The 112,065-nt window shown below is 29.8% G+C and overlaps 13 protein-coding genes and 1 non-coding gene across 28 annotated transcripts; 5 read left to right on the top strand and 9 right to left on the bottom strand.

Moving 5' to 3' along the window:
• The first annotated feature begins 16,788 nt into the window (after positions 1 to 16,788).
• LOC112714434 (uncharacterized) lies at positions 16,789 to 17,749 on the top strand. Its single transcript, XM_025766024.3, has one exon. The coding sequence runs from the start codon at positions 17,059 to 17,061 to the stop codon at positions 17,548 to 17,550; it is 492 nt and encodes a 163-aa protein (XP_025621809.1). The 5' UTR covers positions 16,789 to 17,058; the 3' UTR covers positions 17,551 to 17,749.
• A 3,309-nt stretch (positions 17,750 to 21,058) lies between these two features.
• LOC112714433 (target of rapamycin complex subunit LST8-1) lies at positions 21,059 to 24,554 on the bottom strand. Of its 2 annotated transcripts, XM_025766022.3 has the most exons (11): positions 24,179 to 24,554; positions 23,875 to 23,997; positions 23,534 to 23,635; positions 23,336 to 23,448; positions 23,164 to 23,233; positions 22,682 to 22,759; positions 22,167 to 22,283; positions 21,984 to 22,081; positions 21,717 to 21,796; positions 21,550 to 21,609; positions 21,059 to 21,360 (listed from the first exon to the last, which is right to left on the bottom strand). In XM_025766022.3, the coding sequence occupies exons 2-11, from the start codon at positions 23,980 to 23,982 to the stop codon at positions 21,233 to 21,235; spliced, it is 954 nt and encodes a 317-aa protein (XP_025621807.1). In that variant the 5' UTR covers positions 23,983 to 23,997; positions 24,179 to 24,554; the 3' UTR covers positions 21,059 to 21,232. The 2 variants fall into 2 exon arrangements, with proteins under 2 accessions (XP_025621807.1, XP_025621808.1); XM_025766023.3 differs by lacking the exon at positions 21,717 to 21,796 and having other exon boundaries at positions 24,179 to 24,486.
• Positions 24,555 to 31,990: 7,436 nt separating this feature from the next.
• LOC112718105 (WAT1-related protein At3g30340-like) lies at positions 31,991 to 36,108 on the bottom strand. Its single transcript, XM_025770004.3, has 6 exons — positions 35,914 to 36,108; positions 35,621 to 35,683; positions 35,344 to 35,460; positions 34,821 to 35,223; positions 33,664 to 33,815; positions 31,991 to 32,203 (listed from the first exon to the last, which is right to left on the bottom strand). The coding sequence occupies exons 1-6, from the start codon at positions 36,093 to 36,095 to the stop codon at positions 32,026 to 32,028; spliced, it is 1,095 nt and encodes a 364-aa protein (XP_025625789.1). The 5' UTR covers positions 36,096 to 36,108; the 3' UTR covers positions 31,991 to 32,025.
• Positions 36,109 to 39,169: 3,061 nt separating this feature from the next.
• Positions 39,170 to 40,753, bottom strand: LOC112718104 (uncharacterized). Its single transcript, XM_025770003.3, has one exon. The coding sequence runs from the start codon at positions 40,557 to 40,559 to the stop codon at positions 39,453 to 39,455; it is 1,107 nt and encodes a 368-aa protein (XP_025625788.1). The 5' UTR covers positions 40,560 to 40,753; the 3' UTR covers positions 39,170 to 39,452.
• Positions 40,754 to 43,955: 3,202 nt separating this feature from the next.
• LOC112714432 (pentatricopeptide repeat-containing protein At3g62470, mitochondrial) lies at positions 43,956 to 46,257 on the top strand. The gene has a single exon (XM_025766021.2). It carries the CDS (start codon positions 44,102 to 44,104, stop codon positions 46,007 to 46,009), a length of 1,908 nt encoding a protein of 635 aa, XP_025621806.1. The 5' UTR covers positions 43,956 to 44,101; the 3' UTR covers positions 46,010 to 46,257.
• Positions 46,258 to 47,166: 909 nt separating this feature from the next.
• LOC112714430 (uncharacterized) lies at positions 47,167 to 48,404 on the bottom strand. The gene has a single exon (XM_025766020.3). It carries the CDS (start codon positions 47,979 to 47,981, stop codon positions 47,205 to 47,207), a length of 777 nt encoding a protein of 258 aa, XP_025621805.1. The 5' UTR covers positions 47,982 to 48,404; the 3' UTR covers positions 47,167 to 47,204.
• Positions 48,405 to 51,419: 3,015 nt separating this feature from the next.
• LOC112714428 (PTI1-like tyrosine-protein kinase 1) lies at positions 51,420 to 57,532 on the top strand. Of its 14 annotated transcripts, none has more exons than XR_011866381.1 (8): positions 51,609 to 52,156; positions 52,268 to 52,762; positions 53,110 to 53,197; positions 55,309 to 55,371; positions 55,471 to 55,542; positions 55,836 to 55,957; positions 56,315 to 56,708; positions 56,862 to 57,532. XR_011866381.1 is itself a non-coding variant. In XM_072204376.1 (8 exons), the coding sequence occupies exons 5-8, from the start codon at positions 55,518 to 55,520 to the stop codon at positions 56,924 to 56,926; spliced, it is 396 nt and encodes a 131-aa protein (XP_072060477.1). In that variant the 5' UTR covers positions 51,609 to 52,156; positions 52,268 to 52,338; positions 53,110 to 53,197; positions 55,309 to 55,371; positions 55,438 to 55,517; the 3' UTR covers positions 56,927 to 57,532. The 14 variants fall into 14 exon arrangements, 5 of the variants coding, with proteins under 5 accessions (XP_072060476.1, XP_072060474.1, XP_072060477.1 ...); XR_011866380.1 differs by having other exon boundaries at positions 55,438 to 55,542; XM_072204376.1 differs by having other exon boundaries at positions 52,268 to 52,338; positions 55,438 to 55,542; positions 56,315 to 56,498.
• Positions 57,533 to 58,749: 1,217 nt separating this feature from the next.
• On the bottom strand, positions 58,750 to 67,935 carry LOC112718419 (uncharacterized). Its single transcript, XM_025770182.2, has 7 exons — positions 67,831 to 67,935; positions 67,335 to 67,557; positions 61,580 to 61,701; positions 60,074 to 60,171; positions 59,814 to 59,976; positions 59,467 to 59,590; positions 58,750 to 59,194 (listed from the first exon to the last, which is right to left on the bottom strand). Exons 1-6 carry the CDS (start codon positions 67,933 to 67,935, stop codon positions 59,564 to 59,566), a joined length of 738 nt encoding a protein of 245 aa, XP_025625967.1. The 3' UTR covers positions 58,750 to 59,194; positions 59,467 to 59,563.
• Positions 67,936 to 70,299: 2,364 nt separating this feature from the next.
• LOC112718418 (LEAF RUST 10 DISEASE-RESISTANCE LOCUS RECEPTOR-LIKE PROTEIN KINASE-like 2.1) lies at positions 70,300 to 73,544 on the bottom strand. The gene is made up of 4 exons (XM_029289503.2): positions 72,432 to 73,544; positions 72,032 to 72,064; positions 71,907 to 71,930; positions 70,300 to 71,729 (listed from the first exon to the last, which is right to left on the bottom strand). The coding sequence occupies exons 1-4, from the start codon at positions 73,306 to 73,308 to the stop codon at positions 70,474 to 70,476; spliced, it is 2,190 nt and encodes a 729-aa protein (XP_029145336.1). The 5' UTR covers positions 73,309 to 73,544; the 3' UTR covers positions 70,300 to 70,473.
• A 558-nt stretch (positions 73,545 to 74,102) lies between these two features.
• Positions 74,103 to 76,378, bottom strand: LOC114924597 (rust resistance kinase Lr10). Its single transcript, XM_029289504.2, has 2 exons — positions 75,487 to 76,378; positions 74,103 to 75,363 (listed from the first exon to the last, which is right to left on the bottom strand). The coding sequence occupies exons 1-2, from the start codon at positions 76,214 to 76,216 to the stop codon at positions 74,222 to 74,224; spliced, it is 1,872 nt and encodes a 623-aa protein (XP_029145337.1). The 5' UTR covers positions 76,217 to 76,378; the 3' UTR covers positions 74,103 to 74,221.
• A 635-nt stretch (positions 76,379 to 77,013) lies between these two features.
• On the bottom strand, positions 77,014 to 78,630 carry LOC112714427 (pentatricopeptide repeat-containing protein At5g59600-like). Its single transcript, XM_025766017.2, has one exon. The coding sequence runs from the start codon at positions 78,628 to 78,630 to the stop codon at positions 77,014 to 77,016; it is 1,617 nt and encodes a 538-aa protein (XP_025621802.1).
• A 117-nt stretch (positions 78,631 to 78,747) lies between these two features.
• TRNAG-UCC (transfer RNA glycine (anticodon UCC)) lies at positions 78,748 to 78,819 on the bottom strand. Its single transcript has one exon. It is a non-coding gene; the product is annotated as a tRNA-Gly (tRNA).
• Positions 78,820 to 90,181: 11,362 nt separating this feature from the next.
• Positions 90,182 to 90,973, top strand: LOC112714426 (precursor of CEP14-like). The gene has a single exon (XM_025766016.3). The coding sequence runs from the start codon at positions 90,318 to 90,320 to the stop codon at positions 90,621 to 90,623; it is 306 nt and encodes a 101-aa protein (XP_025621801.1). The 5' UTR covers positions 90,182 to 90,317; the 3' UTR covers positions 90,624 to 90,973.
• A 4,988-nt stretch (positions 90,974 to 95,961) lies between these two features.
• On the top strand, positions 95,962 to 98,635 carry LOC112718417 (uncharacterized). The gene is made up of 2 exons (XM_025770180.1): positions 95,962 to 97,806; positions 98,468 to 98,635. Exons 1-2 carry the CDS (start codon positions 95,962 to 95,964, stop codon positions 98,633 to 98,635), a joined length of 2,013 nt encoding a protein of 670 aa, XP_025625965.1.
• The last annotated feature ends 13,430 nt before the right edge of the window (positions 98,636 to 112,065 follow it).

Below are 112,065 nucleotides of genomic sequence, written 5' to 3'. Positions count from 1 at the left end.
TATTACGTATTTTGTATTGTAATTGAAATTAAAATATATTATATATTATTAATTTAACATGTAAAATATGTGAAATTACACCCTATCTCATTAATTAACTGAAATTTATTATTTTATTTACTCATAATACATTAATTAATATAAAAATTATTTTTATTTTATTGATGATTGAAGCATTTAATATTCATCTATTATATATTACTAATTTTATAATCAAAATATACTATATGACATTTTTTTATAATTGATTTAAAATATCTTCTTTCAAAATAAGGAGATTTTACTTTTTTTATGTTTTTTTTTACTTATTTTATCTCTCTTATATATTATTATTAATTAATAATAAAAATATATTACGTATATTTTGTACTGCAATTAAAATTAAAACATTATATATATATATATATTATTAATTTGACATACAAAATATGTTATATTACACTTTATCTCGTTATTCAACTAAAATTTATGATTTTATTCTTGTAATATGATTAATGAATATAAATAATTATTTTATTGATGATTGACACATTTATGATTTAACATTGATCCATTATAAATTATCAATTTTACAATTAAAATATATCATATGACATTTTTTTATAATTAAATTAAAATCTCTTCTTTTAAAATTAAGTAGATCTCACTTTTTTCTTTTTCCTTTTCTATGTCTCTTTCTTTTTTTCCTACTACATCTCTCTCATATATTATTAATTACTAATTTATTAACTAAAATATATCACATGTATTTTGTATTGCAATTAAAGTTTAAATATATTATATATTATTAATTTAACATACAAAATATATTATACTCTATCTCATTAATTAACTAAAATTTATGATTTTATTTATTTATAATATATTAATTCAATATAAAATTATTTTTATTTTATTGACGATTGACGTATTTAATATTTATATTATATTATATATCACTAATTTTACAATCAAAATATGTGATATGAGACTCTTTTTGTAATTAAATTAAAATTTTTTCTTTTAAAATTAAGGAGGCATCTCCTTCCTACTCTTCTTTTTATCCATTTTATCTCTCTTATATATCATCATTAATTACTAATTTAATAACCAAAATATATCACATAATATTTTTTATTATAATTAAAATTAAAATCTATTATATATTATTAATTTAACATGCAAAATATGTCATATTATATTCTATCTTATTAGTCAACTGAAATTTATGATTTTATTTACTCGTAATACATTTAAACAATATAAATATTACTTTTATTTTATTGATGATCGACGCATTTAATAACCATTCGTTATATATTATTAATTTCGAAAATGTTTGATAACAAAAAAAAATTAATCAAACTCAGCCAAAACTTATCTTATTTAACATTTATTAATTGTTAAATACTAAATAAAACAAATTTTAGCTTTTTTTTCCCTCTCTAATAACACCGAATTAATTTTATAATCAAAATATAACCGGTAAAACTCTTTTATAGATGTGGCAAAGCGAGTAGTCTGCCAATTTTTTTAACCAAAACTTGTTTTAAAAAGAGATGGGTCGACTTGGATCCCCAAATAAAATTAATACATTTAACATTCATCGTTATATATATTATCAATTTTACAATTAAAATATATCATATGAGATTCTTTTATAATTAAATTAAATTCTTTTCTTTCAAAATTAAATAAATCTCCCTTTTTCTTTTTTCTTTTTCTTTTCTATGTCTCTCTCTTTTTTACCTATTATATCTCTTTCATATATTATTAATTATTAATTTATTAACAAAAATATATCACATGTATTTTGTATTGCAATAAAATTTAAAATATTATATATATATATATATATATATATATATATATATATATATATATCATTAATTTAACATACAAAATATATTATACTATACTCCATCTCATTATTAGTTAACTAAAATTTATGATTTTATTCATTTATAATATATTTAATCAATATAAAATTATTTTTATTTTGTTGATGATTGATGTATTTAATATTCATATTATATCATATATTACTAATTTTATAATCAGAATGTGTCATATGACACTCTTTTATAATTAATTTTTTTTTAAATTTAGGAGGCATATCTCCTTCCTACTTTTTTTTTTATCTATTCTATCTCTCTTATATTATTATCATTAATTACTAATTTAATAACTAAAATATATCACATGATACTTTTTATCATAATTAAAATTAAAATATATTATATATTATTAATTTGACATGCAAAATATGTCATATTATATTCTATCTTATTAGTCAACTGAGATTTATAATTTTATTTACTCGTAATATATTTAAACAATATAAATATTAATTTTATTTTATTGATGATTGACGCATTTAATAACCACCCGTTATATCTCTATTATTAATTTTGAAAATGTTTGATAAGCAAAAGAATTTAACCAAAATTAAACTAAAATTATTCAACTAAAATTTATGATTTTATTCTTGTAACACGTTTAATTAATATAAATAATTATTTTATTGATGATTGTCACATATAACATCCATCCTGAAGGTATCAGTTTCAGACTTGAAGGGAAAAGCAAGAGAGAGCAGAAATCGAAGAAGAAGAGAAATTGAAGAGAGAGAGGGAGAAGCTTTCTATTCAGGTTTGGTAAAGTTGAACTATGGTTCTGATTACAACAACAACACTGTAACTAACACATACAGCTGGTTATATAAGCTGAACCTAATGACAGCTTACAACTAATTCTAATATGAGAGAGAGAGTGTAACTAACTCTGCTGAGTCAGCTTGGCTTAACTAACTTAGCAACTAATTCAATTTCAACTCAATCACTACTCTATCATGCACCCTGCTATCTGATTTCATTGTGTTGCTCAACACTTGCTCTGTCATACACTCTGTTGTTGAGGTCTTTGGGTTTGCTGCCATTCTGTAAAACTCTTTCATCACTAGGCATGACTGGCTCATGAACTGTTTCTGCTGCCCCTTCAGCAGTAGCACTGCACAACAAATTTTGCTCAACATTCAACCTTGCTCTAGCACTTTTAAACATTCCAGAGGCAATTGCATTTGTCAGAATGTCCGCCAACTGAACAGATCCTGAAATATGACTAACTTGTACTACTTTTTTCATTACATAGTCCCTCACAAAGTGAAGATCAGTTTCAAAGTGTTTAGACTTTGAATGCAGTATGGGGTTGGCTGCCAAAAGTACAGCGCTCAGGTTATCGCAGTATATGGTGGGAGTAGAAGCTATGACCCTTATCTCACTCAGCAGGCTCTTGATCCATATAAGTTCTGCAACTAGATCCGCCATAGCTCTATATTCAGCCTCTGTGCTTGACCTGGCCACCACAGATTGCTTCTTAGAGGACCAGGACACCAAGTTTCTTCCTAAGAAGACACACATACCACCAGTTGATTTTCTGTTATCAGGGTCTCCTCCCAAATCCGAATCACAGTAGGCTGTGATGTTCAACAAGTCATTCTCACGGAGATGCAGCCAATATTTGATTGTTCCACTTGCATACATGAGGATTCTTTTAACCAGTTTCCAATGCGATTCCAACGGGTCTTGCATGAACTGTGAAAGTTTGCTTACAGTATAGGCGAGCTCCGGTCTTGTAACAGTGAGATACTGAAGACTTTCTACCACTGAACGATAAAGTGTTGGTTCATCAAACCTGTCACCACCAAACTGAGATATTTTCAGTGATGATGGGATAGGTGTTTTACAAGGCTTGCAGCCTATCATACCTGCCTTTCCTAGTAAATCATTAACGTATTTCTCTTGGTTTAGTAGTAGTCCACCACCCTCAGTCTTGCTAACCTGAATGCCTAGAAAATAATGAAGATCCCACATATGCTTGAGTGCAAACTTGCAATTCAGCTGGTTTACTACAGTCGTTATAGCACTTGCTGAGCTTCCAGTGATGATCACATCATCTACATATACAAGCACAAAGGTGGTAGCATTGGTATCAAACTTTGTGAAGACTGAAACATCAGAGGCTGTGGCAGTGAACCCAAGCTGATGCAGAGCTGTAGACAGCTTATGATACCAGACCCTCGGAGCTTGTTTCAGGCCATACAACGCTTTGGTAAGTTTGCAGACCAGTTTCCCATCACCCTGCACATAACCCTGTGGCTGTCGTATATACACATCTTCAATTAACTCTCCATGCAAAAATACATTGTTGACATCCAATTGTCTAATTGACCAATTGTTTGCCAATGCAAGTGTCAAGACTACCCTGATTGAAGTTGCTTTGACTACTGAACTGTAGGTCACTGTGAAATCAAACCCGGCCTTTGAGAGAAGCCTTGAGTGACCAGCCTGGCCTTGTACTTCTATAGTGTGCCATCAGAGTTGTACTTAACTCTAAAGACCCACTTGCTGCCAATAGCTTCTCGGTTCTCTGGTAAGTGTACAAGCTGCCATGTCTTGTTCTTAAGCAGGGCTTGATACTCATTGTCCATGGCTTCTTTCCATTTCGGGTCAACCATGGCTTCTCGCACTGACCGTGGCTCCACTGCAGCATGATAAACCATTGGTCGAAGACTGCCAGTCTTGCTTCGGGTGATCATAGAATGTATGTTTTGAGTACTAGGCAGAGGTTCACAACTTGGAAGAACAGTTTCTAGATCTGAGATTGGGACTGGGATAGATGTGGCTGAGGGCGCTCTCTGAGGGATGAGGAGTGAGGATGCAGTGGGAGGAATTGGGGCTGGGGATGAAGCTGAAGGTGAGTGGCAGGTGATAGAAGCTTGAGAGAAGGGTTGAGAAGAGTGTTGAAAGGCCCGAGTGACTTGTGATATGTGATGGAGGCAGGGGTCTTGGTGCGGAGCGAGTGGTTTGAGTTAGTGGAGGTAGAGGAGGGCTGGGAATCAGTGGAATGGCTGGCATTGGTGTAATTGTCTCAGACTTGTTCTGCTCACCAGTGTCATTCTTGAGATGTTTTCTAGTTTTGAAGGGAAATTGCACTTCATTGAACACCACATTTCGTGTGATCACCACCTTTCTTTCTGGTGTAAGACATTTGTACCTTTTGTGAGCAGTACCATATCTCAAGAACACACAGGGTGCTAATCGAAATTCAAGCTTGTGACGATTGAACGGTCGCAAGTGAGGGAAGCAGAGGCAGCCAAATACCCGTAGACAGCTGTAGTCTGGTTTCTTATCAAGGAGCTTCTCTGTTGGAGATACGTTTCCTAAGGTTGCTGTAGGTAAAACATTGATGAGTTGAGCTGCAGTGAGAAAAGCATCGCCCCAGTATTTCATTGGCACTCCAGAACAGGCCATAAGTGTCATTCCCATCTCTACTACATGTCTGTGTTTGCGCTCTGCAGTTCCATTCTGTTGATGGATGTGAGGGCATGAAAATCTGTGCCTGATCCCTTGTGATTGAAGCTCCTTTGATAAGCTAACATACTCAGCAGCATTGTCAGATTGAAACAATTTAATTTTTGTGCCAAATTGTAATAATTAAAAAATTGATTTATATTTTAATATCAATAAAATATCAAAATATCATTATGATTTATCTAAAAAATACTTTATATTTTAAATGTATACGTGTCCCTATATTTTATAACATTTTAAAATTCGCGTATCGACTTATTCCGTTCCGTGGTGTGTCGTATCCCGTGTCTGTGTCAGTGTCCATGTATCATAACCTATAACATTATCTCACACTTTTCTTTTTCTTGGCAATGAAATCATTGGAACACCCGTTTCATTGATCATTACAAAAGCAAATAGACTCAATTGGGACATAGACAAATAGTAAAATATTTCTGTTGATAACTTGAGTGGCGCTAACTTAAGGTAATTAGGATGAGAGCTAGCTTGATCTAGGGTGCTTTTTGAATTTGATAGAATATCTTTTTCCCCAATTGTATTGGTTTTCTTAAGATCATCAGACACTGCTATACAAGTGTTTGGCCCATCAAGAGCATGGTTTCCTAAACAAAACAAAAAAAAACAAAATTATGAAGCACCACAGTGCAACTTGTCAACAAAATTATAACCAAAATTCAAAGAACAGCATACTAGAATTGAATGCAAAGCAGGCTTTTGATTACCACTACTTGAACTAACTTTGCTGGTTCATTTGAAAATCCAATAATACGATATTTCCGGTCATGAGAGCATAATTAGAACAACAAACATAAGAATGTAGCAGTAAGTCAAAACATCTCTCAGATATGAAAAATCAAATGTTTCTTCACTATATAGTGGTAGAGAAATACTAATTTACCACTTTATAGACACAAACACACTCAGAAACTTAGCTTATCTTTAAGCAGTCTAACGAACATACAAATACAATGAAACGACTAAATTGCTTGTCTTTTAAGCACCAAATTTCTTGTCTTTCAAGTACTAAAATTTCTAATATGCAGTATTTACAAAGGCATGGGAGAAACCTTCATTACTTTGTTCAACCCGACAAAATTGATGATTATTATTTCGAATTTGAATCCTCTAAATTTTGAATTTTATTTTAAAAAATAAAGTATAATCTCTTACCATTTATTTTATAAGTGGAACTAAGATAAAATATAAAAAAACTATTTAAATGTGAACTATTAGACATTATTCTCTAAAATAAAAATTTAAAATTTAAAAAATTTAAATTTATTTTTTACATACAAGTCAAATACGAGTGATTTTGAATTTTTTTATTATGAAGGCGACAGCATAACTAGTGAGTTGCTTTTTAAATTGTTGAACCTTTTATTTTAATAAATACATAATAAATAATTTAAAAACTAAAATTTTATGTTTTCTTATAAAAAAAATTTTCAATGAATACTTTAACATGTGCCTTTTTGTTGGCTAAAGATAAGATCAAAATTCTCTAAAATAAAAAAATAAAAAAATTAATAAATTAATTATTCTTAAATTATGATAATAACACATACATTTCATGAAAGTTTATACTTTACCACACTAACTCTCTCTCTTTCAACCATCTAAATTCCAATGTGGAACACCAAACACCTAAATAAATAACCAAGTATCCAAATCGTGCATATGGAAAGCTTCCGGAGATACTTTATGCCTTGCAAAGCTCTGAAATAAACCTGTATAAGTAATTGCTAATGTATTTTCTCTGTTTACTACATTACATTAATTTAGTAGAAATATGATAAGTTAAGATCGAAGGGTATTTATAAATTTGATTAATTAATATTATTAATAATATTATTAATATTATTAATATTAATAAACGGTTATTAATTGTTTTGTACTATTTGGTTGAAGGGACATAATTTTTTTAAGGATTGTATATGTTTAAAACATTATGTCTATTGGCTAAAGGGACACAACTCTTTAAGAGTTGTATATGTTCAAAATATTGTATCTATTGACAATAGAAATGACACAACCATTTGTATACGTAACTAATCATAATTGCTACGTGCAATATGTATAAATAAATCCTTATCCACTATTTCATACATGAAGTATTAAGCGTACAATTTACACTACTATTAAGAGATTTTCTTTGTTCAAGAGAGTTGAGAATTTCTTACTATTGCTAATTAAGAAATTCTTAGGTTTCATTGTATCCTGGGAGAGTATTGTCATCAACCCTATAGCAACTAAGTGTGGAGACAAATATCTCTCTAAAGAAAGCGATCTAATCGTGCCTTGAAACCACTACACAAATATAAGATTTTATCATCTTACCATCTTTATAAACCCAACAATTTTAGAGAGATATTATTTGAAGATGGCACAGGATCAAAACACCACGTTCAAGGTCATGAATCAAGAGTTTGTCAAGTTAGATCGCTTTGATGGAATAAACTTCAACCATTGGAAGGACAAGATAATGTTCCTTCTTTCGGTTCTCAATCTTGCATATGTGATTGACCGAAAAACTCCACCAATTGCCAATGCTGCTGGAAGTTCCACAATGGAAGAGGAAGAAAAGATTGTTGAATTGAAGAAGAAACATGATGCAGATACTATTGTATGTCGAGGTCATATGTTAATTCAATCACCATTGGAGATTTGGAAATATTTGGAAGAAAAGTACAATACTAAACGACAAGAAACAGATAAGTTTACTATGATGAAATATTTTGAATTTATTATAAATGATATTATTGATCAAATTCATGAATTACAAATCCTTGTAAGTAGACTTCGTGATCTACAAGTGGTGATCCTTGAATCATTACAAGGTGAAGAATATTTTTCTAATAAATTTGATCACTTTTGTGAATTACATGGTATTGTGCATGAATCTTCCGCTCCATATACTCCGCAACAAAAATGGTTTGGCGGAAAGAAAAACCGTACCTTAGTGGATATGGTAATTCAATGTTACTAAATGCAAAATTGCCTTACAATTTGTGGGGTGAAACATTATTGACATCATGTCATATCCATAATAGGATATCATCAAGACATAGAAAGGTTTCTCCTTATGAAATTTGGAAAGAAAGGAAACCTAATTTATATTATCTTAAAGTGTGGGGGTGTTTAGCCTTTTATTGAGTTCCTTATCAAAAGAGAACTAAATTGGGGCCAAGAGGCATAAAAGGCACTTTTATAGGATATGCTTAAAATTCTAAAGCATATAAATATTATATTAGACTTAGTGTCTAATGTAGTTGTTGAATCAAGAGAGATAGAATTTATTGAAAATAAATTTATCAATTATTCAACTTCTAATTTAGAATATCCCCAAAATGATACTAATGTTTCACAAGAAATATATATGGAGCAACCGAAAAGCTATGTGCTACCCGAAAATGAAAAGAAAGTTTTCAAATTAATTAAGTCTTTGTATGGGCTAAAACAAGCGCCTAAACAATGGCATGAGAAGTTTGATTCAGTGGTGTTATCAAATGGCTTCTCACATAATAGTGCGGATAAATGTATTTACTCAAAATTTACTAAAGATTATGGAGTAATCATTTGTTTATATGTTGATGATATGTTAATCATCGGAACAAATTTAGAAGGAATTCGTATAACGAAGGAGTATCTATCTTCTAAATTCAAGATGAAGGATTTGAATGAAGTTGATACAATATTAGGCATAAAGGTGCATAAGAATGAAGTTGGCTTTACTTTAAGTCAATCTCATTATATTAAAAAGGTATTGGAAAAGTTTGATCATCTCACAATTAAAGAATCCAATACGCCGTATGATCCTAATCTTAAATTAGAAGGAAACATGGGAAGATCTATAGCACAATTAGAATATGCTAGTGCTATAGGAAGTTTAATGTATGTAATGCATTGTACTAGACCTGATATAGCATTTGCTGTGTGCAAATTATCAAGGTTTACAGGAAAGCCTAGCAATCAACATTGGAAAGCTATAACAAGAGTTCTTGGTTATCTCAAGAAAACCATAAACTTGGGATTACATTATAGTGATTATCCGGCAGTTTTAGAAGGTTATTCCAACGCAAGTTGGATTACAAATCTTAGTGATAAAAAATCCACTTCAGGATGGATTTTCACCATAGGTGGTGACCAATAAGTTGGGCCTCAAAGAAACAAACATGTATTACACATTCTACTATGGAAGCTGAGTTTGTAGCTTTATCAGCCGCAGGTAAAGAAGCGGAATGGTTAAGAAATTTGTTATATGATATAAAGTTGTGGCCACAGCAGACGACAGCCATTTCAATCTTCTGTGATAGTGAATCAACCATGTCTCGAGCATATAATAAGGTTTATAATGGAAAGTCTAGACATATAAGTTTGAGACATGAATTTGTGAGGCAACTAATAGATGATGGTGTAATTACCATTACTTATGTAAGATCTCAATAAAATTTAGCAGACCCTTTGACTAAAGGTTTGTCAAGGGATAAAATCAAAGAAACTGCTGCTAAAATGGGATTAAAACCTATTATTGCTAAATGATGGGAACCCAACCTTATTCTAGTAGACCACTAGTTTCAAGGTTTAATGGGTAATAACAAGTTATTTAGCAATTGGAGCACTAAGGTATAGGATTTAGTGCTATTTACAATAAATTAGGAGGGTGAGTTTAAACTCTTAATGGAATGATAATATTATCTATCAAAGATTCCTCCTATATGAATATAAGAGTGGTGCCGCTCTAATCGAGAATTTTAGAAGTTTTATTCTCGTGAATATTCATGAAACCAGGATGAGCACAAGGCCATATAAGTGCTTAAAATTGTAAACTCTTGAACTTGGAGGGTATAAGTAATGTGTGTGATTTTCGGTACTAGCATATGGAGTATAGGTTTAATCGATTAGATACCTATTACTTCGTTAGAACTTTAAAATTTATACTAAAAGAATGTTTAATCTTAGTGACACATTCTTTATGCATATACTTGTATGACATTTAAATTTTGTAAATAGTGGAGGATTGAAGGGTATTTACAAATTTGATTAATTAATATTATTAATATTATTAATAATATTATTAATATTATTAATATTAATAAATAGTTACTAACCGTTTTGTACTATTTGGTTGAAGGGACACAACCTTCTAAGGATTGTGTATGTTCAAAACATTATGTCTATTGGCTAAAGAGACACAACTCTTTAAGAGTTGTATATGTTCAAAACATTGTATCTATTGACAATAGAAATGACACAACCATTTGTATACGTTAACTAATCATAATTGCTACGTGCAATATGTATAAGTCAGTCCTTATCCACTATTTCATACATGAAGTACTAAGCGTACAATTTACGCTATTATTAAGAGATTTTCTTTGTTCAAGAGAATTGAGAATTTCTTACTATTACTAATTAAGAAATTCTTAGGTTTCATTGTATACTGGGAGAGTATTATCATCAACCCTATAGCAACTAAGTGTGGGGACAAATATCTCTCTAAAAAAAACGATCTCATCGTGCCTTGAAACCACTATACAAATATAAAATTTTGTCATCTTACCATCTTCGTAAACCCAACAAAGATTAAATTAAAGTAGAATGTTGAAGCAAGTTTTCTGCTCTTCATAGCACGACTGGGAAGGTTGACAGCTACAGAGTACAAAATGATAGTAATGCAAATAGTTTCAAGAAGTAACCCACAGAATCTACTTCAGCAAGTATTAAATTACTAAAGACAAACCAAGGTGTTAAGGTTATCTAAACATAATTAATAAATAATAATCATATCATAACAAGATTATGTACAAAAATAAAAAAGATTATCATTTATCATAATCAATTGATAGAGAAACAAAAGAGAAGTTTCTACACACTCGGCGCGCCTACTCACTACTACTGAGTCCAAAGTCCAAATACAACTCCCTTTACATTGTCCGAGTCACGACTCACTCACCGTGAACCAAAAACTTGAAACTCGCCACTCGATTCAAACAACCGTAGAATCAAAATCTGAATATATCATTTAACACTAATCTAAAACTAATCTTGAATTAACAACACTCGTCCTTCGTTGCTAAAGTAATCTCGAATTCAAAAAAGAGCTAAAACATAAAATCTGAGAGAAATCAGTATACATAAAAGAATTTACAGAAGGTCGGCAATGAAAGTACACATGTATCGAGAATCTCCATCACTCGCAGAAAAAAATTAACCTAAAAACAGAATAAAGAGAGAAAAACGGAAGAAGCAGAGGCAGGAAAGAGGGAACTGAATCAGTGAACCGTCCTCGGATGAGAAGAAGTGAATGGAAGACTATGGAGGATGAGGAAGCGAACCCGCCGGGGAACAGGAGCTGAACGGAACACCTGCTCCACCACGCGAGCCAGCAACGCCGTGTACTCCTCCAGCACCTCCGCGACGATCGCCACCAGTATCATCTCTCTAAATTCGGGTCGGGTCGATTTCGAATCCGGAATATTCAAAGATATTAAATCACGCTCGCGTCTCGTCTCTTGTGTCACGATTTGATATTAACGATATCTCTCTGGATTTTAATATATAGCTGCTGGACCGGTTGACCGGTGTAGCCGGTATGGGCCAGTGGCACAATGACAGCGGCGCCAAACTTTCTCTCTCTGTGTGTCTCTTATCCGGAAAAACAAAAACAAAAAGCGTAAGAAGGTAATGGTAGCCGGTTTCCAGTTTGAGGTAGATTCAGTGTGCTTGTGTTGTATTGTCTCTATTATGGTCTTTTCTCTCTTTTCCCGCAAATCTTATCCTCTCGCGTCCAATCATATTTATTTTCCCTCCCCATGTCTTTATTAATTGCTTTTTATGTGTTCATTACTTCATCAGCCTTTTTTTTTATTTTAAAAAAGTATGGAGATTATTAGAATTTTTAATTTTTTATTATTAATTAGTTATTAATATTTAAAAATATAAGATAAAATATGTTATTAGATTATTAAATTAAAAAAATTAGATTATAATAATTAAATTAATAATTAAATTATTGTAAAAAATAATAAATTTTAATAATTTTTAATTTTTTTTATAAAATAATTTTACAAAAAACTAATCTTAACATTACTAAAATTACTTAATTTATTCATTTAATTTTTTTTCTCAAGTTACAAAGTTACAAGAATCTTGTATTGATATATATGCTAACAAAATGTATTACTTAGTTACTATCATTTCAAATGTTATACAAATATGTGAAAAAAAAAAGGTACAACAATAACTTTGTTTTACCTGTATATTATCTCTAAATCATTTAGAAATGCTTAAAGAAAAATATAGGTATCAATATATTATCTGTTAATTTATTAATAATAATAATTAATTATTATATTTTAAATATATATAATATAAAAAAATATATTTAAAAAATATATTTATAAAGATATTTTTATTAAATATAATTATAAAAAAATATTTTTATTAAATATATTTATAAAATATTTTTATTAAATATAATTATAAATAAAAATTAACAAAAATTAACAAAAATGTTGTTAATAACACAGTGAGATTGAATACTTAATCCTTTTTTTAGAGATGTGATGTTGCTGTTAGCTTCGTTGTGCCACGTTGACGGCTAATCATCTTTCAAATTATTCTGAGTTGATTATTTGTATTTTAGTTTATCACGATTCATGATTCATCATCATGGCTATTGGCTAGGACCACCAGTTGGCGAGTGTGCATTACATTATATATTAGCAATTTTGCTTGATTTTGTTAATAAGAATCCCAAGAGATTATGGTATTTACTATTTAAGATAAATGTTACTTTTGTAAATAGGAGACGAAAATGGAAACAGACAACTTCTGTATATTATTAAGTGTCAGGATCTTATTAGTGAGTAGTGACTTAGACATAGGATCCGGAATAATTTATCGGATCAGTTTATTTATCTATTTAAATGGATAAATTTTATCTTTAAAATTAAATTTGTTTAATTGTGGACTAAATAGATTAAACTCGATTAACTCAAAAAAAAATAACAGATTAAATGAATTAGTTTGTGAATTAAATGAGTGGTATATTTATTTTTTTATATTTTTTTTAAAAAAAAACACTTTTAACTAACATTTTTTTCTATCTAATTCGAAAATTCGACTCATCAATTAAAAAAAATTAATAAAGATTTTTTATTTAAAAGTGGTATTTTTGTTAAAATATTTTTTAAAAAATAAAATAAAATAATAAATAAGTTGATCTGTTAAATTCATCAAACTGACCATAAATGATTTGAGTTAAAAAATTTTGTCTACAAATAAAGCGAGATTAAATAGATCAATTTATTTAATTCACGGATTTAATAGATCTAGTCTAAATAGGTCGGACTAACCCGTTTGACGGTGTTATTTAAACAGCACTACACGTGGTTGCATCAATTATGATGCATATCAGCATATGAATTGCCTAACTATATTTATATCCATCATTAAGCATAATTGGAGTAATAATTGAATAAAAAATAAACCAATAATAACGGACAAAGTTTGTAAGTAGAAGAAAATCAAACTCAATCGGTACATTTTAATAAGTTTTATTTTATCCTCTTCATAACGTAGATATCTTCAATTGTTGAGAATGATTTCCTTGCACCATTTATTATTTATGATAACCATAGTTTGCACTTTGCAGATGTAATTATTGACAATATAATGTTGCTGCTGGTTCTAGTAGTTTCATTGATCCATGATGTGTCGCATCATGTGAGGCTTGTCTAGACTCTAGACCCTTCTCTCTTCTCTGTGAGGAAAAGAAAAATATATATAAAAAATAATAATGAATTGCATCCAAGTGGTCCCTGGCCTGTGCTTCATGGTTGAACTCGATAGGAGATTAAATTAATTAAATTATGATTTGTATACAAAAATAATTTCGTACATTTTAATTAAAGTTATTGGTTTAGGTGTTATAGACAAAAATACAACTGTGACAAAAATAAAAATAAAACTATAATATATGGGATATAGGGTTTGTTTGGGTGAAATTTTTTTTTTGAGTTATCTTTTTTTAAAAGATTTTATAAAAAAATAAAAATAATTTTATGTTTGGATATTTTATACAAAAAAATTTTTTATTTATTAATTATGTTTGGATATAATAATATAAAAATAATTTTTTGTTTATTTATTACATGAAAAAGATCTTTTTTTAAAAAATTTTTTTTTAAAAAAGATGTAAATTATATTTTTTCAAAAAAAATATTTTTTTAATTTTTCTAGTACTTTTATTTTTATTATTCGAAATTTGTCAAATACACTAAAAAATAAAAAAAATTCATTAAAATTTTTTTTTATTAAAATAATAGCGTCCAAATAAACACATATTATATATAGTTCGTGTAATATAATTTAAAATCAATAGCAAATTGAATAAACCACTTGGTATTCTTAAAAGATATGTATAGGAAACAAGTAGAAGGAATATATAAAAAATGGGGCCAATCCAAATGCGCCGCAAATTCCAAACTATGGGCATAGAAGGTTAGAGATTAATCCCTAATCAGTAATCACTAACCCAAAACAAACCGAACCTATCGCTATTTGCAAGCGTCTCCGTCAACTGAGAATAATAGTAATTAATTTACTATGTATACTACTATGATAGGATGTTGATGATGTAGACTCCATAATAATGCAGCAACTCAGCAAGGATTCTTTGTTACAAAATATCTACCAAAGATATTTAATCTAATATTCTTTTAAAATGAATTTTATACATATATAATTAGTCAACAAAACATTTAAGCTTATATATGTAGCTGTTCATACCTTTGGTTGATTACGAATTGATGAGATTCTAAGATCTGATGTAAACCGTGTTTGCACAAGATAATTTATTATTTATAAAGGTATTTCGATGTTTAAGTTAGTAATAAATTTAAAATAATTACAATGCAAAAATATTATTTATCTCAACATTTTTTTTCTATATTATACTATCTCTGAGTAACTGTTAAATATTTATAGTCTTGAGTATACGTTTTAGTATTATAATTTATCAGATTCTCGAATTATAACTCTATTTCATTTTCTTGATACCCGTTATCTCTATATTAATCTAGTGACTAATTTTATTTAACTAAATTCTCAATATCTTATTCTAATTCCAGAACAATAGCATTGAAATTTAACGTTGGAAAACAAAAATCAATCACTAATTCGTCAAATGTTACAAAATTGTTAATTTTTAAATATGTTAAATCTTTGTTTTCATTTTTTTCTTGTTCAATACTACGAAGATAATTATTTTAAGTACAAAATCTTTACCCTATGAGAACTTTTTTTTGGGTGTCGGTGGTTTGTTTGCATGTGCCTTCATTCGACTATATAATTCTATTAATTTGGTTGCATTTATTAGTAAATTTTTGTATTGTTAAAAATATTTTTTTTCTTCTTTTACTTCTTATCTATTACTTTTTTTTAAAATAAAAATAGTAAAAAATATACAAGAGATATTGTATTTTTATCCAATAGTCACAAAAAAATAAAAATCAATTATCCCAATAGAAGGGTGGATATGCATATATTGGGGGAAGATGTATGCACCATACCCCCATCACGTTGGAACTCCCAAGAGAGCTTCTCTATCAGTGTTTCACACTTTTCTTTTTCTTCTCAATCAAATCATTGTAACACCTGTTTTATAACTAAATCTCCATTTTAATCCTTGAAATTTATCAGATTATCCATTTTAATACTTAAAATCTAAAATCACTTATACTGATCCTTTAGATTTAAATTTAGAGTCAATATGATTTTTCAATTTTTTTACGATGACTAAATAAAAGAATGTTGAAATAACACATTTTTTATCACGCTAAATGATGAGTAAACAACGTCTTTTATTATTGGCATCCAAATAAGTCAAAAACATCGTTCAAATAGATAACACTGGCAGTGGAACCTCAAAAGTCTGACTTTTTAAAAGAGTTGTCTACTTGAACGACGTTTTTGACTTGTTTAAGCGTTAAGGATAAACGACGTCGTTTACTTATCATCCAGCATAGTAGAAAGGATGTCATTTCAATACTTCGTTTGTCTCTGAAAAAAGTTGAGAGACCACGTTGATGTTCGAACTTAAATATAACAGATCAGTATAAATAATTTTAAATTTTGAGGACCAATATCAATAATCACATCTCAAAGATCAAAATGAGAATTCAAAACCCATTTCACTTATCATTACAAAAACAAATAGATTCAATTGGGACATATACAAATAGTAAAATGTTTATGTTGATTAATTTGGCCTCTTAATAGAAAATTAATGTGCACTTGTCTTCGTATAAAGATAATAATTAAAAATTATTAAATAATAATTTAATCAAATACGTTAAATTATTTAAAAGTTGTCAACTATTAACTTTAACTTTAACAACTATTTTTCATCTTGTTCCATATGTCAATTGTCCTTCTTTAAGCAGTGATTCTTTCCTTTTAATAAGTGATCATCACACAAGAAAGAAGTGAAGAAGCTAACCCAAGTTTCAAGCAATTCCCTTTAGCTTTTGATTGGAATGAAGATCCTTTTATTCACATCCAAGTTATTTCATCCACTTTAATTTATTCTCCTCTTCTTCTGATCTCTTGCATGCATTGTGTTATTATATATATAAACACACACTCATCATCATTCAGATTGAACTCAAACACCATTATTATATAGTAGATTCACCTATTAATAATGCCTTCATCAGAATCTGCAGCTAAGCCACCAAACCAATCTTCTCTTGACAGAGAAATCAGGGAGATGGTATCTGCCATCACTAACCGTGTAACTGATTTCCACAAACCAGGTTCAACCCACCACCACCATTCTGCCACCCACGACGACGACGACCACGGCGTCAGGATCATCACCCTCGCCGGAACCAACGACGGAGCCACCCTCAAAGGCGAGTTGGACGAAAAGTCACCCGGAAAAGCTGCTTCTTCTCATCATCAACATCATCATGATCATGGTGTTGAAGCAGAGCCACTGAGCACTTATGTCAACAGCAACTTCCAAGCCATCAACAACTCTATGATGCTTGGCGGTAGCTTCCATGCAAATGATCCTGGTGTGCATTTGGATATCTCAGATTTCACTGACCCTATTCCTCATCATAATAAGCATGGCAAGAAGGGCAAGAAGAAAGAGAAAGAAGGTTCCAAGAGTGATCTTCATTCTGAATGAGGCTATACTTTAACTATGCTATTTATATTTGATGGCGTGTCGAACAATAAATATGCAATTATCTATGTATGACTACTGTCTATGTATCATGTTTGCTTCACTAACCATGCATGTAATGCTAAGCTAGTATGGTTTTTTTTTTGGGTGTGTTCGTTCTTTGTTGAATCTTATATTTTATGAATAAAAAATTTATCAATTATACGGGAGTATTAAAATATGGCACCTATTCAAATAAAATGTTAAAAATATTTTTTTTTAAGATTCTTGTGTTAAAAGTGTATTTTTTTTTAGTCATACTTAAAAAAAAACACTTTTATAATATATCAAAATTAAATCATACAATTTATGATCTAATAATAAAAAAGAAGCATTTTTATATGAAGACAATTGTATAATTTTCATGATAGTTTCCACCTTAAAATATTATTAGTGTTGTTAGTAGTTGAGAGTTAAGTTAGTAGATGAAATATGTATGAAGTTAGTTGGTAAGATCCTTATAAATAGGGTGACTCTTGTATCATGTCATGTAACAATAACTTCAACCCAATAACTTCACATATAATATTATTTTCATATATTTTGTTTTTCTCTCATAAATTTAATATGATATCAGAGCCATGATATCTTCTTTGAAAAGGATAAGCCATTAGTTTTTTGATGAAAAATCACCATGTTTCTTCTTCAAATCCAAATAATCAGTTTCCATTGTCTTCTTTCTCTAACGGCAGAATTATCTTCTAACTAACGTAGCACAAGATCCTACTAGCTCTTTCTATATTCATCCTAATAAAAATCCAACCTCTATCCTTATCACTTCTATCCTCATTGGCAGTAACTATCATTTTTGGTGTCCATATTATTTTACGACTATCATCTCTAAAAACAAATATGACTTTCTACTGGTTCTATTCTTTCTCCTTTAAATTGATAGATCCTCTATTTCCAATATGGGAGCTTCGCAATAACTTAGTATTGTCTTGGGCTATTTCATTTTCCCTCTTTCTATATTATCCCAAATTATGCTCTTCTCACAGGAGCAGTTTCAATTAGAGGGCAACACAAAGCAAATACTCTTTACATATATACTAAAGTCAGCCACTAAAATAAGCCACTAATATAAAATAATATTAAAATATAAAATATATATTAAAAATAACTAAACAACACATAGTATTTTTGATAACTAATTTTAATGACTAATCTTAACATACAAATAGTATTTTTGTAATTAATCACATGTCAAAAATGTGTTTTAAGATGGCTCTTATCTATTCAAACCAAAATTAGAGAAAGGAATTTTGGTTTGTGAATCAATTCTTTCAGTATTGCCATTAAGACTAGTCACAAACTAGACAAATATAAAAACACAATAAAAGAACCTAAAAAATTTTACTAAAGCAAATTAAACAACAAACATGAATAACAATTAAGCAAAAAAGATTATTTGGTCACAATTAGGATGATGCATGGTTGACTATTTAGTGCAATGAATGAATATGCCGGTATTTTTATGGTTACAGCCAAATTTGTTCTAATTGTAATAAATTCAAAGTATCTCCAAATCTTTGTAATTTATGCCTGTAATTTTATTGCCTTAAACTCTTCTTTAAGAGTTAACTAATCTGACTTGTATATTTACTATGGCTATATGAAACTCCTATTTTAAAATTAAAACATTATTAATGTAGAGATGTGATTCTCAGATTGCAGATTATATACCATATATTTTTCCATCTTTCTATACAAGTCATCATAACAATAACTATACATACCATATGTGCTTAACTATGTTCACTATATATATATATCTACATGTAACATCGAAGAAATAGTGATCATCATTCCTGAGACTTAAAGAATATAGTTAAGGCAAGCGATGGGAAAAAAACAAGTAAGGAAATTGAAAGTGCAATTCATTTACATTCTCGATTATCTAAGTATATATTATATTGCATCTTTTAGTTAATTATTTTTGATGTAAGGAAAATACTAATATTATTTAGCAATTTACAAGATTGAATTGTCATTTATTATTTCTCCGTTTTGTATGCAAAAAAAATTGTCAGCAAAACAACGAAGATAATGAAAACAAGGGAGGACGATCAGACAAGGCAGTGGTGGTGAAAGCATTCATACATTGTGACGGTTGCTCAGATAAAGTTTCTAGGTGTTTGAGAGGTCTTGAAGGTAATGTTTTGTTTTCATATAAGTTTCTTATCATATATTATAAAAGATAACAATGAATGAAAATGGCATATACAATGATTATATATATAGGAGTGGAAAATATTGTGATTGATAGAGAAAATAACAAGGTCACTGTGAAAGGAGAAGTGGTGAAAGATCCTTTGAAGGTTTTAGAAAGACTTAAGAAGAAGTATAGCAAAAATGTGGAGCTACTTTCACCAAAAATAAAGCCAGAGAAACCAAAAAAAGAAGAAAAAAAGGAAAAGGATAAGGTTTGGATCTTTTTTTTTTCTTTTTGTGTTAGAGTATTTCTTAATGCTCTCTTCTCTTGTTAACTAATTTTATTTCTTTTCAACTATTCTGAACAGCCTATAATAAAAACTGTGATGCTTAAGATGTATATATATTGTGATGGCTGTGAAAATGATGTCAAGAGAAAAATTGAGAAAATGGAAGGTATAAGTTTCTTTTCTCCTTTTAAATGTGATATTTTAATTTAAATATTTAATATGACTATGGTTACTGTTGTAACCATTTTCTTAGCATCTGGTGTGTGAATATGTGACAGGTGTTGTTTCTGTAGCATTGGACAAGGAAAAGTCACAAGTCACTGTTAAAGGAACAATGGAAAAAGACCAGCTTGAAGCATACGTTAAGAAGCAACTGAAAAAGCATGCATATATTATAAATGTAGACGATAATGAAAAAGAAAATAAAAACAACGAGAAATGCCAAAAACCCGAAATTATATTTAGTTATCCTCCCCAATACTCTGCACAACATACTTATCCCAATCAAACTTTCAGTGATGAAAATCCCTTTGCATGTTCAATCATGTAAACATTTAAACGACATTTGTAATATATATTTGAAACGGAGAATATTTTTCTTTCAATAATAGAATTCATATCACTCAAAGTAATGCCAATCTTTAATTTAAGTTGGGAGCATTACTCTTTTGCAAGAGAAGTACAATAGGAGATATTTATATTTAATAAGTATATGGGAATGAATATTAATAAATTGTCCATGATAGCTAGGGAAAAGTCTAAAGAAAACATGTTGAAAGAAAAATAAGAAAAAGAATGAGATGATGTTTGTTGCCTTTTGACTTTGATGCCTAAGTAATAGTATTGAATATTAAGTATTCAAATCTTGGAATTCAACACTCTATGATATATTTATTCATTACTACGATATATGCTCAATTAATATAATTATTAGTAACTCGTGAAACCACCTCTTATCAATCAAACCTGAAGTTTTCAATCCAGTTTGGGAAGACTACTCTAGCTGAGAATTTCTCCATAGACATCACATATTCTTAAATTGCAATATAGATTGCTTTGAAAAGTGTCTATTATCCCGCTATGAGGATTTACAGCATTAGTTTAAAATTATTGACTAAAGGTGAGAAAAGTAAACATTCACAGGCGCAAGAGACATATATTTACAAAGATGTATTCGACGGAGATAAATGAATGTGGCCAACATGTCATGAAGGTGTGGCTTCAGCCCCATCGTGTAGGGCACAACAAATAGTAGCCTTATGATGACCTTGGTAAACCCTAATATCTTCACCACTTGACATATTCCAAAGCCTAGCAGTTGTGTCAGAGGAAGCTGCAATGACAATATGTATTGGCTTAGCGATACTTTGATAAATTGAGTAAATTACACAGACTTCCAATATGGTTAAGTAATGTTACACATGGAGCTCTTGGTTTCTAAAATGTGACAACTCCTCCTCAAGTTTGGGACACATTAAACCCGATAAACCCCCTATATTTCAAAATATGATTTAGTTTGTACCTGTTATAAGGTAGGCACCATCTACAGAGAAGACACAATCCCACACCCAGCGCTGATGACCTGGGAAGTGAAGGCAAACTTACTTAGGGAAAATGACGTTTTGACTTTTGAGGAAAGTAGTAGGAAGTGAGAAATCAATAGATTTGTCAAAGAATTTCATGCATTACCAACTAATGTTTTCTCCAACGTAAAACCTTCAACATTCCATATTTTAACAGTATGATCAGAAGATGCAGTTGCCAAATACCTACAAAGATATATGCAGCATCTTACATAAGAAGAAATATGAGGCATATCAATTGGTAGAGACATTGGTCAATCGGTCCCATGATGATCAGTTATAAATGTTGAATATACACAGATAATTCTTATACAGGGGGCTTGTTTAAAAACTCAACAAGGTCCCAAGAAAATAAAAAAGAAAAAATTGAAACCTGTGAGGTTCAGAGAATTCCGGTGATAAAAGACACTTGAGAATGTAATAGCCCTTGTGTGCTTGCAGCTTATGAAGAGGCTCAAAGTTTGTCATTGTCTGCAAAAATGCACAATCGATCAAGAGAGATAACCAAAGTTTGATATGAGGGTATTATATTGCAAATAATTTATGAAGGTGAAACCTGAGTTCCTCGTAAGAGGCGCCACACATAACAAGTTCCATTATTATTTGCTGCAACTACCAAGCTCCCATCCCACATTACTGTCAAAGAGCGAACAGCTGTATCCACCTCTGGCACCTACATTTCCTCCAATATTGAAATGATATTTAAGCCGCTTGATTTTTTATTATTATTTTTAAATCTAGGGGTGAGAGAAAGACCAAAAGAGAGAGGATATAATGCAATGTGCCAAGTCTAAAGATGGTCAATCAAATCATTAAAGGACTGTGCAATGACTTCTCTGAAGCGAATGACTAACAACAAGGCTCACTCAGTACCATGACCACTCATACAAATTGAGTGTATATTAGGCTGTAGATGGGAGATTAAAGAGATGGAACATATAACATGCTTCGAAGCTTTATGCTAGAGTTACTATGGCAAGGCTACATTTTTTCACCCTCAGATAGCAAGCACTTAAAATCTTGATTCTGCAGTCATATGACATATACAAAAGAAGAGTTCATAACTCATACCAATTCACAACTGCATGAATTTGCTGTCAAATCCCAAACACGAATATTGCCATTTTGATCACCAGATATTAGTTCAGTCTGTTGGATCAAACATACAAAATTCATGAGATCCACAGAGGAAGAACATAAAGAATACAGATTGATGTATCGGTGCCACATGATTTAATTGGAACATAATGAAACATAAAAATCTGCTTGATAGTTAATTTAATATTAAGATTTAGTTTATCTGAAACTAAGTCAATAAACTACTAGTAAAATAAAATGCATATAGTGCCAAGTAGCTAAACAAATTAAAACAAAAGATTGCTAGACCTATTCAGCCCTAGTTATTATAATGACATGATTCACTAAAGCACTTATTGTTATTGGTCCCTATCCCTCTCTTCTAACTTGTTCATACTAGTTTAAATTTTTAATTATTGATATAATCATAAGATAGAAATAAGTTAATAAAGCCACAGAAAAACAAAGGAACATACCTGATTTGGGTGCAATACAACAGTGTTTACAGCTGCACGGCTTTCATATTCCCTTTGACAACCCGGTGCCCTGCATAGGTCATCAAATAAAAATAAGCACATACTAATTAATGGAATAAATTCAAGGGTGTAAATCATTCAACATTATTATGCATTATGATATCTACTTCACCTCAAATCCCAGATCTTGACTGTGCCATCCTCTGAACCAGAATACATCCAATTACCATCACATTGGAACCCAACTGCCATTACATTATTGGTATGCGAATCATAGCTCATCACCTGCGACACAATCAGGAAGATTACTATTTGTAACCATATATGAGATGAAACTTCTGAAGTAAGTTTATCAGTAGAAAAGACAAACCGGTTGAGGGCTATTTGAATTAACATCAAACAGTCGAATGTGAGGATTACCAGCTGCAGCCAGGTATCGCTTATCCGGTGTTATCTCCATCCTGTTTACTTGCTACACAGCATTAGAAAATCAGTCTTCTTGACAAAGTAACACAACTGCCGTCTGCCAACGGCAAATGCACAATAAAACACTGAAAAAGCTCAGCTATGCATGTTTTGATCTCCTTTTTTCTTTTGGATCCCCTTCAAGATTCATAGATTTGATTAGAAATCATGTGCTTCAATTCATTAAGCTATGAATTCCAGTATTTTCATAATGAAAATTAAAAGAGGGAAAGTATGAGAAGGAACCGAATCAGGATATTGAATGGTGCGGTAACAGCGGCCACTCTTGGCCTCCCAGAAACGAATGGTGTGATCATAACTCGCAGTGGCAAGAATCACCGTTGGCTGGCTCATCCTTGCAACATTTACCTGATCATCAAAATCAAAATGAAACACGGTTCATAATAAAATCTCTTAAACGGAACAGCTAAGCTAAAATGAACTAGAAACACTACGCTACTACGATCTATCTTTCGAATCTGAGTAATATAAAAACACTGCAAAGCAAGTAAGATGTGCCGGAGAACCACTTAGTGGTAGAGACTGTTACCGAGGATATTGAATGAGGATGGCGACGATGTTCGCGGCGGTTGAAGCGGCAGCACGCGACAGCGATGTGCTATAAGGTTGTGGTGGTCGGCTAGGAGCTTGGCAAACCGCTGATGCTGCCGTCGTAGTGGAAGGTGGCGGAAAGTGAAAAAGGGGGACACAAACGGAAGCAGTGGAGGCACTCAGGAAGCGACAGCCGGCACGCCGTCGACGGCCATGGCAGCGGCGCGTTGGAGCTTGAGAGAAGAGAAAGCGCGAACACGAAGAGGAGGATGCAGAATCAGACGGCTTTCAACTCTGAACCGGGCTGATTGGGTAAGCCCAAACCGGTCCATAATCATTAGGCAACCCACACCCAGGAATAGTGGGTCAAGCCCATCTCCATATTAGATTCAGGCCCAATTTAAATAAACAACTTAAATAAACTCTTTTGAAAAAAGAGCTTAAAGTAAAAGAATTTTTATTAATAGTAACTTATAAATAAATTATTTTGTATTTGAAATTTTAGTTATAAAAATACTTATTTTAAAGTTGTAGTATTTAGATAAATAACTCAAAAAGTATATTTTTTTATACAAGATAATGGATATTAAAATTCTAATTCACAATAATGTTAATGACAATGCCAAAAAAATTATTATATAGTTAGTATTTGTTATTTTATTATGTATGATATAATAGGAGAAAATAAAAAACAAATGTAAAATGTGTGTCCATATATATTTTTGTTGCTTATTTTATTTCACATGTGAAAAAAATTAAAATTAAGACTGAGATTTCATACCACACACAATGTTAAATACAAATTTAATAATAAAAATAGAATGGTAAAATAATATGCACTAAGTGGTTCAGATTGAACATTATTTAAAAATAGTGGTGAAGGATCAATACTTTCAACAGATGAATCATTATGTAAAAATAACAGTGGAAGGCCAACATCATAGTGGTAGAGGGTCAGTATTTTCATAAACAAAAAATATTTTTCGCAGAGCCAAGAATAAAAGTAGACCTTTTTTTGTTTTGAAATCATTTTTTTATGGAAATGATAGAATGACTTATCAAGAAAGAAAAAAAAGTCATATATTTTTACTTTTTTAAAAAATTGTGAATTAACTTTTTTAAAAAATTAATTTTTTTTTAAATGGTGCCAAATACAAATATTATAACTTTTCATAATTCAACAAAAAAAAATAGCTTCTATTACTTTCCAAAAACGAGCTCTCAACCAACAAGCTCTTTCGTCAAATTAATGGGCCAAACATCAATTTGTTTCAACTGTTCAAGTTATCATATTTCTATGTCCAAAAACAAAAATTTAGATTTGGATTTGCGTTATTGGTAGATTCCAATTATTCTGTGCATGTATTAATTTATTGGCTTGCAACAAATTTTTAATAAAGTTAAGTATTATAATAAATTAATTTTTAGTTTGTCAGATTAAAAAATACAATGGATAACCAAAAAAAGAATAAATGTAATTAATTTTTGAAAAAATAACAAATAGATATTTAGTATTTTGTAAAAGACAAATGACTTTCTCACTAAATTTTATTATAAATAAGTTATTTGTTACTATATGGATGTCCATATTCATTCAATGTCTACTTAGCATTATTCTTTCTTCCATTCAAGTACTATTGAAAAATACAAACATTAAAGAATATGCTGTAGTAATTCTCTCTCTTTACTTTTAATTTACTAGATACTTCTTTCTATCTTTATATATATACGCATTACAACATATAATATATATATATATATATATATATATATATATATATATATATATATATATATATATATATATATCATTATTGAACTAATTATATTAATACTAGAGTCTTCTATTTATACATCTTTATTTTATATTTAGTATATTTTTTATTTATTTTACAATAATATTTAGTATATCTTTTATTTATTTTACAACACATTATCAGCACGAGACTCTGATCAAATTTTTAGGAAGACTCAGGTAACAAATTTTCATTATGTCGAAACTCTCTCATCTTGAATTCAATGCTCTTGATATATCTGGAAACAATTATTTATCATGGATACTAGATGCTGAAATTCATCTTGATTTAATGGATCTTGAGATACCATTAAGACTGAAAATAATACATCCCAGAAGGATAAAGCCAAGGCCATGATTTTCCTTCGTCGTCATCTTGACAAAGGATTGAAAAATGAATATCTCACATTAAAAGATCCTGCAGATCTTTGGAAAGACCTTGAAGAAAGGTATATTCATCAGAAAACGGTGATACTTCCTCAAGCCCGATATGAATAGACGCACTTGCGTTTACAAGATTTTAAATCAATAAATGAATATAACTCTGCAATGTTTCGTATCATCTCACGAATGAAATTATGTGGGGAAAAGATAACTGACCATAATATGTTCCATAATATGTTGGAGAAAACTTTCTCAACCTTCCATGCCTCGAATGTGCTCCTGCAGCAACAGTATCGAGAAAAAAAGGTTTAAAAAATATTCTGAGTTAATTTCTTACCTTCTTGTTGCTGAACGCAACAATGAATTACTTTTAAAAAATCATGAAGCGCGTCCAGCTGGCCCGCTCCATTTCCTGAAGTAAATGCGGCAAATCACTACCCCAGGAGAGGTAAATGGCAAGGTTTTAACAACAAGAAAAATTATGGAAGGAAAAATAATTATATTCAAAATAGAGGATCTCACCAGAAGTGGGATAAAGAAAGAAATATCAGGTAGAATAAATCAACAGATGATAAGTGTTTTCGTTGTGGTGGAAAGGGCCATTGGTCGTGTACCTGTCGTACCCCAAGGCACCTAGTCGATCTTTACCAGGTATCTTTGAAAAAGGACGACAAGGGAAAAGAGTCTAATTTCGTTTCAACTGATGCTGAAAATTCCACCACTCATTATGATGTATCTGATTTCTTTGAGGATCCTGAAGAAAATATTGGTCATTTGATCAATGATAGAATAGTTTAATGTGTGAGATTGTTAAGTATTCATGTAAATAAATAATGTAAAGAACTTATTATTAAGTTTTATTTTCTATATGTATTTAAGTTTCAAATATGATGTATATAAATAATGAAATATTAATGTTTATAAATTTGAAATCATTAAATATGTCATGTTTTAAAATAAAATTTTAGTATATGACATTATTTTTATGTGCAGTATTTCTTGGAAAATAATTCCGATCAAGTATTCTATTTAACTGTACATACTACTTATTTTATTATTATTTGTCTTTGAAGAGAATGGCAAGGATATGTAATGAAGATGTATGCCTTGCGGATAGTACAAGTTTGCACACTATTCTCAAAAGTGATATATATTTTACTCATCTTGTGCCAAAAGAAGAATGTGTTAATACTATTATTGGCTCAGGCAATGTGATAGAAGGCTCAGGAAGAGCTATAATTTTATTTCCTGGAGGAACAAAATTCATAATAAATAATGCACTATTGTCTACCAAGTCTCGAAGAAACTTGTTGAGTTTTAAAGATATTCGCCGAAATGGATATCATATTGAGACTATGAATGAGGAAAGTCATGAGTACTTATGTATCACAACTCATGATTTAAATAAAAAGGTTATATTAGAAAAATTACCCTCACTTTCATCTGGGTTATATTATACCAAGATTAGTGCAATTGAATCACGTGCCATTGTAAACCAGAATTTTACTAGCCCAAATGAGTTCATAACTTGGCACAACCGATTGGGTCATCCAGAAACAACCATGATGAGGAGAATTATTGAAAACTCCCATGGACATTCACTAAAGAACTAGAAGATTCTTAAAACTAGTGAATTTTGTTGTGCTGTATGTTCTCAGTGAAAGCTAATTTTAAGGCCATCATCAGTAAAGATTGGATTTGAGTCCCCTGAATTTCTAGAAAGGATTCAAGGTGATATATGTGGACCTATTCATCCACCATGTGGATCTTTTAGATATTTTATGGTTCTAATAGACGCATCTTCGAAATGGTCACATGTGTGCTTATTATCTTCTCGCAACCTGGCGTTTGCGAGATTACTGGCTCAAATTATTCGATTAAAAGCACAATTTCTGGAAAATCCAATCAAAGCAATTCGTCTTGATAATGCTGGTGAATTTACTTCCCAAGCTTTTGATGCTTATTGTATGGCTAATGGAATAAGTGTTGAACATCCAGTAGCTCATGTTCACACACAAAATAGGTTAGCAGAATCACTTATTAAACGCCTCCAATTAATTGCTAGACCCTTACTTATGAGAACAAATCTCCCAACCTCGGTTTGGGGGCATGCTATTTTACATGCTGCAACACTTATTCGTTTGAGGCCAACGAGTTACCATCAGTTTTCTCCTATGCAATTAGCATTTGGCCAGCAGCCAAATGTTTCCCATTTAAGAATATTTGGGTGTGTGATATATGTTCCTACTGCACCACCTAATCGTACTAAAATGGGACCCCAAAAAAATTGAGGATATATGTTGGATATGATTCTCCCTTTATAGTGAGGTATCTTGAAATACAAACTGGAGATGTATTTAAAGCCCGATTTGCAGATTGTCATTTTGATTAATCAAAATTTCCAACATTAGGGGAGGAGAATAAGCTTCATGAAAAGGAACTTAATTGGAATGCATCATCCTTAATGCATTTAGATCCTCGATCAGGGCAATGTTAACTAGAAGTTCAAAAGATTATACATTTGCAAAGAATAGCAAATGAATTGCCTGATGCATTTTCCGATACAAAGAGGATAACCAAGTCGTATATACCAGCGAAAAATGTCCCAATTAGAATTGATGTCCCAGTTGGACAACTTGCCACCAAAGCAAATATACGCCAGAAGCGTGGCAGGCCTGTCGGTTCCAAAGACAAAAATCTTCGAAAAAAAAGGTAAATATGATTCCTGTTGAAAAAGAAAAAGTAGAGACACCTGCAGTTGTCCAAAATTCTGATATATTTTTAACGCCAGAAGACGTTCAGATACCTGAAAATTATGAAAATGACGAGATCTCGATAAATTATGTCTTTACAGGAGAGAAATGGGACCGAAATAAGACAATTGTCAATGAAATATTTCCATATAATGTAGCATTGAATATCATGCATGAAAATAAGGATCTTGAGCCAAGATCAGTCAAAGAATGTTGACAAAGGAATGATTGGCCAAAATAGAAAGAAGGCATGAAGGCTGAATTAGACTCACATGCAAAACGTGAAGTCTTTGGACCTGTAGTCTGTACACCTGAAGATGTAAAATCTGTTGGATACCGATGGGTATTTGTGAGAAAACAAAATGAGAAAAATGAAGTTGTGCGCTACAAAGCCCGACTTGTGGCACAAGGTTTTTCACAAAGGCCCGGTATAGATTATGAAGAAACGTATTTTCCTGTAGTGGATGCGATAACATTGCGTTATTTGGTCAATTTATCTACATATCATAAATTGCATATGTATTTAATGGATGTGGTAACAGCCTATTTATACGGCTCATTAGATCAGGATATCTATATGAAAGTCCCTGAAGGACTAAAGATATCTAAACCATCCAATGAATATTCGCAAGGGTTATACTCAGTCAAATTGCAAAGATCTTTATACGGTCTAAAACAATCTGGACGAATGTGGTATAATCGTCTTACTGAGTATCTGGCCAAAAATGGATTCAAGAATGATGATATCTGTCCATGTGTTTTCATAAAGAAATATGCATCTGGATTCATTATAATTGCTGTGTACGTTGATGATTTAAATATCATTGGGACTCCTGAAGAGATTCCAACAATTATAAAAACTCTAAAAGAAGAGTTTGAAATGAAAGATCTTGGAAGGACTAAATTTTGTCTCGGTCTGCAGATCAAGCATATAAAAAATTGGATCTTTATTCATCAAACAACATCCACAGAAAAGATCTTGAAGAGATTTTATATGGATAAGTCACATCCATTAAGTACCCTAATGATCGTAAGGTCTTTAGATGTGGAAAAGGATTAATTATGTCCTAAAGAAGAAAATGAAGATATCCTTGATCCTGAAGTACCATATCTTAGTGCCATTAGAGTGCTAATGTATCTTGCTAATAATACAAGACCCGATATATCATTTGCTGTGAATTTACTAGCAAGGTATAGTTCCTCTCTAACCAGAAGACATTGGAGTGGAATCAAGCAAATCTTTTGATATCTTTATGGAACGGTTGATATGGGATTATTTTATCCCTATAGATCCAAGTCACAACTAGTTGGCTATGCAGATGCCGGATACTTATCTGATCCACATAAAAGGAGATCACAAACAGGATACTTGTTCACATATGGTGGTACAGCTATATCATGGAGGTCCACGAAACAGACGATAGTAGTAACCTCCTCTAATCTCGCGAGTGTTTTTGGCTCAGGAATTTGATCCAATACATCCTGTCATTATGTGGACTGATTGATCATAAGATAGCTCCAACTGTCCTGTTTGAAAATAATACAGCATGCATTGTTCAACTTAAAAGTGGATACATCAAAGGTGATAGAACAAAAGTATATCTCTCCCAAATTCTTCTTCACTCGTGATCTTCAAAATCAAGGGACAATTGATGTGCAACAGATCCGCTCAAGTGGCAATCTAGCAGATTTATTCACAAAGTTACTCCCAAAATCTTCCTTTGAAAGATTGGTACATAAGATTGGGATGTGCCGATTTCGAGACATTAAATGATGTCGACAAGAGGGAGAGACTGTACTCTTTTTTCCTTGGTCAGATTTTTTCCCATTAAGTTTTTCCTTGACAAGGTTTTTAATGAGGCCGTCTCTATCACAAAGGATATTGTACTCTTTTTCCTTCACTAAAATTTTTTTTCCATTGGGTTTTCTTTAGTAAGGTTTTAACGAGATATAATCCTAGATGGACATTCAATGGGAGTGTTACGATATGGATGTCCATATCCATTCAATGTCTACTCAGCATTATTCTTTCTTCCATTCAAGTACTATTGGAAAGTACAAACATTAAAGAATATGCGGTACATATTTTCCAACCTTTGAAAAAGTGAAACCTTAAGCTTGTATAAATAGAGAAATGGACTTAGGCTTTTGATACGGTAACAATAAACAAAAGCAATTCTCTCTCTTTACTTTTAATTTACTAAATATTTCTTTCTATCTTTATATATATACGCATTACAATATATATATATATATATATATATATTGAACTAATTATATTAATATTAGAGTCTTTTATTTATACATTTTTATTTTATATTTAGTATATCTTTTATTTATTTTACAACATTTAATATATCTTTTATTTATTTTACAACATTATTAACATTTGTAAACGGTAGATTCATAGGCCTTTTTAGTGTTTTTTTGTATCTCTTATTTACAAAAATGAGAGACTTATTTGTATTTTAATTTGGTGATAACTTTATTTAGTATAATATTTTATGCAAAGTATCTTTAAGCAAAATCCTTTCATTTTTAGTAATCGGTTATGCTTAAGCTAGAAAACTTTTATCCAAACATACTAAAATATTACAAAAAAGTAAAAGTTTTTTAATTAAATGGTAAGCCCAAATGAGCAACAAGTGTAGCAAATCACATATTGATTTTTGTTTTTCTTTTTTTATCTGAAAATTATATATTTTCTTATTTTGAAAAAAATAGAATTTTACATGCAAAATTCTGATGAAAAAGAAAGGTCAATATTACTCAATTCAAGATATTAATTAAACACGAATGGTGGTTCTCCACCCATCCTAAAGTTTTGGTTAGGTGTGACAATTACAAAGTTGATGAATATGAAATTAAAGTTGTGGGGATTGACAACATATATATTCAACAAACTTAATTGTGTTAGTGACACCGGTAATCACAAGAAACCGTAGCTTCTTGTATTTCCGGATCTTGTTCCTTGGTTTGTTGACTTTGTTCAGAGTCTTGGACTAACTTGATAACACGATTCTGAATCTCCTTGCTCTTACCCCACAGAAGAATGTATAATCCCATCATCACCAACATTGATCCCAACACACTAAACAGCAAAGTCAATGAAAAAATAAATCAGGTAAAGGTTGTTTTTCTTCTTTTCTTTTTTATTCCCTTAATTTCCTTTCACTTTAACTGTTACTTTTTTCAAAACATAAAATGGATATATATCTTTTTTTTTTTATTTTGTGGACATTATTTAGAGAAAGCTAAGAGACAAAGTTTGACATAATTACACTAATTCTTTCATTTCAAGATTATCAAATAAAGATTATGAATATATAGAGCAATAGTACGTGCATGGTTGGAGACATTCTGATTTTTTATACAAACTAATTAATACGTAATCATGTTAGGATGCAGTCTTACAATCTAACGGTATATATAAATAAACTATGATATATGGACATTAATACGGATATAACATGTTAAATAAATACGCAAATTTAAAATTTATATAAAATATAAAGACACAGTAAATATATATATAATATAAAATATTTTTAAATAAATTATAATAATATTTTGATATTTTAATAATATTAAAATATAAATTAATTTTTTAATTATTTTTAATATCTTTTTTTATGATATAAAGTGTTTAAAATATTTTTGTTTAAATATTTAATAATATATATAATTTCTAAATTTATTTTAAAAATATATGTTAAAAATAAGACTGAACATACAGACACATACATGATAGTATTTAAGTGTGTGCAATTTTATTTGGAGAAGAATTTTTTATTTTTTATTAAACACAGTTGGACACAAAAGACGCGCGTGTCAGACAAGTGTCAAAAAGTATCGTCTTCAAAATGTGTTTGACACGTGGACACAATAATAAGAAAAAATTCCATGCTTGATAATAAATATATAAATGATCTAACAATACAAAAAAATCAACCTCCAAATTATTTATATTAAATATATACTAAAAATTAATTATCAAATCAGCTATTTATATAAAATATATATTAAAATATAAAATATATATTAAAAATAAATGAAATTACATATATATTTATATATAAATATATAATGACTAATTTAATAACGTGCACATAGTATTTTTTATTGAGAAGTGTTAGGGACCAGCAGAATTTGTGATGTATAACAATCAATTAACCATCATCAATATTTTTTTATTGGTGTGAAATAATATCTAATAATATAAAATTATTTATTTTTCTTTTGATAATTAAGTGCTGACTAAATTTCAATAAAGTACTATTTCTAAACTTTCTCTTTTTTATAACAAATTTGCTTATTCTAAGCTTAGACATATATGTATGCAATGTAATTAACTAATAATTAATGTGAGACATAGCATAATATTATAGTAAATTATTTCATTCTCATTTTTTAATTATTTATGTCACTTTACTTTTTAATACAGCCTTAAATTAATATGATCTAACAAATACATAAATCTAAGAAGGTAATACAAAGATAAAATAGAAAAATATATAGAGTATATTTTATTATTGAATAAGATGAGTATACCTTCCAAGATGTAGTTGCTCATGCAAGATAGGGATATCAATCATGGCGGCCATGATCTGAACAAGAGGGCTGAATGCTGCAGTGAAGACTGGACCCCTCTTCTTCACACACCATGACATCCCCACAAAACACAATCCTGATCCAATCATCCCCTGCAACAAACAATTTTAACTAACCCTCAATTTTTACATTCCATCAAACCTACTTTTGCCCCTTCTACATTATTTTCACTATTGCACACTTTTTTCTCTTTTCCTTTTATCTTTTGTTAAGAAATAACCCAAATCAGGAAACAGCCACAGAGATTGTGACCCCTTTTCCAATACGCAACCAATTGAACCTAGACATTAAAGTGTTTATTTGTGCGTTATTATTTTGATAAAAAAAAAATTTTTAATAAAAATTTTTTAATGTGTTTGATAAATTTTAAATAATAAAAATAAAAATATTAGAAAAATAAAAAAATATTTTTTTTGAAAAATTGTAATTTATATTTTTTTAAAAGAAAATATCTTTCATATAATAAATAAACAAAAAATATTTATATTGTTATACTCAAATATAATTGATAGTTAAAAAATTTTTTTACATGAGATATTCAAACATAAAATTATTTTTACTTTTTCATAAAATTTTTTAAAAAAATAACTAAAAAAAGATTTTTTTTTTAAAAACTCACCCAAACAAATCTTATTTAATTAATTTAATAATTTTTATGCACATATAATACAAATTAAAACAATTTTACACCATATCAGTAAAATAACTAATTTTAAAATAAATTATTTTATATATATAACACAGATTTGTATGTCTAATATCTTTATATAATTATACTTAGTATAAAAAAATATAAAAATAAAAATAGATAAGTAAGAATTTATTAGTTTTGTATTAATAGAAAATCAAGTAATTTTAATCTTTTAAAAAGAACTAGTCTTTTTAAATAATCACTCATGAATTTGTCTCTGTATAAAATAATAAGTAAAAATTGTTAAATAATTTAATATATTTCACTAAATTATCCTGTGAGGATTTTTAATTACACAAAAACAACTCTTTTATGAGTATATTCTTGGTCTAGAACAGTCTCCAAAATGCACTAGTTCTATCTCATCTCATGACATAGAAAAAAAAGAAGAGATAAAGTGACTCACAGAGAAGAGAACAGCAATTATTGGAAGTTTTCCCTTGAGAACCCAAATGGAGAAATCATGGTGTTGAATAGACAAGCTTATGAAAGCTGCTTGAATGGCTCCAAAGAAGGTCATCATGGCTGTGCTTGAGTATTGACATGGGAACCTCTTGCTTATGCTTGATTGTACTATGTACCAAGATGACCAAAACAGTGTTCCAAGAATCAAAGCCACAACACCAATGGTCCATCTTCCACTACTACTACTACTACTTGTTCCTGTCTTTGCTATAGAAGTTGCAGAAGAATAGTTAAACAAGGGCTTTCCTTTATAGAGTGTCAGCAACAATGCACCCCCTATGCACACCAATGTCCCAAGAATCTTCGCTCTCCCACTCTTGCACTTGATGTTCACACTCTCTAACCTGCAGTACAATGAAAGAATCAACATTCAATAATTTATACAGAGAAGTGAAGGTGACTGCATGATAGATTAAAGAAAACAAAGATAATATAACAAAGGTGACGTGTGCATATGTATATACCCGAATGGTAATGCCATAGTGAACGTGATCACAGGCACCATGTTGATGAATGCACAAGCAAAGGTAGCAGAAGTATATTGGATCCCCAGCAGGAAGAAATATTGTGTCACTGATGCCCTACAAACAAAACCATTCATTCATTCATTCACTCCAATCATGTTAACAAATAGAATTGATATATATTCAATGACCAAAAATGCTATTTATACACCAAAACTAGCATGTATTTTGACGGCTGATTTTGGTGTACACGTAGCATAACTCATTGATGACTAACCCCACAATGGCACTGAAGAAGATGTAACATAGAACTCGAAATGTGAGCCTTGGCCTACTGTTTCTGCAATAATGAAAATATGGATGTAATCTTGACATTGTTAGAGTCTAATAATACAAACTAACTGGTTAATTTGGTTCAAGTGTCATCAATCAATGCTTAAAACAGTAAATAAACAAATGAAAAGACATTATTACAATTTGGGACAGATATATCTGCATATTAACAATATGAAGAGATTTTAAAATAAGAGAATAATATTGCATACTAAATCAGGGAACTGGGGTACCAACCTTTCCCTAAAGTAACCGATTGGAGCTAAGAGAATGGTAGCAATTGATAAACGGTATGTAATAAAAACCAAATGGTTCATTCCTTCTTCAAGAACTTTCTTGAGAATAATGTTCACTGCAGCAAAACAAAAATCAATTGCTACCATTACTACAAAAGGTTTCCATTCATCACAATTCCTCATTGCAGCAAATGCAACTATCTATGCCTCCCCTTATGTTTATATTGAAAGTTTTATGCAACAGAAAACTACTACCTGTTGCTGCTGATTTATATTATGAAAAAAAGAAAGAAAACACTTATTCCAGAATAAGTGGTAAGAAAGCAAGATTAAATTCTGTAGGTCACATCATACACTTTAAGCAACCAGCTTTGACAATAGTTTAATAGCTTTGCTGTTTACTTTTGCTTTCTTTTGACTGATCCTGGCCTATATCCAACATAAGCAGATTATTCCAGAATCAATACTTAAGGGCTTGTACAAAATTTTAGTGGCTGATTCATATATAATCTATCATAAACTTTGTTATTAGCCTAACATATATATAGGCCACGAGTTTTGCATTTTACTAATCATGTAATTAACAAGAACTACATTATTCTAGACAAATTTTAATTGAATATACAAAAAATAATCTTTTGTGATTACTGATTAGTACAGAGATGTATACATCTTTAAAATTTTAATCTTTTTTCTGATTAGAAGAAATGGTGCTTCTCCCCCTCTCAATCTCTCATGCACATGGCATCTAATACTCTTTCCTTTTTTTGTTATCTTTTGGAATAGATTGAGCAGAGAAATGCAGAGCCAGAACAATTTGTCAAATCTCAGAGCTATTTAAATCACTTCAAAAACCAAAAGAATATTAGTGGTGTGTAAAGCATGGGAGACTTTTTTAAATTTAGTAATTAAGGATCAAATTAAAGATGTTTGAAGTTCGAAAATTTCCAGTGGCTTACCTTAGGAATTAGATTCTTTAATGTAGATTCATACAAAATTTATTTAGAGTTTAATTATTTGCATGTTAGTAAATGTAAATTATTCTCACTTCTTAAATAATTATCAACTTTTTTTTTAAAAAAAAATAAATGTTATTTACACCACTTTCTTTTCACACTTTTTGAATATTAATTACTTAAATTGTGTGGTCAAGTTTATGTCTTTAAAGTGCTTATTAACAAATATAAAGAATGACTTCTTTTTAAACATGACATTCCACCAATTCATTCTTTGCCTATACTTTAAGTATTCAGAGGGAATTTGCAGTTGAAAGATGTTGGAGATTTAATTTAATTTAGTTTTGCTCATATCTTTTGGATAATTAAGATATGACATGATGAAAATGACATATTCTTTGATTCACTATAAATATTTTTAATGTAATAAGATTATCCTCGGGGGCCAAGCATGCATGGCCTACATATTTGAGAGTTGGATTTGGTCATGTAAGTGGCACAATGATGGATTGAATGGGAAGTGGGACTGGCACAAATTCTGCATGATTATAATTTGTATATTTTCAAGAAGAAGAAAACATGTATGTTAATGATGCTAATTATGAGTAAATAGTTAATTTCGTCTTTGAGAGAGTACTCATTTTTTAAATTGAGAAAATTTTTGAAGCATTGAAATATCTTAATTTAGAGTTGATTTAATCTAATTTTATAAATTTATTATGTTAACGGCCAATTAGAACTATTAGGTATGTATCATATCAGTAAATTTTGATGTTATTAATAATAAAAATGACAAAAGAATAATGTAACTAACTTAAAATCTTTGAAAAAAAAATTAATTTAAAAAAATTTTGAGAACCAATTTGAAGAATAAATGTTCTTTATTTCACCATTTAATTTGCTAATTATTGTATAGGACTCTATTGCATTTGCATATTGGCTTTTCTAAGTGATGAGTGAAATAATTGATTTGCGTAACATATCACGTGAAGTTAATAGTTGAGAGTGGTTAGATGAAAATTTAGTCAAATCAGTCAAATCATCTAACTGCGTTTTCAGCTATCAACTTCACGTAAAATCGATCATCTAACTGCTATCAGCTATCAACTTTACGTGAAGTCGACTGTATCTGAGTTTCCACTTATATATTATATATGTGTGGCATGCATTGATGCTTTTTCTGGATGAGGTTCCTTCTTCAGGCTTCCTTCAACTATTTCCCCAATTCTTTAATATGTGAATATTAAGAGACCCGTTCATTTATTATTTATAACATAATTGAGATTGATATCTAAGATATGTGCACCTCCACTTGCTTCCCTTAGAGGGCAGGCTGCAACTTAATTAGATTCCCATACATCACATACACAACACTGGAAAAAAGAAGAAAAAAGAAATGTTAACAGTGTTGACCACAGATTGTGTCTCTTCAAGAATTTATGATAGCCTCCTCTCATAGTGTTTGTCATACAAGGGGAAATGTTTTTTTTTTTCTTTTTTTTTTTAAAATCATATAATATATATATCATATAAGTTAAGACTCACGTGCAATTGTCTTTATGTGAAGTTGATAATAAAAAATCTTCAAGTGATTTGACAGGTTTGCCTAACTTTTCGTCTAACGATTTTTGACCATAAACTTCACGTGAAGACAAATGCACGTGAATTTCTACCAAGATATATAACAATTTTATCCATCGACCTGAGAGTATTGTGATATTTTGGACTCAAAATTTTGTTCTTGATTGAGGGATGAAAACTACTTCATCTCATGAAAACAAATTCACAAAGAATAGCAAAGTTGTAAATGAAATTTAATAATGAATAGATAGATAATACATTGGCATAAAACCAAGCAAGAGAAAGAATTTTAGGTAACTAGCTTGTATAGTTTGTATCAATTCCCCTGTTGGATGTTGTCTTTATCTCATCGTACCAAAAGGTGATACATCCGAAGATGATGAAAAGAATAAACTAAAGCTTGAGCTGTTTTTTGAGTATCTTAAATCTTACACAGGAAACTTGATAAAAGGGGGAGTTGGTGGAATCAATGAATTGTTGGACAACAAATTTGATCAAAACTAGGACCTATAATAATTCGAATAAATCAGGGCATCTTCAGCACTAACATTCCTTCAATGTATCCTCAGGACTTATGAATTAATGTTATTAGGTTTTAGGACCCATAATTAAAATACTTATATGAGTTAATTATTATTGTATTTGTTTCTTTCAATGAAGCATTTAACAAAAATAAAGAAGTATAATAATATATATGTAACTTTTTGATGCTCTAATAACTTAGTGGGGAAATTGAAATACATAATTTAAAATTTCATCATGGATATTTCAAGGGATGAGTTTCATCCACAATGACAATTATGATTTCATGAACAAGCATACCATTCTACTTTCCTTTCATTATTGTAGAAATTTTGGTGAATCTTTGAACAAAAACAGAGAAAAAGTTATTCTATAATATCTAATCATAAAAGAATAAAACTAATAACAATATATCAAGATTAAGAATTGAAAAATATAGCATATTAAGTTATTAACAATAGTAATAATAATAATAATAAAGCTATAGATCAGAGGGCACAAAGAGAAGAGGATCCCAATATCCATTAGAAGCAAACCAATTGGAGCCTTCACATTGCAGAAATTGTTGCTGCTCCATTGTCCAAAATCCTTCATTGCTTACTCCACCAATCAGAGGAAATTGCATACTACTATTATTCCTGCTGCTATTTGATGTTCCAGGATTATGATAATCTGTATTATATCCCATATTATCTACAGTATTTGACTCATTTACCCCTGAGAGATGATTAGGCCATGTAAGAGTAGCTGTGCTTGAAGATGCAAGAAAACCATTCTCTTGATGATGAGTCCATGGTAATTGATCATATGATACTTCATTATTTGACCATGTTGTCATAGGTGATGGGGTTTGACAAAATTGTTGATGATGATGATGAGAGCTATTAAAAGTTCCTTCATGATCATCATGATTAGCATTAGCAGGGGTCATAATCACACTCTTAGAACAAGTGTTTGATGAAGTACTAATCAAACATGGCAAACTACTAGTGCTGCTGCAATTTGCATTATTATTATAATTATTCATCTTATTAGGAAGCATTACTACTGATGAAGAAAACAACTCTTTATTCTTCACAGAACAGTTCTGATTCTGATTCTGATTCTGATTCTGATTCTGATTCTGAGTTGACCTTGAAACCATGCTTGATTGAACAACCGGCGGAGGAAACCTCCCTCCTCCGCCCTTTACATCAAACAGTTTAGCCTTGAGTGCACCAAGAAGGCCATCTCCGTCAGCCACAGCCTCACTGGAATCCTCAAATGAAAAAGGCTCAGTGCAATCAGGAATGAAGCCGGAACCGGCGCCGCGCTTCGAAGCAGCGGCGCCACCAGACTCTGCAGCAGGCAAGTCAAAGTTTGTCCTTGCATTGACACCTCTTAAGGCTCTGGCAGCAGTGTCATAAGCTCTAGCGGCGTCTTCAGCCGTGTCGAAGGTTCCGAGCCAGAGTCTAACCTTCTGCAAAGAATCTTTGATCTCAGCCACCCATCTCCCTGATGGCCTCTGACGAACACCAACAAATTTATGGTGTCCTCTGGATGATGCCTTCTTTCTGCTGCGAGTTCTTTCCACTGTTGTTGCTCCCATTTCCTCTGAATAACTAACCAAACCTTTTTGTGCTTCAAATGGAGATTGTTTATATTATAAGGTTGGATAAGAAGGCAAGAATCTTCAACTCTGAGGAATCGACAAGTTGGAAGTTGACAAAGATGTATGGACATCTTGCATCTGTACATATTATACAACGTCATTGTTGCAGGCGTGTTGATGATATCGACCACAATAATGTTAAAATCTCACCTAAGACACACAACCAAATCATTGTTGTTATTTCCACAACTTTGATTAAGATTAATAACAGGAATAGACAAGGTCCTGTTGCTGCTAATGTTGCAAGCCGAGGAGTGCATGAAATTAGTCCCACATCGAAGAAGAAGAAAAGAAAAAACAGAGAGTTTATAATATAAAAAACTCATTTATTTATATTGTAAGATTTTTTGTTGGATGATAGTATAGAATAATTAAAATTAAAAATGTTATATTTTTTAGAATTTCGCTAGGACTAGGGAGCTAATAGACTAATGAACATCCAAAATATATTTCATTGGTTCCTTATACTTCCTCTATTTTTTATGGTAAATGCTATCTTACCCTTTTTAAAGTAACATGTAAATTTCTCTTTTTATCACATTTTAATTCGATGTTTATTTTAATAAATTTGTTATATATTTATTAAAAGATTAATTTAAATTTTTTTTTATATTAACTAAATTCTAAACTATTATTTAAAAATATTTAAAAATTAATGTAGCTAGTTTGCAATTATTTTTTATGAAGTTTGAAATTTTTATTTAATTTTTGTTAAAAATAAAAAATTTTGTATGAAAAATAAAAGAGCAATATATAACATTATTTTTCAAATATTTTGTTAAATTTCTAACAAATTTTAATGATTCGAAATTAATTTTTTATTTTTTATTTATCCAACAAATTTTACTAAAAATTTAAAAAAAACACCTATTTAAATATGACACATTAGAAAAAGTAATTTACATATTATTTTAAAGATAGTAGAGTAGCATTTATTATTTTTTATGGGATGTCAAGTGATAATATTTGAAGAGAATTATGTCTAACAAAAGAATAGACGTGATTTTAAAATTTAAAGAAAAAGTTATGAAAGGATGATAAGAAGACAATCATATGCAAGGTTGTCCTGTTTTGATTGTATGGTTACACTTAAAGAAATGGTTATATTCATATCAAAGCTTAAATTGTATCTATAAAAATTGAACTAAAGCACGTAGTGACAACTGAATAGCTCTAAAAAATCCTTGGCTCCAACGTTATCGACTTTGAGAACGAGGATGCAGATTAGGAAAATAGTTAATTAGGTTGCCACTAATAAACAGATATTTAGGTGTCACTCACAACTGTACTTTATGTCTTCTTTTGTCCTTGTCATTTTCTCCCCCTTATTTGTTTAGCATAGGCCTGATCATTCTTTTTTATTATTATTATTATTATTATTATTATTATTATTATTATTTACCGAGGTTAAGTAGAGTTCTTGATAGTGTATCAACATCTAAATAAAATGGAACATGGAAATCCAATGTTGCACATGTATAAAAGATATCTTACCGTTAATAGCTGGAGCCAAGAATCAGTAATACACTTTAAAATTTTCATATGATATATGAAGCACGAATATTTCGTTAAATTGCTGTGTCTGTCGAATACGACATTTATTGATATTCATTCGATACACGTATTTATTGTGTCCAACTATATCTTAATAAAAAAATACATCTGGATATATCTAAATACCATCACGTATTAGCGTGTTCAGTCTTATTTTTAACATATATTTTTAAAATAAATTTAGATATAATATATATCATTATTTATTAAAACAAAAAATATTTTACATATTTGATATAATTAAAATAAAATATTAAAAAAATTAATTTATATTTTAATATCAATAAAATATTAAAATATTATTATAATTTATCTAAAAAAATATTTTATATTTTATATGTATGCATGTTTTTGTATAATATTAAAATTTGCGTGTCTGTCGTGTCTGGTGTCCGTATCAATATATGATATTAATCAATTTTCACCTAATTATGGCAGCTCGGCAACAAACAATGATCCTTTCTGTCTCACTAAGTTCATGAATAGAGGAGTTGGTTTCGAAGACATGCAACTTTAACTTATTGCATTTATCTTAAAACAAATAAATATGGTGACTTGATAAAAGTGATTTTGTCATAGGTGGTTATTGAGATATTTTTGACGTAAATATATGATACGCATAATTATAATAGTCAAATGTGTTAAATTATTTAATAATTTTTAATTGTTAAATTTATATAAAGATTTTTTCATGTCAATATGTAATTCATGTGAAGTGTGTGACAAATAATAAATTATAAGTTGTAGCCATTTGAAATAATGTTACTTTTGAATGATTTAAGGTTTAAATAAAAAATACAATTATTCTTTTAAAATAATAAATATTGTAAAAAAAAAATGACCTAAATATTTTGTGTGTGCACTTATTTTATGTATTTCCAATTTTTTAGAATTAAAAATAAGATAAAAAAATAAAAAAGATAAAAATATTTATTTTTTGTACTATAAAAAACAAGGCATATAAAACATGTGCACATAAAATAAAATATAAAAAAATATTAATTTTCTATATAAATATATAATTTTTTTTATTAGGTAGATTGAAGAGTTCTCAATTTTAAGTATTACATTAAAGAATTTGAATCTTGTAAAGTAAGAAAATTGATAAAATAATAAAATAAAAAATTAATCACCATTAATTTTATAACTTCTATGAAATGTCTGTCCCTCTATCTTAATTTAAGACTTAAAAATGATCAACTCATCACTTTACCACTCTATCAACAACTTTTTCATTTTAGAGGATATTGATCCTCCATCACATAAACCCGGACACTACACATTCATATATCACATACCCAACAATTATTTGAAGTAATGTAACCCTTTATTCATGATAAGCTAAGATGCTAACTATATCTCTAGGAAAAATATCCCAAAAATAAAAATCAGATTCTAGTTATAAACTTTTTTGCATAATCTGCACATTTGTTACTTTCTCTATAAATATATACAAAAAATAACTCCCAATTTTTAGATCTCTACTTATGAATGTTTCTTATTAAAGTATTTAGATGATTGCTCCGATCAAAAAGATTGTTCAGAAGAGAAATACTGAAATAATAGTATTAAAAGTCACGTATTATAATTCTTTTCAGGCTCATGGTCCATCCTATCTATCTTTTTTTTTTTATTTGCACCCTACAATGTTTTGACAAATATTTTGCATGTCACGAAATTGGGCCCAAAGCCCAGTACTGCATAACATTGAATAATGATTTTTGTATTTCATTGGCCCAAACAATTTAAACAAAAAAAGAGGGTTCATCAACCATTCAACCGTTAACCCATCAATCTCGGTGCTGAAAATTGGAAAGAGTTTCAGCTACCGAGCTACCCCACTTGCCGCTTGCTTCATTGCCACACTTCCACACCCAACTCCTCCTTCTTCTTTCGTTGCTTTCTTCACTGTAAATGGCACTTCAATGACTACCTCCCTCTGCAATAGAACATCCACCACCTCAAAGTTTCAATTTTTAAATTCGTTCTGTCGTGGGCACCCCAATGGCCCCTTCCATGCCATCTCCGCCACCAAGCTACGCTCTTTCCATCAGGGACGACCAATTGGATCCCAAAGAAGAGAGCAAGTGCGCTTTCCTTGTGGTAGCTCTCTGCCCTTGTCTCGTTTGCTTCATTATCCTCTTAATTGCACTCTCTATCATTCTCGTTCTCAAATTCCACTTCTTTTGCCACACCCCTCTTCACTTCTTGCTCCACAAAAAGAACTGCTGAATTCCCATCTTAATTTCTTATTAAAGTTTCCGTTTATCAATAATTCTATCGGTTTTGCTACTCTTGGTAATGGTGATGCTGTTTTTGGGGTTGAATCTGGCATTGATAATGATGAAGATGATGATGATGATGGTAGGGATTTTAATGCTGAGTCATGTGCTGATCCAGATGAGGTTGATAGAGTATGCAAGGTGATTGATGAATTGTTTGCATTGGATAGGAACATGGAGGCTGTTCTTGATGAATGTGGGGTTAAGTTGTCACATGATTTGGTTATGGATGTGCTACAGCGGTTCAAGCATGCAAGGAAGCCGGCATTTCGGTTCTTTTGTTGGGCCGGGGGAAGGCCTGGATTCGCCCATGATTCCAGAACTTATAACTCCATGATGCATATTCTTGGGAAGACCAGACAATTTGAGACGATGGTGGCAATGCTTGAGGAAATGGGGGAGAAGGGCCTTTTGACAATGGAGACTTTCTCCATTGCTATCAAATCCTTTGCTGCCTCAAAGGAGAGGAGAAAAGCTGTTGGGGTCTTTGATCTGATGAAGAAGTACAAGTTTAAAGTGGATGCTGATACTATTAATTTGTTGCTTGATAGCCTTGGCAGGGCAAAGCTTGGTAAAGAAGCTCAAGCAGTTTTTGAAAAACTAAAGGGTAGATTTATGCATGATTTGCAAACTTACACCGTACTTCTTAATGGTTGGTGCAGGTTAAAGAACTTGCTGGAGGCAGGGAGGGTGTGGAATGAGATGATTGATAAGGGATTTAAGCCAGATATTGTTGCACATAATATTATGCTTGAAGGGTTGCTAAGGTGTAAGAAGAAATCTGATGCCATCAAGTTATTTGAAATCATGAAGGCCAAAGGTCCATCTCCCAATGTTAGGAGCTATACAATTATGATTCAGGAATTCTGCAAGCAAAAAATGATGGGAGATGCTGAAGAGTATTTTGATGAAATGATAGATCGTGGGTGTCAACCGGACACTGCGCTTTACACGTGTTTGATCACTGGATTTGGGAGGCAGAGGAAAATGGATTTGATATCTGATCTACTGAAGACAATGAAGGAGAGAGGTTGTCCACCGGATGGGAAAACCTACAATGCTTTGATAAAAGTGATGACAAGCCAGCATATGCCGGATGATGCAATGCGAATATACAAGAAGATGACTCAAAGTGGCATCAAGCCTACCATTCACACTTACAACATGATAATGAAGTCTTATTTTGTGACAAAGAACTATGAAATGGGACATGCTGTATGGAATGAGATGCATCATATGGGGTGTTGTCCTGATGATAATTCCTACACTGTATTCATCGGAGGCCTTATAAGACAGGGCAGGTCAGGCGAGGCATGTAGATATATAGAGGAAATGATAGGGAAGGGGATGAAAGCTCCTCAACTTGATTATAACAAGTTTGCTGCTGATTTTTCTAAAGCTGGGAATCTTAGCGTACTTGAGGAGTTAGCTGAAAAGTTGAAAATTGCCGGTAAATTTGAGGTCTCCGATGTTATTGCCAGTTGGGCTGAGATGATGAGGAAAAGTGCCAAGAGAAGAGAGCCTACATATTCAGGTGGGCGGTTCATATAAACACTCAGCATGTCAAACGTGGGTGGAACCTGTTGGTACTAGAATGTTTTAACTAAATTTTATTGACTACCAGTCATCTAGTTTGGCTTCTAGTTTATGTCTTCTGGTTTTGTATTTTGTATTTCACTATTTGTATATTGATATTAATGTTGTTTGAAAATTATAAGCTAATATTGTATGATGTCATGTACCACTTTGAATGAAAAACAGTTATTCATATATTAATAGATTGTTCATTAAAAGAAAAAGACCAATTGAACATGGGTGATTTAGGAATTTTTAGTAGCTGTGGAGTGTAGCATGAGCGTGTAAAATATTTACATTCCTTCATGTCACTCCATTCAAATAAAATATCAATAAAGACGGAAGAAAATTTAGAGATGTTAAAAAAGGGATGTATTGGATGTATACAATGAAAATGAAAGGTATGTTTTCCATTATTGGTAATTTTCTTGATAAGACGATAATATTGGACAAAACTTATAGTGATAATCTGAAACAGTTTGTATACTGTCTTTGAGTATTAATCAAATGCTTTACATAATAATTGTCATTGTCCATATTCTTTGGTTACATAGAAACTACTGACCCATAAGCATTTAACTTCTGCTATAAGATTGACAATCCTCTTTGCCCAATATAGTTCTGCCAATCAGCTTGTATTCTTGTAATGATTCATGCTAAGTATTGTTTTACCACAATGTTTTACATGGTATAACAATAAAATCATTTCTGCTTCTTTAGTCTTCTTCACATAGCATGGTAACATATTACTTTTACCTTAGAACACAGGCTGTTAAATTAAATATCTATCACTGTAATGTAACTGTAAGTCCTTCACCTTAGCAAGCAAAAAAGTAAACAAAGCTGAAAGCTATGTAGCCTGAAGTCCTTTTAAGTTATCCTTATTTCAAACAGTACAATATTCAGGCCTGCCATTGGTTCTATTCCTACAGAAATTGCCCCATGACCATGACCTAGTCTTTTTGTCTATATTTCCAAGTTTGTGAAGTGTGGAACTCGGCAAATTTCAGAAGTAGAGGAGTTCAACAAAATAGAGAAGTAGGAAGTGAATGAAATAGGAAGGGAAGCTGCATTAACCAAAAATATTGAACAAAATTTTCAAAGTTATAATCTGAAATATGTGAGACAGAAAATACTTGAAGTTGAACCATGAAGTTTATTTTATTCATTATCATCTGACATTGGAAGCAACAGTGTGAGCCCATAACTTGAGGCTATCTTTAATGTCATTTTCATTGTTCAAAGCAGGAACCTTCCAATTCTTCAAAGGGTTCTCTTTCTTTTTCTTATGTACCTTCCATGCTTCTGAAAGGTAAGGTCTTGGAACTGCAGCCTTATCACAATTCTCCTCCTCCTCATCATCATCATCATCATCATCATCTTCCTCATCTTCCTCATTCCTGACACTCTTCTTCCCTAACCTTTGCAAACCAGGAAGGATTGAAGCCAAGCTTGAATCTTTGTCTTCCTCTGAGAAAACAAAGCCAAGATCCATAAACCCTTTAAGCTCCTCAAATTCAAGGTCTGATAAACTCTTGCTTCCCCTTCTCTTCTTCTTCCTTCCTCTGCTTGTGTTGTTGTTGTTCTTCTTCTTATTAGGAAACCCTTCAAGTTGCACTTGCACCTGTGCTTTCCTTTCACCTTGTTCAGTGTCCATGATATCTTTTCCTGAAAGAATGGTTTGAAGCTTTGATGGCAACATGTCAAGCTCTGGGGAACTAGAATCATCATGCATGGAGCATGTCATGTTGCCCAATTGGTCGCTCATAGACCTTGTATGAATGGTTTGGCTGCGCAAAAGCATCGGTTCTTCTGATTCTGATATTCCTTCTTTGGTTTGATGATTTGTGTTTTTATGAGAACTTGATGAACAAGGTTCTTGTTCCTTCATGTCTTGAATCCCAAACCAGCAAGAATCAAAGAGCTTCAACACTGTCTCTGCTTCCATTAACACAAAGAAATGCTTTGGAAAAATAAGCTTAAAGTGGTTTTGGAACTGTATTAGCAGAAGTAGATTTGTCAAAGCATGGTAGATAATACAAGATATATTATATTATTCTTTATGACTATATTGCCCTTCTTGCACCTTGAAATTACAAGAATAGTTCAAACAAATTATCATTATATAGGGTGTACTGTTTCTGTTCTCCAAGAAAATACAAAAGTTGAGGCAAAACCAAAGGGAGTGTCTGTGTCTACTAATAAACACAGATCTATGAACTGAAAAATATAAAAGAATTATAGGAACCTGATTGATTACCAATGCTTAAATAACTTAAGCATACATACAATTCATCACCTATGTATAGGTTGGAGAATAGTTTGTATCAAAGCACTATTGGAAATCCATTTTGTGTTCTCTTAGATGTTGACATTATATGGTCACATCTCTTTCTGGTTGGTTTGGTGTTTTCATCAAAGTTTTCATGTGGGAACCAGTTGCCAGAGCAACTATTGCTTCCTTACTTGCTTCCAAACTACACTAAATAAATTAAAAGCATCTGTGTTTACTGTGGTCGGCAATAGCTGCAACTTCTGATTATACTTTATTGCAGTGCTGCACATTTTTGCTAGATTAACAGGTATAAAACTTTCTTAATGAAAGCTACATTTTCAAGGCTGAGTTTCACTTTTTCTTTTGCAAGTATATGAGAGTTATATTGTTGTTTCTAATCTCAATGTGTAGTTATTTGATCCTCCTCAACCAAAATTTACTAATCTTTTAATCACTGGACCAACCTAAATTGGTTAACTTGACCTTTATTTATACTTGATTATTGGTTCTAATTAAATCCTAAAGACCCATGTAAAAATAGAACAATATTGATTTTATTTTCAGCCCAAACTGATAAGTAATCTTTTTATTATTTAAACCATTAGTGAGACCTTTCAAGAAAAAAAAAAACTATTAGTAAAACCATTATATATATATAAAATAGCTAATATGATTATACTTTTATATATATCCCACAAAACACGTTAAGAAAATAAAATTTTCTAACAATAATAACTGATCAGCATAAATCAAATTAGTTGGAGTTTAATGAATTATAGAATGAGACACTCTACTATACAGATTGAAGTGGTATAGAGAAAGAATATAAATTTTTTTTATAATTATTTTTTATTATTTTATTGTTATTTAAAATGTGAGTTCTATCTTTATTAATTTCTTTTTTATTCTATTAAAAAAAATATCTGTAAACTTATATCTTTACTATATAATTTACCGTATAGAATAAATGAAGAGGTTTAAAGAGTTGGCCAACTGAATTTGGTCCTCCCTCGGCATCGCAAACCACAATTTCGGATTGCCTTAATTGCGTAATAACACATTGATGTTAGAGAGAAAAAAAAAAATGGAAACATCATTGCCGTTGAATTAAGCTATAGGTGATTAATAATGATTATTTGTGAATGAATAATGAAAGCACAACTTTCATATAACGCAATATAATTACATCATTCAAACAATTAAGAGCAACACACTTTTTTTAGTTGTCATAAAATCATTTATTTCAAAAATTTAAGCTAATAGAAGGAGATAACGTGAATGTTTATATCATTAAGCTCCTCTGAAGCAAGAGCTTCTTCTCTGTTTACCTGATTTTTGGTATCTTATTTGTCTTATATTATTTTTCTACTTTTAGGATTTATCAAAAATCTGACACTGTATTATGAGACTTCATTTCAAAAGCTTAAATCGATAAAAAAAAATAATATGAATAATTATATCTCTAATACTAAAAATAAAATGTTCTGTTAAATTAGCTAATTTGCAGGGACTGGCAGCTTCAATCATTCTGCACGTGCATCTCAAATACGTTTGTTTCATTCTTTTTGTTTTGAACTCACACAAATGCTTTTTCACCTTTGTTCTTATGTGCAGATCGATCATTTGCTTATGTATGCTCAACATTGACATTGATTGTTTAGCATGAGACTTACATAACTAACTCAAAATGCTCAGCTTTCCTATTTTGGTGTAGTTATTAATGTAGTTATCAAAATGAGTTATTTGCATAACATTTTTGTTTGTCTTACGTATGAAGCTTTGGAAGCTGCACAATATGGAAGGAGCTGAGGTAGAGTGGGACCTAGCTAGCGGAAACAAGTGGTTGAGAGCAACTGCACATGGTTCACGTTGTGACATTGTGACCTTTATTATGATAAGTCGTAACATTATAGTTTTGTAGCATTGCATCAATGATTCATTGTAATAGTATGAATTGCAGGGCAAATAATAATCTCACTTGTCCTCATCAATCATCATATGATGATGATTCTAGTTTTATGGACATGCAATATAATGCATACAAATTCTCATATATTTTTAACTTCTCACTCTAACCTTCATAAATTCTAATTGAGTCTTCATATATTTTTTATTTTTTAACCTAATCTTCACATATTTCAACACAAATACATCTCTATCACATATTAGGTATGAACTTCTATCTATTTATATTATTTTTTTTGTGCGTTGTTTTTGTATTTTTTCAGTAAATCTATGATATTTGTTTGTTTTTTATTTATTCTTTGAAATGTGAAGAGGTTGACTTAGTTTATGAAAAACAATCATAAATTTTTTCTTGCATGAACATTAGTCAAAATTATAATAACGTGTATATACATATATAAATATAGATATATAATCATAAGAGTAATTTATTTGAAATATGTGTCCCATTTTTTGGTGAGTCGATATATAAAATAATTTTTTATTTTAAAATTATTTTATTTTAAAATATTATATAAAATTTGAAAGAATTTGTAAAAGAAATTATTTTTCGTTATAAACATATTTATTATAATTTTTTTAAATTTTAAAAATTATTTTACCAAATATAATTGTAGTGTTTGTACTTATTAAAAATTATTTTTAATTTAATTTTACCAAACCTAAATTTTACAAACCAAGTCTAAATGGAAGCCTATCATCCAAAAAACTATGAGAGGGGGAGAATGGATTATAGCACCTATTTGAAATACATATATATGTGATTCATGTTGGTTTCTTTTATTAACTATTTATTTAATATAAGAGAAAATTATACTTTTTTTTTGAGAAATTTTAAATGACACTCTTTATTTCATTTATTTATAAAATGTATATTTTTTTTTGTTATAATTTGTAAAAAATTCTCTCTTTAATTCATTTTAAATTTATTGTGTTAACTAATGTTAATTTTATTCATTTAAAAAAAATAAATTAATTTTTATAAAAATACTCTTTTATAAATTATATTTTTTATTAATTAAATTATATTTTATTAAAATATTTTTCAAAAAATTTAATAATTAAATTATTTTTTTTCGAGATATCCTTCAATAATCTTACCATGCAGTTCCTTTAGGTTGTACTGTTGATTCCTGGGAGATATCCAAACCAGAATTGCCTCACCAGTATACCTACAAATAAAACAAATCTATTTAAAATATAAAAGTTAAGCAGTTCAGTACACGAGGCACAGAACAGTATTCCCCCCAATTTAGCATCATCGGTGGTGACGACACGTTGCAGCAAAGAACAGTGTTCCCTCAAAATCAAATTGTTCTCTTCCCTTTGATTTTTGGTGATTGAAAATTAAAAAGCAACAAAAGAAAAGAAACTTAATTTTTTTCTTCATCTCACCACCCCCGCCACCCCCACATCCTCTGATCCTCCTCTTCCTTCTCATTTTTCTCTTCATGTCACCAACTGGAAATTGTGTTTCAAGTCACCAAGATCGGCTGGGCAGTCCCGTTCATCAGAATAGAGCTGGAAGTTGCAAATGTGGCAGCAAGGAAAAGCCTTGTGTCGAAGGAGAAAGAACTGAGTGAACCCAGATAAAGAAGAAGTTTTAGCAGCAGAGACTATAGCACAAGCAACCAGTAGGGTCGAGATTGTAGCTGAAGATTTGAAGTTTATCTTAAAAGTCAGACTAAATGGGAAAGGAGATTTCGGAAGTACAGAGAAGTAGGGAGACCCAGAGATGGAGGAAGCACGATGGGGAACAACGTGCCACCGCAGCAATAAACAGAGATTGGAGAAGTGTTGGAATCTGCTACACGTCATGCGCTTGAAAGCTGGAAAAGATCCTTGCATACTTCTTCTTCCTGCAAATGCATACTGTTTCTACTGTTAGTTATTTATTCCAAAGTGGGATTAACACTATTTGGCTTCAGGTTTCAATACTTTGTGTTCTTTTCTTTTGCTGACTTTTTCAAGTATTCATTTTTTTTTTTTTGCAGTTTAGGGTTTCAGACATATTCAAACGAGTTGCAACTTAAAGTGTTGTCGGTAATGGTTCTATAATTCACGGGTAAGCATAGGATTCTTGCATAACTCAAGCGCCTCGATCATGACATCAAATTCCTTCGGGTTCTTTCTTTCTTTCTTATAATTTTGATTTACTTACTAATAAAGTGGACTCTAATTTTGTTGCAAGCAAACTTCTTTGCAAATTCTGAATTGTCTGTTATCCGTCAAAGTTTCTTGCCAAGCTTATTGCTATCCATTTTTCTTTTAAATTCGTTTCCTGTGTTTTCTTAAACTATGCAGGAAAAATTGAAAGAGCTTGAGAAAGCAGATAATGTGTATCATTTTATTAATATCTCTGCCTCTTTTTTTTTTTTTTTTTGTTCTTGACCATTTTCCTTATCTTCCCTTAGGAGGAACAAGGTATAGAACATCTCTTCAAACACTTGCAGGATTTTTCAGGCAATACGTCACAGCAGTTTGAGATTGTGTGCATTCTTTTTTTATTTCCTATCATACCTATTATTCATTTGTTTGTTTCAAGTCATTCATGTTTGATAAAGATATGTTTCCAATGAAAATTGTGAATCAAATAGGTATCTATTTAGAATCACCCCTATAGTGTTTTGACAAACACCAATTCAATTTCTAATTAGTTTGGCTGAGCTAATTACTACTTCACATACTTGAATTTCATATGCTTTTTATTGCTCTGTAATACATTCCATTATCAGATATAAAAAGTTCTCATCGTTTCATCAAGTTATCTATTTATTTAAATTCTATTATTTTGGTGACTTTGTTTTAACTGATATTGTGCATGCTCTGTTTTCAGGTCCTTTATTTATTTAATTAATTTTGTTCATTGCAAGAGATCGTTAACTCTTCAAACCTCTATATTTAGGAGGATAGGTGGGAACATGGTAACTAACTTCATCCATTCTAATAAATCTCTTTCATCAAATCTATAATTGTCCTTTATTTATATATTTGGTTATTTATTTGTGTTTTGGCTTCTAAAGATTCAAGTTGGAGGATAATCTATGTACAAAGTTGGCAGTAAATTGAGTGAAAGTGAGCGTCTATTGCAGCCTCTGGGTTTTCAAAGTTATTTGAAACTTTTGGTTTGAGATTAATTTTGGTTTTAGTTGACTTCTACTTTTTATTTCTCAAATGGCACTAAAATTTGGGATAAGATTAGCAAAGGCAAAACATATCTTGATTTGGCAATAAATTTGGACACTATAACTATAGCCTTTCTTATGAGTGGCAAATTCATTATATATTCCTTTAATATCTTGATTGTAAATATCCTTCATTACACATTTCTATATTGACGAGGTAGAGGATACTAGCAGAGATAGAGACAATTGACAAAAAAAAAAAGGTCAATAAAGTTTGTTATCATGTCTGTGTATTACAATTTTCTTTAAGATAGGTATCTTTTTAAAATGGAATTTTATCCAAAATGATTGTATATTCAAAAATATTAGAAAATACTAATTTTTTTTATCTTACAATAAAATACATAACAAAAAATGAGCGAAAATAGAGAATAAAAATGCCAGATAAAAAGAGATAATACTGATAATTTTTTATCAAGGATCTAATTCATTTAAATTAAGAAAAAACAACAGTAAATATGGAAGAAGAATTTGTAACTGATGATGTTATTGCAACAATTGATGAACTCAAAGAACTTGAAATCCCACGATGTGGTTACTATTTTATTTCATTGTTTATTTTTCATTAGTTGAAGTTAAGATGATGGCATTGATTGTTTTTAACCTTTTCTTCCTACTAGGTGCATCTTTGATTGGTTCATTTGTCAAATAAAAAATTCTTGCTGCATTTTCTGTTCCTACTGGGAAGAATTCATGCAATATTTTGAAATACAAGAGTCTGATCTTGAAGTAATTTCAAGACCTTTGCTATTTTTTAGATTTCATTTGATATATACATTTTCTATTTAAGATGCATAATCTATTGAATTTGCATTTATGCATCATTAGGTAAGTACTTTAATTATTCTGTCTCTTTGATAGTGTGATTGCTTGAATTGGTGGCATGTTTTTTGACTATGATACCCAGATATTTATTTCATTTCATTTTGGATTTCATATACACGATTAAAAAAATCATTATTCCTTCTTTAAATTCGTGTTTATTATGCCACATCTGCCCTTAATGATGCTTTCTGTTTCTGATTGTGTGCATCAAAGTTACTGATTTCATCTGATTTCTTATTTATAGTAGTTCATTTGTGAAATTCTAAGGTGTGTTGACCGAAGATATGAGAGATATATCAAGGCATTTTTTCCCCTTCAATCATACTCCAAGTGTAATTAATAACCAAAATTTCTATTTTACAATTCATTCTATTTTAAGCAAGAACTGAGTTGTCACAATATCAAAACAAGAAAATTTTGATGCAGCTTTGTCTTTGGTGCATCTATTCTTTTATAATATTTGTTTTATACATAAAAGAGAATTGTAATCTTACTTTAAATTACTTACATATATCATCTGTCTAGACTGATAATAAGGTAAATGAGGTGATATAGAGTTTAAAATAGTTAAATTATGTTATTCACCTAAGGTCCCGTACCCATCTAAATTGAACATTGCTAATTGCCATTGTAACTGATGCAATTTTCAATTCTCATGGCCGCATTCAAGTTTTTTTTTTTTTTACATTTTTGAACTTAAAAATCAGTTTGTTTATTTATTTTTGTTTTGATTGGTGTCGAATGACTAATATGTGATTAATGACCCGGCTTTGTCAGGATGAGGCTTAATTGGTCACGAACCTCATCTCGCACAACACGTTTGATGAAAATGTTCCCTACACGTTCATTGTGTTATGATTTTGAGATACGGGCTCTGAAAACATTGTTTAAGTGACTAAAGCAAATTATAAATTCCATAAAAAAATATTCTTTTGTTGGTTTCATGGTTTAGTTGCTAGATGCAGAGGATGATCCTTAGTTGATAAATCCAATGGCTTCTTAAGGTATGCGCTTTTTTTATCTAGAGAACATTGGAGGCTAAAAAACAGGTAGATTAAAGTCCACATGATGCTTCCAACGAGCTTTAGGTAAATATTACAAGTTTGTTCTTTCTTTTTGTTTCTTCTTCTTACATTTAGTTTTTGTATTTTTAGGAATACACTCTGAAGCTCTATTCTTGATTATAGAGAAGTTTTCCGCAGCAATTAGTGCGTCCATCATTAGTGTAATTAGAATGGAGACATCATTTGGAAGATATGGTATTCGGGATGTTTTTTGTTTAGTTTGTGTATAATTTTATATTTCATGAATTAATGTTGGCCATGGATTCCTTACTCCCACTTTGATGTGGAAATACCATTAACCTATCTAAAATTATTTACAAATTGAACCCCGTTTTCTTATTTTTTAAAAAAATTAATAATTAAAATTTTGCCCCTCTAGTTTTGCTTTTCACACTTTTTCCCTTTTCTTGTAACCATAGTTTCAGAGATGAGAGATATCTCTGCTAGGGTTTTTTCAATAATGCTCATGTTTTCTCCCATCTCTGCAGCTACCACTGTCGCTATTGCTGCCTTCACTCAGCACTGCCACCACCATTTCTACTGCCGCCACACCACACTTTTCGGTCCTCTGCGTTGTTGCGTTTCGTCTCTGCCCCTGCGAACTACTCAGGTTTCATTTTACTTTATTTGTTTTAATGCTTTTTCTATGGCAATTCTTGTGAATTTGGAGGTTTTTCTGCTGTCTTCGCACCACAGTTCTTATTTTATTTTATCCCTCTGCCCTGCTTTTTTGCTTTTTCGAAAAGAAATTGCGGTAAGTCACTAAAGCAATTTTAATTATGTGAGACATGAGTCCGAGAGATACATCATGCAGATTTGGTCTTTCTTTATCAATTAGAAGTTAAATCTTGTTGTTTATAGGATTGTTAGACTTGATTGATTAATTTTTATTTTGTAATGTGTTTGCATAAGCTTGTTCAGCTTCATACGGATACTTTCTCACTTGCTTCTATTTTTATTGGGTTAGAGCAAATTCTCTGCCGTCTACAAACGAGTTCTCAGAGATGGTTCTTCTGTGGTCATCAGAAGTATTAATGTGACATGCTGCATACCTGAGGAAATTGAATTCTTGAAGGGATTGAGCCTGCTAACCTCACTGAGACATGAAAACATTATAAAGATGAGAGGTTTTTGTTACTCAAGTAGTAGAGGTGAATGTTACCTTGTCTATGATTTTGTAACCGGTGAATGTCTATGATTTTGTTATCTTGATATGGAAGATGGAAGTGAAAATGTGCTCGAGTCTTCTAATAGGGTTTCCATCATCAAGGGCAATGCAAAAGGGTAGTTCTTTTTCGACACCCAATATTTTCTAAGAAACTCATTGTAGATCAGAAAATTTGCCTCTTTCTTACAACAAGGTATTTTTCAACTATTTAGTATTTAGCATCGGTTACATGAATTAAGATGACTATTATGAACCTATAGTAAAGATTAAGCTATAATCATTATGCAGAATGAACGTAAGTATCTATCTGGTTGATATTGAGTATTTGCTAATCCTTTTTAACCAGGTCTTGGATATCTGCACAGTAATGAAGCAAGCAAACCTACAATGGTGTTCACCAAAATATTTTAGTTGAAAAAGTTCTTCTTGATAATCAGTTTAACCCATTGATCATGGATGCTGGGTTCCCCAAGCTTCTAGCAGACGACATTGTTTACTCGGCACCGAAAGTTGGTGCTGCCATGGGATACCTAGCTCCTGAATACATTACCACTGGACGCATCACCGAGAAGAGCGACGTTTATGCATTCGGTGTCATTGTTCTTTAAGTCCTGTCTGGAAAGACAACAGTAGGGGGTTCAATCAGAATGGCAGTTGAGTTTTTGAGATTTGATGATTTTGTGGACACAAATCTAAAGGAAAAATATTCGAAACTAGAAGCAGCAATTCTTTCAAAGATTGCAGTGATGTGCATTCATGAGCTTTCTGAGCAAAGGCCAAACATGGTAGAGGTGATTCAGGAACTAAGCATGTATTCTTCTCATTCTTCATGATCTAGAACTTTCAGTGGGTATCATAAATTCCTAACACATTTGATTCATTCATGACCATGGTTTTCTTTAGCATATTCACTGAATTATCCATTGCTAAATTGTTGTGAACTTCAACGGAATCATGCTGCTTCATTTCTGCACACAACTGAAATTGTTGAAGGATGTTCCTTTATTGGAAATCAAATAGCTTCCAGATAATGAATTAAATTGTTAATAATCTCGGTGGAAGCAATTTAACTGTTTCCAAAATAAGAGCATGAATATACCATAGGGGCAAGAATCTGCACTATAAGCATAGGAAGTAATCATAATGGTATAAGCCGCAAGTTTTTCGTTGACAATTTTCATCAAACGCCTTATATGCATCATCCATTCTCCCATATTTTGTATCATAGAAGATTCCTACAGAAAGTAACCGCTAATTATAATTGTTTAGTAGTTTACAATTTTAAATAGTGTAGTGGTTTACAACAGTTCAGTTTGCTGCAATTTTTTTTCGTTATGCTCTTTTGCCAAGGGAACAACCACCTCCTCTGAACCAAGGATTCTTAAAGAACTTAACTTCAGTTTTAGAGTATTCTAGGTATAAGCTTGTAGTAGTAGTAGTATAAAAAAAAAAAAAAAAGAGCTCATTATACATTTTGTCTTTATAATTGTGAAATATATATTATACATTTTGTTTTTTTATTTTAATAGAAAAGAACTCATTATAAAAAAAATGAGATAAATAATTGATGATTTTGAAGTTAAATCATAATTATGAGTAAGTTCTTTCTATGATAACAAAAAAGTGATTCATAATGACTTAATGAGAGAAATAAAAAATACATAATAAAAAAATATCTATTTTATTAAATCTAAAAAGAAGATATGAATAATTGTTCCCAATCTCACCAAAGATGTTATTAATGTATCATAAGCTACTATGCTTGTATCTCCAATTTCTCTTCTCATGCGGCTGTAATTTATTTTACTAAGCACTAACAAATGTGTTAGTGTAATTAAATCAACATATCATGTAATACAACCTATTTATACACTTAAAAATACCTATTGCCGTATGAACTTCCCAACCCTCAAAACTTACTATTTTCTCTATACCACGTTTTGCATATCTGAAAGTCATATTACTGAATTATTTTTCATTAGTTTATACACTAATTTATCCTTCCTCTACATAACTTACTATTTTCTCTATACCACGTTTTGCATATCTGAAAGTCATATTACTGAATTATTTTTCATTAGTTTATACACTAATTTATCCTTCCTCTACATGTTACAATTTTATATTACTAATTTCCTTTAATTTGTCAGTTATATGAAAAAAATAATATAAATTATTAGTGACCTATATATTATTGTAATCAATTATTGCTGGTATAATAGATACAATATAACTTAATCCAAAGAATGAGCAATAAAAAGCTCAAACATATCCTAAATTTATAAGATATAATTGATCTATCTTAAGTTATATAATACAATATAACTTAATACAAATAATCATATAAAATTACAAAGTACAATATCAATCATAAAATAAAGTCACACAATTATTACACCAAGATATTACTCCAACTTTTCAAAACTAATTGCACCCTTCCCTGCTACTTCAATGCCTAGAGCATTTCGACCACTTTCAATTTTAGGCAACCAACATAGTAAAAGTCATTCTGTGCCAGTCAGCTACAAATTCATAAAGCAATTATGAATAAACTTATTTTTCTAGACCGTTTTACTTGAAATACTCTAGAGCTTTATATTTAGAATACAATTATCTATTGTTGGTTCAATAATAACTCTTGCTTTCATCTTGCACTTATAAAGATACAAAACTTCTTTCCTGCAAACAAAATAACAAACAAAGGGGATAAGATGAATGCTAATGCGGTGAAGTAATATTTAGTTCATTTACCAGATAAATGGATTCAAAATGAGAAAGCACTAATGGATAAATAAAATTTGTTATATAATTCAGATTGTGAGACTATCCTTATTACACCAGTGAATCACTTTTTTTGCTTCCATACTTCAAAACCAGAAAATCCTAAAAATCACAGCATGTCACAAATTAAGCACAAAAAGAAAATAATGATGGAATAAATCAGAGGTTACCTGTAAATGCCAAGGCAATGATCACTCTATGAAATCTTCTAATGCTTCAAACCGAATTTGACAAAAGATAGTGGTACCAAAGAAGTCAAAAATGCATTCAATAACATTTGGTCTCCCTCACAATCTGTTCAGCATATATAAACAGAAGAAAAATGTCACTTAAACAATATATAAAACACAAGCTCATAATTCTGTTTTTCAAAACAATCTAGAGGTGATTGTTTACAATGACAAAAACATGGGGTAATTGAACACCAACTCCAAACAAAGACACAAAAAGCTGCTACTGTTAGTTTCTTAATGGTTTAAGTTGTTATATGTTAAAATATTTGGGGAGGTTGGGGAACCTGAGCAGTCTGTGGTGGGACAAATAAAATTAGGCTGTTGAGATTGCTGGTGTGGTATAAGAACACCATATCCTCTTCCATATCTAGGATCAAATTGCTGTTGATAGTTTTCAAAATATTGAACACCAGAAATTCCATGCGGTGCTTGAGCATATATTGACTCCTAAAGAATAAAAAGAGTAGCAATTTTCAAGTAAGTCAAGAATCTACTTTGAACAAAATATAAAATGTCAAACAACATAGTTAATTAAAGTCACTACCTGATAGTAAGTTCTATTATAACTAGAGTTATCAACACCATAAAAGGATCCACTGTGTCATTGAGAATTATCAAAAGCAGTAATTTTGATGTCTTTCTCTGTAGCAATGATTGGGAGAAAGATAAGAACACTGAGGTGTGTAGAAAATTTCAAATATTGCAACAAAAATGAAAATGCTAGATGATTGAAGAACAAAAGGAGAATTAAGGAAATTTTGGTAAGTTTTTTATCAGAAACTTTGTAAACCGTTGCACTTCACAATTAGCATGACTATAATTAAACCAAAAAGTTAATGTTCAGAAATTTAAACTATATACGTCACAACTTTATGCTAATAGATTTAATATTGTGACTCCTAGTGCTTCTTAAGTATCAAGATTATCAATTCTACCAAGATAAGGAAGATATTAAGAGAAGGGAAGACTTAGAAAGTGGTGAGAGAGGCATAAATCAATGCATGGTCTCACCCATAGCAAGGGAATCATTCAGGTATCTATTTCACTCTACACTGTATTTTATGTATAAAATTTAAGATTGATGACCGACGAACACAAATATGGATTATTGTTGTGCACATTCTAGATATATGGATACATCTAATCTAACCATGTTACATGTCATCAAATTTACAGCTTTCTTTTGGTTGTGGTACGTATTCTATGTGAAAAGCTATAGCCAAAGGTAGTGCAAACTACCATGATTCTCACAAATGCAATATATGATCACCGACATATAAGGACAGGAAACTTTTAATTGAAAACTGGTTTACTATACAATTCTTTTGAAATCAAAACAACATTCAAGTAAAACTATTAAACTCATAAATAAATTTATTGCCAATCAAAATTACACATTTGCACACTTCTCAAAAAGCATACTCTGCCAAATAACTTTATAAAGATTATTGTTGGATCCTGCTAGAGCAAGAACTTTCAAATTCACTTAAATAACAAACAGTGAATTAGGAATGCAGAGGATAAACAGTGCCTATTCTCCTTGCTCACAACTGATGAAGCCTGTTTTCTTCCTTACTAAAACTGAATACTGAATACAACTCTGCTGCATTAGGATGACAGGAAGTACATTTGATAGTATATAACTAAAAGTAGATGCTATGAAAAAAATCCAAAATTAATTAAGATAGTTCCTTGCTAGAAGAGAATAAGATTTTCAATTCTCATGGACATGTTCCATCAATTAATTCTTTATGCAAACACATTACAAAATAAAAATTAATCAATCAAGTCTAACAATCATATAGGCAACAAGATTTAACTTCTAATTGATAAAGAAAGACCAATTCTGCATGATGTATCTCTCGGACTCATGTCTCACATAATTAAAATTGCTTCAGTGACTTACCGCAATTTCTTTTTGAAAAAGCAAAAAAGCAGGGCAGAGGGATAAAATAAAATAAGAACTGTGGTGCGAAGACAACAGAAAAACCTCCAAATTCACAAGAATTGCCATAGAAAAAGCATTAAAACAAATAAAGTAAAATGAAACCTGAGTAGTTTGCAGGGGCAGAGACAAAACGCAACAACGCAGAGGACCGGAAAGTGTGGTGTGGCGGCAGTAGAAGTGGTGGTGGCAGTGCTGAGTGAAGACAGCAATAGCGACAGTGGTAGCTGTAGAGATGGGAGAAGAACATGAGCATTATTGAAAAAACCCTAACAGAGACATCTCTCATCTCTAAAACTATGGTTACAAGAAAAGGAAAAAAGTGTGAAAAGCAAAACTAGAGAGGCAAAATTTTAATTATTAGTTTTTAAAAAAAAAAAAAAAACGGGGTTCAATTTATAAATAATTTTAGATAGGTTAATGGTACTCCCACATAAAAGTGGGAGTAAGGAATTCATGGCCATGTTCTTTTGTTTCCAACTTACCAAGTGATTACAAGAAAGAGGGGCGATGTTAAACAACAATGTTGAAAGAATGGAGTTAATTTTGAGTTTAATAAAATGTTTGAGAGAATTAAATTAATTATGGAGAGAATTCTTTGATTAGGAACTAAAAGAATATAATTGAAATAGAACACGTAGAGTGTGTTTGAAATAATTATGTTGTCCTTTAACTATTACCACTAACTCTTTAGTGAGGATAATTTTGGTAATATCATAGCTCATGAGAATATAATTGAAAATTAGACCACTTTTTGTGTGATTTGATTTAAACCGAATCATGAAAATTAAATTCTTACTAGAAATCAAATTTGCATTACTTTTTACTACTTAAGTATAAAAATGAATTCTAACACTAAATGAATTGAAATTACAATGATATTATTCGTATTATCACAGCATCTACAAACAACACTAGAATAATATAATATTGATATGATACTCAATTTGATCCTTGAATTTATATGCGATTCTCAATTTAGTCTCTAAAGTTTTAATTGTCTCTATTTAGTCTCCAAACTTTGTGAACATAACTCATATTAGTCCTTAAAATAATTTTCAACGTATAAACGTTAGGATGCCACACTAAACTTTGTAAAATGATGTCGTTTTGGTTTTGTTACTCAAATAACCCAAAAACAACATCCTAAATGATGTTTATTAAAATTTTACCTAACAAAATAAGTAATACAATGCCGTTTTTGAGCTATTTAAATGTCAAAACCAAACCTACATCATTTTACAAGTCTTAACGTGACATGTCAGAGACCAAATTGAGTATTATCTCTATAATATTCTTCATGTCTTTCTTTTTTTTTTAATTGAAATGATTACAAGTTATTTTAAATTTTATAAATACTTTAAAAATAATAAAGATGATCGTTTTTTTTTTACACTAAATAAAATAACCAACAATTCTTTATACTCACGTCATTTTAATTATGTGTTGCCTGCGCATCGCGCGGGTATCATTTTAATTCCGGAAGCGGCTATTGATGAAGATGAATCTGATGCAGAGGACAGGTGGTATAAAGATGAAGAGGTGCTAGAGAAGACGGATAAACCCTTCGATCCATGCCCAGTCATACCAGTGTCGAGAGAAGAGTTTGACCGAGTGGTGTAAGCCCTGGCATGCGGCTTTGATCGTCAAAGTATTAGGAAAAAGAGTGCACTTGGGATTCATGGAACAACGACTGAATCGTGATTGTTAACATAGAGTAAATCCCGGAAAGAAGTACGATTTTTTTTATAATTTTGTAACATAGAGTAAATAATGCAAGAATAATATATATATATATATGCATTTAAAATATATTGATAAATAAAATATAATCGTTTTAAAGAATTTATTTAATATGTTATAATTTTATTATCATGAGAAAAATAAATAAATTTTAAAATAATTTACTTTTATATATGTACTATATATAATATATAAAGATTTTTTTAACATTTAATTAGATGTTAATGTTATTAAAATTAAAAATAAAAAAAGACAGTAGACTTAACCCAACAAAAACAAATATATAGACTTTCCTTTTAATTGAAGTTCACACTTTCTTTCTACCGTGTGCTACAAGAAAGTTCTTGGAACCTGAACCAACATGAGGTAACTATTGTGATGGTATTATGCTCTGTGATCTCACTATTTCTAACCTTATATTTCTATCTTTTGTTTTTTTGAGCTCAAAAGAATCCACTACTTCAAGGTTTCAATTGGCATTGGCCATATCTAGTATGGTAAAGAATGCCTTCAATAAATCTAGCATTCCGTTCAAGAAAGATAATAGGTTTCCAGCAGTATTGATTCAATTACTTTCTTTACTATATCTAATTGTCATTTAACATAATTTTCGTTTTATTTGTAGGTTTAAAGAACCTTTTTTCAATCCCAATGCTGAGGGGATTTTGGTTTGGATGCCTCCCAAGAATCCCACAAAACAGTTCAACCCACAAATTTACCATGGAACAATTAGAGGGTCATCACTGCACCATCCTCAATTTCCTTTATTCGTTAGAGCAAGAAATTCCAAAGAAAATACTTATACAGAAACACCAATAGTTACTTCAAATTCCAAAAATTCTGGTCAGGAGGGTGATAATGAAGCCAAAAAACACATCTGTGAGGAGGATGATACTCATACAGAAACACTAATAGTCACTTTAGATTCCAAGGATTCTGGTCAGAAGGGTGATAATGAAGCCAAGAAAGTTCTGTGTGAGGCATTGAAACCACCAAATAAAAATGTTATTTTGTCCAATTCTAATATCCAAATTTTCTGTACTACAAATTATTTTAAATAAAACACCTTTTAAATTTAACTTTAGTTTACACATATTTAATTTAATTCTACAAAATATAGTCATTTTTAATATTTATTATATACTATCATTAATTTATCACCCGTGCATCGGGTCTCATCTTAGTTAATATTTAATCTTACAAGTTAAATCTGACACGTTTGGATAAACAACTTAAATAAGCTCTTTTGGAAAAAGTAGAAGGACTTATATTAATAGCAACTCATAATAAATAAGTTATTTTATATTTGAATTTTTAGTTATAGAAGTACTTATTTTAAAGTTACAACATTTGGATAAATAACTCAAGAAATGCAATTTTTTTTACACAAGAGATGAAGAGAATGAATATTAAAATTCTAATTCACAATAATGTTGATGGCAATGCCTAAGAAATGATTGTGTAGTTAGTATTTTATGTTTTATTAAGTATGATATAATAGGTGAAAATAAAAAACAAATGTAAAATGTGTGTCAATGTATATTTTGTTGCTATATTTTTATTTTTTTTATTCCTATAAGAACTCCTACCTCTTTTATTGGGGTTAAGAACTTGTTATAACTAACTATAAAAATAATGACAAGTTATATAAAAATAAAATCACATGTGAAAAAAATAAAATTAAAACTGAGATTTTATACCGCACACAATGTTAAATACGAATTTAATAATAAAAATAGAGTAATAAAATGATATACAGTGATTGGAACATAGTCATGGTGGTAGAAGATCATTACTTCCAATACGTGAAAATAATAGAAAATAAAGATAAAAAAACCAGTATTTCCAAAAACAGAAAATATTAAAAGTTATGTATTTTTACTTCTTTAAAAAATTGTAAATTAACTTTTCAAAAAATAAAATTTTTTTTTAAAATAACGCCAAACATAAATATCATAACTTTTCATAATTCAAAAATATAAAAAAAATAACTTCTACTCTTTCCCAAAAATTAGCCGTTGGAGATACTCACTTTTTCAAGCATAAGACTCGGGCATAAATGGGAGCCTATCATCCAAAACACTGAGAGGGGGAGAATGGACCATAACACCCTATCATCCAAAAAACTATGAGAGGGGGAGAATTGACCATGACACCTGTTTGGAATACATGTATATGTGATTTCTTTTATTAACTATTTATTTAATGAAAAATGCTATTTATACAATAAAATTCGGTCTTTATTTAGTTTAAATTTAATATTTTATTATTTTAGTTTTTTAATTAATCATATTTTTTATTTTTAAGAAATTACTTTTATTTTTAATATTTATCACCGTAAAATTTGTAACCACTTGTAATATATTGATTTTTTTGCAAACCAAATCATAAAAACTTGTAATAACTTTTCATGTACTAATTTTAAAAACATTCAAAATTCATGTCAAAAACACATCTAAAATTAAATAAATAACATAAATACATTTAAAATTATGTATTAATACATCTAAATTATTGTCATTGTAGTTTTAGATTACATATTAAACACAGACAAAATTAAACTCAAATTCACATCCAAAATTATAAGAATGTATTGTAAATATTTTATCAACACATCCAAAACTCAAGTAAAAAAACTTATATATATATATATATATATATATATATATATATATATATATATATATATATATATATATATAAATAAGAATATAATGAACAACACTCAACCAAAATTTTAGAATTTTGCAAGTAGAATTACTGTAGACAGAGAAAGAGTGCAATGTGGAGGAAGAGACAGGGAGAGGCATGGAGGAGGAGGCAGTTGTGTGTGGTGTGAGCAAGGTTCAGAAAATCGGACCGGTTATTAAACCACTCTAGTCACTGGTTCACTGGTTTACTGGTCAAATCGGTTCAACCAGTGGTTCAACCGGAAAAACCGTTTTAGAATAGAATAATAAATAAATTATAAATACACATCCTAAAATATAATTATAGTCTGATATAAATCTTAAAATATCTTCAAAATTTAAAACACTACATAAAACATTGTTATTAGCAGATACTTTTTGATTAATATTATCTTCCATAACTGAAATTAATAAAACATATATGAAATTAAAAAGTAAAAACAGCCAAGTCAGAAATTGAACAGTTCACAGAAAGTCAGAAATTGATATTTACAAAAGGAAGCAATACAAGATAGCATATTAGAATATAATATTGATATTTACACCAACAAAGTAGCTGATACTGCAAATGATGTTACAATCTTTTAAATGAAACTCTTTTTTTTCCACAACTCCAGGTATGAAACAAATTCTTCAGACATCAATCTGTATTTAAGACGATATGCATTGTATAAACATTAAACAATACTTGCCGAATGCAACCAAAGTTCATAATGGAAGAATCATTTAATCTTAACTGGGAAAAGAGAAGGGGGGCACAAAAGATATGGAGCAACAAAGAAAAAAGAGCAACAGAAAACAGAATGTCTTTAGTTACATACCGAACCGTGTTTGTATAAAATTGACAAATAGAGAACAACAGAAAACAGAATGTCTTCAGTTACAGAGCAAGTTCACAGTTCAAATTGACCAACAAAATAGAAATTGTGCAACAAACAGGAATTGTGCTGCAAAATAGAAGATCAGCCACAGCAGTTAATTTTCAGATTATTAATTTTTTATGCTAACCAACAAACAGGAATTGAGCAGAGGAACAAAGAAGGAAGAAGATGAGCACTGAGTAGAGGAAGTTTACAGAGCTAAGTTCACAGAAATTGAACAGTTCACAGATGAAGTTCCAGAAATTGAACGGTTCACAGAGCCAATTTCACAGAGCAAGTTCACACTTCACACAGTTCACAGTTCAGATTTTTTATTTCTTATGCTCAGCAGCAAACAGAAATTGAGCCGAGGAAACAAATTGACCAAACACAAATTGACCAACAAAATAAAACATAATTCTAAGTTCAGTTCATAGAAAATTAAACATAATTCTAAGTTCAGTTCACAGAGGAAGTTCAATTTCATGCATGTTTCTACCGGGGTCGATGGAAGAACATGAGCAGAGGCGAAGAACAAAGAAGATGAGCAGAGGACGAGTCACTCACCTGGGGTCGATGGAGGGCTACCGGTGTTGACTGTTGAGGACCGCCGACCGCGCGATGAGAGGGCTACTGCGTGCTGCTGTTGAGAAGATGAAGCCGATGGAGATGGAGGGCTACTGGGCAGGAACCAGGCGAAGATGGAGATTGGAGGGTTACTGGGGCTGAGGATGGCGACACCAGGGGAAGAAACGGCGACAGGGGGGCTATTGTTCTTCCTTCTTCGCGGCTAGGGTTCTCCATGAATGAATGGGGTCGGGGGAAGAAAGGGGGAGGGTAGGGTGCTCCTCGAGCGGGTCGGGTCGGTTTCTTTTTTTTTAAATCATAAAACGGCGTCGTTTAGCGTAACCGGCCGGTTACTGGTTCGGTCCAACCGACCAATTTTTGACCGATTCTTTAGCGATTTTTTGCCGTACGGTTTTCAAGAGAGGACCGGACCGTTTGTAGCGCCGGTTTGCGGTTAAATCGGTCGAACCGGTCGGTCCGGTCCGATTTTCAGAACCTTGGGTGTGAGGGAGGAGACCAAAGACCGGAAAGAGCCGTCGGTGGAGGAGGTGCGGGGATGTGCGTGCGTGGCGAGGAGGAGCACGTCGTCGAAGGAAGACATCGTCGCAGAAGAGATGCGCAACGCGGGAGAAGACGAAAGCGATCACAGATGAGGAGGGGGAAGCGCTGTAGTTTTGGATCTTTACAGAAGAAAGATTTTACCAATGATAAAAATCTGATTTAAAATATTTAGGATCTTATTTGGGATTTGTTAGGATTTATAAGATTTAAATTTAAATTTTGAATTTAAATTTTAATTAATCTATTTTTGACTTTTGTAGATTTGTAAACAAAATAATAAATCTATTTTAATGTGTTTGTTTTAATTTTTTTAAATTAATATAATTAAAAGACTAAATAAATGACTAATTTAAAGGATAACAAATTGAATTCTTATTTAATATAAGAGAAAATTATATATTTTTTTTAGAAATTTTAAAATGTTCTCTTCTTTATTTGTAAAATGCCCAGCTCTCCTATTTTGGTGTAGTTATTAATGTAGTTATCAAAATGAGTAATTTTAATAACATATTTGTTAGCTTTGGAAGCTGCACAATATGGAAGGAGCTGAGGTAGAGTGGGACCTAGCTAGCGGAAACAAGTGGTTGAGAGCAACTGCACATGGTTGACGTTGTGACATTGTGACCTTGGGGTGTGCGTGGTTCGGTCCGGCCCAAAAATTCGACCCGGTCTTGAATATTTTAGGAGCTAATTTGTTGTAATTTTATCGTGTTTAGGGTCGGGTATGGGTCTCAAAAGTAGATTCGGTCATTATTCGGGTCGGGTCCGGGCCATAGTTTGGGTCACCCGAAATCAGTCCGGTGGTCCGATCATCATACACAATTAATATTTTGTGTTATTAGTGATGGATGATGGCTATTATTATGTGAAATTTAAGTATTGTAAACCTTAATATTTTGTGTTATTAGTCATTATATATAAGACTATAAGTTAATGTTTTATGTTCAAAATGCATAAGACTTTAGACTAATGCATAATCTTGTGTTATTTGTATTGATTTAAATATTTGGTGTTATTAGGCAATATTAGTATTGATTATGGTTATACTTTAATTTTAGAGAAGAGTTAGTTGTTATTATATTTTTCTAAGTGAATTTTACCATGTCAAATAATGGTTGGAGTCTTGAAAATTTGGATATTTTTACATGTTAACTTACAAGAAGGTATCAAGGTAATATAATGTTAACGGCCCGATTTTCACCCGATTTTTACCCGGTATAATTGTGTCCCGAAAATGTATAAGTTTCATTGGGTTTAGAGTCGGATTCAAGTCTAACAAATAGACTCGGTATATATTTTAGACCGGATCTGGATCATATCAAATCCGGTTTCACCCGACCTATGCACACCCCTATTGTGACCTTTATTATGATAAGTCATTAAGTCGTAACATCAATCCATTATAGTTTTGTAGCATTGCATTGCATCAATGATTCATTGTAATATTAGAGTTAATAGTCTTTGTTACATCTAGTATATATTCGTTGTTATAATGATCTTTTTATTTGTCTTTTTAGTAACTCGTATGGTTTCGCTCCATTTATTTAAGTTGAGTTTTTATTTTTATTTTTTTTAAATAACTGAACATGCATATGGCTGGTATTATAGTATGGGAGAATGGGATTCTTCTATAAAGATGCGTAAAATATTTTTTTTGTAAAGACGTTTATGTGTTGCATTATTATTATTATACGTATTAATGAATCGGTTATTTTTAAATTTTTTTAAAAAATTAGAAAAAAACTGATAAAATAACAATAACAATAAATCCAATTTTTTTAGGGATCTAATTGTATTTTTAAATTTTTAGGGATTTCAATATCTGCAAAACAAAAAGTCAGGGATATATTTATCTTTTTATCAAAGAATTTAAAGATATTCAGTTTAAATTGTGTAATTCAATCTGATCAAACCGAATCTAATAATTATAATGCAGACAATTGGGTTTATTATTATTGCTATAATAAACCGATTTTGTTCTAATTTATTAAAAAATAAATTATTAATCGATTTAATAAAAATGTCTAATAATAACATGACACATATAGATGTCTTAAAAAAAAATTTAGTGTCTTTATTAAAGTGGTCTTCTTACTACAAACAGGACTAATTCTAAGATATTTCAAGAACATCCTCTGTATTTCTCCAACAAGTTAGCACTACAAAGAAAGTGGTCCATTTCTGTGACTTTAATTTACTCTGTTATTTGCCTAGCACATTTTCAAGTATATGCCATGCTTGTGCAGCACAGATGTGTATTTCTTTAAAAATTATCTTCATTTTGCATATGTTCCCTTTCTGTATATTAAGTTGACATACTGCTTTTTTTCTTGTTAGATTTGGAATACATTCTATATGGGTCTGTAAACACTTCCAAAACAATACTATGTGTCAGTAGAGGGAATTGTGCTGGCATATGCTCTTGATTGCTACTCCTTTTCAATGGCATATGCTGGAACTGGTCTATTTGATTTCGTTTCTAGTTATCAAGTATTGTTCTTTGCATAATATGATAACATAAGCTGGTTTCGAAAGATTATTTTACAAGAATGATAAATCAAACTACTTGACACTATAGTCAATTTCTACCAGACAAGCTATTCTCTAGTGTAGCATTGCTAGTGATAGTTTCACCAAAATCACCTGCAGCATTTGTTGAGTGACCTGCTCTGCTTTGTTCAGAATTCAAGTTTTCAGTTGGATATAACAAAGGCTTCGGAGGCATTGTTAGATTGTAAAGTTCTCCTTCAAGCATCTCTACTACATGTTTCATTGAAGGTCGATCGGAAGGTTTGAGTTGTATACACCACAATGCAGTTATGATCAGCTTCTTTGCCATACTCTTTTCAACTTCTGTTCCAGTACAATCCAATTCAACTTCTTTTCCTTTGCTAACTTGTTCATAGACCCAAGTTGGAAAGAATACTTGGCTTGAATTTTCAGCATGTGGATTCAAATTCTTCCTTCTACCTGCCACTTCCATCAACAACATTCCAAAGCTATAAACATCAGCTTTATAGGAGACTCCACCAAGGTTATTGTAAAACAATTCCGGAGCAATGTAGCCAATGGTTCCTCTTTTGTCAGTTAAAGTGACAATGCTACGATCTATGGGATACAATTTAGCTAATCCAAAATCCGAAATCTTGGGGATGAAGTTTTCATCAAGAAGGATATTATGGGGCTTGATATCAAAGTGTAGAATTTGCATAGCACAACCTCGATGAAGATATGAAATCCCGCGAGCTACTCCCAAAGATATCTCATATATTTTCTCAGAACTCAAATGAATGCTTTCTTCCTTAGAGAAAATATATTTATCAAGTGAACCATTAGGCATGAAATCATAAACAAGAGCACGCTTTGATCCTTCAACACAAAATCCAATGAGTCGAACCACATTCATATGATGTATTCTCCCAATGGTTGCAACCTCATTAATAAAATCCTGACCATTAGTCTTGGACTGTTTCAACATCTTTATTGCTACATGAGGACCACTGCGTAATTTGCCCTTGTACACACAGCCGAAACCACCTTGGCCCAATTTGACCTTGAAATTTTGTGTCATACTTTTAATTTCTCTATATGAGTACCTTATGGGAGCGAGGTGATTATCTTGTAGAAAATTCTCAATATTCACATATGTTGATAAATTTCTTCTTTGCCATTTGTAGATCAATAATACAACTAATAATGCAACCCCAAACAGAATCCTTGTTACCATATATGATAATAGACCGTACCACCCCATGAGCGCTGTCTTGGGATGAACCAAAAACGATGTTTCCCATATATCTTTCGGAGTTTTAAACCTTATTAGAGTGTACATTCCTGTACGAATACAATTAATTAGTTATAGACTAACAGATTATAATCACTTCAACCAAGTGATGTAAGTTAAACTATATTTTATAGCTAACGTATTCATGTGCAGAGACAAAATTTCTTGCTAAAAAATTAAAGGGAAAATGTGAGTAGAAAAATACAAGACTGAAGTCAAGATCTTACCGTAAAAAAACGGATGCAAATAATCTGAAAGAGAAAAGAGAATCACAAACGTAAAATTAACTCACTATATATCGATATAGATATGCACTCCCAAGAGCAAAGAAGGCAGAAGGAATTTTACGTACCTAGAGTGTAGCTTCGAAGTTGCTTCCAAAACCCTAGAATAATGAGTTTCATATTATATATATCGTATGGTTTAACCAAATTCTCAATGATAAATAATAACAACAAAATCTACTCTTATATGTTATGGTCCTACCACTAATCGATTCTAAAGAATATTTGAATTTCGAAAATTAAAAATAGATGAAAATTCAGGTGCAGTCGATTTCCCGTGAAATTGATAGTTGAGAATGGTTAGATGATTTAACTAATTTGACTAAATTTTCATCTAACGCCTCTCAATTATCAATTTCACATCAAGTTTGATTGAACCTGAGTTTTCACTTTAAAAATATCTTATGCTATGACACTTTATCTCTAGTTGTAAATGCTAAATGCAGGTGTACAAGAGAGGTAAGTTACCACAGCGGCGGGCTCCTCCGTATGAATAAGAACAGAGAGAATAACAGAGAACGTTTTGAGCGGTGGGGTTGAAGGAGCAAGCTCCCGGTCCACAGTGGTGCTCATGGCAAATAGCATGCAACCATGAGAGCTCAAATCCATAAGCCAGCGCCTTATGAACATCACTGTATGCTATTGGATCATCGACATCATTTTCCACTTCATCCATCCATTCCCAACCATAGTAGGGCTGCTGTTTTTGGAATTGAAACAAGCCAGAAGTGGCAGCAATTTTGTTGATGCGGCATCCAGGCTTCCATCTCGATCCTGTGGCTCCCAACTCCCCAGCAACTACGTATGTATTCAGATCCAAGCAGGAAGAAGAAGCGTTATTCTTGTCCACGTCTCTCACTGCTGTGATACAGTTCACATATATTATGTGCTCAAATAGCGGGATATAATCTCCATATGGGCCTTGCATTTGAGTGGCATGGTATGCGTTATCAACATCCCAATGATTGGAAACAGGGTATTGGTGGTCGACGCGGTCGGGGTCAGCGCTGAAATTGAATCTGTACAAGAAGTAGCGGGGGAGGGAGGAGCAATTATCCTCTTGAATGTTGGGATCTACTAACCTGATTGTGTAGTTGTTGTAATTTATGGCCTCCACTTTGTACTCTGCTTCCTCTGTTAACCGTAACATGCCCACGTCATTCACGCATTCTAGTTCGTACTTGCTGTCCCCGCAATTCGCTGGGTCATCTTTCAATCGGAAAGGATGACTTATGTTTGCAATTTTGCCGCACGACGATGGGACGCAGCTCTGCCTTTGTCCGGCAGCCAAACTTTGGTGTAGCACCAAAACTATGGTTATTCCTACCTCGCACCATATCCACATGGTAAGCTTTCTTTTCTTTTCTCTTTTCAACTCCGATATACTTGTACAACTATTTTGATTACTTGTATATGGTTAGAATAGTTATGAATTTATAATATAATACGAATTTATATCCACTCATGTACACTAAAATTAGCTAATTCAATTTATATACACATGAAAAATAAAGTACGAATAGCAATTTTGTATCAACTATTACCATGGGATGCATTTTCTTCCTCTTCTCTCTCTTCTCATTTTCTGTCTACTCTTTCGTTTACTTTGAAAATTCCAACGCGCATACGTCAAATCAAACTACTACTATGAAAGATTATTTGACTTATGTGCCAAACAGAAGATTATTTGACTTGTTCTAGGGAATCAAACAAATAATTATCAATTATCATATCGAACTCATTATTGTTATTTTTTAGCTGATATCATATTGATTATTGAGTCAACAGTAATGAGTAATGATATTAATATTTAATCTTACAAGTTAAATCTGACAACATGGTGGGGTAGTTAGTTATACTGATTGTAGTTAGTTATAAATCTGTTACGGAACTAAGCGATGTGTTAGGCAGTTAATTATCTAGCTGCAACTTGATGCTGGCTATATAAGCTGTCATCCCAACTGATATAGTTCTTAATTTTTACTTCGAAATTTGATGCATGATTTAACCAGCGCATATACACTCAGTCTCATCTTAATTAACTCAGATTAACAATAATAAATTACGTATCTCTTTATATTTACCATAAAAACATTGTTACAGTATATTATTACCTTCTAAATTAAAGTAATGGGCAAGTTTAGAATGCTAATTTTCAATTAAACTTCATCCAAATCAAATTGCAAATACATACGGTAACCAGAATAACTGATCAGAACATAAAACTATTGCAAAATATACTCTCTTTATAATGCATATTAGAAAGAACTTGTTTGACAATGATCTGATTCTTCAATCCTCTCCAACTCTAAATTTAAAGGCCTTATCTGGTTGGTTATTCGTCGTCCTCTGCTAATAGAATTTGTTAAGTCGAAAAGATTAGGAGGTACACTTAATTTGTCTGCATCTCCTTCTAACATACTTATGACAGTTTTGATGGAAGGACGATCTGATGGCTGCCACTGAATGCATTGTAGTCCAACAATTGCAATTTTCTTTGCAAGTTTATTGTCTTTCTCATCTTCAATGTGTACATGAAAATCTCCCCCATCAAGCAAATTATGCACCCATTCGGGGTATAAAATCCTTAAAGACCCCTCAACTTCCATCTCTATGTTTTTCCTTCCTCCTACCATTTCAAGCAACAATATCCCATAGCTATAAATGTCTGCTTTGTAAGACACATTTCCAAAGTTTCTTGAGACAATTTCAGGCGCAATGTAGCCCATGGTTCCCTTGGCTGCGGTCATTGAAACTTTGCTCTGATCTTTGGAACACAACTTGGCAAGCCCAAAATCAGTAATCTTGGGAGTGAAGTTGTCATCAAGTAAGATATTGTGGGGATTGATGTCAAAATGAAGGATCTGTTGCTCACAACCATGGTGAAGATACTCAATGCCTCTAGCAACACCAAGGGCAATTTGGTGAAGCTTCTCCCATCCAAGGAAGAAGTCCTTGTTATCTGGCGTGGATATGAAGTTTTGCAATGAACCTTTTGGAAAGAAATCATAAACTAGAGCACAATGAAATCCTTGCGCACAAAAGCCAAGTAAGCGAACCACATTGACATGGTGAATTTTGCCCATGGTTCCCACCTCGTTGGTGAAATCTTTCCCTTCACCCTCCGTGTTGCTGTTGAGTATTTTCACAGCTACGCCGATTTCTGAGGAGAGCATGCCCTTGAAGACTGCTCCATGACCTCCTTCACCCAGCTTGTCCTTGAAACCATTTGTGATCCTCTTTATATCAGCATAAGAGAATCTGGTAGGCTTGAGTGCCCTGTAATCTTCCAAGAACTTGTCAATTCTTGCTCGATCTTCTCCTTTCATTCTAAAATGTTGATAGATCTTAAACACTGCAGTAGCCACTGCTGCCAGCAGAATTAAACCTGCCACAACACCTATATATATGGACATGCATGCATGTGCAGGCATATTAATATATTATCATATTTATTTATATAATCTCAGAAAGTAATCAGAAAGATAAATCATTTATTATATAATTAATGTGTATCAATCACCTGTGGAGCCAAAGAGCAAGTTATTATGATGGTGGCGGAAGCACTCAACTTCACCTTGAGTGCCATTGTTCTTCAGTTTACATCTCTTGCCTTGTATTTCACACATGCTACAATTAGGTTTCGACCACCACAAATTCAAAGTATTGTACAAATCTACCATTTCTGAGACATAGAAGGTTGAAAAAATGTCAAAAATCTTGGTGCAAGATACGAGATTGGAATTGAGGAGTGAATCGTAGCTGTCAGCAACGTAAATGGGGCAGGAGAGTTGATATTGCGGATCAGGTGAACAATTGAAGAAAGATATCTGGTTCAGACTCTGATCCGGACTGAACTGGAAAGGAGAAATTGAGGAAGAATTTTTGATGAGTTTGAGCAAGTGGGTGGGAAGGCAATTTTGCGTGTCAGAGACTCGGAAATAGTTATATTCATATTGGATATCAGTGACAAGGAGCTTAAGTGGGACAGGAGAAGCAGAGAACTCAATGAAGGTGTCATGAGAATCAGAACAAGTGAGATCAAAGGCAGGGTAACCGCAGTGAGGGGGCTCCTTGTCTTTAAGACGGAATGGGAATCGAATCGGAGGGCCATGGCGTCCGCACCTGTGTCCTCCACACCCATCTTCACCGTGGCATATCCCCGGCCCCGTGCCAACCAGTATTAATACCATCATCAACATTAATGGATTGGAATTGCTAATCATATTTGGAACAAGATATCCTTCCACCATGCTAATTGAAACTAAAAGATTCTGGTGGTTTCTAATTAGATACAGAGATGCGAGTTTTGTGCAGATAGTACACTCAAAGTCATGCTGTTTGATAATTTGACATAGTCAAACAACAAATAATTCATTCACTTTGACAGGTATACCTTTGAAATTTCAATGCATAAACAACGGTCAAAAGAGATTACCTTCGTTTTCTTCTGTGTATGCACATCATTTGCCTGGAAATTTCCAAACAAATTCGCAACATATATACTGCAATTTCAAGGCCTCACCATCCTTTCTTTTTTAAAAAGGGATAAAAATTATTCACTCCATCAAAATACATCTATAAAAAAAGTATTAGTTCTCTTTATAATGAATGTAGAATTTTACAAATAATGTATTAGTGTATTTATTTATCAAAATTATTTTAATAAAATTCAATATCATTTCAATAAATTATTACAAAATGCGTCCCAAATTAAAAATATCGAAATTATAAATATTTGTCACAAAACTGGTTTATTTACATACTCGGACTAATGATTCTTGTTTGGTAGTAGGAGGGGAACATAAGGTGAAAATGAAATAAACTTCACTTTTGACAAGCTGTGGTCATAAATGGTCAGAACTCAGAAGTGCATTAATACAACCATGAGCTGCAGCAGAGTTCCCACTCCATCAGTTCTATGTTGTTTGATCAGTAGATGAACGAAACTGAGTTGACTAGAACTTCCTATGAAAACCTCCCAGACTATACATATTTGCATTTTGCAGCGAAATGTGAAAGACTAGACCACCAATCACATTATATTATGTCACATGGCAAGACTCTCACCTGGCTTTTCAAGCCAACTAAAACCAGGACTCTTGTGAACATTTTTCTCCTTCATGACCTTCCTCAAGTTTCCAACCTGATCCCACTCACCATCAGCTGCATAAATATTAGATAGTGTTACAAAGCCAACAGGTCCTTTTAGCTGTATTTTCATTAGTTCGTCCGCCATCAATTTCGCTAAATCACTTCTTCCATGGATATTGCACCCATTCAGAAAAGCTCCCGCAATTGATTCTGTCATTTGCATTGGCATCGTCTTGAGAAATTCGTATGCTTCAACTGTCTTTCCAGAGCGACAGAAGAGATCAACAACACAAGCATAATGCTGCAAGGTTGCCTCAATCCCGTAATGTTCTTTCATTAATCTAAATATCTCTAAGCCTTTTTGCACTGAACCACTATGGCTGCATGCTGAAAGAAGACATGTAAAAGTAACTTCATTTGGCTGCAAACCTTGCTCTTGCAATTTTTTAAACAGCTCCAAGGAGGAATCAATCATCCCATATTTTCCATAGCAATCAATCATTGCATTCCATGATGCAACATTCTTATTTGGAATGCTGTCAAATACATTCTGAGCATCTTTTAAATTCCCACATTTTGAGTACATGTCAATAAGAGCACTTGCAATGAAAACATTGAAATCAAACCCCTTCCTTAGTATAAATCCATGAATTTCTCTTCCGCATATAATATAACCTGATGATCCACATGCAGGAAGCAGTGCTGCAATAGTTACTTGATTAGGTTGAATCCCTGAATTTAGCATCTCCCGAAACAACTTCAATGCTTCCATGTCTTTATGATTCTGCACAAAGCCAGAAATCAATGCATTCCACGCAACCAGATCAGGAACAAACCCCTCTTTCTTCATTCTATCAGCGAAACCAAAAGCCTTGCTGGTATCCTTTGATCGAGCATATGCACCGATCATAACATTCCACGTGAACTCATTTGGCTCCAATCCATCCAACTTCATCCTCTCAAACAACACCAACGCCTCCTCATTCTTCCCTGAGTTACAAAACCCACAAATCATCGATGTCCATGAGGCAACATCTCTCACAGGCATTATATCAAACACTTGGCAGGCATAAGAAACCAGTCTACATTTACAATACATATCTATGAGAGCATTGGCAACAGAGACATCATCTTGAAAACCCATCTCACAAGCCATGGCATGAACCTGCATCCCCTTGTTCACATCCATTAACCCAACGCAGGCCTTAAGAACAATGGGAAAGGTGAACTTGTTGCCCAAGTGACCAAGCTGACGCATCCAACGAAAGTACCAAAGTGCATCATCATAGTAACCGTTATAGGCCAAACCAAGAACCATCCAATTGAAAGCAAAGACATTTGGGTTCTCAATTTTTGTGAACAAAAGCCTTGCTGATTTAAGATCACCACAACCAGCATACATAGCAAGAAGCTTTGAACTCAGAGAGAAAGTGTTCATGTTGGTTCCAGAAGTGAGCAACGTGGCATGGACCTGCATGCCAGCTCTCAAGCCTTTGGCCTTCAAGCATTTTTGCAGAAACAAAGCAAATTCACGAGGAGACCATTGCAACTTTCTAAATTGCCAGTTTTTCATTGTACCTTGATTTATTTAATGATATCAACATTGAAATTTGAAATGGCGAAGTTCTGCAACATGAATCAATATCTAAAATTAAAGGATATCAAAATTAAAAAAAAATCACCAATCAATTGCGTTTGCCGGGAGTCGAACCCGGGTCTATTGCTTGGAAGGCAATTATCCTAACCGTTGGACTACAAACGCTTTGTTGATGGGTCTCTCTATCTTTTTATAATATTCTATATATCTTGTACATGAAAGAAAGAGTTCAATTGTTTATTAAGTTACTCATCATTCTCCTTTTTCACTAAGTATTTGCACTTCCATTTAAATGTTGGCAACTTTATTTTCTGTTAAAATTTTATATAAATATAGTATCTGCGTGTCAAGTTGTTGCAACAATATAATGTGTCACTAGGACTGCAAATAATTAAAAGAAATAAAAGGTGTTACTAGATTAGATTTGAATATAAAAATTACTTTAGATAATTAAATTTCAGCAATCAGCGTTCAACGTATTACATGGTTTCAAAATGAACCAATGGAAGATATATATTGAACACAAAACGTGACCATCATTCACTATAAATTTTCTCAAAGTGCAGTTCACTTCACGTGAAGTTAATAATTGAGAGTCATTAAATGATTTGATTGATTTAATTAAATTTTCATTTAACGAATCTCAGCTATCAATTTCACATGAAATCGACTGCAACTGAGTTTCACCGTTTCATATACTTAATTGAAAAAAAAAAGACAAACAAAAAACTAAGAATTTATATACAAAATTTGACATAAGGAAATCCTTAAATGTATTACTAACGAATAATGCATACATATATATTTGCTAAACAACATTGTGAGAAGACTCATTGCATTTGCATGTGCGTCATGAGTCTCATTAGTTGTTGGGACTTTATGATGCCAAGGGAGGCAAAGAAAAGAGGTAAATCGGTAATTAGGTAAACAATGTCGTCTAAGGTGGTGACATGGGTGAATGATTCAAGGCTTCTGTGTATCCATTCTTTCCAGCATTTCTTCTTTTTTCTTTTCTTGCTTCCGCTTTTATTATCCCAATTCACATAGAGTGCTTTGGTGACTTTTCTTATCTTTCTTTCTTTCTTTAATTTATTGAACGTCATGTGTTTGTATTTTTAAAGTCAACAATCGCCGACTTTAGATTTCTTCTTTGCATGAGCTATTCTTTTCACTCAGAATAATATCTTCAAAACGGATTTATGTGTGTTAGAGCCTGGATATCATGAATGCACAACGGTGTAACTGTATATAACTAGCTATAACTAACTACTCACATGTCTCCATTAATCGCGCTTGTCTTATTACTAACGCCGTATAAATTATGGGATGTGAGTAGTCACGTGGGTTTGGTATATATATTAAAAAATGGTGAAAACTCAGGTGCATAAAGTTGATAATTAAGAGCTATTAGATGAAAATTTAGTTAAATCAGTCAAATCATTTAACGGCTCTTGGGTATCAACTTCAGGTGAAGTCGACTGCACTTGAGTTTCTACCTTCAAAAATACTTGTTCTCATAAAAAATCTATTACTTGTTTTATTTAACTTATTTTTAACATATATTTTATACGAGTGATTAATTTGATAGTATGGTCGGTAATGTTAGGGAAAAAAAACACAAAACTTGTCTTATTTAGCATTCATTAATTATCGCAATAATTAATAAATACTAAATAAAATAAATTATGACTATTTTTTGCTAATTTTTTTTAATTACTAAACATTCTCGTTTTTTGAAAAACCCTCAAATTTTAATGTGAATTTATTACCCACACTAACTGGTGCAATATAATTAAGTTGGTTTATTTATTTTCTATACTGATCACTAAAATCTTCCAAAACTTTTTTCTCTCATTCCAAAACCCTCTAAAACCAAGCATGTAACACACCCTTAAAATTAATTTAGAGATCCCAGTTTGGTTAAGTGCCTTAGCTTTTTCAAATAGTTTGAGCATTAATCCCAATGAACTTTCCATACTAGGATATAATAACACAAGATATATCTCCATGCTTATGCTTCGGAAGATTTCTAAATGCCAAAGGTTACGGTGTTATTAGTCAGCACTTGAACATGCACTGTGAATATAAAGTTGTATAACAGGAAATTAATTATCACATGGGGTCTGTTTACAGTGTTGGAATTAGAAAAAAGGACAATTATATGTATCATTAGGTATTCAAGTGTAATATTAAATGATAATAACTGTTGTTCCCTTGATATATAATCTTAATTCTCAATTATAGATAGATATGTTGCTGACTTTCTTTGCTTTCACAAGAAAGATTCCCATATACGACTCTGTGGTCATCAGTTGTGCAGTTTGTCTCATGCAAAAATATGAACACGATGAATGAATCACTTGTCAAACCTTTGAACCGTAAGTACTTTACTGTTTATAATTTAATTTTCCTCATGGTTACTTTGGACCAGACCATGTACCTTAAAATTAAGAAAAGAAAAATGCTAAAAGATCCGCAAATATTTATTGTCTTTAGTGAACAATTAGTCAATAATATTTGAAGTATAAATTAAAAATATGTTATTAGTTGATCCACTAAAAAAATTACATTAATAACTAAAGATATGGGTCAAAAATAAAAAATTTTACTTGCTTTCAATTTTTTCTCTTAAAAAAAATATGAGAAAAGAGATGCCATATATAAACTAATCTAGTAAAATCGTAAAGAGAGCATTTTAATAAAGACATTAAAAATATCTTTTTTTTAAATGTTTATATCTGTCATGTTATTATTGGATATCTTTACTAAATCGATTAATAATTTATTTTTTAATAAATCAGAATAAAATCGATTTATTATAACAACAATAATAAATTCAATTATCTACATTATAATTATTAGACTCGGTTTGATTCGATCGAATTACACAATCTAAATTGAATATCTTTAAATTTTTTGATAAAAAAATAAATATATCTCTGACTTTTTATTTTGCAAACATTTTAAATCCCTAAAAATTTAAAAATACAATTAGATCCCTAAAAAAATTGGGTTTATTGTATTGTTATAAAAAAATCGATTTTATCTTAATTTATTAAAAAATTCAAAAATAATCGGTTAATTAATATGTCCAATAATAATGTGGCACGTAAGCGTCTTTACAAAAAAAATATTTTACGCATCTTTATAAAAGCATTTCCCAAATCGTAAACAATAATGTCTTAACAATAAGTAATACTGAAAAAAAATATTTAGCCAAAATAAAAAATTTATTTTATTATTTATTTTAAATTTTAAATTATACATTTTTAATTCTAAATTCTAAATTATAAATCTTAAAATAAAACTAATTCGTTATACTTTCTCGTAACCACCATAATAGCATAATTCTTCAACAAAACAAGGAAGTACTTCTTTTTCATTACAAGATGAAACCCATACAATTTTCAGCAGAAATTATTGACATGAGCATATGTTTTGCCAATGAATTGCTTTTCTAGAAAAAGAAACGAGAGGATAAGAATGTACTGGTTATTAATTTATATTACATGATATTATACCTTCAATAATGTATTTTATTATTTTTAAGACATTTTTTTTACTAATACCATATCAACAACATTGTTTATTTAGTAAAATTTTAGAATTAACTACTTAATTTTTATCAAATTAATTATTATTTTTAAATTAGTAAAAAAATAAAATATACTAAAAATTCATATCCCTATATTTATTATATTTTACTGTTATAAATAATACAATAAATTTATCACCCCAATAATTTAATAAACATTCATATTATAAATGTCATAATAATCTATTAATCATAATAAATTTTACGTTATAAATATTCAAATTCTATACTATTTGAACTAGTTATATAAATCTATTATCACTATTTCTTTAAATAACATCAAAGCACAAGAAATTTATTTTCGCATTACACAACATCTCAAACTTACTCAATGGAGTATCATTCTTTTGGATAATATCACCAAACAAGCAGACAATTGGTTTATCAAAGTTTGCGTGGTTCGTTTATGAAAAACATTAACACCCACTAAATGAAGAAGAGTCCCTTTACTTAGAAGTGATTATATTAGATGAAAAGGTATAAAACAAACATATTTATTGTATTTTCAAATTGAATTTACGACACTACAATAATTTCTTAAGATAGCGACGGTTATTTTGCAGCGGTTTTGTGAAATCGCTGCGAAAAGACAAACTGCGGCACATATAGCGGCGGTTAGAGGTTGGGGCTGCAATCAGGCTAACATTTAGCGGCGGTTTGAAGAAAACCGCCGCTATATTGCCGGTATGATTTGCATTTCGTGGCGTCTTTTTGAAAACCGCCGCGATATGTCCGCCGGTGACTTCTTGTTAGGCATTTTGCGGCGGTTACGTTTAAACCGCCGCAAAATGCGTGTTACCACATATTGCATTGTTCTCTTTAGAAATAACCATCTGGGTATAATCTAGTTAAGTGAAGACTACTATCTGAAGCTACATATGTTTAAATCATTGTTACTTAAACTCGTAACACTTTTTTTACATTCGTTTTACGATAAAAATTTCACAAGTTACTTGTAACCTTTGTATGTTAACTCATGTAAACAAATTTACCACTAAAATTTTCTTGATTACGTTATTGGCATTTAATAATTGCATTCAATCATGGATGTAAAAGAAGAAAATAAAATCAAACTCTGATATTTATGAAGTTAAAATAAATTTCTAGAGAGCATAAATCAAAGTTACTCCTCTTTGAAGTTATGCCTTACTAAACCTAAACCAAGAATAAACATGTACAACTGCGACCCAAATCATTAAACTAAGGAAATCAGCGTAACTGTTATAATAAAAGATCAAAATTTCTCTCCAACATCATATTGACCTGGCGAAAAATACTCTGTTATGAATCTATGGGCTTCACGTTTCAGATGATCTGATATTTCATCTCCATACCATGGCATCTTATTCAGATCAAAGCACATTTTCTTAACATGTATATCATCTTGTTTATCTTGTTGGTCTTCTAAAGTTTCATCCTCTTCATCCGGAACCTTATTCAGATCAAACTGCATGGATATATCGATTGCGACAGAGGATACATCATCTAAAATGTCTTTTGAATCAGACTCTTCTCCGTCTAGACTATCAGGAACTATTTCTCCAGAATATTCAGGTATGACTGAAAATATCAACATGCACATAACATAATGAGTATACATAAAAGGAATTGAGAACTCTAGAGTCATTAAATACTGACTTAGAAAAACAACCAAACTACAAGATGCTAAGACAATTTTAAAACTAAACACAATTTTTCGACAATTACCATCACTCTTGTTTGTAGTTTGGACAATTTTCTTAAACAGAACCTGTGTAGCAATTGTTGTGCTTGCAGAGGATGACGAAAAGTCCTATTTTTCATCGATTCTGTTCCACTGTCATGTTATGTTCACTATTGTTTTCAAAACGTATCACTAGTGAAATTATATTGCGTAATACATAGCAAGATTATAAAAAATGCAACCCTAAGAAAAATAATAAATGTAGAAGAAATAAAGATTTAACGTAAACTAACTTTTCCGTATTAAAATCGTTGAAAGAACCAAAAAGTCTGCTTTTACTCATGAGAATTCACAATAACACAAATATTTAACTGAAAAAAAAACTACACAAGTATAAAGTAACCAAAGAAAACAACGTACAACGCTGATTTTATTTAACTTAGTTTATGACAGAAAGATCATTTTTAAATTACATTAAAATGCTTCAGACAAAGCGTTACGCGACATCATCAAAATTCTTTGAGGAATTTTCTATGAGGTCTTCCATATCTTCCTCCCTTGTCAACAGTAAATCTCAAATGTCACATTCCGCTGACATGTTCAACCCTGGCTGTGGAGAAAAACCAACTTCAGCTTCTTCATTCTCTTCTCCCATGTCATACAAATCCCTTGGTTTCACATGAACTACAACACTCCATTCCTTTGCTACTTCATCCTTCACATAGTATACAAGCTGAGCTTCTGATGTCAATATGTACGATTCAACTTCTTCACGATTATCAGTGTGTATTGGACGAGAGAAATTAACGCTGGTAAGTCCCAAATGGTCTTGTTTGATGCCTCTACTGGTAGTGGTATCAGCCCAAACACATTTGAACAACACCACTGTGAAGGAACAGCTGTAATTCAATTCAATTATGTCTACAATTTTTTCATAATACAGAACACCACCAACAGCCATTCTATTGTCACACATGCTTGCATAACTTATTGTATTAAATGATACATATACTCCACTCTTTTGTGTTTTCATCCCGTTTTCTTTTGTTAAAGTTCTAAACTTATACCCGTTAACATTGTACGCCCCAAAACGTTTGGCCTGAATCATGGGACCACACGCAAGCAACTGCAGGTCTTTCGATTGAAGCATACTTTCCATAAGAACCTGGAACCACATAACATTCATGCTTTATTTTAAAATCAGTTTTCATATAGTACTAATTCCATACTAAAAAAACATTGGTCAGGTTAGTATTCTGTCAACTTGATGATTGAACCACCGAGAAAATTTTGCATGGACGACACTATCTACCTTAGCTTGCGACCTTGTCTGATGACGCAAGCTTTGCTTTATCTTTTCCCTAAAGGTACTTTATTGAAGGGAAGAAAATTAGTCCAGCTAGTCACTGGAAGAAAAGAGTTATATTGGTGTTTTAGAAATACATGCGTATACTTACTCAAGGAACGGAACTATGGCATCGCAGTTGACTAGCACATGACGATGAGCTTGATGTTTTTTCATTGGAGTGAGTTCGAAATGCGAAATAACCCCTAATGCTTTTCCAATAGCTGGAAACATACTTTCCCCTGAATTATGAAGAACGTCGACGGGCTCATCATCAACTCGCCTTGGTCGGTTGATTCTAGTCTCAATATTATCCAAATACCTAGAACAGAAAGTCAGGATTTCCTCAGATAAATAGCCTTTTGCAATTGAGCCTTCCGGTTGTGCCCGATTACGAACATATTGCTTCAAACGTCCTAAATACCTTTTATATAAATACAATAAAACGCTCAGTATATACACAATTAATTGATGTGAATGTACTAAAGGGTTTATCAGCAAGCTAACCTTTCTATTGGATACATCCACCTATAATGTACTGGTCCACCAAGAGTAACCTCATCAACTTGAGATGCACGGTGAGGTGAACCATAACGTTGAAGAAGGATGGAGGAAAAATCATTTCCATCTGACACATTGTTTGCACAATATGATTCTGAAGTTCAGTAAGCTACATAGAGTTTATGGCTTTTCCACAAAGTTCGCAGAAAAATGATGACAAATTTGTAATCACATTGGACACCGGACTCGGAAGTGCATTCTTCACCAAAATTGAGAGTAATTGTTCCATCAGAATATGACAGTCATGATTTTTCAACCCAAATAAGTTGCGCTGTCGCAAATCAACACAACGAGCAACATTGATAGAGTAACCATCTGGAAAGACCACATTCTGGAAAGGCCACATTCTGCATATGTTTAATTTGGTTTGTTATATTAATTGAGCTGTTTTACTTGGTTTAAATTTGTTTAAATTAGTTAAAAAGAAAAAAATTAAACTTTAATAAACATTCTTTGTCAAAATAGGCAAAATAATAGAAAATCTAAAATTTTAATGGAAAATTTGAATTTGGCAGCGATTTTGAAACCGCCGCAAAACTATAAACTTTTTTCTTCCTATCCAACATTTAGCGGCGGTTTCTAACCGCCGCAAATTAGGTAATAGCAATTTTCCTTCACACACTGCAGCAGTTAATAACCGCCGCCAAACCCAAATTGCATTTTGCGACGGTTATTCCAGCAGTTGACTAAAACTGCCGCAATCCGTTTTGCCGCACCCTATCTTCCGGCGTTTCCAGGAACCACCACGAATATTTTGCGGCGGTTCAAAACCGCCGCTGAACGACTCCAGAAACCGCCGCTAAATGACATTTTTGTTGTAGTGCAAAAAAAATATTTTAATTATTTTTTCTTTTTATATTATTTTATAATACTTAATATATAATTGTATTTAGTATCGTTAAAATTGTACTTCTTTCAATATGTTATTCATTGTTCCTTTTTTAATAACTTAAAAAAAATATAATCAATTTTTTAACTAATTATTAACTAAGATTTACTAACACTACAGGAAACATCTCTTCATGTAATTGTAAAGAGAAATACGATGAACATATTCAAATATTTGTTACAAGAAGGAAAAATTTATACTATAAAAAATTTAAAAATAGAAGATGTAAATGATTTGTATAAACTAATTAAAGGTACAATGAAAACAATCTTTTACTCATAACTATTGTGAAAGAAATTAAAGATTCAATTTTGAACATTTCTTAACATTATTTTAAATTTGCATCACTTGAAACGATATTGTTTGACAACGTGGGTCAAAGAAAAATATTAACAAGTAATTTTACTTTATATTATTTCAAGTATTCCTATTAAAAAAATTTATTCAAAAAGAAAATTATACACATTTTTATTCTTTTTATTATTGTAGATATCATTGAAAAATTGCATGCACATAAAGAGATTAAGGAGAAAAAATCATACAAATTTAAGATACATCTTCGGAAGAAGAACATATATGCAAAGATGGAATAAACAACATAATAGAAAGTGCATACAACTCAACAATTCATAAAAAATAAGCCTTCACAAGAATCTACGATAGAAAAAAAAAACAACTCTAACAATAACCAATACAAAAAAAAGACAAACGTCACATAAAAAGACTAAATCTATCAACTAAAACAAATATAAAAATCAAACCACTAAATAAAATATCACTTTATACGATTCCAATATTCAAATATTTTATACTACAAATTATTTTAAGTAAAATATCTTTTAAATTTAACTTTAATTTACATATATTTAATTTAATTCTATAAAATATTATTATTTTTAATATTTATTATATACTATTATTAATTTATACACGGATCTCATTAATATATATATATATATATATATATATAATGGTAACATATATGAATAATGACACGATTACCTTTAGTCCTCGTACGAATATATTATCAATTGACTGATAATGTAACAAAAGAATCCTTATTTAATTTATTCATTATTATAAGACAATAATTATATTTGACTCTAATCCATCGTGATCAGTTGGTATTTAATAAAGCCCAGGGTTGTTAAAGTTCATCCGTTTATGAGTCCACGTCTAGTAGTGTCTTCCTTCAAATAATTAGTTATGCGCCTGCACATATATTATATATTATTTTCGAATAGTGATATATATATTTGACTATATGCAGTGCGTATCACATATCTGTTCGATAATTTATTAATCCTTCAAATAACATGCATAAGATTATATTATGTAATACTTGATTAATGATTATTATTTATCCATAATTATATTATGACATATTCATTTGACAGATAATAAAAATTTATACGATTGAGACTTCAACTAATGCTAAATGCCCATCACACTGAGAGTGAAGAAAAAGTTATTGATTAATGTTAGGAAGAAATTAAGTATAAAAGATTTACCTAAGCTTTTATTAAATTAGGGGGCACTGTGATATATCCTGTTATATGCATGAGTCATGTTACTTATATGTAGCTATTTAAATAACTCTATAATCTTGTGACCATTTCACAGGCGGCTATGCCATATATAGCTAGCTAAAACATATATATTTATATAAAAAATGCTATTTATTAATATGGAAATCATGGCGGCATATAATCAAAGTGATTATGTGAAAGTGATGCTGCTGATGTCATTAATGATGTTTATGTGTAGTTGCTAAAACAGCTAGCTACAGGTCCAGAGAAGACTAATAACAACATACCTTCATCAATTAGGTTCAAAAATGGTATCTATATTTTGAGTGCAAGTAAGATTATTAACATTTTGTTCACAATACAAGCGTCATCACCATACATGATGTTAAAACCTGCGGTAAAAGTGAGATAGATTTAAATTGGTAAAAATTCAGGTGAAGTTCACTTCACATGAAGTTGATATCTAAGAGCCGTTAAATAAAAATTTAATCAAATCAGTCAAATCATCTAACAACTCTCAGATATGAACTTCACGTGAAGTCGACTGCACTTGAGTTTTCACCTTTAAAATTAATTAATTATATATGAAATGATCATATTAAGAGTTAAGTATTCACTAAATAGAATAATAACTCTTTTATAGTAGGTTGGTGGATTAATATTGATGTTCATGAAAGTGAGAGTAACTTACAGCTCGGCTATTATTGTCGGCACCTACACGGCTACAATAATACGCGGCTTCCTTTCCTTTCGTCTCTACCAAAATACCAAACCAATAATATCACTTTTTTTTTTCTCATGTGCTGTAACACTATGTGAACTATTCATTACTCACAAATTTTTGCTCAATAATTAAATTTTATTTTTTATATCTAATTGCTAAAAAATATTAAATATTTAAAACTTGTTATAAAAGATACGGAGTCACTCAGATAAAGACATTTAAAATATTTTTTTAAATATATTTTTTAGTAATTAAAACTTAACACATATAATCGATTAAATTGTGTTATTTTTATTAAAATTAGACCAGATAAATTAATTTAACCGAAAAATAGCGAATCAAATTTAGATCGGTCTAAATTAATATTATTTTTTATAAAAAATGACTACAATATTCTTATTATAGAAAATGACTAAAATATTCATCTTTTATATATATATTTGAAAACTCTAAATCCTAACTCGGCAAAAACGTAAATGGCTAGAATTTAAGATTCTCAAAATTAATATATATATATATATATATATATATATATATATATATATATATAATAGGAGTATTTTAATAATTTGTATTATAGTCATTTTCTATTAAAAATGATATTAATTTAGAACAGTTTAAAATTTGATTCATTATTTTTTGGTTAAATTAATTTATTTAGTTTAATTTTAATAAAAATAATATAATTTAATTAATTATATATATTAAATTTTAATTACTAAAAAATATCTTTAAAAAAAGATATTTTAAATGTCTTATTATTTGAGTGAGTTCCTAAAAAATAAGCTTAATAAAAAATCGAAACCAAAGAATTGGCCATAATTACTACCTCCGGTTTCGTTTTTTTCACACTCTAAGATGGTGTTGCCGGCAACAACCACCATTTTGAATATTGATTGCTTTCAAACTCCACCATATGATGAAACTCAAACTTAAACTTCATCCAATTACAATGCATTAATTAGAATGGACCCTTGACGGTGTAGAAAAATGAAAACATAGCACGGAAAGTGAAAGGAAATTACCCAAAGGACTAGGCGGCGGCTTAGCTAGCCACATGGCTATTTTGGAAATTTGAAATTCAATACCAAAAGAACATTGCTCCCTATTCTGACTAGTATGAACATGACCCTTGTTTGATTAAATTAGTTTACCATTAAACATTATTCCACACCGTTTCTTCAAACCCCAAATTCTTCTCTTTGACTCGGCCACTCCTTAAAACTTGGTCTCCAAGCTCCCTCCCTCTCTCTTTCTCTCTATATATTTCAATGCTCTTACATTTTTCACTCACACTCATAATCCTAATATTATTATTATTCTCCCAACACTTGCTTTTCTCTCATTCCTTCTCATCATGCCTCGCTTTGCAACCTTGCTTGTTCTGTTCTTAGTTACCTTCTCTGTTTCCATGTGTTGTTGTTCAGAAGCTAGAAAACTTCAACTCAGGGGAAACAGGGGAAACAGGGGAATCAAGGTTGTTGACCCTTCTCCAAAGAGCACCTTGTTCTTCAGCTCCCTTCCAAAGGGCACCGTGCCGGCTTCCACACCGAGCAAGAAGGGACATGCCATGGAGGTTGATGAGAAGCTCATTGCACGAAACCTCATTAGTGTTGAACGAGTTCTTCTCACATCTGTCCCTAGCCCTGGTGCTGGCCATTGATTCATTTTCATTCCTTTCTTTGTTCATCACTTCACAACACATTTTTTTATTTCTTCAATTTTGTCATATTCTTATATTATTACATATTTTTCTTTCTTTATATAGTTCAAAATGAAGACTATAAACATTAGCAGGAAACTAAAAATAGCTAGGGAGGGATATAATTGAACTGTGTAAAGATGTAGATTAAGATTTGTAGTGTATATGTCTCTGTTTTCCTCTGTTTTTGGATTATCTCCATTCCCTTGATGAGGTGAAAACTATACATATGTGCAGTTACAATTTTGTATTCTATATAATATGATCAACTTCTGTAATGCTTTGTATAAGTATTATATTTTTTACATCAAGATATGTTGTTAATTATGTATGTAGGTATTAGGACATGTAGGGTTTGCCTAATGGAAGAAATGTTGGCCATTGATAATCTGGTTTCATAGTCAAATAATTAAGTACCTATCAGCAATTGCTTGTGATTATATTATATTATTATTATTTGACCAAATAACCTTAAATTTAGGGTAACACTTTCTCATGCAAAGTTGATAATTGAAAACCTTACATAATAATTTAATTAAATATATCAAATTATCTAACAATTCTTAAGTTTTAACTAACAACTTCACAAAAAAACAACTACAAGTCTACGTTAAAATTATCAACATTTGTGTATTACAAAAAGCAATGCAACTAAATAATAGTGAAATATTCAACTGCTAATAAAACAGAGGCTTGGGGAAAAATAGTTGGTCTATAAAAAGGCTACTCGTACGTCTAAATATACAAAACACTTTATTACTAAATAATTATTTTCATAATTACAATTTTACAACTAATGTTGGGATTTCAAAAGAAATATTTCAAATTTCAATTTGCATGCTAGCCATGCTAATTAATTAAAACAATTTTTGTCAATCCAATATAATAATCCTCAAAAACAGGTTAGATGTGATTATTTATAAGGCTAAGTTAGATATTTCTGTTAAAGATTATTAGGGTATATCTTAGGGTGAAGCATATATAACATTAGCTTAATTCTTTGAATATTTGGAATGAAAATAGAATTGTTGGAGTGCAAAGTTGTTGAATGTGATGCCTAATATAAGCGCCATACTGTAGCCGATTTTAGAGGCCAGGGCAAAGTAGGTGAGATCTTCAATAAAATTTAAAGTAACAGAGAAACAGGGAAAAATGGCGTTGGATATGGGTTCTGGTAACACAAACAAGTAGTGGTCTTCCACTTGGGTTGCATTTTGGCGAAACTATGACGGAGAAAACGCGTCCAATAATAAATAATATTAGATATAATATATAAATATAGCTTAACCTAATTTTGTTTGTTATACTGTTTATGAATATTATGGGTTGTTATAAATTTAGAATGAGATCATCACCGTCTAATGTCATTGAACAATGAACATCGGTTATTTGAGAATAAGAAAATGGGCCGTGAACTCCACGTTACATGGAAAATGTGATGAGCTGCTATTCATTGACTTTCGAAATTTTCTGTTTTGTATTTTTATTCTTTTTCCAAACGAGAAGAAGTTATGTCCCTTTCGATTTGCGGTTCCTCAAAAGTCATAAAGGCCTCCCACGTATATTTCTCCAAGCTCACGATGTGCATGTTATGTAATCTAACAACACACCTTGTTGAGTTACTGTATTTATGTATCAAACACATTTTATATTTAGGGTGAAAATTTAGATAAAGTCTGATTTTACGTAAAGTTGATAGTTGAAAGCCGTTAGATGATTTGATTGATTTGACTAAATTTTTATCTAACAGTTTTCAATTATCAACTTCACGTGAAGTCGACAGAAATGAATCCTCTCAATTGTTAAAAAAAATTGAGAGTGTAAAGTGTGATCTTTAACCCTTTATTGTTTTCTCTCTCATATTTATTCTTGGTCCCACTTATAAAACTAATGGTGACATATCACACTTTACTCATTGTTAAAAAAAATTGAGAGGATTCATTCTCTGAAATCGACTACACCTGAGTTTTCACCTTATATTTAGTAATATTCGTTCAACATACGTGTTTATTGTGTCCATTTATATCTTAATAAAAAGTAAAAAAAATTTCTAAACACACTTTGACACACTTAAATATTATTACGTATTAATATGTTTAATTTTATTCTTAACATGTATTCTTAAAATAAATTAAAAAATAATATATGTTATTATTTGTTAAAATAAAAATTTTAAATATTTTATATAATTAAAAATATATTAAAAATAATTAAAAATTATTTTAATATCAATAAAATATCAAAATATTATTATAAATTTATAATTTATACAGAAAATATCATGTTGTGTTTTATGTCCGTGTCTATGTCTCATAATATATAATTGAATTTATTTAAGAAGGTTCTTGCTTTCTTCCCATTCTATTCAATCCCTTTACAATAGATTAGGACTTGAATAAACATAAGAAAAGCAACGATATAAAGTATATACTTATTAAAAGAATTTTTATTGGGATAAGGTTGCAAATGTGAATTTGCCCCCTTTTAAACCAGCACAAGGGCTCCACGAAACCGTCACAAATTTGGAAAAAATGTTGAAGAAATAATATCAGTTTGTCTGCAATGTGTTTGTGGTCGTGTCGACCCTAAACATTTGAATCCACCACAACATGTAACTAATTATTTGGACTCCAAACCGAAAATTGGAAAATAAATTAAAAAAAATCTACGTATACATTGGACCGAAATTAACGAAAATTATACCAATCAATAACGTGGAAGCTTCACATACATTGAAAGGAAATTGTGTAACATATCTCAGGCTTTTGACAATAATTATAGATACAGAGTCACTACTCACAAGACCATATCTGCTGGTTTGCCACTTTAGCCTTATCTTGTTTAATACTTACAAAAAAGTTGGCATCACATCAATTCACAAGAGAAAGTGAGAACAACATAATAAAACTGCTAGAAAAGCTTCATAGGGGCCATGCATTCGAATGATATAGTTGGATCAAATCAACAATAATTATAATGAAGTTAGATATGTATTTCATAGTATTTATGTCCCTAATGATATTATCCAATAATTTACCTATCTAGTGTTAACTTTTAGCTTATTATTAAACAAATATATATGTTTCATGGGATCAGCAAAAATGTCTCTTTCACTGAATTATTCACAGATAATTGTATTGTGTTTAACATAAGATTATGAAATTTTAGCTCTGTGAATGCATGGGAAAAGAAGCATGCATATAATCATGATGAAATAGAGTATATGTAAGCGCACATTTGGGATTAGGAGGATGCTTGTATAAAAACGCGTAAAACCTCTTTTTGTAAAGACACTTATGTGTTGTATTATTATTGGATGTATTAATGAATTGTTTATTTTTAAATTTCTTAACAAACTAAAATAAAATTAATTTTTTATAACAATATAATAAACCTAATTGTTATCAGATCCGGTCGAACCGACCAATTTACATAATCTATTGGATTATGTTTTTTTTAAAAAAATCAAGAATATATTTGCCTTTTTATCAAAAAATTTAAACATAATTCGATTTAGATTGTGTAAATCGATCGGACCAAATCGAGTCTAATAATTATAATGCGAACAATTAGATTTATTATTATTTCTATAATAAACCTATTTTATTCTGATTTATTAAAAATTAAATTATTAATCTGCTTAATAGAGATGTCTAATAAGAGCAATGCTAGGGGCCAGCAATTTTTGTGATTGTTAGCCATCAACTAACCATCAATAGTGATTTGATGGTGTGAGATTAGTGTGAAATTTCATTCAATGGCTCATCTTCTTCTGCTGATTACATGCTGGCCAAAATTTAATAAAACTGTTGGCTTTCTAGACTTTTCCGTCTAGTAATATCATGACATATGTAAACGTCTCTAAAAAAAATATTTTTTAGTGTCTTTGTCCAAGTCTCCTTGGATTAATAAACCACCAAAGTCAAGACAGGTGCATATTCATGCTTTTCCTTTGCTTGGCATAAACGCAAAACAAAATCCAAGAAAAAAAAAAGTGTCGCCGATTAAAATACCTTCTTCCTTCCCGAAATTAAGGTGTTCAAGTTACAAAAATCGTTCTCAAAATTAAAGATTATTGTCAACTTGAAGCATATATATATATAGCTTAGCAATTCTGCCAGACTGCCACTACTTTAAGTACTTCTCATTTCGGGAGGTGCCAAAGTTATTTCTCAAATCCCAAAGTCAAAATGTAACCGAAAGTGAAAGTAGAAACCAACTATATATATGTAGAATTTGGTCTCTTATGATCATAGTATTAATCAAGTATATATGGTATATATATGATCAGTGGCGGATCCACGGGGGGACCTAAGGTGGCCATGGTCCCCCCCAAATTTTTTTTAAAAAAATAGTAAATAGTAATAATTAATAATATTAAATTTTTTTATATATAATATTAAAAAAAATATAACTTACAAAATTTTATAAATTAAAAAAACTAAAAACTGCATTATGTATTAGATATTTGAATTATTGTTGCTCTTGTTAACAAATAGCACATTCTAATAATTAATAAAAATGGTTCTATTATACTAGTCCAAGCCCATACTATTAATTAAAGTAACCCTAGTACATTTTTCAAATATTTGTTTCAAACTATCATAGGCATAGCGCCACTTTTCTCTCTCTTTTAGTGATTCCCAAACTTTTGGTCTTCTACTCTTCTCATTCTAATTTTCTTTCCATACCAAAACAAGACATATGAAGAAAAACCATTGAAGAGAAGTGAACAACAAAATATTAACCATTGAATGCACAACAAAGATTCAAAGAGGTATATTTCAATTTTTTTTAAGTTAATGACAATGTCAAGTATTATTTACATTATTTATTTAAAATAATTAATTTATTTTTTTTATAATGGACAGTGTTCAAAGATTGAAGTGAGGACAAAACTCAATAGAATTATTTTTTTGTGAGACTTGGAACAAAAAATAATTAGGTAAATCAATAACTTTATTTTTGGTTATTATATATTTGTGTTTCTAAAATTATTTGTTATTGCTCAATAGGTTTAATATTTTTTTTTAAGAAAATAATATATATACAATTATTTTTGTTTTTTTTTTTTGTTAGATAGTTCAAGTTAAGTTAAAAATGTCAAAGATGAAAACAATTCACTCATTTTTCAAGAGAAAAGAGAGAATATATGATGAACAAAATTCAGCTTCAGATTCTGAGTAATGTTCAAAATATTATTGAACAACCTGTGACACAACTTGTTGAGCAAGATATTCAACCCCCTGCTTCCAAAATAGTAAGGACTGAAATAGATCAAGTTAATATTGATACATTGATGCGTGATCCCGGAAAGCGTCCGCAAATTTGGAATTATCCTATCAATCAACAAGATGAAATCCGTAGAGCATACATAAAGTTTGGACCATATCAATTTATTATGGATGAGTACCCTCTTTCTGGTCTAGAAAGTCATCCTCGTCGTTTCAAAGCTCATTGGTTTAAGAGTTTTTCTTGGCTAGAATATTCGCCAGAAGTGGATGCTGCATTTTGTCTTTCATGCTATTTATTTTCTAGAAAATCAAGTCCATTCACATCAGGAGGATTTCGCAATTGGAAAAAAGTGAATAATGGAAAGGATTGTGCATTTTTATCTCATGTGGGTAAATCTCTTAATTCTCCTCATAATATTGCTGTTAAGTCTTGTAAAGATTTGCTTAATCAATTATGTCACATTGACAAAGTATTGGCTAAGCAAAGCTCACAACAAGTTTTAAGCAATAGATTGCGTCTTAAAGCCTCTATTGATACTGTCAAATGGTTAACGTTTCAAGCTTGTGCTTTTAGGGGACATGACGAGAGTCATGAGTCTCAGAATCGAGGAAATTTTCTTGAAATGTTAAAATTATTAGCTTCTTACAATAAAGAAGTGGATGCAGTTGTTTTGGATAATGCTCCTCAAAATGCAATATACACATCACCTTCTATTCAAAAGGAAATTCTACATGTTTTTGCTAGAAAGGTGCAAAATGAAATTCGCAATGAGATTGGTAATGCAAAGTTTTGTTTGATTGTTGATGAAGCTAGAGATGAATCTAGAAGAGAACAAATGGCAGTTGTTGTTAGATTTGTTGATAAGCATGGATTTGTCAAAGAAAGGCTAATAGATGTTGTTCATGTCAAAGATACTACTTCTGCTACTCTAAAACAAGAGATTTGTTCTGCATTATCTCATCACAATCTCAACATTCAAAATGTTCGAGGTCAAGGGTATGACGGAGCTAGTAATATGCGTGGAGAGTGGAAAGGGTTACAAGCTTTAATTATTCAAGAATGTCCTTATGCATATTATGTTCATTGCTTTGCTCATCAATTACAGCTAGCTCTTGTTGCTGCGGCTAAAGAAGTTGTTGATGTTCATGCTTTTTTCCAAAGTTTGAGTAATATTATCAATGTTGTGTGCTCTTCTTGCAAACGCAATGATGAATTACGATCTGCTTATGCAACTGAAATTTCCTATTTAGTTGCAACTAATCAAATTGAAACAGGAAGAGGAGCAAATCAAATTGGCACATTAAAAAGATCAGGAGATACCAGGTGGAGCTCTCACTTCAACTCAATTTGTAGCCTTTTACGTATGTTTGGAGCAACAACTTCAGTTCTGGAAGATTTGGCTACTAATGGATCTACATATTCTCAACGTGGTGATGCTACTTATGCTCTTAAATCTTTATTATCATTTGATTTTGTTTTCATTTTGCATATGATGAAAGAAATCATGGGAATCACTGATAAACTTTGTCAAGCATTGCAACAAAAATCTCAAGACATTTTGAATGCTATGCATCTGGTTTCTAGTACAAAGTCATTGATTCAACAGTTAAGAGATAGTAGTTGGGGAGCACTTTTGGAGAAAGTTAGTTCTTTCTGCAATGATCATGCTATTCAGATACCTGATATGGGTGCTTCTTTTAGTGACATAATTCGGTCTCGTCGTAAAAAGGATGTTGTCACTGTTGAACACCACTATCGTGTTGACATTTTTACTAGCGTGATAGATTTTCAATTGAAAGAGCTAAATAGTAGATTTAGTGAGCAAGCAACCGAGCTCCTCATACTGAGTACATCTCTAGATCCTAAAGATGCTTTCAAGTTATTCAGTGTTTGCAACATATGCAATCTTGTAAAGAATTTCTATTCTTTAGATTTTTCTGAGCAAGAAAAGATTCAATTGGATTATGAGTTACAACATTATGAACTTGATGTGGTTAAAACTCCAGATTTTCAGAATTTGTCTACTCTTGCTGAATTGTGTCAAAAATTGACAGAGACAGGAAAATCAAATATATATTCTTTAATTGATAGATTAATTCGTCTTGTTTTGACTCTTCCTGTGACAACAGCAACAACTGAACGGGCCTTTTCAGCTATGAAGATTATTAAAACAAGGCTTCGAAACAAGATGGAAGATGAATTTTTAGCAGATTGTATGATTGTATATATTGAAAAGGAAATTGCTTCAAAATTCACTTTAGAGATGATAATTGATGATTTTAGTTCCATGAAGCATCGTCGAGCAAGTTTAAAAATATCAAAATCTTAAAGTATGTAGTTGAACATTGACTTTTATATAATATAATTACTTTTTTGATATATATGCTACAAATCATATTTTGTTAATTTTTTGTTATATTTTATATTTAATTGGCCCCCCTCTTATGAAATTTCTGGTTCCGCCACTGTATATGATGGCTACTTGTTTCATAATCTTAGTGCTGCTGCTAGGGGGAAGAGTAGTGTCATCAGCAAGTCGACAAAATTTATATACTTGTTGTATGGAGCAGAAAGAAAATAATGAGGGAATGCTAATGGGTTCACCATCATCATCAGCAAGAGGTAATAAAGGTGCATTTCTTGTTGTAGCGAAGGGCCATGTCCCTCCATCAGGACCAAGCCATAGAGGCCATGCTACACCGCACGTGGCACGCCATGTTAATAATACAATCCCTTGATATATATGAAATCAAAGCTAAGTATATGTGACTATGTGAGGGCTTGTTATAGTAATATACACCAGGTTCGGTTTATTGCTTATTAGACGATGAACGTGTAACTTTTGCGTCGATGTAAGAATAAAAAGGGGATTCATGTGAATCACTGTATAATATTTTATTTTCTTCTATACGCATGCAAATTAATAGATGGTCTCAAGATGATCCGTTTTAGTCTATGTATATGTTGGTAATTATTCTTTAATAACGTTTCTTATTAAATGAGTGAGTTTTATTTCAAAATTTAATTTTAGTCATTTATTTAGATTTAATAATTGAATTTATAATTTTTATTTTTCATATAGGCGAAATATTTTTTTTAGGAGGCTAGGTAATCAATAACTTTTTTGAACAACATGAACAACTACTAATCAAATCAAAACACACACTTTCAAATTATATATGCACCTAAATTTTAATATACCTAGTAAAATGAACATTAAATATATCTATTGTTCACATTGTTTAGTATTTTCATTATCTGCTTATACTTTTCTTTTTTTTTATTAGATACTCCATCATGTAAATAAATTATTATTCACGCACACATTAAATTATGTGGTAAATCACGTTGAGGCGAATTCTAAATTAAACATTAATGTAACTAAATATTTTTTAAAAATGGTCATTTATTCAGTTTTTAAAAAAGAGAAAAGATAAAAAATTAAAATAGTATATTATTAAATTTAAAGGCTGGTCAAAGACTAAAATTTAAAAAACAAGTAATATTTTCGATTAAACCTATTAAACAAGATAAGGATATTAAATAAGATAAGGTTAGATAATTGAAATAATTTCGTCTCTTGTGATTATATTTTTAATTAATTAATTATCATATATTAATGTAGTCAATTAAAATATTAGTGTATGTATTCGTGTGATGTACGAAAAATATTTAATATTTTATTTATATTTAAATTATTTTTAATAATAATTTTTTTAACATATTTAATTTTAAATTAAATTAAATTTATTTTTTTTATTCATGCAAATACTAAATAATAATATATAACAAAAAATTTCATAAAATAATTAAATTAATTAAAAAATTTAATATGTAATAAATTAATATCTTAATTTTTATGAGAAAATATACGTGAATAATTTTTGTCTCTAGCATTCATCCTTACATAATTATAGACGATATTTCTATTCTTGTATTAAATACCTGTTCTTGTACATAAAAGTTTTTATCTAATTATAAAAGAATTAAAAAATACAATTAATAATAAAGAGATATTAATTGATTAAATAATATTTAATTATCTCAATTTATCAACGATTTTTCTATATATAATAATAATCGTATAATTGTCAGAGATTTTCTCAATAATTCTGAACTAAATTTTTTATCCCTTATTTGCTTTTAACTATTGAAAGTGCCACATATAAGTGTATGACTATCCGTGTAAAAATCAGTCTTGCCAAGTATAAACCCACGGTTTTTGACATCTGTTCTTGACCCTTGTTGACTGTCATACCAAAAGACACTATTAATAAAAATTGTTTTCTATTTTTTTTTGTTACTCACGGTATCCCAACCTGACGGGTTAAGGACTAATTTTTTGTGGATCTGAATTTTATTTAAGAGCCTACCGCTGATCAATAAATTGCTGCATGCACAATGTGAGATTCAAACCCCTAACACTTACTTAAACGGACGAGTAATAAGTTGACTACTCGACCAATTCAAGTTGGTTATTGTTCTATGTTCCCAAGTATAGCATTACCAAAATACCAATAAAAATTATAAAATAATATATTATTTAAATTTATAGTTATGTATGTATAGCTAATAAAATATTATAGAAAAGAAATAGATACTTACGGTCAAAACTCTTAAACTTTTTAAATTATTGTAGTAAAATGATATAATATTCATTTGGGTGATTTTGTATGTACTTAATGAACTTTCTTGCAAAAAAAGTTTTCAATGTGTATTTTAATTTAGATCTACTCTTATAACACATAAAGATAAAATAATTAAAAACATAATAATTTTTAAAAATTTTAAAAATAAAATTAATAAAATCATCACAATTTCTTTTAACTTTTTGCATCTCATCAAATTCTAGCACAACAAAAAAATACAGAACTTCCAAATTTATTAGAGACGTCTAAATTTTTTTTTCCACCTAAAAAACCTATTACATTTGGAATTTTAAAACTCAGTGTTATTATTTTAAAAAATTATCAAAATAGATGGATACCTATAATTTCAATATGAATTATACAAGTCTTACCTATTAAATGCGAATCTCTCTCTCTATTTCTTCATATTTCTTCATACGATTAAAAGCAAAACAAATTTAATTCTCTCTCTCAGTATTTCTTCATACCATTAAAAGCAAAACAAATTTAATGAGATCAAGGAGTCTTCAACTGAATGCAAAATAGTATTTTTTTTAAGTAAATCATAAATCCATATCTAATTGACTTGAACCTAATATTATTTTTGTGTATGTATTTTAAATTATTTGACACTCTATAATCAAATTATTCTAACCTACTTTTCAAATTTTATGCCCAAATATTTTCTTAATATTCTTAATAAGATCGTACGTGCAAAAAAAAAAGTAAGACACTACAAGAGAAACTGGAAATTGCGGCGGTTTATTTAGGGATTTGTAGCGGTTTTAAACCGCCGCAAAACGAAACTCCAGCGGTTCCAAAAACGTCGTCTATTAAGAGGTTGTAATATGATTTTGTGGCGGTTCTAATGAACCGCTGGCACAACCGCCACAAATCAGGTTGACGATTTTGCGGCGGTTACAAAACCGCTGCTATTTTGGTAGTGGATTTAAGAAAAATATGCGGCAGTTTTGAAGACAAAAAAATATAACTAAAGTTAATTAAAAAAATTATATTTAAGATTATATTAAACTCAAGTTTAAAATATAATCTCTATTAACCATGACAATGGTCAAAAACAATATTAAGTCTCAAATATAAAAATTTACAATCACATAATATATTAAGGGAACATATATGTAATGTAGGATTAATCTATTTTAAATTAGAAATTAAAACATTCAATTAATTTTATTATTTACTCAGAACAAATCACTATAATTATGTGCATTTGATTCCTAAAATTAAAAAAATATGATTTCTTTTTAATTAATAATTTTTTTATTTATGTATACATACATATATATTAATTATTTAATTAATATTTTTTTAAATATTTATTTTATTTAAATAATTTTAAATATTTTTTATTTTTATATATATGTATATATTAATTATACGTAAATATATTTAAATTACATAAGTTAATTATTTTTTATTATGATTATTTCCCTTTTGAGCTCACAATCGTTTAATGATTCTTCTATTTTATTAATATCACACATACGTGTAATAATTTTCATTTCATAAATTATGACAGTTTCTTTATTTATATATACATATGTATTAATTGTGTAATTAATAATTTTCTTATTCTACAATCATTCAAGAATTTTTTTTATTTCTTGTTATTAATATTAGTGTACGTCTAATATTCACAAATTATGATAATTTTTATTAATTATGATAATCTTCATAAATTATAATTAAAGACAAAAATTTGTATGGATATTGTGGTATAATAGGAATAATAAAATTATGAATAAAATTATAATTATCTAAAACAATATTTAAGCTATTTTAGTTCTTAAATTCATATAAATTAGGGTCATTGTCGTAACAACGTCCAATTGAAATAATGTCATTAGCTTGAACATTTAGAATTTATGCAAATGTAGAACATCTTTTTGTTAAATAAGTTTTATCATCTGCTATCCATGTAATGCGGCAAGGTATAAAATAGCCATACCGAGAAACGAACTAAATTGATCTTTATTTTCATCAATGGCATTGCATTGATGCACCAGAAGGTCAGTAGTTTTTGAAAAAAAATTACATTATGTTATAAAAATATTTTTATTACGAAAAGCTTAAAAGAAGAAGATTTCAATGTAATATCAATCTTTGAAGCTGCATCTTCAAGGTTGACATAATTTTAGCAAAAATAAATCTAAATTGAGAAAATTTAATCTTATTATAAGTTTTATTTCGAAAATTTTCGAGTAGACGTAGAAAGCATTGAGGGATAAAATTTGAATTTGGCCTATAAAGTTTCTTGAAAATAATTGCTCGATAGAGAAAATGAATAAGTTTAGTAAGAACAATCATCAAATTGTCAAAAGAATAATAATAGAATGACTACATAAAAATATTATAAAAAAATTGTAACTTGTGCTTTAAAATAATAACTTCGATGAAAAATATAGAATACATTCTTGTTCGATGAAATAGTCAAAAAAAATAAAAAATTAAAAAATTAAATAAAATATTTTAGTTCTCAAACTTAGACTCATAAACTATAAAAAAAAACACTATATAGTAGTACAAAATTAATAATTGATATCATTATATAATTAAGTGAATTTGACTCCTAAAATTTAAAATATATAATTTTTTTAATTAATAATTTTTTTATTTGTGTATACGTATATATTAATTATTTAATTAATAGTTTTTTTGTTGTCAGGATATATTTATTTTGTCTAAATAATTTAAATATTTTTGTATTTATGTAAACGTAGATATTAATTATATATAAATATATTTAAGTCACATAAATTAATTATTTTTTTATTATGATTATTTCTTTTTTAACCTACAATCATTCAATGATTCTTTTATTCTATTAATATCACATACGTGTAATCATTTTTATAAATTATGACAGTTTTCTTATTTATATCTACATATATCTTAATTGTGTAATTAATAATTTCTTTATTCTTAGAATATATTTGTTTTATTTAAATAATTCTAAATATTTCATTATTTATATATACATATCATATTAATTGTAGGTAAATGTATTTAAGTTATATATATTAATTATTTTTTTATAATTATTAATTTTTTATTTTCAAAATATATTTATTTTTTGATTCATTACAAGAAAAGAGAGCTATTTTAACATGATTTTTTTTAACAGTCGTAGTTAAGTGTAAAAATTAATATATATTTTTGACAAATATCACAAATGTCAAATTCTCTATATTTTTTGATGAATAATTTGATTGTAGAAAATTACTCCTCAATTTTGACATTCATTTGTTTTCAACTTACTCCATTATTCCTTTTTTTCGTTAAGCTCCGTCAATTTTGGCATCACACTACTCTCAGTTTGGGATTATACTACTCATTATTTATCTTCAAAATCTCAATTTATTCTTTAGTTTCAAGATCTCATCTCATTCTTTGTTAAAAATTTTTGTTGAGAATCTTTTATGGTCAATTTTTGACGGTTAATAAGTATCACAAAAAATATATTCTCAAATTTTTCTAACAAATTATTTTTGATGGTCAATATTTATCAAAATAAGATTTAAACTTTTTTTACAATTACTTATATGTTAAAAATACTATTTTTGACAAAATTTATATTAACATATTTTCATAGTTAAAATAGTGTCAAAATTTATTTTTTTAACGATTTTTAATTTTTTTGACACATAATAATCCTAAAAAATAGTCTATATTGTTGTAGTAATTATATATATATATATATATATATATATATATATATATATATATATATATATAAAACCTATAATCATTCAAGAATTTTTTTTTGCTTATTCTTTATTATTAATATTAGTGTAGTGTAATATTCACAAATCATGATAATTTTTAATAATTATAGTAATTTTCATAAATTACAATTAAATACATAAACTTGTATGGATATAATGGTATAATAGAAATAATAAAATTATCAGTTGTATTATGATTACGTAAAATAATATTTAAACTATTTTAGTTCTTACATATCTACTTTTACTTAATATATTAAAACTAAGTTTTCTCCCAACTAATGAAAGTAAGGTATCGATTTCTCATGAATTCATTTTTTCGCCAAAATGAATGCACTATTTTCTCTTCTAAGTTTATTTTATAATATAAATATATATTTATTATAATTATACTATAATTAACATTTAAGTAATAATGCATAATTATACTAATTTAGAAAAATATCTTTATTTTTAAAAAGTACTATTCTCATGTAATGAAAGCACTATTCTTTTTTTCTAAAATTATTTTTAGAAAAATATCTTTATTATAATTATATTACAATTAGCATTTAATGAATAATGCATGATTATACTAATTTAAAAAAATATCTTTATTTTTAAAAAGTATTATTTTAAAGTACTATTCTCTCTTCTAAAATTATTTTTAGAAAAATATCTTTATTATAATTATATTACAATTAACATTTAATGAATAATGCATGATTATACTAATTTAGAAAAAAATATCTTTATTTTTAGAAAGTTCTATTCTCATGTAATGAAAGCATTATTCTCTCTTCTAAAATTATTTTTAGAAAAATATCTTTATTATAATTATATTACAATTAGCATTTAATGAATAATGCATGATTATACTAATTTAGAAAAATATCTTTATATTTAGAAAGTACTATTCTCTCTTCTAAAATTATTTTTAGAAAAATATCTTTATTATAATTATATTACAATTAGCATTTAATGAATAATGCATGATTATACTAATTTAGAAAAATATCTTTATTATAATTATATAAAAAGAATCTACTTAATATATTAAAATTGGATTTTTCCCAAACTAATGAAAGTAAAGTGTCAATTTCTCATGAATTTATTTTCTTTTCAAAATAAAAGCACTATTCTGATATTCTCTCTTCTAAATTTATTTTAAAAAATATCTTTATTAGAATTATTTTACAATTAGTATTTAATAAATAATGCATAATTATACTAATTTAAAAAAATATCTTAATTATAATCATATAAAAAATTAAACATAAATTTATAATTCTAATTGCTATAAATATGATACTAACTTTTATAGTGGTAAATTGATATTGTAATAATTAATTTCTATAATTATTTTTGTACTACTAAAGGCTATATATAGTGTTTCTTTGTGATTAGTGAGTCTAAATCTAAGAATCAAAGCATTCTTTTTTTCTAATCTGTTATTCTTCTTTTATTGGGCAATTGTTTCTAAGGAGTATTGTAGGTCAAGTTCAAGTCATATCCCCTCCACATTTTCTACGTTTGTCCGAAAATATTCGAAGTGGAGCATATAATGAGATTGAATTTTCTCAATTTAGGTTCAGATTTGAAAAATTCGTGCCAACCTTGAAGATGCAATTCAAAGATTGGTACTATATTTAAATTTTTTTCTCTTAAACTTTTTATATTAAAAATAATTTTATAACATATTGTGATTTTTTCGAAACTACCGGCCTTCTGGTGCATTAATGAAATGCCTTTGAGGAGAATAAAAGTCAATTTAATTTGAAAATTTTAACAAGAAGATAAACAAAATTTGTACAGATTCTAAATGTTTGATCTTATGATGTTATTTCAGTTGGTTGTTACAAGAATGACTCTAATCTATACGTATCTAAGGATTAGAATAGATTAAATATTATTTAAATAATTTAGTTCTAATATTGGTAATTGATTAAATTAGTTTTAGATAAATTTAAATTATTGTCTCAATTTATATATTATGACTATTCTTTTTAGATATGTTATTTTTAAACTTTTTAATATGAATTTTTTTTAAAGTTTGTTTTCTTATATATATATATATATGTATCACCTTTTTTTTATATTTCAGATTAGTAATGCAATTATTAAGAGAAATATAATTCATCAATAAATTAGAATGATTAAAAGTTTAATTATATTGTGTGAACATAAGATTGATTAATTAAGATTAAGGCATGAAAAAGAAAAAAGAGTCATAATACGTGATTTTACTTTCTTGCTAATATATAAAAATACGTAAAAAATATCACTATTTAAAAAAATTGTTAATCTTGCATATAAAAAAATTAAAAAAATATGCATAGATATAAAAAATAAAAAATTATTATTTGATTGTAAAATAAAAAATAATCATATATATAAAAAAATAATCATAACAAAAAAAAATAATTAATATATGTGCCTTAAATTTTTATATGTACAATTAATATATATATATATATATATATAAACAAATATTTAGAATTATTTAACAAAATTAATATATATGTAGAGGTAAATAAAGAAATTATTATAATTTATGAAAATTACACATACGCTAACATTAATAATAAAGAATAAAAAAATTATTGAATGATTAAAAAAATTAATCATGATAAAAAATAATTAATATATACAATTTAAATATATTTACATACAATATATATATATATATATATATATATATATATATATATATATATATATATATATATATTACTACATAAAGAAGTATTTAGAATTATTTAATAAAATAAATACATTCTAAAAATAAATAAATACGGAAATTAGTATGATTTATGAATATTATTACACGTATGATGGTATTAATGGAATAACAAAATCATTGAATGATTGTAGGTTAAAAAAATATTCATAATAAAAAAATAAAAAATAATTAATATATGTGATTTAATATATATGTATACTTAAATAAAGAAAGATTAAAATTATTTAAACAAAATAAATAAATATATCTTACGAATAAAAAAATATTGACTAATTGATTAATATATACTGGTAGTATAAATAAACAATCATTAAATAAAAAAATAGTATGTTTTCAATTTTGGGAATAAAACATAAATAATTATAATATAATAATTTGTTTAATTATTAATATTTATAATTGTTATTTTAAATCATAAATTTAGAAAAAAAAGTAGATTAACAAAAACGATTAATAACGATATTAAAGTTGATACACATAACACTAGGTTAAAAAAAATAAACGCATAATATCTTACCTTTTTATTAATTAAATTACTACAATTCAAATTAATTTTAATAAAATAATTTAAAATTATAATTTCAACCTTTTGTTGTTATGTACATGGCACAGATTATTAAACAAATTTTCATGTATTTTTTTTTAAAAAAAATACCATTTTTACTTATAATTATTATTCTTTATCAATTCTTTCATTTAAACACTAATATTATTTATTAATTTTTTATTTTTATTTTTCACATTTATTAAAAATTTCTTTTCAATATTTTAGATATTAATTGTTGTTATTTAATTAACTTATTTTAGGTATTTACTTATTAAAATTTTAGATATTAATTATACCTCAATTACGGTATTAAGACTTTAAACATAATTTCAATTTAATTTTGGACAATATTAAAAACAAATATATATATATATATATATATGATATTTTAGGTATTAATTATTATTTGTTAACTTATTTTAGGTATTGAATTATTAAAATATTAGATATTAATTATATTCTGTTTACCATGTTAAGACTTTAGACATAATTTCAATTTAATTTTAGACAATGTTAGAAGGAAATATATATATATATATATATAATATTAAATTAGAAGAGTATATTTTAATTTTATATAAAATAATATAATAGATATATATAGAGTATAAATAAATTTACTTGACAAATATAATTATTCATAGTGTGATATTTTATTACGATAACATATGTTTGTGTATTGACTCCTTATATAACAATAATATATATATATATTTCTTTTTAGTTTATTATTTTTCTATCACATGACATATTTATTATTATATTTTAAATTTAGAGTTTCTTTGATCTAACATTACAGTGAAAGAATGGCAAACAAAAAAAAATGAAAAAAACATGGAACATTCTAAATATAATTTTCTTCAAGTGGAATATATTTTCTAACTGTACACATGTGCAAAATATCTTTTAAGATGGAGTCACATATAGTACATACGGTCGATGATAGTAAAATTCTGGATAATCATTTTAATTTATTTGCCCATACTGATATATTGAAACAAACAAATAAACGATTCTACTTATTTGGTATGTAATTAATTTATATTAATCCACACAAAATTATTTTTTTTAATTTTAAGTTTTGCCAAAAAATGTATAATAGCATCATTTTATCGATAACAAAAATTTTAACAGTTTAATTTATGAAAATATTTTAAATTGTATTGTGACTTTTTTTTTAAAGGTATATCCTTTTATTAGTATACTATTGTTAGTTTTATCGTTCAACATAAAATAAATAAGTAAATTCTCTTTATTTTATACACGTATGAAGTTATAATTTCTTATATTATTCACTCATTTGTCCTTACTTTAGTACTTTTAATTCAATTTTTTTTGTTCAATTAGATGTTATTGGATTTTTGACTAGAAAAGAAAAACTTATATCATGGTCAAAAATAGAGAGAAGTGACCAATACATTATGATTGATCTTCATGATTTGCAGTATGTAAAATTTTAATATGAATATTTCTTTTGGTAATAATTATGTGTTGTGGTGCAATTTTTTTTCTTTATGTATTACTACTTACTCTCTTAATTCTCGCTTTTATTTAAAAATGAGAAAAAAATAAGAAGTACACTATAAGATCAATTTATAATCTAATTACTTGATCATCTATGTGATCACCAAGCAACCGAATACATAATTTATTCTCTAATTTATAAAATTTAACAAAAATATTGGTAAATATATTGGTTTCGCATTTATTTATATATTTTATTTATTAATGTTATATTTGTAATTATATTATATCTATTTTTATCAATATATTTTTTTAAAAAATACCGTTAGTATTAGCACATGGTGTATTAAATAAATTAAATGATAAAAGTACATAAATATTTTTTTTTCAATTAAGATTCAGTAAAATACTATAATTTAGATTTGCAATATCAATATATGAATAGTAAAGTGGAGAAAAAAATATAATATTATATCAAAGAATTTTTTTAAATCATAATTATAATTTATAATTAAAATTATAATTATAATTTATGATTGAAATCATAATTTAAACATTTTAAACAGAATCATTTTATTTAGAGAATTTACAATTATATTCGAACTTAATTTTTATACACTTAATAGCTATATATATTCGAGTTAATACATTTAATACTATATTTAAAAAAATACAAATAATGCACATCATATTATTTATTTATTAATTAAATTATTACAATTCAAATTAATTTTAATAGAATAATTTAAAATTATAATTTAAATTTTATCACGTGTAAGGTACGAGTTATTACACTTGTATGTATATAAATTAGAGTCATTTTCGTAGTGACGCCCGAGAAGAGGTATGCAGGCTACAATTTTTCTTATGAGACACAAATGTGTGTAATTTAACTCTATTGATTGTGCATGTGTTTTTGTTTTGATATGAGAATGAGTAATCTTTTAATATCAAATCGAAGGTTTTGATTTGTTTGTTGTGATTTTTTTATAAAAAATTATAAATTGGAGGGTCTGATTTTTGTTTATAAGGCTGCATTTGTTTATAGAGATAGGACAATGAGACAGAGATAATGTGTTTAGGGACATTGAATTAGTGTATTTTGTGTCCATCCTGATAGAAAAGACACGGAGACACTAACAAGGGACATGACTTATTTTTCATTTGTTCTTTCATTATTCTTGTTAATTTTTTATAATTATATTTTTCGTCTCAAATTTTTTGAATGAAAAAATGAGAATAAATTAGATTTTTATAATTTGTTCTAGTTTATTACCAAATAAGATATAAGAACATAAAATTTGGTATCTCTATCCTTTATGTCTTATTTTCAGTGTCTTGTCTTCTCCTATTCTCAAAAACAAACGTAGCCTAATAAATTGAAAAGTCTAATTTTTATTCCAAAAAAATCAGAGTCTAATTTCTACATTTTAAATCAAACAGTTTCACATTTAATAATAACACTCTTACAATTCATAATAATCATATTAATCTTCATAAATTAATATTAAGGAGATAAATTTGTATAAATATAGTGGTATAATAGGAATAATAAAATAATGTTATTTTAGTTTTTAAACTCATATAGATTGAGGTCATTGTCATAATCTGGTCAAATGCAATTACGTTATCAGTTTGAATATTTAGAATCTATACAAATGCAGATCATCCTCTTGTTAAATAAATTATTATTATTATTATTATTATAGCTGAAACAGAATAAGAATAATTATTGTAAATAAATTATTATTCACGCACACATTAAATTATGTCGCAAATCACCCTGAGGCGAAGTCTGAATTAAACATATTAAACAAGATAAGGTTAGATTAGGGGTGTATATGGTCTAATTTAGTTAAGATTTGGTTCGGATTTGAATATTTTAGAGATTAATTTGATATAATTTTATCGTGTTTAGGGTCTCAAAAATAGATTCGGTCATTATTTAAGGTTGGATCTGGGTCAATACGAATCCGACTTCACCCGACTCATATATACCTTAAGGAAACTAAAATAGGTATATATATTTTAAATTAATTTTAATATTATGTTATATTAATTATAAGTTTATTGTTTTATTTTTAATCACATTTGTTGAATTAAAAAATAGATCAAAGAAGTATCGAATTAGAATTTATGTACAAATTCAAGTTCAAATATGGATATCAACTTCTCGATAACAAATTTTTTTTTATAAATAAGTGCATCATAAATAATTTTTTTTATAAATAATTTTTTTTATAAATTATTGTTAAGACTTTAAAGGTTTGATTTTCATCTGATTTGGACCTGATATAATTGTGACCCGAAAATATTTAGGTTTCATTGGGTCTAAAATCGGGTTAGAATCTAAAAAATAGATCCGATGTATATTTATGATTAGATCTGAATAAGAACAAATTCAGTTTCACCCGATCCATGTACACCCCTAAATTAGACAATTAAAAATAACAAGAATGTTTGATAACAAAAAAATGATTTTTTTGTCTCTTTAATATTATCATCGAAATAATTGTCTCTTGTGATTATAGTCTTAATTAATTAATTATCACATATTAATGTAGTTAATTAAAATATTTGTATATTTATTAATGATAAAATATTAAGTATTTATATATTATTTTGCTTGTCCTATCTTCTGTTTCTCACCTATAAATAGATTATATCTTGTCTCATGTTTTCCACGGTAATTAAACACAGTCTTCTCAAATTTCGTCGTAATAGTAATATGGCTAAATTAGGTGCCACAATCCACTCCCTTTGTTGTTTCATAATCTTACTGCTGTTGCTGGGTGAAGGAGTCTCAGTAAGCAGACAAAACTTATTTACTTCTATGGAGCAAGAAAATAATAAGGGAATAAGTGGTGAAGCTTCTACCATGTTAAGGGCTTCATCAGATGCATTCGTTGTTCTAAAGAAGGGACCAATCCCACCATCTGGACCAAGCCATCCTCATCCTCCTCCTCCAAAGTCCACACTTGGCAAGCCATAATACAATCCCTTCATGCATCAAATAAATCAAAGCAAAGCTAGCTAATAAATGATGGCTTATTAATAATTA

The sequence above is a fragment of the Arachis hypogaea genome, chromosome 10 (genome assembly GCF_003086295.3).
Source record: "Arachis hypogaea cultivar Tifrunner chromosome 10, arahy.Tifrunner.gnm2.J5K5, whole genome shotgun sequence".
NCBI classification, from domain to species: domain Eukaryota; kingdom Viridiplantae; phylum Streptophyta; class Magnoliopsida; order Fabales; family Fabaceae; genus Arachis; species Arachis hypogaea.
This window is presented reverse-complemented; position numbering and strand designations above follow the sequence as displayed.

Excerpts from the sequence above, each read along its gene's own strand:
- LOC112714434 (XM_025766024.3), top strand. The coding sequence starts at position 17,059 with ATGCCTTCATCAGAATCTGCAGCTAAGCCACCAAACCAATCTTCTCTT.
- LOC112714433 (XM_025766022.3), bottom strand. The coding sequence starts at position 23,982 with ATGAGCCAGCCAACGGTGATTCTTGCCACTGCGAGTTATGATCACACC. Across the intron at positions 21,797-21,983 it reads GAATTCTCTGAACCTCACAG|GTATTTGGCAACTGCATCTT; the intron begins GTTTCAATTTTT and ends ATATCTTTGTAG. Across the intron at positions 21,361-21,549 it reads TGGTGCCTACCTTATAACAG|CTTCCTCTGACACAACTGCT; the intron begins GTACAAACTAAA and ends TTGTCATTGCAG.
- LOC112718105 (XM_025770004.3), bottom strand. The coding sequence starts at position 36,095 with ATGAGGAATTGTGATGAATGGAAACCTTTTGTAGTAATGGTAGCAATT. Across the intron at positions 35,224-35,343 it reads ACTATGGCATTACCATTCGG|GTTAGAGAGTGTGAACATCA; the intron begins GTATATACATAT and ends ATTGTACTGCAG. Across the intron at positions 32,204-33,663 it reads GAGCAACTACATCTTGGAAG|TGTGTTGGGATCAATGTTGG; the intron begins GTATACTCATCT and ends TTTGCTGTTTAG.
- LOC112718104 (XM_025770003.3), bottom strand. The coding sequence starts at position 40,559 with ATGGGAGCAACAACAGTGGAAAGAACTCGCAGCAGAAAGAAGGCATCA.
- LOC112714432 (XM_025766021.2), top strand. The coding sequence starts at position 44,102 with ATGACTACCTCCCTCTGCAATAGAACATCCACCACCTCAAAGTTTCAA.
- LOC112714430 (XM_025766020.3), bottom strand. The coding sequence starts at position 47,981 with ATGGAAGCAGAGACAGTGTTGAAGCTCTTTGATTCTTGCTGGTTTGGG.
- LOC112714428 (XM_072204375.1), top strand. The coding sequence starts at position 55,518 with ATGGAGACATCATTTGGAAGATATG. Across the intron at positions 55,543-55,835 it reads GACATCATTTGGAAGATATG|CTACCACTGTCGCTATTGCT; the intron begins GTATTCGGGATG and ends CCATCTCTGCAG. Across the intron at positions 55,958-56,314 it reads TGCCCCTGCGAACTACTCAG|AGCAAATTCTCTGCCGTCTA; the intron begins GTTTCATTTTAC and ends TTATTGGGTTAG.
- LOC112718419 (XM_025770182.2), bottom strand. The coding sequence starts at position 67,935 with ATGTCTTCCTTCGACGACGTGCTCCTCCTCGCCACGCACGCACATCCC. Across the intron at positions 60,172-61,579 it reads TGCCCCTGCAAACTACTCAG|AGAAAGACATCAAAATTACT; the intron begins GTTTCATTTTAC and ends TCATTGCTACAG. Across the intron at positions 59,591-59,813 it reads TCCCACCACAGACTGCTCAG|ATTGTGAGGGAGACCAAATG; the intron begins GTTCCCCAACCT and ends TATGCTGAACAG.
- LOC112718418 (XM_029289503.2), bottom strand. The coding sequence starts at position 73,308 with ATGTGGATATGGTGCGAGGTAGGAATAACCATAGTTTTGGTGCTACAC. Across the intron at positions 72,065-72,431 it reads CGGAGGAGCCCGCCGCTGTG|GGTTTTGGAAGCAACTTCGA; the intron begins GTAACTTACCTC and ends TCATTATTCTAG. Across the intron at positions 71,931-72,031 it reads ACTTCGAAGCTACACTCTAG|ATTATTTGCATCCGTTTTTT; the intron begins GTACGTAAAATT and ends TTTCTCTTTCAG.
- LOC114924597 (XM_029289504.2), bottom strand. The coding sequence starts at position 76,216 with ATGGTGGAAGGATATCTTGTTCCAAATATGATTAGCAATTCCAATCCA. Across the intron at positions 75,364-75,486 it reads CTTGCTCTTTGGCTCCACAG|GTGTTGTGGCAGGTTTAATT; the intron begins GTGATTGATACA and ends CCATATATATAG.
- LOC112714427 (XM_025766017.2), bottom strand. The coding sequence starts at position 78,630 with ATGAAAAACTGGCAATTTAGAAAGTTGCAATGGTCTCCTCGTGAATTT.
- LOC112714426 (XM_025766016.3), top strand. The coding sequence starts at position 90,318 with ATGCCTCGCTTTGCAACCTTGCTTGTTCTGTTCTTAGTTACCTTCTCT.
- LOC112718417 (XM_025770180.1), top strand. The coding sequence starts at position 95,962 with ATGCGTGATCCCGGAAAGCGTCCGCAAATTTGGAATTATCCTATCAAT. Across the intron at positions 97,807-98,467 it reads TTTGCAACATATGCAATCTT|AAAGAAAATAATGAGGGAAT; the intron begins GTAAAGAATTTC and ends TGTATGGAGCAG.